This window comes from Oncorhynchus mykiss, chromosome 17, assembly GCF_057628025.1.
Source record: "Oncorhynchus mykiss isolate SJ-2025 chromosome 17, ASM5762802v1, whole genome shotgun sequence".
In the NCBI taxonomy this organism is placed as follows: Eukaryota; Metazoa; Chordata; class Actinopteri; order Salmoniformes; family Salmonidae; genus Oncorhynchus; species Oncorhynchus mykiss.
This window is the reverse complement of record NC_143038.1, coordinates 16,433,056-16,577,234: the sequence shown is the minus strand read 5'-3', so window position 1 is coordinate 16,577,234 and position 144,179 is coordinate 16,433,056. Positions and strand designations below refer to the sequence as shown.

Here is a 144,179-nt window from a genome sequence, read left to right as displayed (position 1 = left end):
AAGAACTGTGCAGATGCAAAGAAGGCAAGTGTCAAAAGTCCCTACAGACACAGTTGGGGGCAGAAGATTTTTTCACCCAAATAATAATACTAATAATTTATTCAACTTCTATAGCACTTTTCATTGCAAAGATTCTCAAAAGCGCTTGAAAAAGTGAAAAACAAACAAGAATCAAATAAAACTCCATGATAACAGTGACACTGAGACTCATATTTTTCTCTTTAAAATGTATACAAAAAAACACTGATTGCAAAGTTGAACAAACCATACATACTCTATGCACAATGACTACTTTTAACAATTTCCACTGAAAACTGAAAATATTTACTGAAAATATTGCAAGACATATTTACTTGAAGAACTGTGCAGGTGCAAAGTTTGGTAACAGAAAGACAGCACAAACCGTCATTATGTTACCAATCTTTGCATCGGCACTGTTCTTCAAGGAAATATGTTGTGCAATATTTTCAGTAGGAATTGTTAAAAGTAGTCCTTGTGCATAGAGTTATATGGATTGTTTAACTTTGCAGTTATTTGTTTTGTTTAACATATACACTACCGTTCAAAAGTTTGGGGTCACTTAGAAATGTCCTTGTTTTTGAAAGAAAAACACTTTTTTTCTCATCAAATTGATCAGAAATACAGTGTAGACATTGTTAATGTTGTAAATGACTTTTGTTGCTGGAAACGGCTGATTTTTTTATGTAATATCTACATAGGCGTACAGAGGCCCATTATCAGCAACCATCACTCCTGTGTTCCAATGGCACGTTGTGTTAGCTATTCCAAGTTTATCATTTAAAAAAGGCTAATTGATCATTAGAAAACCCTTTTGTAATTATGTTAGCACAGCTGAAAACTGGCCTTCTTTAGACTAGATGAGTATCTGGAGCATCAGCATTTGTGGGTTCAATTGCAGGCTCAAAATGGCCAGATACAAAGGACTGTCTTCCAAAACTCGTAGTCTATTCTTGTTCTGAGAAATGAAGGATATTCCATGCGAGAAATTGCAAAGAAACTGGAGATCTCGTACAACGCTGTGTACTACTCCCTTCACAGAACAGCACAAACGGTCTCTAACCAGAATAGAAAGAGGAGTGGGAGGCCTCGGTGCACAACTGAGCAAGAAGACAAGTACATTAGAGTGTCTAGTTTGAGAAACAGATGCCTCACAAGTCCTCAACTGGCAGCTTCATTAAATAGTACCCGCAAAACACCAGTCTCAACGTCAACAGTGAAGAGGAGACTCCGGGATGCTGGCCTTCTAGGCAGAGTTGCAAAGAAAACTCTATATCTCAGACTGGCCAATAAAAAGAAAATGGGCAAAAGAACAGAAATTGGACAGAGGAGTGGCCAACACGATCAGCAGATCTCAACCCTATTGAGCTGTTGTGCGAGCAGCTTGACCGTATGGTACGTAAGAAGTGCCCATCAAGCCAGTCCAACTTGTCGCAGGTGCTTCAGGAAGCATGGGGTGAAATCTCTTCAGATTACCTCAACAAATTGACAACTAGAATGCCAAAGGTCTGTTAGGCTCTTAATTGCTGCAAATGGAGGATTCTTTGACAAATGCAAAGTTTGAAGGACACAATTAATATTTCAATTTTTTTTTAAATCATTATTTATAACCTTGTCAATGTCTTGGCTATATTTCCTATTCATTTTGCAACTCATTTCATGTATGTTTTCATGGAAAACAAGGACATTTCTAAGTGACCCCAAACTTTTGAACGGTAGTGTATATTTAAGCAATAAGGCCCGAGGAGGTGTGGTATATGGCCAATATACCACAGGCTGTTCTTATGAACGACGTATCGCAGAGTGCCTGGACACAGCCCTTAGCCGTGGTATATTGGCCGTATGTCACGCCCTGACCATAGAGAGCTTTTATTCTCTATGTTGGTTAGGTCGGGGTGTGATTTAGGGTGAGTCATCTAGGCGTTTATATGTCGATGTTGGCCTGTTATGGTTCCCAATCAGAGGCAGCTGTTTATCGTTGTCTCTGATTGGGGATCATATTTAGGCAGCCATTTCCCCTTTGTGCTTTGTGGGATCTTGTGTTTGTGTAGCTGCCTGTGAGTAGTCCAGAATGTCACGTTTTGTTTGTGCTTGTTTAGTTTTGTTTGGTGAGTTTCTATTTATTAAAATATGTGGAACTCTACTCACACTGCGCCTTGGTCCATTCCTTATGACGAACGTGACACCGTATATCAAAACCCTCCGATGTGCCTCATTGCTATTATAAACTGGTTTCCTTCATAATTAGAGCAGTAAAAATAAACCTTTACAACATCAGTCGTAAAATGTCTATGCCCCAGTCAACTGTAAGTGCTGTTATTGTGAAGTGGAAATGACTAGGAGTAACAATTGCTGAGCCAAGTTCACAGAACGGGACTGCCAAGTGCTGAATCGCAACACTCACTACCGAGTTCCAAACTGCCTCTGGAAGCAACGTCAGCACAACAACTGTTCGTCGGGAGTTTCGTGAAATGGGTTTCCATGGCCGAGCAGCTGCACATGAGCCTAAGATCACCTTGTGCAATGCCAAGCGTCAGCTGGAGTGGTGTAAAGTCATTGGACTCTGGAGCAGTGGAAATGCGTTTTCTGGAGTGATGAATCACACTTCACCATCTGGCAGTCCGACGGACGAATCTGAGAACGCTACATGTCTCTATGCATAGTTACAACTGTACAGTTTGGCGGGAGGAGGAATAATGGTCTGGGGCTGTTTTTTATGGTTTGGGCTAGGCCCCTTAGTTTCAGTGAAGAGAAATCTTAAATATATATATATATATCGTACAATGACATTCTAGACGATTCTCCATTCAGAAATCGTTTGTTGAGATCGGTGTGGAAGAACTTGACTGGCCTGCACAGAGCTCTGACCTCAACCCCATCTAACACCTTTGGGAGGGATTGGAACGCCGACTGTGAGCCAGGCCTAATCGCCCAACATCAGTGCCCGACCACATTCCTTTTCTTGTGGAAGCAAGTCCCTGCAGCAATGTTCCAACATCTAGTGGAAAGCCTTCCCAGAAGAGTGGAGGCTGTTATAGCAGCAAAGGGGGACCAACTCCACATTAATGCCCATGATTTTGGAATGAGATGTTTGACGAGCAGGTGAGCACATACTTTTGGTCATGTAGTGTATTTTCCAACACATTTTGAAGTTCAATTTTTCTTTGCATTCATAAACATTAAAATGTTTTTTTACATAGTAAAATAGTAATTTCATTTTAATTATTAAAACATTTTTTGTTTCTGTGGGGTGTATTGGAACAAATACCACAACCGTCTGGCACCAAGTCAGTGATAGTAAAAAAGGTTGTTTATTTTAGACTGTCTTGCCTCAATTGTTTCTCCTAAATCAGAAGAGCCGAATCCCACCCTTGCGTGACAGGGCCGCTGGGGGCTCAAAAACATACACTCCCAAGAGAATACGCTCTTCCCCATGGCTGAGGTATCATGCTGTGACTCTCAGAGCCCCTGACCCTACGTCCATTGTGAGTGTGTGTGTGTGTGTGTGTGTGTGTGTGTGTGTGTGTGTGTGTGTGTGTGTGTGTGTGTGTGTGTGTGTGTGTGTGTGTGTGTGTGTGTGTGTGTGTGTGTGTGTGTGTGTTGTGTAACAATAATGGTGAGGTCACCGCTTCTGTGGAGAGACTGTCCATTACAGTAGAGAACTTCATGGCCATGCGAGAAAGCCCACATAAAAAAATACTAGTTTACTATAGAATACTATAGTACTTACTATAGAATTCTGTAGTAAACTGTAGAATCCTATACTCTACACTGTAGTATCCCTCGATCATGTAGTGCTAACTATAGACTTTTGTAGCAAACTATAGAATACAACACTACACACTGTACTATTCCTTGATCATGTGTAGTACTTACTTTATAATTTTATAGAATACTAAACACTGTAGTATCCCTCGATTGTGTAGTGCTTACTATAATAAGTTGTAGCATACTATAGAATACTATATACTACACACTAACATTCCTTGATCACATAGTGCTTACTTTAGAATTTTTTAATCGATTTACTACTGTCTTTGTTGATGCCGTTTTGATTTAAATGTGCTGACTTTGGGGAGCTCATGTTGGGGATTTCCTCTGAGGTTCCCCCTCGATCATGTAGTGTGTACTATAGAATTTTGTAGTATACTATACTTAACTTCACACTGTAGTATCCCTTGATTGATTGATTTCATTTGGCCATTTAAAAAATAATACATCCACATCTGGATAATACATTTGGAATATTTGTTGGGAATAACAATTTATTTACATTGTGGTCCTAGTTTAAAACATGTTACACATTTACAGCTAACCCACATGTAAAAATAAATACTATAGTATACTATGGTCCAAATACTGTAGTATTACTGCATGTTTTATTATAGTATTCACTGTAGTTTTTTTGCAGACTTCACTGTAGTATTCACTGTAGTGTTTTTATTATTGTAGTGTGTTGTACACCTACAGACTAGGGTTAGCTAAAACGACACAACTACCCGACTACGCCAGTTACTGTTAGATGAGTGGGAACACCTCAACTAGAACAGGTTGTGCCAGTGAATACTATAGTATAATACAGTAAATTCTGCAAAAAGCCTCCAGTGAATACCATAGTAAAATACAGTCATGTCTGCAGAAACACTGCAATGAACACTATAGTATATTACAGTGAATACTGCAGTAAAGTCTGTAAAAACACTACAGTAAATACTACCAAGGTTATCGTTTTGTAATTTTCTATTAGTTTTTATTTCTCTTCATTTTTAGATTTTTGTTTGAAAATCAGTTTAGTTTCAGTTCGATTTCTGGTCTGCTTATTGCCCCCGCACCGACCAGAAAAGAATAGCCAGTGAGATGTTTTGCACTGGGGCACCCCATCCTCGGGGCGGGGGCAATAAGCAAACCAGAGTGGGCCCGTTCAAAAAGATTTTTGCGGGTGTCTCGCTTTCTCTACTATCTCTGCCTCGGATTTCTTCCCTGTTGTTAGCTGATGATCGCAAAGATGATCTACTATATTGACGATCGAACAATGAAAACGCTGTACATGTCCTCAAGGCAGGCGGGAGGAGACATGATCAGGTGGGACCATTCTAGCCAATGAGAGGGCAGATGTGTGAACAATAGGCGCAATTAAGTTGTTTTTCTCAAAGTTGCAGAATGCCACGTGTGTCCACTTATTTACATTTTAGTCATTTAGCAGACGCTCTTCTCCAGAGCGACAGTTGAGGCATTCATCTTAAGATAGGTGAGACAACCACATATCAGTAAAATTAAGTACATTTTTTCCTCAATAAAGTAGCTATCAGAAAATTCAGAGCTAGTAAGGGGGGGGGGGGGGAGTGTGAGTGTTCGTTCATGAGACTTTAAAAAATATATATTATATTGAATTTTTTATTTAGGGCCAAGAGACCATAGGTGGCAGAACGGAGTGCTCGGGTTGGGGTCTCGGGTTTGAGCATAGCCTAACGGTAGGGAGGGGCAGTTCTTCTTGCTGCTCCGTTGTGGTGTCAAATCCGATCCAGAAGTTGAACGTGCACTAGATGGCGCGCGCCAGCAAGATGAAACATCATTGCGCGAGCAAACACTCAGTCGAGAGAGAAGAAAACAGTCGAGCGAGCAGAGGACTGGTCCCGCCTCAGTCAAGAGCGCAAATTACATTTGAGAGCTTGCAAGTGTGGCTTTGATTGAGCATAAGATCATTGTCACAGATCCAAAATAAAAAACTTAAACAGTACATATAGAACTGTAAGCAATATGATTCAAACTTGTCCAAAAAAAATTGGAACACATTACATTGTCCACCAGCTAATCAAATCAAATTTTATTTGTCACATACACATGGTTAGCAGATGTTAATGCGAGTGTAGCGAAATGCTTGTGCTTCTAGTTCCGACAATGCAGTAATAACCAACGAGTAATCTAACTAACAATTCCAAAACTACTACCTTATACACACAAGTGTAAAGGGATAAAGAATATGTACATAAAGATATATGAATGACTGTTAGTGGTGGCTGTTTAACAGTCTGATGGCCTTGAGATAGAAGCTGTTTTTCAGTCTCTCGGTCCCAGCTTTGATGCACCTGTACTGACCTCGCCTTCTGGATGATAGCGGGGTGAACAGGCAGTGGCTCGGGTGGTTGTTGTCCTTGATGATCTTTATGGCCTTCCTGTGACATTGGGTGGTGTAGGTGTCCTGGAGGGCAGGTAGTTTGCCCTCGGTGATGCATTGTGCAGACCTCACTACCCTCTGGAGAGCCTTACGGTTGTGGGCGGAGCAGTTGCCGTACCAGGCAGTTCGACAGGATGCTCTCGATTGTGCACCTGTAGAAGTTTGTGAGTGCTTTTGGTGACAAGCCGAATTTCTTCAGCCTCCTGAGGTTGAAGAGGCGCTGCTGCGCCTTCTTCACGATGCTGTCTGTGTGGGTGGACCAATTCAGTTTGTCTGTGATGTGTACGCTGAGGAACTTAAAACTTACTTGTCATTGTCAGGCTCTCAATTTCTCAAATTGCTCTCTCTCAAGTCTTAGAACCTGTGGGTTTGGATTTCAGGCAGATGGTGGGCATACAGGCGTTTGCGTGTCTAGAAACCTACGATTAGTCACTTTTACTGGAGTGATGGACGAACTAAAAAAATCCTGCCATTGGCCAGTCCAGTGTTGCGATTGGCTATTAATCATGAAGAGCCTTCTGTGTTTCATGTTTATCTAGCTAGCCGGGTTGAGCAGTAAGCGCCGAACGACTTGTGAAACCCAGCAGCTTGATACTATACCTTGTGTTGAGTGGAATGTACTTGCTAAACTTAGCTAGCTTATTACTTGTTAGCCAGCAAAACGAAAAGTAGACAGTCAGCTCTAGCAAACACCATAAAACGAGTCCACTAATTGCAGGCAGGAGCCAATATTTAGGGGATGAAACCCACACGCAGCAAACTGGAGATTTTGAATTATATGAAGACACAAAAGGGAGAATCAAATAAGCTAAATTATGCATATAAGAGAAGTACAAAGAGCAATGTGCAGTTTTGGGATGATAGTGCAGGGTGCATAGTCTGTTGAAAAATGCAGAGTGCAAATGTAACCGATTTGAAATGGCTAGCTAGTTAGCGGTGGTGCGCGCTAATAGCGTATCAATCGGTGACGTCACTCGCTTTGAGACGAAGAACTATTGGATATCAGAGTGACGTCAACTTACCAGCTCTACGATCAGGAATACGACTTTCCCGAAATGTATCTTTTGTTCGAACCAACCAAGGCATTCGAACTGATTCCAGAGGCTGACCCAAAACATTGTCGCCGCAGAAGAGGTAGACGGTGCAGCCTTCTGGTCAGACTTCGGAGGTGCTCACACCACCCACTGCTTCCGAGTATATTACCCGCTAATGTCCAGTCTCTAGATAACAAGATAGACGAAATTAGGGCAAGGGATGCTTTCCAGAAAGACATCCGGGATTGTAACATACTCGGTTTCACACAAACATGGCTCTCTGGAGATATGCTGTCCGGGAAGAAGAAGGGCGGGAGTGTATGTTTCATGATTAACGACTCATGGTGTAATTGTAACAACATACAGGAACTGAAGTCCTTCTGTTCACCTGACCGAAAATTCCTCACAATCAAATGCCCTGGACTCTATGCAAACTGGAAACCATATATCCTGGGGCTGCATTTATTGTTGCTGGGGATTTTAACAAAGCATATTTGAGAACAAGGCTACCTAACTTCTATAAGCATATTGATTGTAGTAGCCGTGCTGGCAAAACACTAGATCACTGCTACTCTTAACTTCCGCGATGCATACAAAGCCCTCCCCCGGCCTCCGTTCAGCAAATCTGACCACGACTCCATTTTTCTTCTCCCCTCCTATAGGCAGAAACTCAAACAGGATGTACCCGTGACAAGGACCATTCAACGCTGGTCTGACCAATCGGAATCCACACTTCAAGATTGTTTTGATCATGCAGACTGGGACATGTTCTGCGTAGCCTCAGAGAATAATATACATTTATACGCTGATCCGGTGATCCGGTGAGTGAGTTTATAAGGAAGTGCATAGGAGTTGTTGTACCCACTGTGACTATTAAAACCTACCCTAACCAGAAACTCTGGCTAGATGGCTGCATTCGCGCAAAACTTAAAGCTCGAACCACCTCATTTAACGATGGAAAGATGACAGGGAATATGGCCGAATACAAACAGTGTAGTTATTCCCTCAGCAAGGCAATCAAACAAGCAAAATGTCAGTATAGGGACACAGTGGAGTCACAATTCAACAGCTCAGACTCAAGACATATGTGACAGGGTATACAGACAATCACAGACTACAAAAAGAAAGTCAGTAACATCACGGACACCGACATCTTGCTTCCAGACAAACTAAACACCTTCTTTGCCTGCTTTGAGGATAACACAGTGCAAACGCGTGTCCGCTACCAAGGACTGTGGGCTCTCCTTCTCCGTGGCCGATGTGAGTAAGACATTTAAACGTGTTAACCCTCGCAAGGCTGCTGGCCCAGACTAGCTGGCTGGCGTGTTTATGGACATATTCAATCTCTCCCTATCCCAGTCTGCTGTCCCCACCCCAGTCTGCTGTCCTCACATGCTTCAAGATGACCACCATTGTTCCTGTACCCAAGAAGGTAAAGGTAACTGAATGACTATCGCCCCCGTAGCACTCACTTCTGTCATCATGAAGTGCTTTTAGAGACTAGTCAAGGATCATATCACCTCCACCTTACCTGTCACCCTAGACCCACTGCAATTTGCATACCGCCCCAATAGGTCCACAGACGATGCAATTGCCATCACAGTGCACACTGCCCTATCACATTTGGACAAGAGCAATACATATGTAAGAATGCTGTACATTGACTACAGCTCAGCATTCAGCACCATAGTACCCTCCAAGCTAATCATTAAGCTTGAGGTCCTGGGTCTCAACCCCGCCCTGTGCGATTGGGTCCTGGTCTTCCTGGCGGGCCTTTCCCAGGTGGTGAAGGTAGGAAACAAAATCTCCACTTCGCTGATCCTCAACACTGGGGCCCCACAAGGGTGTGTGCGCAGACCCCTCCTGTACTCCCTGTTCACCAATGACTGCGTGGCCATGCACACCTCCAACTCGATCATCAAGTTTGCAGACGAAAAAAACAGTAGTAAGCTTAATCACCAACAACGACGAGACAACCTTTTGGGAGGAGGTGAGGGCACTCGTAGTGTGGTCCACCGAAATGGTCCACTGACAAAGAAAGTGTGGTGAAGAAGGCACAACAGCGCCTCAGGAGGTTGAAGAAATTTTACTTGTCACATAAAACCCTCAAACTTTTAAAGATGCATAATTGAGAGCATCCTGTCGGGCTATATCACAGCCTGGTACAGCAACTGCACCGCCCACAACCGCAGGGTTCTCCAGAGGATAGTGCGGTCTGCACAACGCATCACCGGGGGCAAACTACCTGCCCTCCAGGACACCTACAGCAGTCACAGGAAGGCCAAAAAGATCATCAAGAACAACAACCAACCGAGCCACTGCCTGTTCATCCCGCTACCCTCCAGAAGGCGAGTTCAGTACAGGTGCATCAAAGCTGGGACCGAGAGACGGAAAAACAGCTTCTATCTCAAGGCCATCAGACTGTTAAACAGCCACCACTAAACACAGAGAGGATGCTGCCTACATACAGACTTGAAATCATTGGCCACTAAGAAATGGATCACTAGTCACTTTATTAATGCCACTTTAATAATGATGTTTACATATCTTGCATTACTCATCCCATATGTATATTTTGTATTTTATACCATCTATTGTATCTTGACTATGCCGCTCGGTCATTGCTCATCCATATATTTATATGTGCATATTCTTATTCCATCCCCTTTCTTCGATTTGTGTGTATTAGGTAGTTGTTGTGGAATTGTTAGATTACTTATTGATATTGCTGCACTGTCGGAACTAGAAGCACAAGCTACACTCTTAAAAACATCTGCTAACCATGTGTATGTAACCAATAAATTTGATATGAGCTCTGCACACTCTTGGCATTCTCTCAACCAGCTTCATGAGGTAGTCACCTGGAATGCATTTCAATTAACAGGTGTGCCTTGTTAAGTTAATTTGTGGAATTTCTTTCCTTCTTAATGTGTTTGAGCCAATCAATTGTGTTGTGACAAGGTAGGGGTGGTATACAGAAGATGGTCTTTTACCAAATAGGGCTAAGTCCATATTATGGCAAGAACAGCTCAAATAAGCAAATAGATTAATCAAATGGCCACCAGACTATTTACATTGTCCCCCCCCCCCCCCCCCCATTTGTTTTGTACACTGCTGCTACTCGCTGTTTATTATCTATGCATAGTCGCTTCACGCCTACCTACATGTACAAATTACCTCAACTAACCTGTATATAGCCTCGTTATTGTTATGTGTTAATTTGTATGACTTTTTACTTTAGTTTATTTGGTAAATATTTTCTTAAATCTTCTTGAACTACACTATTTGTTAAGGGCTTATACAGTGCCTTGCGAAAGTATTCGGCCCCCTTGAACTTTGCGACCTTTTGCCACATTTCAGGCTTCAAACATAAAGATATAAAACTGTATTTTTTTGTGAAGAATCAACAACAAGTGGGACACAATCATGAAGTGGAACGACATGTATTGGATATTCCAAACTTTTTTAACAAATCAAAAACTGAAAAATTGGGCGTGCAAAATTATTCAGCCCCTTTACTTTCAGTGCAGAAAACTCTCTCCAGAAGTTTAGTGAGGATCTCTGAATGATCCAATGTTGACCTAAATGACTAATGATGATAAATACAATCCACCTGTGTGTAATCAAGTCTCCGTATAAATGCACCTGCACTGTGATAGTCTCAGAGGTCCGTTAAAAGCGCAGAGAGCATCATGAAGAACAAGGAACACACCAGGCAGGTCCGAGATACTGTTGTGAAGAAGTTTAAAGCCGGATTTGGATACAAAAATATTTCCCAAGCTTTAAACATCCCAAGGAGCACTGTGCAAGCGATAATATTGAAATGGAAGGAGTATTAGACCACTGCAAATCTACCAAGACCTGGCCGTCCCTCTAAACTTTCAGCTCATACAAGGAGAAGACTGATCAGAGATGCAGCCAAGAGGCCCATGATCACTCTGGATGAACTGCAGAGATCTACAGCTGAGGTGGGAGACTCTGTCCAGAGGACAACAATCAGTTGTATATTGCACAAATCTGGCCTTTATGGAAGAGTGGCAAGAAGAAAGCCATTTCTTAAAGATATCCATAAAAAGTGTTGTTTAAAGTTTGCCACAAGCCACCTGGGAGACACACCAAACATGTGGAAGAAGGTGCTCTGGTCAGATGAAACCAAAATTGAACTTTTTGGCAACAATGCAAAACGTTATGTTTGGTGTAAAAGCAACACAGCTGAACACACCATCCCCACTGTCAAACATGGTGGTGGCAGCATCATGGTTTGGGCCTGCTTTTCTTCAGCAGGGACAGGGAAGATGGTTAAAATTGATGGGAAGATGGATGGATCCAAATACAGAACCATTCTGGAAGAAAACCTGATGTAGTCTGTAAAAGACCTGAGACTGGGACGGAGATTTGTCTTCCAACAAGACAATGATCCAAAACATAAAGCAAAATCTACAATGGAATGATTCAAAAATAAACATATCCAGGTGTTAGAATGGCCAAGTCAAAGTCCAGACCTGAATCCAATCGAGAATCTGTGGAAAGAACTGAAAACTGCTGTTCACAAATACTCTCCATCCAACCTCACTGAGCTCGAGCTGTTTTGCAAGGAGGAATGGGAAAAAATGTCAGTCTCTCGATGTGCAAAACTGATAGAGACATACCCCAAGCGACTTACAGCTGTAATCGCAGCAAAAGGTGGCGCTACAAAGTATTAACTTAAGGGGGCTGAATAATTTTGCACGCCCAATTTTTCAGTTTTTGATTTGTTAAAAAAGTTTGAAATATCCAATAAATGTTGTTCCACTTCATGATTGTGTCCCACTTGTTGTTGATTCTTCACAAAAAAATACAGTTTTATATCTTTATGTTTGAAGCCTGAAATGTGGCAAAAGGTCGCAAAGTTCAAGGGGGCCGAATACTTTCGCAAGGCACTGTAAGTAAGCATTTCATGGTAAGGTCTACACTTATTGTATTTGGCGCATGTGACAAAGTTTTATTTGATTTGAGAAACGACAGTCATCATAACTTTTAAACATGAAGGTCAGTCAATCTGGAACATTTCAAGGTAGGATGTATATGAAGGGTATGGGGCAACAGAAGACGAACAGCAGAGGGGCTAATGACTTTGTAGATGGGAAACGGGCCGATAAACTGTCCAGAGAGTTTGAGAGATTCCACCCGGAGGGGCAGATCCCGGGTGGACAGCCATACCTTCTGCCGTAGCCGATACAGGGGATCCAGGGTCTGGTGGCGATCTGCTTGTCATCGATAACTGCAGGTATTGTTGAGGAGGGCTGACCGGGCTCTCCTCCAAGTACGACGACAACGGCAGACAAACATCTGGGCAGAAAGTATGCCAACCTTTTCTTCCTACTCAGGGAAGCGCGGGGGCTTATATCCCAGGAAACACTCAAAAGGTGATAGGCCCGTGGCAGAGCAGGGAAGGGTGTTGCGGGCATATTCAACCCATACAAGCTGCTGGCTCCAGGTGGTGGGGTGGGCCGAGACCAGTCAGCACCGAGTAGTTTCTAGGTCCTGGTTGGCTCGCTTCAACTGGCCTTTGGACTCGCGGTGGAATCCGGAGGACAGGCTGGCCAACGAACCAATGAGGGTGCAGAACACCTTCCAGAATTGGGACCAGAACTGAGGACCCCGGACGGAGACCATATTTATTGGTATACCATGGATCCAGAAGCTGGGCTGTCTCTTTGGCAGAAGCTAGTTTGGGGAGAGGAATGAAGAGGGCAGCTTTGGAAAACCTATCCACCACGATCAGGATGGCGGTGTTGCCATCAGATGGGGAAAGACCATGACAAAGTCCAGGGAGATGTGAGACCAGAGACGTTGAGGGACAGGTCGAGGTTGGAGGAGACCAGCTGGAGCTTGCAGAGGAATCTTGTTCTGTGCACAAACCGTGCAAGCGGCGACGAATGGTAGGCCATGGTAGGCCACCAAAAGCGCTGCCGTACAAGAGCCAGGGTCCGACGGGAACCCAGGTGGCAGGCAAGCCTGGAGGAGTGAGCCCACTCCAGGACCGCGGAGCGGACGGCATCTGGAACGAACATCCGGTTATCAGGGCCCCCCCCTGGGGTTCGGCTGGAAATGCTCTGCCTCAGGGACCTGCTTCCCCATTCCCCAGCTGAGTGCCGTCGCCAGGTACGAAGTGGGAAGGATGGTCTCGGGATCCGGGGTAGTAGTCGTGGGGCTGTAGCAGCGTGACAGTGACATTCTTGGATCCTGGCCGGTACGACAGGGAGAACTTGAACCATGTGAACAACTGTGCTTGCCAGGAATTGAGGCAATTGGCAGAGCGGATACCCCAGGTTCTTGTGGTTGGTCCACACGATGAATGGATGTCCACCCCTCCTCCAGCCAGTGCCTCCATTCCTCCAACGCCATCTTCACCGCGAGAAGCTCACGATTCTCCACATCGTAGTTCTTCTCCGTGGAGTTGAGGTGATGGGAGAAGAAGGCACAGGGATGTAGCTTGAGGTCCAGGGCAGAATGCTGGGACAGGACAGCCCCCACTCCGACATCCGAAGCATCGGCCTCCACCACAAACTGATGGGATGGGTCAGGGTGAACCAAGATGGGAGCTGTCTGTGGTGATGCAATGTTTGAGTTCCAGGAACGCCCGGTCAGTAGCTGGAGACCACGTGAACGGAACCTTGGGCGAGGTGTGCTGACGGGGGAAGCCAGGGTGCTGTTACCCCGGATAAAGCGGCGATAGAAGTTAGCAAACCCCAGGAAATGTTGTCGCTGCACCCTGGAAGTAGGCTGGGACCAATCCACCAATCTCACCTTCCCGGGATCCATTTGTACACTCCCTGCAGCGATGATGTAACCCAGAAAAGGGATGGTGGAACGATGGAACTCGCACTTCTCTGCTTTTACAAACAGCTGGTTCTCCAGGAGGCATTGGAGAACCTGTCGGACGTGGAAAGCATTTACTTGGGTGGAGCAGGAGATGATGAGGATGTCATCCTGGTAGACAAAGACGAACCAGTTCAACATGTCGCGGAGAACATCATTAACCAGAGCCTGGAAAACAGCAGGGACGTTGGTAAGGCCAAATGGCATGACCAGATACTCGTAGTGACCGCTGGCCATGTTGAAGGCGGTCTTCCACTCTTCCCCCTCGCCATATCCGCACCAGGTGGTAAGCGTTCCATAGATCCAGCTTGGAAAACACGGTGGCCCCCTGGAGCGGCTCAAAGGCTGAGGAGATGAGGGGTAGAGCGTAGCGGTTTTTCACTGTTATGTCGTTGAGACCTCGGTAGTTGATGCACGGGTGCAGCTATGGACTCCCCAATGTAGGTCGCTATGGCCTTGGTCTCTGGTCCCGACAGAAAGTACAGTCGTCCCCAGGGCGGAGTAGTGCTAGGGAGAAGGTCAATCCCGCAGTCATATGGTCGGTGCGGCGGAAGTGAAGTGGCCCGGGCCTTGTTGAACACCTGGTACTCTGCGGAAATGGCGGCGAGGGCAACTTCTGAGCCCCCAGGAAGACGTCCTGGGGCAGGTTGTGCTGACTTCAGGCAATGGGCGTGGCAGAATGGGCTTCAGCCCATGATGGCACCAGTAGACCAGTTTAATGAGGGGATTTTGTCGCTGTAGCCAGGAGAATCCCAATACCATGGGAATCTGAGGAAACTTAATGAGCAGGTACTGGATAGCCTTGCTGTGGTTCCCTGACACCGGCCTATAGTGCCCGTCAAACACGCAAACATCCATGGGAATGGAGAGGGGCTGAGTGGGGATGGCCAGCTCGGAAGCCAGGGTAGAGTCCAAAAAGCTCTGATCTGCCCCAGAGTCGATGAGAACCCGGAGAGATTTCGACTGGTTTCCCCACAGCAGAATGGCATGAAACAGAGTGCAAGTAAGAGGTATGTAAGGGAATCAGAAAAGTTGTCCATATGGCGCACCAAAGTACTCGCTCCTACCGGTTAGCATGGACACAAAACTCTTAGTGTTGAGCCTGTATAGCCGTTCCGCTGGAGACAACCCTTCTCTGCCTAGTTGCACAGGCTCGGGAAACTGTGACTCAGCCATCTTCAGCGACTCTGTGAACCTCGGGTAGCCTCGGGTTCTCTCAGCAACGGGGCCGTTGGGGACATCTGGGATGCCTCGGAGGCTAGGTGGAATCCTTGGACAGGCGAGCAAAATCGAATTCCCTCTCCCTCTGTTGTTCCCGTAGGCACACATCGATCCTGATGGTCAAGGCGATGAGGGAATCGAAATCCATCGGTAATTCCTGGGCTGCAAGCTCGTCCTTGACCTCCTCCGAAACTCCATGTAGGAATATGTCAAACAGCACTTCCTGGTTCCAGGCACTCTCAGCTGCCAATGTGCGGAAATCCACTGCATATTCTGCCACACTGAGGGAGTCCTGCCGAAGCTGGAGTAGCTTCCAGGCAGCCTTTCTTCCGGAGAATGGTCAACTGATCAACTGGTCGATCTACAAGGCATTCCTAGTCGATCACCAAACATTTATGTAAAAAACAAACAACGATGAATAAAGCCTTGCTTTCCGATTTTTTAAATAGTGGTACGTGCACTTGATTCAGTAGCCCTAATGCCGGGAAGGCAAAGTGTTCCCATTTTGAACCATTTCATATGTCTGAAGGTAGAACTCCACCTACCCAGCAGGCACAGAGAGCAAATCAAGTGCACCTACAGGCCCTCCGCTGGCTAATCAGATAGCTCAGATCACAATGTATCCACAGCTTCCTAGAGCCGTAGACTCTAAATATAAGGCTTGAGCGCACAGCAAAGTCGATAGTGTGAGATTTCAAATTATTTAAAACCATGACTAGAGAGAGACTGAACGAATACAGCAAACACTGCTGTTTTTATGAGTAAGTTCATGTAAATTGTTTTTCAGCACTGTCAACACGTTGTTCAACACTTTTGTAAGCCATAAAATGCACTACAATCAGCACTGCAGCTGCAATGAATGAGTAGCCTATAGCAAAGTGTTTTGATATTGCGATGTTATTATTAGGTGCTTGTCTCTTTTATATTGAGTAATATTTCACTTTATCTGGACATCGGATTAACAACATGAAGTGTTGCATGAGGCAGAAATAATGCAGTGCGATGTGAATTTCGCCATCAGCTGGAAGACAGTGTCCCCTTTTTCTATGCGGATGGAGGTAGAGCGAAGAGACTGAGTCGGGTGCAGCCTCACCCCTGCTCTCTCCCTTCTCTCAAACTGGCCGTCAGATCAGTCCAGTAAAATAATACAAATAGCAAATGATTATGCTTATTCAGCTGTGCCTGAAAAGTAATACAACAAATTATCTATTACAAGTAAGATAATATAGGCTCCCTAAATTTTTTAAATATAATTTCAAAATGATCTGAGAAGAACAACACTGGCAGGGAAATTCAAGCATAGCAGATATGCAGTGATAATGTATTGGGCATATAGCCTACTACAAACTTTATTGCTACATAACTGTTTTTAATAGGTTAATGATGCATAGGCTAAAGTTTAAAAAAAATATCTAAGCAATAGATATTGGTTTGCATTTTGACTCAGAAAGTGATCTCGACTCAGAAAATGTTGGTGACCACTGTTGTAGAGCATGAACCTGCAGCATCAAGTCACTTCTTTGATGTTTGCAGAGAACGACAGGGTGTTGTCCAGGGTCACACCAAGTTTCTTTGCACTCGGAGGGGAACATAGTGGAGTTGTCAACTGTGATGGAGAGGTCTTGGTGTGGGCAGGCCTTCCCCGGGAGGAAGAGCAGCTCCGTCTTGTCAAGGTTGAGCTTGAGGTGGTGGGCCCACATCTAAGCTGAGATATCTGCCAGGCACGCAGAGAAGCGTGTCGCCACCTGGGTGTCAGAAGGGGGAAGGTGAAAAGTAGAGTGTCATCGCATAGCATTGATAGGAGAGACAATGTGAGGATATGACGGAGCCAAGTGACTTGATGTATAGAGAGAAGAGGAGAAGGCCTAGAATCTAGCCCTGGGGGACACCAGTAGTGAGAGTACCTGGTGCAGACACATATCCTCTTCATCACTTATATCAGTATGTTTGTAACATGCTAAACCTTACTCTATTTGATCAAATAAGCCTTACGTAATTTCACACTCGCATGGAACTCCATACAAAAAGGTCTGCTTATCTCAAGGGGAAAGATTTTGGGCACAGGTAATAATCTTGCTTCGCCTCTTCCTCTCTGGTGATAGCTAGTGATAGTGATGCGCAAACTAGGTCTATTTGCCATCAACTGGCAGCATTTACTCGCCAGAATCAGAAGTTCGAAAACCCGTTACAAAAAAGTTAGAAAACCACATTAGATTTAAAACTGAACATAATATTTATAAATGTATTATATTTTTTCTTTTTGTTAGATTTGCAGTCAAATATAATAGTTTTAGTATTGTTTTAGTTGTTCAAATGTTTTTTTAGGTTACTGTCATGTTCGTCTTAAGGATCGGACCAAGGCGCAGCGTGAGTAGAGTTCCACGTAATTTTAATAAATCGAAACTCACTGAACAAAACAACAACCAAACGAAACGTGAAGTTACTGATGTGCACTAAGGCAACTATACATAGACAAGATCCCACAACACAAATGAGAAAAATGGCTACCTAAATATGATCCCCAATCAGAGACAATGATAAACAGCTGTCTCTGATTGGGAACCATATCAGGCCAACAGACATACAAAACCCCCTAGACATACAAAAACCCCTAGACATACAAAAACCCCTAAACATACAAAAAAAATTAGTACCCGCCCTATTCACACCATGGCCTAACCAAAATATATATATATAACAGAGATATCTAAGGTCAGGGCGTGACAGTTACAAAATTGTTTTTCCAATTTTTGTTTTAATTTACTATAATAACCTTGTATACTAACTACAGTCATGTCCACAAAATCACTACAGTAAATATTACAGTAAAGTCCACAAAAACACTACAGTGAAAACTATAGTATACTACAGTCAGGGTTGGATAGGTTAGTTTCTAAATGTAATCCGTTACAGTTACTAGTTACCTGTCCAAAATTGTAATCAGTAACGGAACTTTTGGATTACCCAAAAACTCAGTAATGTAATCTGATTACATTCAGTTACTTTTAGATTACTTTCCCCTTAAAAGAGGCATTAGAAGAAGACAAAAATGTATGTTACGTCTATTGCAGGATAAGTCACTGTTAAAATGTACCTAGCTGGCCACACATGGATGTTAAATTTTACTTTATGAGTTGCTTATGTAGGCTTCTTCTAACCCATCGCTTTCTACTACCTATAATAATACGATTAAGTGATATCTTGACATTAAATATATACAATTTATAAGTCCAAAAATGGATGTAGCAACTACAGATTGCCCCTTTAAGTCTATCAAAAGTGTATGAGTTTGAGCATGTGTCCACTAGGCCTATGGATGTATTATTTTTTTTATCAGCATGAATTAGATTGAGTAATAAAAGCCCTACTTTTATTTCATTGGGATCTACACTATGCCGCTGATACAAGAGCACCTTTTTCACGGTCTGTCCCCTGGTTTCAAAAACAATAATTGATAGGCAGCTTAAACTTCTTGAATTCAACCATTATCAAATATACAATACTTTTCAAAAATTTGGGGTCACTTTTTTTGTCCATTTAAAATAACATCAAATTGATCAGAAATACAGTGTAGACATTGTTAATGTTGTAAATTACTTTTGTAGCTGGAAGCGGCAGATTTTTTATGAAATATCTACATAGGCGTACAGAGGCCCATTATCAGCAACCATCACTCCTGTGTTCCAATGGCACGTTTTGTTAGCTAATCCAAGTTTATCATTTTAAATGGCTAATTGATCATTAGAAAATTATTTTGCAATTATGTTAGCACAGCAGAAAACTGTAGTCCTGATTAAAGAAGCAATATAACTGGCCATCTTTAGACTAGTTGAGTATCTGGAGCATCAGCATTCGATTACAGGCTCAAAATGGCCAGAAACAAAGTACTTTCTTCTGAAACTCGTAGACTATTCTTGTTCTGAGAAATGAAGGATATTCCATGCGAGAAATTGCCAAGAAACTGAAGATCTCGTACAACGCTGTGTACTACTCCCTTCACAGAACAGTGTAAACTGTCTCTAACCAGAATAGAAAGAGGAGTGGGAGGCCCCGGTGCACAACTGAGCAAGAGGAGAAGTACATTAGAGTGTCTAGTTTGAAAAACAGACACCTCACAAGTCCTCAACTGACAGCTTCATTAAAAAGTACCCACAAAACACCAGTCTCAATGTCAACAGTAAAGAGACGACTGGGATGCTGGCTTTCTAGGCAGAGTTGCAAAGAAAAAAACATATCTCAAACTGGCCAATAAAAATAAAATATTAAGATGGGCAAAAGAACACAGACACTGAACAGAGGAAGATTGGAAAATAGTATTATGGACAGACAAAGTTTTAGGTGTTCGGATCACAAAGAAGAGCATTTGTGAGACGCAGAAAAAATGAAAAGATGCTGGAGGAGTGCTTGACGCCATTTGTCAAGCATGGTGCAATGTGATGGTCTGGGGGTGCTTGGTGGTGGTAAAGTGGGAGGTTTGTACAGGGTAAAAGGGATTATGAAAAAAGAAGGTTATCACTCTATTTTGCAATGCTATGCCATACCCTCTGGACTGCGTTTAATTGGAGCCAATTTCCTCCTACAACAGGACAATGACCCAAAGCACAGCTCCAAACTATGCAATAACTATTTAGGGAAGAAGCAGTCAACTGGTATTCTGTCTATAATGGAGTGGCCAGCACAGTCACCGGATCTCAACCCTATTGAGCTGTTGTGGAGCAGCTTAACCGTATGGTACGTAAGAAGTGCCCATCAAACCAATCCAACTTGTGGGAGGTGCTTCAGGAAGCGTGGGGTGAATCTCTTCAGATTACCTCAACAAATTGACAACTAGAATGCCAAAGGTCTGTAAGGATGTAATTGCTGAAAATGGAGGATTCTTTGACGAAAACAAAGTTTGAAGGACACAATTATTATTTAAATGAAAAATCATTATTTATAACCTTGTCAATATCTTGACTATATTTCCTATTCATTTGCAACTAATTTCATGAATGTTTTAATGGAAAACAAGGACATTTCTAAGTGACCCCAAACTTTTGAATGGTAGTGTACATTTAGGATTTGTGAACAGCCATCCACAACAACCACAATCTGTAAGGCGCAAATAGCTAAATGAGAGAGCAGCAGTGTCATTCATATCAATGTGCTATGTAGATATCAATAATAAGGGATATCCGTATCGCCGTAAACTACACAACTGCTGTCATCCTTACCTCCAAGCGTTTATTCAAATGGGATAATCTTTGGATGCAAACAGCAATCACACCATTGGAAGACATAGCTTGGACTGTAGCCTACAAAAGCCTATTCCTGCTCTTTACAGTATACTACAGTCATGTACGCTAAAACACTACAGTGAATACTATAGTATACTACAGTCATGGCTGCTAAAAAAGTAAACAATATATATTGTGTGTGTGTATATATATATATATATATATATATATATATCTCAAGTCAATTACTATCTGCTGCTTGTCTTTACACAGTGTCCAAAAGTGGCAGGAATTCTCTCTTTCAATAAGTTTTGATGGTGTGTTGCCTTCCATTAGCGTTGTAGCAATGCCAACGCTAACTTGTTATGTTCAATATTGGTGTAAAAAACACAGTAGTCCAATTGATGATTTAACCATTTGAAGTCTAATGTTTCAAAGAAAACCTGCAAGTCCGGTGGTAGTGACCCTAATTTACAGATTACAGAGAGGAATTTTTAACAAAACAGTTGTTAACCCTTGATGAAGCATCTTAATCAGACTAACTGGACAATGAGTCTCAGGGAGAGACGAGAGAAACAGAGTAGTTCGTCCCAAATTGCACTCTATTCCCTGGCCCTGGTGAAAAGTAGTACACTATCTAGGGAATAGGATTCTGTTTAGGTCATAGTCAGAAGAAGAAGCGTGCTACATGTGCCGCCTAATCTGGCCCAGACAAAGTAATTTCACTAATTACCAAAAGGGCACTAAGCAAACACAAGGAAATAAGAACGAATTGGCTGTCTCCCGCAGATTACCCCGCGAGGGGTCCTGTCTAATTTGGAGGAGACTAAGGTATTGTCGCTGGCCCGGGCTAACACGTACAGGGCAGAGCGACCCCAATAAACACACACACACGCAACCCTGCCTTCCAACCCACAATCCCCAACCAGCTTGGCGGCAGATGGTGGAGTGTGCGCAGCGTGTAACCCCCCCCCCCCCTTCTCTTTTGTGCTCCTCACCGTGCTCAGGGGTCCTCCAACAACAGCCAACACCCCCTTCCCTACCCTGCCTCTATCTCTATAGCCATTGTTGCGTGGGCTACTAAAAAGGGGTGCAGTCAGGTGTCCTAATGCGCCTGTCAAGGGGGGAATCGAGGAAGCCGTTTATGCGTTCCGGGCGGTGGTGTTGTGTTACGTCCACTAGCGGCCCCCTGTTCTGTTCTTCAACCTCTCTGTCCCTGTTTCACTTTAAAGCGATAGTTCACTGAATTTACAAAATGACTTATTTGTTTCCTCTCCCTGAAAGCAGTCTATATACAGACATGGACACAACGCAATCACCTAGAGTTTGTTTACCTAGAGACAGTCACCAACTGCTAACTTTAGCATTTTGTAACCAAAAACGATTGGAAGTCAATGTTCCCGATATTGGCATGTTTTACATTTCATGTCGAGGGTCATCCCAAAATCTCCAAAAGGGATTGTGTAGCTGGCACTTTTCAGTTGCTCTGTGGTGCGACAGAAGTAGTTGTTGGGTTTGGGGCTGGAAAGACCTATTTACCTGATGTGTGTCCCAAAATATTTTGCCAGTTTACCTGAAAATCCCCAACATAGCCAAAGCAATGATATACAGCTTGCTTTCCTAAAAGCTGCAAATCAAATGTTGGTGATTGTCCAAGAAAAACACTAGGCTATACCAACTGAGCACAAAAACACACAAAAATGCCAATCCAAAATACAAGACTACGGTTACCTTTCAAATGATATCGAGAGCAGTGACCATCATCTTATAGGATGTATGAGACGGACAAATGCAGTCATGTACCACCATGTCACATCTACAATATAGACCATGGACCTTTAAAAGGGGAACCATTATCATTGTGCTCTCACACTATTACTTTTCCTTCATCAAAATGGCATTAATGTTTGCAGTAACTCCAAATATTGTTAGTATCATGTCCTGAAATGACAACATTTCATCTGTACATCAGAGGCACTATTTCCAGATTCCTCCATACATCAAAATACGACTCAGAGCAAACATGGTGACCAAAATAAAATGGCGGAATGCAGCATTTGTTTTGCACTGTCACGACTGTTATGTAACAGCCAGGGGACTTGGAGGTCCCTGCGGTGATTTCCATATGACCCAGGGTGGGGTCCCTGGGGATCCCCGGCACACGTGCCCTCTCAGTGGACGACCCTTGGGTCCTGGGGGCAGGGCCAAGAGCGCTGGGGGTCACCGGACAACTGGGACCCTCAGCTGGGGGAGAGGGAGTTAGGATAGGATGAAGGGCCAAAATGTGAAGGGGTCAGTTCTCAAAGTGGATTACATTTACATCCTATTACCATGCAAGGGGACTGGTTATTTGAGGCTATTGCCAGATTTGCCCGACCACACAGTGTTGTGGTCAGTGATGTAGTGGTAAAAACAATTGGTTGTGCAAAATCAAAAAGGTGCATAAACAGAGTTCATATGCGTTTACCCTCCACTACACCACTGATGATGGTGCCAGATTTGACAACACATTTGATAAATCTGCCCACTGGGCACATCAGGTCATTTCAACGTGGATAATTGTGTAATTTTTGGTTGAGAAGTTGATCAATGATATTACAACCTATATTCACCCACTCAAAAAGATAGTTGCATTTCCAATGTGTTATCATAATGCTTTCAACCATCTAAAAGCCTAACCAAATTCCAAAAACAATTTCTGATTTTTGGTTTAGTTGTCACCCAAATGTCCGTCACTGCACTTCCAACCATTTAAAAGCACAGTGAAGTTAAAACGGGAATACAATGTCAGATATTTTAATTATTTATACAACATATTACTGTGTTATCATTGTGCTTCATCTAATAGTAGAACCAACCCACTGGGCACAGACGTCAGTTCAACGTCTAGCTTTCATTAACATTTGGTTGAGTTTTCAACTAACGTGAATTCAACATGAAATCAAAAAATAAAAAAATAAATCACCCTGTTATTGAATTTAGGTTAAAAGTTAGTTTAAAAAAATACAAAATCCCCTTACGTTGATGACTTTTAGCAAATCTAATCAGTTTTCCACGTTGGTTCAGCGTCATATCCACATTTGAAGGATATCTTTATTTTGCTTGGATAAGTTCTGTGCCACTGACTCAGTCTGACTTTAATTCCAGTTTGTTTACAAATGTATAATTCACGTTAAAGAAAGTTAAAGAACAGAACTAAATCAAATCAAACTTTAAATGCACTTTAAAAGGTCCAATGTAGCTGTTTTGATCTCAATACCAAATCATTTCAGGGGTAAAACTTAAGTACCTTACTGTGATTGTTTTCAATTCAAATGGTCGAAAAGAAACAAAAATATATTTTTAGCAAAGAGCAATTTCTCAAACAAAAATTTAGTTAGGACAGTCTGGGAGTAGTCTGATTGAGGAGGAGAAATGAAAACTAGCTAATAATGGCAAAGAGGTTTGGAACTTTCTTATTGGTCTATTAACTAATTTATCACCTGGTGATGTCACCAGGCAGTCCATCCCACCAAAACAGGCTGAGGTTACAGGCAGTCTTTTCAAACAGCTCTTACACGAAAAGGGCGTTATCATAATTTTCACAATTTCACAGTATTATTCCAAACTCATAGTGTGGAAATACACTGCTCAAAAAAATAAAGGGAACACTAAAATAATACTTCCTATATCTGAAAGAATGAAATATTCTTATTAAATATTTTTTTCTTTACATAGTTGAATGTGCTGACAACAAAAATCACGCAAAAATTATCAATGGAAATCAAATTTATCAACCCATGGAGGTCTGGATTTGTAGTCACACTCAAAATTTAAGTGGAAAACCACACTACAGGCTGATCCAACTTTGATGTAATGTCCTTAAAACAAGTCCAAATGAGGCTCAGTAGTGTGTGTGGCCTCCACGTGCCTGTATGACATCCCTACAACGCCTGGGCATGCTCCTGATGAGGTGGCGAATGGTCTCCTGAGGGATCTCCTCCCAGACCTGGACTAAAGCATCCGCCAACTCCTGGACAGTCTGTGGTGCAACGTGGCTTTGGTGGATGGAGCGAGACATGATGTCCCAGATGTGCTCAATAAGGATTCAGGTCTGGGGAACGGGCGGGCCAGTCCATAGCATCAATGCCTTCCTCTTGCAGGAACTGCTGACACACTCTAGCCACATGAGGTCTAGCATTGTCTTGAATTAAGAGGAACCCAGGGCCAACCGCACCAGCATATGGTCTCACAAGGGGTCTGAGGATCTCATCTCGGTACCTAATGGCAGGCAGGCTACCTCTGGCGAGCACATGGAGGGCTGTGCGGCCCCCAAAGAAATGCCACCCCCACACCATGACTGACCCACCGCCAAACCGGTCATGCTGGAGGATGTTGCAGGCAGCAGAACGTTCTCCACGGCGTCTCCAGACTCTGTCACGTCTGTCACATGTGCTCAGTGTGAACCTGCTTTCATCTGTGAAGAGCACAGGGGGAATTGGTGAATTTGCCAATCTTGGTGTTCTCTGGCAAATGCCAAACGTCCTGCACGGTGTTGGGCTGTAAGCACAACCCCCACCTGTGGACGTCGGGCCCTCATACCACCCTCATGGAGTCTATTTCTGACCGTTTGAGCAGACACATGCACATTTGTGGCCTGCTAGAGGTCATTTTTCAGGGCTCTGGCAGTGCTCCTCCTTGCACAAAGGCGGAGGTAGCAGTCCTGCTGCTGAGTTGTTGCCCTCCTCCGGCCTCCCCCACGTCTCCGGATGTACTGGCCTGTCTCCTGGTAGCGCCTCCATGCTCTGGACACTACGCTGACAGACACAGCAAACCTTCTTGCCACAGCTCGCATTGATGTGCCATCCTGGATGAGCTGCACTACCTGAGCCACTTGTGTGGGTTGTAGACTCCGTCTCATGCTACCACTAGAGTGAAAGCACCGCCAGCATTCAAAAGTGACCAAAACATCAGCCAGGAAGCATAGGAACTGAGAAGTGGTCTGTGGTCACCACCTGCAGAACCACTCCTTTATTGGGGGTGTCTTGCTAATTGCCTATAATTTCCGCCTGTTGTCTATTCAATTTGCACAACAGCATGTGAAATGTATTGTCAATCAGTGTTGCTTCCTAAGTGGGCAGTTTGATTTCACAGCAGTGTGATTGACTTGGAGTTACATTGTGTTGTTTAAGTGTTCCCTTTATTTTTTGGAGCAGTGTATATACAAAGCACAGAAAAATCACAGTTTCGACTTGCACTGGGCCTTTTAAATAAAGTTTGATGATTGATAAAGTGCGGTCAAATGTAATTCGCTCTGTTAATAAACCTACCCTTTGGAATGACTTCAATAGCAACAGTGAATCTATTCCGTTGTTTAAGTGGAGCTCTCTCGTCGAGCATTCTCACGATAGCACACCGGTAATAGTCAGTAAAAAAAATATCATAGATGAGCAGGGCTTGTTTAAAACCTTGGATGGGAGACCAAAGGGTAGCTGTAGATAGATCACTTCTCAAGTAGGAGCTGTTGCCCAGCCTTTAGTTTTTTTTTCTGCTAGTGTATATACAGATAAAATCTGATGTTTTTAAGGTCCAAATTCTACATAGGTTTGTTAATGTTGACATTTGGTTACCCATGATGATATAATCCTGTGGTTGAAAATGTCACCCTCAAAAACAACAGTTCACAACAATTACTTTTTCCAATTGAATGTATTTTCTACGTAGATTCCAAGTCACAATATTTTGACAAATGACATTGAAACAACGTTGATTCAACCAGTTTGTGCCCTGCAGGTGGGCCCTGTTTGAATACTTTAAAAGGGGGCTGAACTGACCGATTTTGCCTGGGCTTTTCTGCTACTCATTATGAAAAACAAGATATTGCTTCTTGGGGGTGCGGTTTGACGTGGGTGTGTTATGTCAGTTAGGATTTATTTCTGGGGACACGTCTACAACCATTCCTTGAGGAAATCACAGATTTTATACAATAATATTAGTGAAAGATTTTTTTAGGGAGACCATGTTTTTTTACCTATCGACTCATGTACAGGTCAGTTCTGCAACAACTCCAAATATTTGTTTGTCTTCTTTGGTTAAGTTCAATTACAGCATCTCTTTAGGTTAGGACTGTTGTGTACTCTGGTAGCTTTTATAATGATGCCAGTGGAGTTCTTAAGGTGCCCCGTGGTTACAGTACTCATCTTACAGTACTTTGAAGAAAAAGGAATGTTTTCTCTCTTGCGTCCCATCCATTCTGTAATTTTGTAATCATGTATTTTTTTTTTGTGTCCCTCTCACACTATGTACTCTTTAGAGAGAAGAGGAGAGATGAAAAGAAAGCGGGTGGAAATCAATACCCATCCTGCGGCATGTATCCAATAAAGCAGGAGAAAGATTAATGTAAGGATAGATCAGTTGGGCCTGGGTGCAAGGAGGGAGAGAGAAAGAGAGAAAATAGAGGGAGTGGAGACCTTGCATGAAGTGACATTTCAAATGATACAAATGATCTCTTCCTCTTTTCTAACTGGCATTCACAGTCACATGCACACATGTGTGTGCACACACACACACACACACACACCGAAATGCCTCCATACATACATAGTACTGTACTGACTAGATACACTATGTCCATTCAGAGGGTGGCCAAGGAACAGATATTAATGAGAGAGCGCCAATAATAGAGAAAGGGATAGGGCTGATATTAGCAGGCTTACTGCCCAGACAGTAGTCACTAGTCACTACCTCCCAGCCCTCCTGCCATTTCACCCTCTCAGGAGTTGGAGGGAGATGAGAGGAGGAGGCTGCTCTCAGTCGCTGCTGCACTATAACACACAGACAGGCAATGGGTTTCAGCCAATGGAGGAGATAGTAGGAGGAGGGGGGAGCTTACGGTACTGCCCACCACTCCCTCTCAGCCAAGCTGCCAGTAGAGAAGAAGCATCAAGGACCGCGGCTGGAAGACTTCTTGTTTTCTCCCTTCTTTTCTCTGTATATCTTGTCCTCTGTCATCCTCCCTTCCTCTCGCTCCCCCCCTCTCTCTATCCCTCCCTCTCTCAATCTCTCTCTCTCTCTCTCTTTCTCGTTTTCTGAATCAGTGTTGCCATGGAGTACTGGAGCAATACACCTGTCCGGGCTGTTGCCACACCACTCCACTGCAATGCATGCAAGAGGTACCCCCTTTCTTTCTCTATTTTTTTCCTCCTCCATCTCTCCCTCTTTCCATCTCTTCCATCTCTTCTCCCCACTTTCTTTCATCTCGTAAATGTATGCTAATTTAATGGAAACTTTTCAATGATATACTGTATGAATGGCTGGCATGTGGTATTGCTTACCTCATGCCAAAAGGTTAACTGAAGTAGTTGTGATTCTCTCTTTATTTGATAATCCCCCAACAATATAGTTCATTAGTGTGTCAATCTGATTTGTGTATTTTTTTTTTAGGTTTACATGGGTTCTTTTTCAAATCAATATGAACACTTCTAATTGCAGCCAGTTACAATTGTAAAATGACACATATTTGAATCTTCATAGTCTTAGTCATGCCTTGATATTACAATTATTTGACTTGTGAAGATAATTCCAGTTCTCTTTGGCTGTAATATATACTGTAATACTAGGTCAAATGAAAATGTACTGAATCTCGCTAATGTAATACTATACGTAAATCAAAGTAACGAACAACTTACAAAATATTAACCCGTTGATATAACATAAAGTGGTCAGTCGCAAATGTGACACTAAAATGTTTAGTTGACAGCAGACTTTGACTTACAATACGTTATTTACTGATAAATATGGTATCTACCTCATTCCTGCTAAATTGGCACAACAATTTACAACGTGGTCAAGATGTTCAGGCTACCCCCTGAATTCGCTACAGTACCTCATTTCACATAAATCAATGGGTTGGTTTAATATGCTTTGAAATTATTGGATGATTATATGCACAATGCATGAGAGAGGTGTTATGGATGTAGTCCTTCAAAAAGATGGAACAAGTCAATTATCTTTTCCAACCAGCATAAACATACATTTACCAAATTAGCATGGATGAAAAAAAAAGTATTAATTGTGTCAGTGGGGTAAACATTTTTGGGCTAAACTAGAGCTATCGTAAAAGCCAGGCGTTACACCCCATTTTTTTAAAGCTATAGTGTTCCTATTTCGGCCAAACAGAGTACAAAGGTTCAGATAGAATGGAATACTTGGAAATTCTTTTCACCAACCTACCATTCCAGTTTGAACGGAGGTAAGAGAAATGGATGCTGTTCCAGTTGTAGAGTGCTAACGGATGAAAATGCCTATTGTCTGCCATTCATCAAAGTATTATAACATATATGCAGATGCTTTTATCCAAAGCGACTTACAGTAGTGCGTGCATACGTTTAAGTATGGGAGGCCTTGGTGGGAATCAAACCAACAGTCCTGTTTTTGAAAGTGCCGTGCTCTACCAACTGAGCCACACAGGACCACATAGTAAATGCAGTATCTTGGGCACTGAGTGAAAGCACTGCCTGCTTGAGCAGAGCAGACAAGTTGACTATTGAGGGGATACAAGCTCATTGAGACTGAAGGGACCAGAGTAAAACTGAAAAATCAAAATGCCAACTGAAAAAAATGTAATTGATAGTTTCAATTGGAAGTGATAGTGAATCTGTTATGGTTAATGCCTGGTGCCTCAAATAGTGATATAGGCAGGCCTCTTTCTAATGACCATGACAGGCACCACAGAAGCCGTGTCGGAGGAAATACAGCAACAGAATGGACCAGCTTTTCAAGATCTGGCCCAGGGTTTGTAGTTCGGCTGTGTTGTTTAAGGGGCCATTTGCTCCACTAGGAGCTATGGCAGTTACAGGCTGATTTACAGTGAGTTACAGGCTGATTTACAGTGAGTTACAGGCTGATTTACAGTGAGTTACAGGCGGATTTACAGTGTGTTACAGGCTGATTTACAGTGAGTTACAGGCTGATTTACAGTGAGTTATAGTGCAGTGAAGCATGCAGAGGCACAAACAGCACCGGAGGATAGGATTGCAGTCAATCTCTTGGCACACAATGTTTTATTTTAACCTGACGGGAATGTGTTGATCAGTATGGCTTAAGCCTTTGTTTTGTGGGAAGAGACAGTGCCTGCAATGACCTAGAGTGGAAAGGAAGAACCCAGGCCCTACTCAGCAGGCTGAAGGTGATGGTCGAATTCAGAGCTTAAAGTGAAATGAAAAAAAGTGCTCATACTCATTTTAGGTTAATGTTTTAGAGCAATATTCTATAAGAGATCTTGACAGTCTCGATCTCACCATAAAAAAAACAACACGGCACACTTCTTCACCAACCAATTAAAGGGAGAGCAAACAGCTCAAACATCGTGCCCTAACACCTGGGTGTTGTCCGCCTATTTCCAGTTCCTTGTATTGACCAGTTAATAGCTGTGGAGTGTGTGTGTGTGTGTGTGTGTGTGTGTTTGGTCAACAGAAGGCCACTGATACCAGGCCTGTGGTCATCTTTCAATTCTACTGCCTTTCAAGCCAAAGGTCACCAGGGGTCACGGAGAGGCAGAGGCTAATTAGTTTAACCCCCAAGAGGGCAAGGTCACCCAAAAAAGGATTGGAGCGGGGGTCCCTCAATCAATCATTCTATCCAGCCCTCCATTTCTCCATCAATCCTTATCACACAACCCGCGTGTGCTGCTGCCACCGATTCCTAATTGGTGATGCAATTGTGTTTCTGTAGCGTTATGGTAACATTTCTTACTCAATGAAATTATATACTTTCATACTGAATGTTCGTGAAAGTGCGATGCGGTTCTTATTGTGGTTTCTGTCAAATGACCACTTTTGCCATAGGATGACCTCCTGTATCTTGTATCCTTAAAAGTGAAATCAGCCCCATCAATTGTTTTAACTTAAATGAATGATATGTACCCATTGATTCTTGAAGAATATAACATATAAATGCCTCATGAGCTAAGTTCAACTGTCGTAACCCATCAGGACCCAAAATATAAGCTTGTTTTATTCCAATGTTTGTCAACAAAGTAAATGTAAACAAACACTATATAGCTTCAAAACATGGTTAAAATATAATTTTGATATCATGGATGGTCATCCATAGCTCTGTCTATGAATTTGAGTGGTTATAATTCTCTAGCCCCATCCCTCAGCTTTTTACCAGGGCGGGGAGTCTGCTTTGTTAGTGTTTCTACTGCCGATTACCACTTTAATTTAAACGGTCCCGAGACTAAAAATGGAAGCTTTTAATACAAATATTGAACATTAACACAATCGTTTACCTCATAACCTCATAGGTTAAAAACGGTTAGTTTCTTTATTCTGAGCACCAATAATAGGCCATAGGGGTGTGGTGTTATTCAACATAATCATACAAATGGCGGCTTGTCTTCCTTCCTTACTGCAGTTTGCTGTGATGTGGCCTGTTTTTCATACTAGAAAGTAAACACGATCAGCAATATTCGGTGGCCTCGCAGATAACACTAGACACCTATAATAATGCACTCCTGATAGGTAGACTAGGTGGCACATCAGATGCTGTAAGTGCTTGCTTGTTCAGCACAGTTCACCAGTACCAATACAGAGAGTCGTTTTTACTTGTATCTGATACATGGATGTACCGGTTTAGTACATCCCTTCACATTAGTACCAAGCCATTGCATAAAGCAGGAGGGCCATGTGACAGCAATTTTCATTGGGAGATGGATATCTAAAGTTACTCGTTTTCAATGGAGGATTTCTTTTCACGTCATTGATTGACAATATTGCCCCAAAAATTGCCTATGTATCATATTTGCCAATATGCGTATGATAGATGGCGAATAGAAAGGGTAGAAAGGGTTGTAAGTTGTATCTCAGCAGAGTTGTGCTACGTAGGGCCTTGTGAATAATGTCAGGTGTTTGAGGAGGGGACAGAACTTGGGGACAGAACTCAGTATCTGATAGACATGAAACAAACCGTTTGAGTTGAAAAGCCGAGGTGTGGGAAGGTCGCCGGCTGTATGGCCATCGCTGATAAGGGTTTGTACTTAGAAAGCAAGACATTCTGTCGCCCTTTGATCAAACCAACGTTAATCAGTGACGAAGGAAATAAATGGTGTTTGACAAAAATCGTATCCATGTATGTTTTTATTTTTTTTCATTATAATAGGTGAGTGCTTACATTTGTCCTATTTCACACATGTACAACTGTGTATTATATGCATGTGAATTAGAAATGTTGTTTTTTTTGTTGCATATCCCACTCTCCCCGAGAGTGGTGTCACGGTCAGGGATAAGCCATTATTGACAGCGACCCTGGAGCAATTAGGATTAAGTGCCTTGCTCAAGGACACATCGACAGATTTTTCATCTGGTCGGCGATTCAAACCAGAGACCTTTCGGTTATTGGCCCAAAGCGCCTACCCTCTAGGCTACCTGCCTTACTCAGTTATTTTGCAGGCGTACATCTTATCTGGTATTTTTGGTATTTTATTAGGATCCCCATTAGCTGTTGCAAAAGCAGCAGCTACTCTTCCTGGGGTCCACACAAAACATGAAACACAATACATAATACAAAATGACATAATACAGAACATCAATAGACAAGAACAGCTCAAGGACAGAACTACATACATTAAAATGAGTTTACATGCCTTTATCTGCATAACAATTGAGATCGATAGATTTACATCTATAAATGAGCACTGGTCTACAGGAATAAGGCAAAAATGACATCACAGTCCACCATACATGGTCTATATGAAGCGGATGGCTAAGTATATTGCCCTGCCGTACTGAGACCTTGAGGTACTGTAGCCTTGGATCCAGAAATGCCTTTGCTTTATTTGAATCAGTGGTATTGATGGTGCTTCTTGAGTATGTTTTGTTACGATGCATAGGGCTGTGAGTTAGCAACCTGGATGGGGCGGTATTTCCACTCCGTCACATAGACAGAAGCAAATTAGTTATTTTGATTGACAACATATCCTTACAGTGATAATGTGATAGCAACAGTGATAATGCTGTGTGTGGACCAGCCTTTTGATACTATTTTTGAACGCTACTTTGATTGTTACAATGCAGCGCTGTAGTGCCATTCAGGCAGTTGTATGGGACAAACTATACATTTTATATATACTCTACATGGTCAAAAGTAGGTGGACACCCCTTCAAGTTAGGGGAATCGGCTATTTCAGCAACACCCGTTGCTGACAGAGGTATAAAATTGAGCACACAGCCATGCAATCGCCATAGACAAACATTGGCCCGTTCTGAAGAGCTCAGTGACTTTCAATGTGGCATCGTCATAGGATGCCAACTTCCAACAAGTCAGTTCGTCAAATTTCTTCCCTGCTAGAGCTGCCCGGTCAACTGTAAGACCTGTTATTGTGAAGTGGAAACATCTAGGAGCAACATCAGCTCAGCCGCGAAGTGATAAGCCACACAAGCTCACAGAACAGGGTCGCTGAGTGCTGAAGCGCTTAAAAATCTTCTGTCCTCGGTTACAACTCTCTCACTAAGTTCCACACTGCATCTGGAAGCAACGTCAGCACAAGAACTGTTCTTTAGGAGCTTCATTAAATGTTTTTTTTATGTCCGAGCAGCCGCACGCACACAAGCCTGTTCACTATGCGCAATGCCAAGCATTGGCTGGAGTGGTGTAAAGCTCGCCGCCATTAGACTCTGGAACAGTGGAAATGCGTTCTCTGGAGTGATGAATCACGCTTCACCATCTGGCAGTCTGACGGACTAATCTGGATTTGGCAAATGCCAGGAGAATGCTGCCTGCCGAAATGCGTAGTATCAACTGTAAAGTTTGGTGGATGAGGAATAATGGTTCAGGCTCCTTAGTTCCAATGAAGGGAAATCTTAATGCTACAGCATACAATGACATTCTAGATGATTCTGTGCTTCCAACTTTGTGGCACCAGTTCCGGGAAGGAATTTTCCTGTTCCAGCGTGACAATGCCCCTGTGCACAAAGCGAGGTCCATACATAAATGGTTTGTTGAGATCGGTGTGGAAGAACTTGACTGGCCTGCACAGAGCTCTGACCTCAACCCCATCAAACACCTTTGGAACGTCGACTGCAAGCCAGACCTAATCGCCCAACCTCACTAATGCTCATGTGGCTGAATGAAAGCATGTCTCCGCAGCAATGTTCCAACATCTAGTGGAAAGCCTTCCCAGATGAGTGGAGGATGTTATAACAGCAAAGGGGGGAGCAACTCCATATTAATGCCCATGATTTTGGAATGAGATGTTCGACGAGCAGGTGTCCACATACTTTTGGTCATGTAGTGTGTGTGTGTATATATATCTCAGAGGAGGAAGGAGAGGACCATACTGCTCAGTGAATTTCATAATAATAAAAATAGGTGAAACATTTAAAAAGTTTTTTTTTAGATAAAACTATACTAAATATATTTACGTCACAACACAATTGATTGAAACACATTGTTTTGCAATGAAGGTCTACAGTAGCCTCAGCAGCACTCTGTAGGGTAGCACCATGATGTAGCCGGAGGACAGCTAGCTTCCGTCCTTCTCTGGGTACATTAACTTCATGGTTTTCAGCCCGTTCCATAGACTTACAGAATAATTATGACAACTTCCGGAGGACATCCCTCAACCTATCAGAGCTCTTGCAGCATGAACTGACATGTTGTCCACCCAACAATCAAAGGATCAGAGAATGAATCTAGTACTGAAAGCATAAGCTGTAGCTAGCTAGCACTGCAGTGCATCAAATATGGTCAGTAATTGACTCAAAGAGAGAGAAAGACAATAGATGAACAGTTTTGAACAAATCTATTTCTTAAAAAATGGAGGCGCAAGAGAGCTAATTATATTTGGTCTTTTTAAATTTTTTATTTTACTTTCACTCACTTAGCTGGCAAATGCAGTTAGCTAGTTTAGCCTACTCAAACACCCGGCTAAAACATTGGGAGGCTGGTGAAACTGCTAAACTGCTTACTGACTGTACTGCATGATTGTAGCAGATTTATTAACGTGTTAGTTATATTAGCTATGTTGACTATGATGTTACTTTAGCTCATATGGTGATAACAATGTAGGCTGTGTGTAGCGGTTATGATATAAAGGTTCGGCTTGGAAAGGTTATTTCACCTGGTCACAGACAACTGATGTGTTGTGCATTGAATATAAAGCAGAGGGAAAAGGTGAGTGTAAGATGCGGGAAGGAATACAACAACTTGTTTGTATGTTGCTGTGAAAGTGAACTGTTTGCATGTGATCAGGGGTGCATTCATTCTGCCTATTCTGTTGAAAAACATTTCTTAAACAGAAGCAAATTGAGCGAAAGGGGGATAAACATACCTGAATTTGTCCAATAGAAGCTCTCGTTTGCAACTGTTGGACTAATGATTACACCCACGATCAGCTAGATTCAGGCAAGAGTGCGCAAGGTGGTATTGAATGAGTCACTGTCTGTCGCCTCAAATCTTTATCTTGACCTGTGTGCACCTACGTTGTAAACTTTCATTCATAGGCTGGGTTGTAGCAACCTCGTGATAGGTATAAAATTCAAGTATCATGTAGTAGTAGCCTAAACCTATCGATGTTACATTTAACTGGGTGAATGGAATATGAATGACAGTCATCCAATATGGTGTAATAGAAATAAGGCCATGCTTATAAAATTTTTAAAAATAATCGTCCTCCCTCATCTTAATTGTCACCAACCGCCTTCAGAAATTTCAGACCCGTTCACTTCTTCCACATTGTTACGTTACAGCCTCATTCTAAAAAAGGGATTAAATAAAAATAAATCCTCAGCAATCTACACACAATACCCCATAATGACAAAGCGAAAACAGATTTTTAGAATTTTTTGCAAATGTATTAAGAAATAAAAAACAGAAATACCTTATTTACATAAGTAGTCAAACCCTTTGGTATGAGACTCTAAATTGAGCTCAGGTGCATCCTGTTTCCGTTCATCATCCTTGAGATCATCGTTCTACAGCTTGGAGTCCACCTGTGGTAAATTCAATTGATTGGACATGATTTGGAAAGGCACACCTCTTTATATAAGATCCCACATTTGACAGTGCATGTCAGAGCAAAAACCAAGCCATGAGGTCGAGGCACAGATCTGGGGAAGGGTACAAAAAAATGTCTGCCGCATTGAAGGTCCCCAAGAACACAGTGGCCTCCATCTAATGGAAGAAGTTTAGCACCCCCAAGACTCTTCCTCCACCAATCAGGCCTTTATGGCAGAGTGGCCAGATGGAAGCCCTTCCTCAGTAAAAGGGCGACATGGCCAAAATATCATATCATGGTATTTTTCACAATTTTGACTTATTTTATGTTTTTGATTAATAAAAGTTCTACATTTGCTTTATTATGTAGTGCGTGACCCTAGGATGGCAACACATATATTCTAAATTATTTCAATGGGTCTATCTCCATTCGGATTGTTTTATACCAGTGGTCACCAACCAGTCGATCACGATCCAAAGCATTTCTAGTCGCCAAACATTTCTGTAAAAAACAACGATAAAGCTATTTGTTCCGATTTTTTTTATTCGTCTCGGGCTGTTGGTGGTAGGTGCAGCCAATTCAGCTGCCCTGCGCACCGGGTAGGCAAACTGTTGCCATTTCATGTGTCTTAAGGTACAAACTCTGCCTTCCCTGTGGGCCTGCAGAGGAAATCAAAGTGCACTATGCTTTCGCTGGCCAATCAGATTGCTCAGATGACCGAGTCTGCAGTAACGTAGCAGGCACAAAAGAAAGCTACGCAAAATTGATACAGTGAGATTTCAAAACGTTTAAAACCTTGACTTGAGAGAGACTGTCAACGATTACAGCAAAGAGCTGCCGTTTTTATGAGTTTATGTTTTCTTACTCAGCAATGTCAACACTTTGTATTCAATATTTTATAACCCATAAAATGTGCGTTTTTTTATTTCCACTGAGTGCTACAACAAGCAGTGCAGCAGTAATGAATGAGTAGGAAAGTGTATCTATAGGTTTGCGTTGTTGTTATTATTAGTGGCTTGGGTATTTTTTAATATCAAGGAATATTTCACTTTCTCTGTTCATAGCAGTAACAACATGAATTTGTGCAGGAGGCAGAAATAATGCGGTGCGACTCGAGTTTCGCCATCAGCTGGAAGACGGTGTCCCTTTTTGGTCAGTGTCAGTGGAGGAAAGGGAGAGCGGAGGGATGTTGAGAGACGGACCCTCAGTCTGCTGCTGTCACCCTCCGCTGAGACTGACAATCAGATGAAGTAAATCAGCCCAGTAAAATGATTTAAATGTATGCTCACTCAGCTGTGCCTCACAAGTAATACAACAAATGGATCGGTGTGATCATATAGCCTTCCTCAAATTTTGAAATATAATTTTAAAAACATTTCTGAACAACAATGCATTGGCAGGTAAATTCAAGTAAAGCCAGTATGCGGTGATAATGTATTGATGTATTAATGTATTTTTTAGGTCATGTTAATAAAAAATCAGAGAGGTAGATCTCTGCATGCATTTTGACTCAGAAAGTGATCTTGACTCAGAAAAGGTTGGAGACCACTGTTTTATATTGTTCAATTCAACTTCAACCTAAAATAATTTCCTGCATTTCCATCAATTTCTGCATTTCCTGCACTCATTTGAGATCCTTTCCCCTCTGCCACGATATGGGCAAAAATACTATTCTTTATTTTTAATCAAATGTTGCAATTGCGAATTAGATCAAAACACTTAGGTGAACTTTTGGAATAATGGAAATATCATGTTTATTATAATTCTATAGTTACAATATAAATAATGGTGTGCACTTTGAATACAGTGTTGTTTGACATGACAACAAATGAAAATGCCATGGACAAGATATTGTGACAGGGTAGGAACCAAAGTGATGTTCAGTGTTTCCTAGGGGACCCTATAATCTTTGGCTACATTAAATCTTTATTCGTATAGCCAACATATTCATGCTTAGCCTATTCCTCTTTGATTTAGAAGATACTGTGGCACAAACAACATGTATTAGCTAGCTACGTTTGCTCTGACTCAGTACTTTTATTAGCTAACTAGCAATTAGCATTAGTGGCTAACACAATTTAGCTTAACTTGCTAAGAAATTACAAACTTGCTGTTTGCAGATGTAAGAGACACAAACTATATTGCAATTATAGAACACCTGTGGATTTACAGTGAAGCATGATTTACGGTGAAGCATGGTGGTGGCAGCATCATGAAGTGGGGATGTTTTTCAGAGGCAGGGACTGGGAGACTAATCAGGATTGAGGGAAAGATGAACAGAGCAAAGTACAGAGAGATCCTTGATGAAAACCTGTCCCAGAGCACTCAGGACCTCAGACTGTGCCGAAGGTTCACCTTCCAATAGGACAACGACCCTAAGCACACAGCCAAGACGATGCAGGAGTGGTTTCGGGACAAGTATCTGAATGTCCTTGAGTGGCCCAGCCAGAGCCCGGCTGTGAACCCGATCGAACATCTCTGGAAAGACCTGAAAATAGCTGTGCAACGCTCCCCACCCATCCTGACAGAGCTTGAGAAGATCTGCAGAGAAGAATGGGAGAAACTCCCCAAATACAGGTGTACCAAGCTTGTAGCGTCATGCTAAAGAAGACTCAAGGCTGTAATCACTGCCAAAGGTGCTTCAACAAAGTACTGAGTAAAAGGAACATTTGTTGTTTTTTTGTCATTGTGTCTTTTAAAAAAAAAAAAACAATTTTAGTATAAGGCTGTAACGTAACGAAATGTGGAAAAAGTCAAGGGGTCTGAATACTTTCCCGAAAGCACTGTATTCAGTGTCTTCTCTAGACACAAACTGCATGTTTTCAGTAGCCAGCATGATCTAAATATCACATTTAGAGTTTTTTTTGGGGGGGGGAAATGTAATATATCGCAGCACTGTGCCATAGTAATGGGGCAATTCTGACTTGAATAGTGTTGAACAGAGATCACAGGTACAGAAGTTGCACTGATCATTCTGATCAAGCACAGATCACACATGGGCCCTATTACATACATGTTTGGTATGAGCTGTGTGCACCTGAACTGGCCATAGGCCTTTAGACTTTTCCCCCCTTAGTACAAAGACACAATATTCCTCCAAACCCACTCAAAAGGCAAAAAAGCAAACAGCTCTTACTATTCATCTTTCTCCTCTGTAGAGCAATGTGCGTATGCATATCAAAGTGTATGCACTACTGTACGTCACTTTGGACAAAATAGTCTGCTTAATGGCACATAAAGACGTATTATTACATTGGTACCAGACAAACAGTAAAGTTCCGTTTTTAAATAAGAGAAAATGGCTCAGATCAGGCACTGAGTGTGTGTGTTGGATCAATACAGCGGGGCCATTGGAAGAGGAGTGCTTGGCTTGACGGGAGGGTTCAGCCTTGGAGTGGATGGAACGGGGAGGGAACTCGTGGGCTCATGGTCTAGTAAGAACAGCGTGGGGTAAAAGCACTCCCAGACTGAGCATAGTAGGTGTGAGGGAAACAGCAAGCCCGCTCCTGTGAAGATATCGCAGACCTGTGTTTCGTAGTAAGGGTTAAGGTAAGAAAATTGTTTTTTCCCCAGCAAAGATTATGTTGAATTCTAATTTGAGGGCTATTCTGTATATTTGGTATGAATGAAGACTTGGTTGGATTTCATGATCATAGAGATTACACTAAAATTGTAATGGGAGCAATGTTAAATTGGGTGCATATCCGCAGTGTACTCTATCTACAGTATTAAGCATTATTCATATTTAACTATTTGATGCTTATACATACGTCTCTGTCTTGCTCAATATGGCATTTGGTGTTTGTTCTTGCGATCCAGTATTGAAAGAAATAATGAATTGGGACCTCAAGCTGATTTATCCTTTACCCTACTATTTTTACTATAGTCTTTCTAGTTTGTGTGTATAGTTGAAAAGGCTGAAAGAAATTACATATTTCTGTTGACATTCCATTTGGACAAGAGCCAATGAACACCCTGTAAAGGGCTTAACTTGAATTGATGACTTCCATTCGAATATTGGGAATAAACGTTTAAAACAATTGTGCAATAAGTATTTGAATGTATTTGACACGTATGTATTTGACCCACGTCCGATGATAACAGAAATCCCATCAAATATTAGGGTCTGTGCGGACAGAAAATGATCATGAATGCAAACTGAAGACACATTTTGTCTTGCATAGTAGCCTATTTGTAGCCTTAATAGTAGCCTGCTTTGTTTTGAAAGTCAATTGCAGTTTTTACGTGTAAGTACGCAAACTCACTGGGAAGACCATGTGTTCCTAAGAAATATGACTGGTCTTCAACAGTATGTGTTCCAAATGCTCCATGAGAAGTAATACAACGACAGAACAGTGCATACTGTTGAACACAATAGCTCTCAAAAGATTAGAGCACCGCCTTACTCTTGGGAGACCTCATTGTCACGTCTCAGGCCCTTTCGAGTGCACGGTACCAGAATCAAATCATATTGTCTTTATTTTCAGTTCTTGTGACAAGACAATGCAGAACCATAGGGGGGCCAAGTTCGGTATCCATTGCTAATCCAGCCGCTCCAATTTAGCTTTGTCTTCCCACCGTTTTCCCTTGTTAACGGCAAGAAAGGACTCAGAACCTCAGGCCTGGAACAAATCACGAATGTCATCTCTGCTCATGCAGATTGCAATTGTTTGTGGGCAACCCGCAGCCCCGAGGTCTTGGGACCTGAAGAGCGTAAGGAGGGCAAGGGGTGTGCTCCAGGGGTGTGTATTCGACCCCTTCCAACACCTCTCCGGTCCAGTTCAGTTCCTTACCCCACCGACGGCCCCAAACGAACGATACAATAGCCTCTCCAGGAGGCAAGTCCATCGCCGAATCTCCTCATAATTCACATGGAAGGGTCAATTGTACAGTAGCCCTTTGAGAATGACCACCAACCGACACAACTTATTCTTAGGGGGGAAAAAGTGGGGGTGACTGAAAACATTTATGGAAAAATACAGAGGCACAAAACAGTGCATGGGTAGACAATCGCCCCACTACCCCATTCAGTTATGGAAAGTGCCAGTAAGGTTGGCCTTCAAAGTCTTCATAATCCACTGAATGCAAATGTAATGGATTATTTGAGGTGTTTATTAATGATGACAATACATTGTATAAGGGTTTCTTGCTGCTGCATTATGCATTATGCAGATGTTTGTTTAAAGATACACTATGAAAGTCGATCTATTATGGAAGTCTAGTTAATTACGACAAGTTTTGGCTTGAATGTGGCTGTATTGGTTCATACACATGAAATATTTCTGACTGTCCATTTGGTGGACCCCTTTTGTTTGAAGAGAACGTGGTGGTCTCTTTTTTCGGCTGCCGTTAAGGCGGCACTAGTCTTAAACGCACGTTAGTTTGCAATTTCGTCATGTAAAAACTGTCGCACTGGCATTTTCTAGCCCTAAAACAAAACTGTTTTAAAACTGTAGCGAAAGGCTGGTTCAACAGCAATGCATGTCTTTTTTAATCCCGCCGATTCTATGATATCATTACATTTTACATTTATTTATTGTTGTTTATTGTTTCATTTCATTACAACCAAACTTATCAGAATGATTCAACCTCCTGGTTTTATGGTGACACATTCAATGCAACTCCTGGAGATGTGTGAATATGATCTGATCTGTAAGATGGTTCTGAATGTTCATCAAACTTATTTGGCAGCAGTATAACGGGGTGAGTGGACATTCTCCCTTTCTCTTTATATTGGATCCGGCTACTGTGAAAAGTTTGGTTGTGAGTAAAACCCTCCGTTCTCTCCGTTGTTTTAATAGTAGGCCCACGGGGAGAAATGATGGCCCCTGTAAGTGTGACATGGCCTATTTTAAAACAAGTTGTTGTTTTCGTTTTGTTCTGAATTTGATGAGAATTATTCGTTACGGTCACGGATTCCCCCAGTACTGCTGCTCATTCAATGCACCAGTTCCGGAGGTCTACTTTACCAGCCTTTAGGCATCGCTGAACTGTCTCATTACGCACACCTGATTCCAGTTCCCCTGATTAGTAATTGTATACAGTTGAAGTCGGAAGTTTACATACACTTAGGTTGGAGTCATTAAAACTTGCTTTTCAACCACTCCACAAATTTCTTGTTAACAAACTATACTTTTGGCAAGTCGGTTAGGACATTTTTCCAACAATTGTTTACAGACAGATTATTTCACTTATAATTCACTGTATCACAATTCCAGTGGGTCAGAAGTTTACATACACTAGGTTGACTGTGCCTTTAAACAGCTTGGAAAATTCCAGAAAATTATGTCATGGCTTTAGAAGCTTCTGATAGGCTAATTGACATCATTTGAGTGAATTGGAGGTGTACTTGTGGATGTATTTCAAGGCATACCTTCAAACTCAGTGCCTCTTTGCTTGACATCATGGGAAAATAAAAGAAATCAGCCAAGAGCTCAGAAAAAAAATTGTAGACCTTCACAAGTCTGATTCATCCTTGGGAGAAATTTCCAAACGGCTGAAGGTACCACGCTCATCTGTACAAACAATAGTACGCAAGTATAAACACCATGGGACCACGCAGCCATCATACCGCTCAGGAAGGAGACGCGTTCTGTCTCCTAGAGATGAATGCACTTTGGTGCAAAAAGAGCAAATCAATCCCAGAACAAACGCAAAGGACCTTGTGAAGATGCTGGAGGAAACAGGTACAAAAGTATCTATATCCACAGTAAAACGAGTCCTATATTGACATAACCTGAAAGGCCGCTCAGCAAGGAAGAAGCCACTGCTCCAAGACCGCCATTAAAAAAGCCAGACTACGGTTTGTAACTGCACATGGGGACAAAGATCATACTTTTTAGAGAATTGTCCTCTGGTCTGATGAAACAAAAATAAAACTGTTTGGCCATAATGACCATCGTTATGTTTGGAGGAAAAGGGGTGAGGCTTGCAAGCCGAAGAATGCCATCCCAACCATGAAACACGGGGGTGGCAGCATCATGTTTTGGGGGTGCTTTGCTGCAGGAGGGACTGGTGCACTTCACAAAATAGATGGCATCATGAGGTAGGAAAATTATGTGGGTATATTGAAGCAACATCTCAAGACATCAGTCAGGAAGTTAAAGCTTGTTCGCAAATGGGTCCTCCAAATGGACAATGACCCCAAGCATACCAGTTGTGGCAAAATGGCTTAAGGACAACAAAGTCAAGTTATTGGAGTAACCTTCACAAAGCCCTGACCTCAATCCCATAGAAAAAGTGTGGGCAGAACTGAAAAAGTGTGTATGAGCAAGGAGGACTACAAACCTGACTCAGTTACAGCAGCTCTGTCAGGAGGAATGGGCCAAAATTCAACCTACTTATTGTGGGAAGCTTGTGGAAGGCTACCCGAAACGTTTGACACAAGTTAACCAATTTAACAGCAATGCTACCAAATACTAATTGAGTGTATGTAAACTTCTGACGCACTGGGAATGTGATGAAATAAATAAAAGCTGAAATAAATCACTCTCTGATATTATTCTGACATTTCACATTCTTAAAATAAAGTGGTGATCTTAACTGACCTAAGACAGGGATTTTTTACTAGGATTAAATGTCAGGAATTGTGAAACTGAGTTTAAATGTATTTGGCTAAGGTGTATGTAAACTTCCGACTTCAACTGTGCCCTCTTTTCACCATTGTCTTGTTGGTTATTGTTCCCCTATCCGTTGGTCTTGTGAGTACCCGTGCTTTGTTTCGGCTTTTGTGCTGCGTGTATTGAGTCCTCGTTGTTACGGGTCTTGTCCTATATATTGTGCTGCACTTGTTATTACAGGTCTCGTCCCGTGTATTGTTATAGCGGGTCTCGTATGTTATAGCGGGTCTCGTCCCGTGTATCGTTATTACGGGTCCTGGGTCTTGTCATTACGGGTCTCGTCCCGTGTATTGTTATAGCGGGTCTCGTCCCGTGTATTGTTATTACGGGTCTCGTCCCGTGTATCGTTATTACGGGTCCTGGGTCTTGTTATTACAGGTCTCGTCCCGTGTATCGTTATTACGGGTCTCGTCCCGTGTATCATTATTACGGGTCCTGGGTCTTGTTATTACGGGTCTCGTCCCGTGTATTGTTATTACGGGTCTCGTCCCGTGTATTGTTATTACGGGTCTCGTCCCGTGTGTTGTTATTACGGGTCTCGTCCCGTGTATCATTATTACGGGTCCTGGGTCTTGTTATTACGGGTCTCGTCCCGTGTATTGTTATTACGGGTCTCGTCCCGTGTATTGTTATTACGGGTCTCGTCCTGGGTATTGTTATTACGGGTCTCGTCCTGGGTATTGTTATTACGGGTCTCGTCCCGTGTATTGTTATTACGGGTCCTTGGTCTTGTTATTACGGGTCTCCTCCTGTGTATTGTTATTACGGGTCCTGGGTCTTGTTATTACGGGTCTCATCCCGTGTATTGTTATTACGGGTCTCGTCCTGGGTATTGTTATTACGGGTCTCGTCCCGTGTATTGTTATTACGGGTCTCGTCCTGGGTATTGTTATTACGGGTCTCGTCCCGTGTATTGTTATTACGGGTCCTTGGTCTTGTTATTACGGGTCTCCTCCTGTGTATTGTTATTACGGGTCCTGGGTCTTGTTATTACGGGTCTCCTCCTGTGTATTTATTAGAGGTTTAACCTCGCTCTTTTGTTTGGGTTACATCCCTGTATATTTGTATATGTCTTTGTTTTAGGCTTCGTCCCCGTGCCTTTCATGGCATGTTGTGTCTTTGGGTGGAGTATTAAAACCCCCTATTATGTATCGCTGCGCCTGTCTCCAGTCAGTTATACAACGTGACAAACGGTAACAGTACCCACTACTGTATACTGTGATAACTACCACATCTGGGAAACTTCCCTTTGATAAACAAAATGTTCCTCAAACAGTAGCTCAACGTTTGCATGTACATCGGCCTCATACCCTGCACACACCGAAATACGTGCCCTTCTAGTAAGGCATCTATCTCGCTTGAAAGCTTATTTTCCTCTTTTTTTGCAAAATGTAATATGTATGCATATCCATTCATTACATTTACATCTTGTCTCCAATGACCAAAAAACATAGGGATGAAAACAGTTGCCATCGATTTTGAAGCCTGTCATAGTCAATGTTTTGAAAAGTCAATCCTGGTCAACCGAGGCCATTAAACAATGCATATGCTTTTTGTTGTAATGTTTACTGTTTGAACTAAAGCGTGTGCGGTGGGGTGGGGGGTGGGGGGTGGGGGGGGGGGTACTGTTATGGCAAACTCTACTGTTCTGACAGATGGTGGCGAGCGTGTGAGTCCTACTGTGCTCTGCGGGGCTTGAAGCTTACGAGGGTAGGACTGTCAAAAAGACTCAGCCGATTGAGCGAATAACAATGCTTTTATTACTTGAGAAGACCCAATTCTCTGTCATCACTCCCAAAATGAATAGCCTTGTATTGTGTGTAAGTTATATTTTAAAGAATAGATCATGTTTGATTACACTTTATACAGTATGCAGATAGCATGTTGTGAATAGACAGTAATCATTCGATAAACTTTGTAGACAATTTGGCCTGATTCTTATTTTTAGTCATGTCTGCATATACAGATATTGTACTCATTAAAGCGTGTGTGCCTATAGAAAGTACAACAAGTATCCCTTCCCCTTAACTTCCTGGAATTATGTACTTATACTGTATCTTTTTAGTTGTATCTGACATCCACAAACTTAGTGGACAAAGTGTTGAATTAACAATGAACCAGAAAGGAGACAAGTTTATTACTATTGAATTGACGTTAAACTGGAATCATTTTAGTTAATTTCAGTAGAGGGACATTTTAGGTGTTGGAAATCAATAAATTCAACAGTTAAAACCAAACTGAAATATCTTTCAGTATCTCCAAACAAATGTACTGCTCTAGGTTGACATTTTGTTCTAAATCACCAAACATCTGATCCAGGACAAATAGTCTGATCTGGTTTAGGAACACTGCCATGTGCTACTGTTGAATGTATTCTCTGAAAGTGTGTCTCTCTCTCTTCCCAACTCCTCTATTCCCCCTCTTTCCTTTGCCCTATCCCTCTCAATTTGTTGCAGTGGTCCGGAGGTGTCAAAAGGCCAGGGACCGTGACTTTTAAGGTGACCCGGAGCTCTCTGACAATGAGGGACCTCCATTTGCTATGGTAACGAGTGGTGGTGGATGAACCTTCTGGATGGATTGAGGTGAGGGCTGTTTTTTGGGGGGGAGGGGGGTTAGTGGTCTCCTGGAGGGGTCTTTTCTAAGTACAGGGGGCACGCGCCAGCTGGCACCGGTGGGGAGACGCCTTTTTGCACACCAGCTGGAAGCAGGATTTAACGCTCCCCCCCCCCCCCCCCCCCCCCCCCAATCCGACCCCTCCTTCATGGTTTGAGGGGTGTGCGGATTAGGTTCACTGCTGTTTGTTTACGGCACACTTCTATTGTTATGGCCGTTTACACATGTATATGTTTGGGGCCCGCCCAAGGGACAGACCTACCCATAGTAGTCCTCCTCCAACTCAGCTGCCAGCCCGTCATTGGCTTTTAAGTCCTGCTTGGCTTCAAAAGAGAGAGTATCACCGCTGCCAATAGAATCTCCATGCTCGGTGTTACAGTGTATTGTGGTTTGGGCAACCCTTTAATAAGATTCTGGGTTGTGTTCATTGGGGCACACTGCTTTAAAACGTTTCACAACAGTAAATTCAAATTAGTGTTTTTATTGGACATGTTCAGATAATACCTTCACGTTTCACTACGTTTTGGAGTGTGTTCCTACTGAACACGACCCAGGTATTTTTAAATGCGTCATGTGATCCGATCAGTGGCCACATCTGGTGAGATGAGGTCACAATGGCCAGGTTCGTGTTCATTAGGCACCAAGCGGAAATAACTAAAACAGGGAGGGAGGGACTAACTGGACTAAATACATTTAGTTTCAAAATGTTTCAAATGTTTTCTATTGTGTGTTCTAATGAACATGACCCATGTGTGGGCACTTTTGGGACAGATTGGGATTCATTGGATCGAAGGGAGCGATCTCCTGAGAAAGACAAGGGCATTGTAGCTGAGTGTGTGGAGAACATGGGGCTCCATGGATAGACTGGGTAATCTCTGCAGGCAACTGTGATGTCTTATGGTTTCTCACATTGACCTGGAGAGGTTCTGCAGTTTGTCTGCTCATACATCCTCTCGTTCGGAGTGAAAAACACAAAATAATGTTGATCATTCTATAACATGGATCCCAATGCATCCATCTATGTCTTATCATAACTAAGAGTTATGTACACTATACCTCTGCAATAGTTTTTTTGTGAAAAATAGACATGTCAATCATTGGGTGGATGAAGACCACTTACACATCATGTGTACCTCACGCAAATTTCATTGTGACTCGAGCCGGGGCAGAAATGGCTGGTAAGTGCAACTGCTGTTTCTGTCTCAGGAGCCCCTTTTGGAGACTATGGAAGATTCTCTTTTGGTTTGCTCAACTCCTCCATCGTCTCCTCGCCTCCTTTTAAAAAAAGTAAAAGGTAACCGAGGAGAGGAGGGGAGGAGAGGAAATGTGGAAACAAATGCACTTGTATGAAATGAGACCATCCTTCTTCATTCACACGTCATCATGCAAATTATGTTCACAGGGGTGGAATCCCAAATGAAATGTGTAAAGTGGTAAAAAAATACATGTAACTAGTTGTCCTAGACATTTTATAGATAAAGGGATAAGTTGCATGTCATTTTTAAATATGTGCCTCCTTTTCTCCTCCCAAGTAAACAGGGGGTGTGGCAGATCTCTTTCGCGAAGGACTCCGGTAGGATACTCTTGTGCTTATTCGGCAGGAGGAGGCTATCGAGGAGGTGAGGACACTCTGTTTGTCTACTTACTAACTGATACTCTCCTCAACCACTTATCGGTTTCCGGGTCAGAGGAGAGAGGACGGAGGAGTCCAGGAGAGGACGGTCTTTTGCCCCAAATGAGAATCTCCCTTTGAGTATAAACAGTCAACTGCCTCTTACACCTCCACGTAATGGATCAAATTCCAACTTGATTAGACGTCCGATGAGTTGCTGTGATTTGGCCTAATCTCAGCTGGCAACTGTGAGCAGTTCAGTGTTTCCTCTCACAGTGGCTACTGGGGTTCTGCTAAACGCAGATGTTTGCCTCTCGTGCACCACAATACAGTCCAGTACAGTAGGTCCCTGGCTGGAACAAGCTTTTGGAGAAGCGCCCAGTCTCCAAGGCGTCAATAGAAATGACCTGCCGCCGCAGTGTCCTTCCTTCAAAATCGTTACTGGTGTTAGCACTTAACATGGGATAGTCCCCTACTGATGTTTTACGGATGTTGAAAAAACTATCAACAAATGGTTTAACTAACTAACCATATCTTATAAGTCAAATGTTTTGTTTATTTTTTATTGCAGAGTTCAAATTTGCATTTGCAGCATTGACAAAAAAAATTTTTTAACAAAGAACAGCTCAATCCCTCGCCTCCACCTACCCCAGTCCGAACCTCCCTTTCCATCCCAGATTAATATATATATATATATATGGCCTCATAACTCCAATTCTATACCTAACCATAACACAAAATCTAACCCTAACACTGGCAGGTCATGGCATATCAACAAAGCTGCAGCTAGTTAGTTTGAGCCTCTATAGAGCTACTGTGGGGGCTATCCAATAAAGTGGGGGTGTCTCTTTTAACTCGTCCATTTGCTCTCCTAATCTTGTTTTAACCATTTACTAACTCCCTCATTTGCCCACTTACAGTTGGTTCTTTTTGAGCCCGAATGGATCCCCGGTTTCCATGACTGAATGCAGAGCTTTCTGATGTTGATGATACTGCATCAGGAACTGATTGGATGATGTCGATGGGCCATCAGTTCTTGATGCATTGCCTTCAGCATTGAAAGAAACACCACACAGTGTGTTGCTCTTTAAAAATATGATATTCTAGTTTTTTCCATGTATGTTGTCCTGTAATTCATGTAAAAAATAACAATAATTCAAAATACTGTAATTGAGCATCATGAGTTTTAAGGTTTCGTATACTTTAATGAATAAGCCTTTTTAAATGTTTAGTCACGTTTATAAATGTTTACAAATGAATGTGGAATTGTTTATGAGTAGTTTAATGCTTATTCATGATAATTATTATAAAGCGTTACCAATGTTTTGTTAAGGCAAAGATTAGGACACCAGGTACTTTGAGATAATTAAGGAATAGAAGCTGTCATTGTACCTTTTGGTTAGAATTTGTGTTAAAGAGAATGCTTGTTATGAATGGTTTGACATATACAAAAAAAAATGCAATCACATATGTCCCATCATTGATTTGGGGTAAATGTGTGGTGTGCAATGCAGAATGATGACGCTATTAAAGGATGTTGTATAAGTTTAGTATGCTGTAGTGTACCTCAAGTCAATTTTATCATGGCTATTCAGACCACAGGAGGCTGCCGAGGGGAGGACAGCTCATAATAATGGCCGGAACAGAGCAAATAGAATGGCATTGAACACATGGAAATCATGTGTTTAATGTATTTGATACCATTCCACTAATTCTTCTCCAGCCATTACCACAAGCCTGTCCTCCCCAATTAAGGTGCCACCAACCTCCTGTGATTCAAATGCTTTAGTTCAGATGAAAATTGCTGCAAACATGACAATCGACTTCAAGGCAGAATTAAGAACTGTAATACCATAACCAATGACAAGGGCGCCACCTGCCAGTCACAATATGAAAGTATCTATATTTTCATATTGTGCTTTTTTTTTAAGCAAAGACAGGAAGGGAAAGGGGGATACCTAGTCAGTTGTCCAACTGAAATGTGTCTTCTGCATTTAACCCAACCCTTCTGAATCAGGACACACTCAATCAATACCATCTATGGAGTAAGTGGCTTACATTTTCACATGCAAATACTGTCTGATTTCTGTATATCAAACATTCCATAAGAGCAACTACTTTTTAAAACATGATGTGAAGCTCTCCATAAATTCTTTACAATAATAGGTCCTTCATTTTGGATTATGGAGTGTGTGGGTGGCATGTGCACACATGTAGCCTAACTAAGGTAAAACAGTTGATCTCCTATTGTCACAAGGCCTCTAAGTAAGCTCACAATGAATTGATACCAGATACTAGCTTTATCACTGAATAGGTGTTACTATCCTCACAAACGATGCTGAATCAAACCATAACCCAGGACATAGGGGCTGAGTGAATGTGGTCTGGAATTTGTGGAGGACGGTCATTGTGTCAGAGATGTTGTAGAAGGACCGAGTTCCGGCACTGTGGTTCAGGTACACTCCTACTCTAGAGGAGCAAGGAACATTGATATGAGTCCATTCTCCATTATTGTGGAAGAAACAAGTGTAGGGCGGAGGGGAGCAGTATATCCTCCAGGATTGATCATTGATCCCAAAACAATTCTGATAACCTACTTTCCTGATCTCTTCATTTGACACTGCTATATCAGGGGATTGCCCACTCCACTCTACCTCTCAGTAGACGCAGGCTCCAGACAGACTCTCTCTACACAACACCTGAGGGTGGTTGATAAATCTGACTCGATGGTACGAATAGGAAAATTCGTGGTCACTTTTCTATACCCCGCAGACACAAATGAATTTACTGTATTGGGATCCAATGTCAGCTGGCGAGAGTCTAGACTTCAGACTTCAGTCACTATGGAGACAGACCGACTCAACTTACATGGTTGAAGAATTGACTCATATTAAATCAAGCGGCCAGAATATGATTGTGTGGATGGTCATTTTTTGGGCACTTTGCACAATTATTTTGTCCTATGAAAATGTTGCCCTAAGTATCCTAGAAAGCCTGTAAGAAGTTCTGTGAGAGGGTTTTGTACATGCAGGAACATTCATCTACGCTTTTAACATAATACTGCAGGAAGGATAAACCGATATACCTTGCTAATCGGTTTCATATACAGTGCATTCTGAAAGTATTCATTCCCCTTCACTTTTTCCACATTTTGTTACGCTACAGCCTTATTGTAAAATGTATTAAATAAAAATAAATCCTCATCAATCTACACACAAAACCCCATAAATGACAAAACAAAAACAGTGTTTTTAGAAATGTTTGCAAATGTATAATTAAATGTCAAACAGAAATACCTAATTTACATAAGTATTCAGACCCTTTACTATGAGACTCGAAATTGAGCTCAAGTGCATCCTGTTTCCAGTGATCATCCTTGAGATGTTTCTACAACTTGGAGACCCCCTGTCATAAATTAAATTGATTGGACATGATTTGGAAAGGCACACCTGTTTATGTAAGGTCCCACAGTTGATAGTGCATGAGGTCGAAGGAATCGTCCGTAGAGCTCCGAGACAGGATTGTGTAGAGGATTGTGTCAAGGCACAGATCTGGGGAAGGGTATCAAAAATTGTCCCCAAGAACACAGTGGCCTCCACTGTGGGTAGTGCGTACAGCCCAGTACATCACCGGGGCCAAGCTTCCTGCCATCCAGGACCTCTACACCAGGTGGTGTCAGAGGAAGGCCCTAAAAATCGTCAAAGACTCCAGCCACCCTAGTCACAGACTGTTCTCTCTGCTTCCGCACGGCAAGCAGTACTGAAGCACCAAGTCTAGGTCCAAGAGGCTCCCCCCCCCCCCCCCCCCCGCTGCTACTACTACTACTCTCTGTTATTATACCCTACCTGCATGGACATAATTATCTCAATCACCTCAGCACCGGTGCCCCCGCACATTGACAAGTTACTCTGTACCGGTACCCCCTGTATATAGCCCTGCTATTGTTATTCACTGCTGCTCTTTAATTATTTGTTTTTCTTATCTTACTTTTTTCATTCATTTTTATTGATTGGTATTTTATTAAAACTGCATCGTTGGTTAAGGGCTTGTAAGTAAGCATTTCACTGTAAGGTGTTGTATACAGGCGAATGTGACAAATACAATTTGATTTGATTTGATTCTTAAATGGAAGAGGTTTGGAACCACCAAGACTCTTCCTAGAGCTGGCTGCCTGGTCAAACTGAGCAATCGGGGGAGAAGGGCCTTGGTCAGGGAGGTGACCAAGAACCTGATGGTCACTCTGACAGAGTTCCAAAGTTCCTCTGTGGAGATGGGAGAACCTTCCAAAAGCACAACCATGTCTGCAGCACTCCAACAATCAGGCCTTCATGATAGAGTGGTCAGACGGAAGCCGCTCCTCGGTAAAAGGTACATGACAGCCCACTTGGAGTTTGCGAAAAGGCACCTAAAGACTCTCAGACCATGAGAAACAAGATTCTCTGGTCTGATGAAACCAAGATTGAACTATTTGGCCTGAATGCCAAGCGTCAAGTCTGGAGGAAACCTGGCACCATCCCTGCGGTGAAGCATGGTGGTGGCAGCATCATGCTGTGGGGATGTTTTTCAGCTGCTGGGACTGGGAGACTAGTCAGGATCGAGGGAAAGATGAACGGAGCAAAGTACAGAGAGATCCTTGACGAAAACCTGCCCCAGAGCGCTCAAGACCTCAAACTGGGGCAAAAAGTTCACCTTCCAGCAGGACAACAACCCTAAGCACACAGCCAGGACAGCGCAGTAGTGGCTTCAGACAAGTCTCTGAATGTCCTTGAGTGGCCCAGCAAGAGCCCGGACTTGAACCAGATCGAACATCTTTGGAGAGACCTGAAAATTACTGTGCAACGACGCTCCCCATTCAACCTGACAGAGCTTAAGAGGATCTGCAGAGAGGAATGGGAGAAATTAGCCAAAAACAGGTGTGCCAAGCTTGTAGTGTCATTGTCACGTAGAGTAGGCCAGAAGGCTATACTGGAAAACCTAACCTCTATCAAAATAAAAAAGATGGCGGAGCCGCAAATGTTCTTCTATGCAAGGGTGTTTATTTACAAAGTGATTTCAAAACAAAAACAACAGTACTGCCATCAAACATATACCTTATGGAACAGCTTTATAAAAAATAAAAAATAATAAATAATAAAAAAAATAAAAAAAATAAAAATAATAATAATAATAATAATAATAATAAAAATAAAAAAAATGCTGCCCCAGTCACAGCTCAATCCAAAATTGCCTCCCCGTGAACTGAAAGAAAGGCTCCTTTTGTAGGGCTAGCCCCTCCCCTCAGAACAATTAACCCTAATTAATTAAGCAATTAACTGTCAGACCTACATTTTCCATTAACTAAACATACTAAAGTATATACATTGCAACATGTTTATGAAACAATATCACAACATAACAGTTACAAAATTACATCACTACTGACAGTGTCTTTCAATATGCACATTTACATTAATGAGCCATTTGGGACAGGCACTACAAAGTCAGCCCAATTCCCTTTACTCGGGTCCTTATCCAGCATACCCGGAAGCTACAGAGATGGAGAGAGGAAGAGAACAAACAAACAACGCGGTCATCCATAACATCGATAAGTAAAATACATATTGCCTATATTAAATATGAACATTGACAAGTGTGAAATGTATGTACTAAGACAGAAAAGTTAACTTGTGTGTCGACCCACATTGTTACCTTATCTGATAATGGAGCAGGGAGGAGTGATGAATGTGTGTGTGCGTTAAAGAACCAAATGCTGCCCGCGGCCAGTGACGGACTTCTACGTCACAGTCACAACCAAGAAGACTCGAGGCTGTAGTTGCCAAAGATTCTTTAACAAAGTACTGAGTAAATGGTCTGAATAGTTATGTGAATGTAATATCTCTTCTTTTTTTTGTATACATTTACAATATTTCTAAAAACCTGTTTTTGCTTTGCCATTATGGGGTGTTGTGTTTAGATTGATGAGGGACAAAACAATGAATAGATTTTAGAATAAGGAAAAAGTCAAGGGGTCTGTTTGAATGCTAAATGACGAGACAGAGGCATTGATGCGAGTAACCAGTCTTGTTCAGTACATCACCACACATCCGGGTATCTCAAGCACCCCGGTAAAACACAAGAGTTGCAGTAATGAACATTTACCAACAGATGGCATCACTGTGCCATCTTACACCCATAACATCTTCCCTTTAATAAAATAGGACAGGAGGTGTCAATTCACTAACAAAACAAACCTAGTAACAATTTCCAACATGAACAGTTTAGTATTTTTTTTTTTTTTTTTTTTTTTTCCAGAACAACAACACATTTTGATATTCTCTTCACTTTTATCTCTGTCAACAATCCCTGATGGGAAACCTACAGATTAAGTCTTTTTGGTGGCTGGGACAGACGCCCGCATCGTGAAAAGACAGGGGGCTTGTCTGCGAGGACTGCGGGTTCCCGCACAGGCGTGTCACCTGAATGTCTAAGGGGAGAATTGATGGGTGAGGGAGCGGCCGACCTGTGATCCCCTGGCTCTTCGCCCAGTGCCTCAGGCCCCATGTGACTTGCTGGGGTTCTGTCTTTTGTCATGCGACCCCTTTGACCATCAGGGTTCTGAGTAGGTGCTGGCTCAGCAATCCGAAGGTCAACCCTGTTACGACGGTACAGTGATCCATTCACTTCGACCAAGTAGGAGCGTGGTGCCACTTTCTGTACACAGGATCCGAGTCTCCAGAGGCCTGTCCGGTCCCCTGGTAGTGGCTTCATTCGCACCGTTTCACCCACCCTGAGCTCAGGTAAGTCTTTTGCTGATTTGTCGTAGATGAACTTGGAGACCTGTCTTCTGTGACGTAGCTTCACCAGCACGTCTGTCACCACACATGGCTCCAGGAGAGTGCTGGCTACTGGCAGAGCTGCTTTTAAGCGCCGTGCCATGAGGCGCTGTGCCGGGCTGCTGTCCATGCCTTCTGTCGGGGTATTGCGCCACTGCAGGATTGCTTTCCACGCATCTTTGCCCTCTCGCAGAGCCTTTTTGCAGAGGTTCTTTGCGATTTTTACTGCGGACTCTGCCTTCCCATTAGCTTTTGGGTGTCGTGGTGATGAAGTGACGTGCTCGAATTCCCATCCTGCAGCAAATTTTCGGAACTCAACTCCGGAGAATTGGGGTCCATTGTCTGAAATTACCCTATCTGGCTGGCCATAGCGGGCAAACTGAGCCTTGCAGCGTTTGATCGTTGTCTCTGCTGAGAGGTCGGGGAGGAGGTCAATCTCCCAAAAGTCTGAGTAATGATCGACTACCAGCAGAAAGTCTTTGCCACTGTGCTGGAAGAGATCTAGACTTACTATCTGCCAGGGGCGCATCGGTAGCTCGTGGGACATCATCGTCTCTCTCTGTTGCTCAATGGCATATTCATTGCAGATTGTGCATTTACTGACATAGTCTTTAATTTCACTCAGCATTCCTGGCCAATACAGTGTGTCACGTGCTTGTCTGTAACAGGCCTCACCTCCTATGTGACTTGAGTGCACGCGTGCCAACATCTCAGGGCGCAGAGACCGGGGAATAACGACTCTCTGACTCTTGAATATCACTCCGTTTTGAACACTGAGCTCCTCTTTGATTGGCCAATATTCTCTGACGGCTAAAGCAGTTTCTTCCCTGCAGTCGGGCCAGCCCATCAGAATCACAGACCTCAATGCCTGGAGTTGCCCGTCCCTGTCTGTGTGCTGTCTGATTTGTATAAAGCGCTGGTCCGTAACATTAAGGTAGTCAGCCTGGTTGATGTGTTCAACATCCACTTGCTCTGTTTGCAAGCTGCACACTGCGTGTTGTTCATGCATGGAGCGTGTGTGAGTGCCTGATGCAGTAGCCCTGCTGAGCGTGTCACTCACATACATCTCTGGCCCTGGCTTATACACCACCTTGAGGTTGTAGTTTTGTAGGGCCAGTAGCATGCTCTGCAGTCGTTTTGGGGCATTCAGGAGAGGCTTGCTGAATATAGCAATAAGGGGCTTGTGATCGGTCTCTGCGGTAATATTGTCGCGCCCGTACAGGTAGTGGTGGAAGCGTTGGCATGCAAACACAATGCTGAGGCACTCCTTCTCTATCTGGGCATAGTTCTGCTCTGTTGGGGTGAGTGCCCTAGAGGCGAATGCCACAGGCTGGCCCTCCTGCATGAGGCAACAGCCAAGTCCATACTGGCTTGAGTCACTCTGAATCGTGACAGGTTTTGACACATTGTAGTATCGCAGTACAGGTGTCTGGGTGACCAGTTGTTTTATTTGCCTCACCGCTGCGTCATGTTTTGGGAGCCAATGCCAGATGGTGTCCTTGTCCATGAGCCTCCTCAGTGGCTCACACACTTCAGAGAGCCGCGGTAGGAATTTGGCCAGGTAGGTGACGAATCCGACGAAGCGCTGCACTCCCTTCACGTCAGATGGGTGGGGCATTTCCAAGACAGCCTTCACTTTTTCAGGATCCGCCTTCAATCCGGTGGAGGACAAGATGTGCCCATGAAAGCGGACCTCTGGCACTTTAAACTGAAGCTTTTTTATGCTTAGCCTTAGCTTGACCTGTCTGCATCTGACCATCAGGGCCAGCAGCTTGGCGTCATGGTCACATTCTGCCTCCTCATCACTGTCCCCACAGCCCACTACGAGAATGTCATCTGCTATGGGTTCCACGCCACTAAGTCCCATCAACAGCTCATGCTGTTTCCGCTGATACACCTCTGGAGCCACGGAGACACCAAACGGAAGCTTCAACCACCTCTTCCTGCCCCAGGGTGTCCAAAAGGTGGTCATGTAGCTGCTGGGCTCGTCGAGCTTGCACTGCAGAAAGGCATCTCTGGCATCCACGAGCGTGAAGACTCTGGCCTTTGGGAGCTTGTAAAGAACATCCTCCAACATGGGCATAATGTAATGTGAACGTCGCAGAGCCCGGTTGAGGTGTTTAGGATCAATGCATATCCGTAGCTTGTCTGGTTTCTTGACGATAACCATATTACTTATCCAGTCCGTAGGCTCGGTGACGGATATGATGTGGCCATCTGCTTCGTATTTGTCAAGCTGAGCCTTCGTAGCTGCTTTCATGGCCACTGGTACATTGCGGGGTGCACACTGGACAGGCTGGATTTCTGCGTCCAACTCAAAGTGGACTTCCCCAGGAACTGACTCGACCGGTGCGTTGAAGACATCATGGTACTTGCTTAGGAGTGTCTCCTTGCTCAGGGGCCCAGCCTGGACTTTGTCTATAATGTTAAGATCAGCTGGGATGGTGAAGTTAATAAGTCCAAGGCGCTCGCATGTAGAACCTGACAGTAATGGCTGTTGACTAGCCTCAACTATTTCAAACTCAAGGGTGTATTTCTGGCCACGTAAAACACACTCTGTCACAAACAGGCCTAAAGAGGTCATGAACTGGCCTGAATACAGTTTCAGCTTGGTGCTACTCTGTGTGAGTTTGTCTCTGGGCGCGAGCCTCCTTTTGTCTTTAAGGCTCATAACGTTGCATGTGGCCCCTGAATCTAGCTGGCATTGCTGTGGTTTATTATTAAGTAGCAGAGTGACAAACCACTTTTGTCCTTTTGCCCTCACTGCCCCTATGCACTCGCTAGCATGTACATCCTCTGTGCTGTCGTTCCATTCATCTGTGTTTGTTTCCATGGAGTGCACTTTACCCTCCTTTCTCTTGCTTTTCATGCAGACCCTTGCGAAGTGATTAGCTGTACCACAGGATTTGCATATTTTTCCATAGGCTGGGCAGTGTTCTTTTCCTCGTCCATGAGAAATGCCACAATATCGGCATGTATTGAGGTTGTCTACTGCAGAGTTGGCTGTAGTATTAGCATTAGCTGTGGCAAAGGGGAATTTCTTTACTGGCTGCCTGAATGTAGCATTTACATTGTCCGTATGTTGCCTTTCTAGCTCCATGGACCTCATCCGTATATCAGTAAGCTCTGCTGCACGGCATGTCTCCACTGCCAAGGCCAGCGTCAGGTCACGTTCTCTCAGCAAACGTCTGCGGGTGCCCTCATCCGTTATGCCAAGCACAATCGTATCTCTGATCAGTTCATCTCTTAAAGCACCATAGTCACATGTAGCTGCCTTTTCCCTTAACCTAGTGACAAAGCTGTCAATGGACTCCCCGTCCTCCTGTTTGCAACGACCGAAAACATAACGCTCGTAGATGACGTTCTTTGCTGGCGTAAAGTAATGTTCAAGAGCATCAAGAATAGCTATAGCGTTACCTTGCTGTGCTGCTGTTAGGTTCAGGTTGTGTTTGTATACGTGTCGGCATTCAGTTCCCATTATAGTCCTCAAAGTGGCAGCCACTACCTCATCTTCCTTTTCCAGAAGTCCCGTTGCTAGCGCGTAGTCCTCCCATTCACCTCTAAACGTATCCCAGTTCGTGCTCCAATCCCCGCTGAGCTTCATAACGGCGGGAGGGGGAATGTTCGCTGCCATGTCTAACCGGTGCTAACAACACTGAAGCTAACTAGCAAACTCACTCTAGCTTAAGGCCAATTCCGGGCGAAATTTTACACAAATAAGCATTTGTTTGTAAACCAGAGCAGGTGACTCTAATTTGCGGAAAGCATGGTTAGTTATCCGACTCTGACACCATGTTTGAATGCTAAATGACGAGACAGAGGCATTGATGCGAGTAACCAGTCTTGTTCAGTACATCACCACACATCCGGGTATCTCAAGCACCCCGGTAAAACACAAGAGTTGCAGTAATGAACATTTACCAACAGATGGCATCACTGTGCCATCTTACACCCATAACAGGGTCTGAGTACTTTCCGAATGCACTGTAGATATACCTTGATTATCATATAATTTTGAAGAATTATCAATAGCGGTGCCCACCACAAGAAATGTCCAAATACTCAATTTTGTACAGATAAAATTAACGATATCTATACTTTCTTATACCATTGAATTGTTGAATACTTGTTTCTGATTGGCTTGAAGGGCATTCTAGAGTGTGCATTATCTAAGCAATAAGGCACGAAGGAGTGTGGTGTAATGGCCAATATGCCGCGGCTAAGTGCTGTTCTTTTGCACAACGCAATGCGGAGTGCCTGTATTACAACCCTTAGCTGTGGTATATTGGACATATACCACAGACCTGCCAAGGCGCTATATTGCTATTATAAACTGGTTACCAACGTAATTAGAGCAGTAACAAGAAATGTTTTGTCATACCCGTGGTATACAGTCTGATATACCACTGTATATCAGCATTCAGTGCTTGAACCATCCAGTTTATACTGGGTGGCTCAAGCCCTGAATGCTGACTGGCTGAAAGCCGTGGTATATTAGACCATATAAACTGGGTGGTTTGAGCCCTGTATTCTGATTGTCTGAAAGTCATGGTGTATTAGACATTATAAACTGGGTACCACGGGAATACCACAGGTATGACAAAACATGTATTTTTAAGCGCTTTGCGTCATGCCTAAGAACAGCCCTTAGTTGTGGTATATTGGCCATATACCACACCCCCTTGTGCATTATTGCTTATGTAACAGTACAGACTTTACGCCAGTCCCCTCGCCCCGACCAGGGCGTGAACCAGGGACGCTCTGCAGGGACGCGCTTAAATATCACACTGTATATTTGCACAGTAGAAATCAATGGCTATAGTTCTTACATATTCTATGTTTGTGCTGCTTTTGAAAGCAAAAGTCTAATTTAAAACATTATTTTCATTGTTGAATTCGATTTTCATAATAGCAAGCCAGGACTGATGGTTTGGTTAGCTAAACTAGCAAGTCTCTTTGTTTGGTTACCAAGGAAACTACTGTAGCGACCTAGTAAACTTGCTAGCTACTTCAGTGAATTGAACACATTTCTACCGGCAAATGAACACATTTCTAGCGGTAAATGTTTTAAATTATAGCCTGGTATAAAACGGATAATCAACTCAGGGCTCTATGCGTTCTCTGGAAAATAATGCTGCTCCGTAGAAGGTTAGTTCCACTCCACTAACAGCAGCGTGTCATGGAACACACCTTCCACGGCGTTCATTATTTTCCAGAGAACGTATTGCCCCTCGTTGATCACTCCTTACATATTGTCCTAGCACTAGTCTCTCTATTTAACATGAGTAGCTGGCTGCTGGCCAGTAAGCATATGAGGTTTGATTATAGGTGTTGAGATTACCAAAGTGTAACAGTATAACTTTCGACCGTCCCCTCGCTCATACCCGGGCGCGAACCAGGGACCCTCTGCACACATCAACAACAGTCACCCTCGAAGCATCGTTACCCATCGCTCCACAAAAAATGTTGAATGTTGAATTATGCAGCAGAACATGACAATAGCAGTAATTAATGGGGCAGTCTAGACAGCACAGGTGAGTAGGCCTGGACAGAGCAAGTTTTTGGTGGTTGCAGCCAAGTTCAACCCCTTTATGCTAATGTATTCATATATGCAAATACTCCCAGTGTATTTATGCAAAGCGGCACATATACTTGCTTTTATTTTAACACAAAATATTAAAAAAGGTACCTGATACCATTAGAAAATGTATATATGATTGCATTCTCAGAAAACATTAGTAAAATTTTACAATAAATTACCTGAATTCTCACCAACATCCCTGACATTTGTTCGTGCAAGAAAACATTGTCTTTATCTGATGGATTTTAAAAATGCTAAAAGTTTTGATTATTTTCATCCATTGTCCAACTGTTGCATTTATTAGAATTATTTTGAAAACCATTTAACAATTTTGATGACCGTTGCTACTGGGATAGATATTAGTTTTTTCATTGGGACAATTACACACATTTCTTATGCAAAAGACACACCAGAAGGGCTTTCTGAGTGGTCCAGTATCAGTCCTGACTTAAATTTGGGTTTGAATATTGCTGCTCTGGCATCTCAGGACAGAAGGGCGACTCTGGCATCTCATGGAAAGACGGGCGACTCTGGCAGCTCAGGACAGACGGGCGACTCTGGCAGCTCAGGACAGACGGGCGACTCTGGCAGCTCAGGACAGACGGGCGACTCTGGCAGCGCTGGGCAGGAGGAAGACTCTGACAGCGCTGAGCAGGCGGGAGCACCTGTAGGAAGGAGACAGAGAGACAGCCTGGTGCGGGGGGCTGCCACCGGAGGGCTGGTGCGTGGAGGTGGCACCGGATAGACCGGACAGTGAAGGCGCACTGGAGCTCTCGAGCACCGAGCCTGCCCAACCTTACCTGGTTGAATGCTCCCCGTAGCCAAGCCAGTGCGGCGAGGTGGAATAGCCCGCACTGGGCTGTGCTGGCGAACCGGGGGGACCATGCGCAAGGCTGGTGCCATGTACCCCGGCCCGAGGAGACGCACTGGAGACCAGAAGCGCTGAGCCGGCTTCATGGCACCTGGCTCGATGCCCACTCTAGCCCGGCCGATACGAAGCGCTGCTATGTATCGCACCGGGCTATGCCTGCGCACCGGGGACACCGTGCGCCTCACGGCATAACATGGTGCCTGCCCAGTCCCTCTCTCTCCACGGTAAGCACGGGAGTTGGCGCAGGTCTCCTACCTGCCTTCGCCACATTCCCCGTGTGGTCCCCCCCAATACATTTTTGGGGCTGCCTCTCAGGCTTCCAGCCACGCTGCCTCCTCATACCGCCGCCTCTCAGCTTTCGCTGCCTCCAGCTCTGCCTTGGGGCGGTGATATTCCCCAGCCTGTGCCCAGGGTCCTTTGCCATCCAGGATCTCCTCCCATGACCAGGAGTCCTGAGATCGCTGCTGCTGCTGTCCGTTACCACGCTGCTTGGTCCTTTGGTGGTGGGTGATTCTGTAACGTTCATCGTCTTCCTCTGATGAGGAGTAAGAGAGATCGGACCAATTTGCAGCGTGGTAAGTGTCTATTTTAATAAGATAAACTGAACACTACAACATACAAAATAACAAAGTGAAACAAACGAAACGGTCCAGTGTGGTAACAAACACTAACACGGAAAATAATCACCCACAACTCAAAAGTGAAACCAGGCTACCTAAATATGGTTCTCAATCAGGGACAACGATAAACAGCTGCCTCTGATTGAAAACCATACCAGGCCAAACACAGAAATCCCAAAACATAGAAAAAGGAACATAGACAACCCACCCAACTCACGCCCTGACCATACTAAAACAAAGACATAATAAAAGAACTAAGGTCAGAACGTGACAGTCACCCAGTAAAATACTACTTGAGTAAAAGTCTGAAAAAAGTATTTGGTTTTAAATATACTTAAGTGTCAAAAGTAAATATAATTGATAAAATATAATTAAATATCAGAAGTAAAAGTATACATTTAAAAGTCAGGGAAAATGTATGGAGTATAAAGTACATCATTTTCTTTAGGGATGTAGTGAAGTAAAAGTAAAATATCTCTAAAATATAAATGGTAAAGTGAAGTGCAGATACCCCAAAAAATTACTTAAGTAGTACTTTCAAGTATTTTTACTTATGTACTTTACACCACCTATGATTCCCAACCAAATTTATTGTGTACGCGCTTGTGCGTCTGCGTGCGCCATCGTGCACATGTTGATTTTGTCCCCCCACACCAGGTTGAAATATCAAAACAAACTATGAAACAATTATATTAATTTGGGGACAGGTCAAAAAGCATTAAACATTTCTGGCAATTTAGCTAGCTAGCTTTCTGTTGCTAGCTAATTTGTCCTGGGATATAAACATTGTGTGGTTATTTTATCTGAAATGCACAAGGTCCTCTACTCCGACAATTAATCCACAGCTAAAACAGTCAACCGAGTTTGTTTCTTGTAATCTCTCCTCCTTCAGGCTTCTTCTTCTTTGGACTTCATATGGCGGTTGGCAATCAACTTTAAGGTGCATTATCACAACTGACTGGACTGGAGTGTAAACCTCAGTTCATCTTTCAATCATCCACGTGGGTGGGTATATGCTCCTAAAAACCAATGTGGAGATGGCACGTGGGTATATGCTCCTAAAACTCAATGAGATGGGAGAGGCAGGACTTGCAGCGCATCGAGCGTCACAAATAGAACCAAGTTGTATTTTAGCGCCTGGCTACGCAGACGCTCATTGACGTGGACGAGCAATGTGGGTGCAATGATTGAGTAACATGTATGTGTACATTTATTTAGCAACACGCGACGCGAGCGGTGTGTTCAGCATGTAAGAGTTGTGCAAAGTTGATAGAATCATATTCAAAAAGATTCACAGCTGTAATGGCTGCCAAAGGTGCTTCTGCCAAGTACGAACTCTGGGGTGTGAAGGCATACACAATCTATTTATCTATCTATTTATTTTATTGTTTTTTTTTTTAAATGTGACATTTTCTTTCACTTTGAAAATGTGGAGTAGGTTTTTTAGATCTGTGTGGGGAAACCCAGTTGAATCCCTTTTAAATTAAATGTTAATTTCAACCAACCCATTCACTCAGCTCTTACCTGGATCCCAGACAGAATGTAAATGTAAACATGTAAATAATTTATATAGATGACCCTAACACTTATCTTCAGAGAGGCCACAGCCTGTCTCACGTCTTGCATCTCCTTCTGTATCTCCTGGATTGTCTGCGGGATTTCGGATGTTTCTCCCCCAACTGTTTGCCTATAAATAAATCCTATGAATGTGAAATGCCTTTAGCCATTTATATTTGGAAACTATTCATATTCTGGTGTTTGTCATGTTTGAAATATGTTATGCCCTATATGAACTCAATGTGAGGATTGGCAACAACAACTCTTCCACGCTAACTCTTAACTCAGCCCCAGGGGTATGTCCTCAGTCCACTGCTGTACTTTCTGTTCACCCACGACTGTGTGGTAGTGTCATGACAACAACCTCTCCCTCAGCGTCAGCAAAACAAAGGAGTTGATTGTTGACTTCAGGAAAAAGAGGAGGGAACATGGCCCGGCCCACATCAATGGAACTGCAGTAGAAAGAGTCACAAGTTCCTTGACGTCCACATCACCAAGGACTTGTCATGGACCAACAACACCACTCTTGTCAAGAGAGCGCAACAGTGTCTCTACCTTCTTAGGCTACTGAAGAAATTTGGCGTGCCGCCCCGGGTTCTCTCCAAATACTACAGCTGCACCATTGAGAGCGTCCTGACAGGTTGTATCACGGCCTGGTACGGGAATTGATCCTTCCACGACTGCAATGCCCCCCAGCCACGAGGTGTTCTCTCCTTTACTGTTGGGCAGACGGTATCAGAGCATGAGGTCTGATACCAACAGGCTCAGAGACCGTTTCTATCTACAAGCCAGTTTCTCACTACAAGATGCTGAACACTTGAACTGGACTGACTACCTGCTTTTGATTCTCCGCACCTTAGCACACATGCACTCACTCATACACACACATACATTCATGATACACACACATCACAACTGCTGCTACCAAGCTCTTATTATATACTGCCCCCACCCCCCCTTCCCCAATACACTTGTAAATATTGGACTATAAATTGTGTCTTCCTGTATGATACTTATAAGTTATAAAGGTTCATTGTATTCTACTGAGCCATTTACTTTATGTTTGTATTCTTATATTTTATTATATATTGTTGTGGTATTGTCGAGAAGGAACCTGCAAGTAAGCACTTCATTGGACGATGTATACCATATGTATCCCGTACATACGACTAATAATACAACTTGAAACAATGAGATTAAATGTATTCCTAAAAGACAACTGAAGTTTATCCTGACAACAGTTAATGATTGATATTTTATATATTGTACCTTGATATTTTCTGGTCGTTGGCTGTTGTTTTTTGCTCGTCCACTTACAGTATATCACCTCAGCAAAAACACTTCCATTTAATTATGAATATACTGCATGCTTGCAAAAGTATTCATCCCCCTTGGTGTTTTTCTGATTTTGCCATAGCATGGTATTCTTTCACTCTAATAGCTACTGTAAATGGAACAGTGCAGTTAGATGAACAAGAATTTAAGCTTTCTGCCAATATCAGATATGTCTATGTCCTGGGAAGTGTTTGTGTCACTTACAACCTCATGCTAATCGCATTAGCCTACGTTAGCTCAACCATCCCATGGGAGGGACACCGATCCCAAAGAGGTATTTTTACTTAAGTACTTTACACCACTGGTTTTTGAGACAGGGTGTCACCCAAAGCTGTAATCATTAGGTATTTTGTAGCAAAAAATAAATATATATATTTATGTATGTGTGTATATATATATTTATGAAAATACACAAGGACCAGAGGACTCAGCTGCTTTCACTGTAGATTGCTGTAATTCATATCACACATCATATATATCTAGTTTTTATACATTATAATCAATTTGCATGAAAATTAATTATGAAAAAATCCATAATTGTCACATCCTGTTACAGTATCTCTAACCCTGGGGTTATGTTAAGCCCCCCAACATTCTGTATTGTTCAGTTGAAGTTATAATTAAAAGAGTACACTTAGCTATGACACCTGTGGTCATGTCAATCATTCAAACCTAACACCTATAAATCAAGGGGTAGTTCATTAATTTAAATCAATGTAAATCTTACAGAGGCTGTCAGAGGAAGTGTGATATTGGGAGAATCTCACTTGTCCCCTCTAACCTTCTTCTCCAATGGGTTTTGAGAAGGAAGTGAGAAGAGTGGACATGAGGAGTATGCAATTGGGGTTTTCCTTATGTTGTCAATGTACGGATGACAATTGGATGTTCATCATTGACAATTGTGTAAATCACTTAAGTAAAAATACTTTGAAGTACTACTTAAGTCATTTTGGGGGTTTCTGTACTTTACTATTTATATTTTTGACAACTTTTACTTCACTACATTCCTTAAAGAAACAAATGTACTTTTTACTCCTTACATTTTCCATGACACCCAAAAGTACTCGTTACATTTTGAATGCTTAGCAGAACAGAAAATGTTCCAATTATCAACAGAACCTCCCTGGTCATTCCTACTGCCTCTGATCTGGCAGACTCACTAAACACAAATGCATCGTTTGGAACATATGTTGGAGTGTGCCCCTGGCTATCTGTAAATAAAACATGTAATTGTGCCATCTGGTTTGCTTAAAAGGAATTTGAAATTATTCTTACTTTTACTCTTGATACTTAAGTATATTTAAAACCAAATAATGTTTTACTTTTACTCAAGTAGTAATTTACTAGGTGACTTTCACTTTTACTTGTGTCATTTTCTATTATTTTACTCAAGTATGACAATTGGGTACTTTTCCCACCACTGATCATTGACCTGTGTCAATAAAATCCTGTCTGTCACCTGAACTAATTGAGATGGTGGTTGCATGTCAAGAATAAAGTTACGATTTATAGAGCTCCTGTATGCTGCCTCTGGTCTTAGACTTCATATAGTTGACGCTACATTCTCTGAACCCTCCAAACTGCGTTTACATTAACAATGACATTGTAACAAAAACATTCTGGCACTCACTTATTTTCACATCTCCGGTAGAGGGGGCGCAATGCTTTTTATTAGATACAGTAGAAATGACATGCAATGTTAAAGAGACAAACATTTGACGCGGATGTAGAGAGTGTGTAACCTGTAAAGATAGCACCACCTCCCGATCATTTTGTTAGGCTGTGATACCCTGGTAATTTGTACATACATTTACCGATTTCGGGGAGAAGTTACTTCTTCAGATTCACCATCACTTCTGACGGGACCCTCCGGAGGATAATAATCAATTGAGTATTGATACACACCCAACTAAAAAGTAATTTTACAGGTAAATTGCAACCCTATCGAATGGAAATTAAACCGTACCTTGCATAGCCTAACATTACATTTTGCACAACTCCAAAATAGGTTGCATGCTTTTAGAATACTAACATACACTTGATCTGTTGACTTGAAAGCGCATTGTTCAAGAGACGTTAAATAGTTTATTATAAATCCAACAGATTATTATTATTATTTATTTTGCATCATAGTCATAATCGGGCATTGGTTTGGTTTATAATCGCTGCATCAGACATTCGCACAATGTCGGTATTGACAGGTTTCTATTCATGGCCAATTTATTTATTTATTTGACAGGGACAATGTACATTAATTAACAGTTCCCTAAATGTGACAGATTTAGCCAGTTTGGTAGTTTTCATCTGTAGTCCCTAGGCTAGATACTAGATAGCAACTGTGGTTTATCTTGTAACTCAAACTTTACTACGTGGGGCGATTAGTATTAAAATATGTTATGTTGATAACGCTAAATATGACACCAATAAGATATGATTTATAAGACTTTAAAGTAATTACATTATGAACAAGAGCTAAACGCGGAATGGGGATGCACTTTCAGAGAAAACACATGAAACTGATAGGGTGATTCAGAAGATAGCTGGAGGGGGATTTGAACCTTTGCCAATAAAAAAGTGAATGCTGCAACCTGGTCTCAGAGCATTTCGTATCAATCTGTACGTACATTTGAAATACTCTTACATTTCGTATGGTATGTATTAATTTGTGGATGTCCAAGGTTAGGGGAAGGATTAGCTAACATGCTGAGTAGTTGCCAGTTAGTTTAAAAAGTAGTAAGTCATTAACAAAAATGCAAAAGTTGTCTATGATGAGATTCGAATATACAACGTTTTGGTTTGCTAGATGTTCGCATTGTTATACACCCAACCAACCACCCTCCCTCCTTCCGATTTTCCCTTAAGTAACCTTCTGTCTTATGTAACCATACCAAACAGAACATAGTAGGTAGCCTAGTGGTTAGAGCGTTAGGCCAGTAACCGAAACGTTGCTGGATTGAATCACGAACTGACAAGGCAAAAGTATATAGTTCTACCGCTGAGCAAGGCAGTTAACCCACTGATGCCGAAGACGTGGATGTTGATTTTGGCAGCCCCCTGCACAGCTCTGATTCAGAGGAGTTGGATTAAATGCAGAAGACATTCATTCAGTTGTACAACTGACTAGGTATCCCCCTTTCCCATATCACACCAAATTGAGTGTCCCGGATTTACTTTTACTATGTTACGTCAAGTCTCTGAGACAAGGCTCTGCACCCAAAGGAGATGTTTGTACTTGCCTAACAATTCCTCTCCTGATGGAATTATTTTTCTTAACGACATACACCAACTGATGGTGCAATAAAGACACTTTACAATTGGTTTTCACTCTACACGCATGCAAACACACACACACACACACACACACACACACACACACACACTGGTAGGCAATTATTCTGTAGTCAAGTTCACTGTTGTAATTATGGAGGAGAATGGCAGAGTCGTAGTTGTATGATTTACTAGTGTCTGCATCCCAGCTGACTCACTATTTGGGACAACCTTAATAGATATCTACTTTTTCAGACACTGGATACACAATATCCATATGCCAGCATCAGCTCCTTGAGCTTTAGGTATTGTGGTATTACTGTAAGTTTGCCCCAGGTCATGCCCAGGAATTTGAACATGATTTTCCAAACACTTCCTGTTTGCAATGAAGGAACATTGTGCAGAGGGGATGTTGCTCTAGTCAGCTTAAGAAAAGAGTTGAGAGGAAAGATAATAAAGGAAATAATAGAATGTGCTGAATTCTTCATTAAGTACGTGTTTTGCTATACAGGTCATAATGCCAATTTTCAAATAGTAATGCCAATTATAATGTATGCAGCATATAATGTTATAATTATAATAATAATAATTTATAAAATGGACAGAGCTATGAATTTGGTTTGTGTGCCTTCCTCAGCATGTGTTAGAAAACTGGAGTGAGTACTTGCCATGGGAATCTCACAGGAAGGTTGTGTACTACCATTTGGGAAACATAAAGATAACTGAACCAAATTAGATGTATTCTGCAACCATTTTGCCAATGTATGCAAACATTTTTGGAACATTTTGAGACTCAACGTGTTCACAAGGACACTTACTCAAAAAAACACATTTTCTCACTCAATCTTTCTCTCAATGTCGCAGGGACGTTAAAATGCTACGGATTTACTTGTGCTTGAGTGTTGTTGTCAACGTGGCCGTCTCGCAGGAAGCTGAGGAACCCATCTCATACACGGCAAGTACCCCTCTCACAACCTCCACATGCAAACACTGCAGTGCCTGCTGCCAAAAAAATAGAGTGGGTTTCCCGGAGCCTAGTTCCAGTGCCAGACTAAAATGCACATTCAATGGCGATTCTCCATTGGAGACTATAGGCTTAATCTGGGAAACTGGCACTAAAAGACGCAGCCCCTTACCGGAAAAAAATAGCTTCTGTCAAACGGTTGTGGCAACTCTTTGGTAAGTTTTCTGCAAATATGCGCTAAACTCATATTTTCACATTCAAATTACTTTTGTGGCAAACTGGCAACGCAACAATTTTACTGAGTTACATTTTAAAGAAATTAATTAGGCCCTAAACTATGGATTTCACATGACTGGGACTACAGATATGATTATGTTTGGTCACAGACACCTTACAAAAAAGGTAGGGGCGTGGATCAGAAAATCAGTCAGTATTTGGTGTGACCACCATTTGCCTCAGGCAGCGCGACACATCTCCTTCGCATAGAGTTGATCAGGTTGATTGTGGCCTGTAGAATGTTGTCCCACTCCTCTTCAATGGCTGTGCGAAGTTGCTGGATATTGGCAGGAACTGGAACACATGGTCATAAACATCGATCCAGAGCCACTCCGACATTGATCGTCCTAATATTTACATATTTCTTAATTCCATTCTTTTACTTTTAGATCTGTGTATTTGTTGTGAATTATTAGATACTACTGAACTGTTGGAGCTAGGAACACAAGCATTTCACTACACCCACAATAACATCTGCTAAATATGTGTATGTGACCAATACATTTGATTTGATTTGATTTGAGAGTGAGTGTGGTGAGTGTGCAGGCCATGGAAGAACTGGGACATTTTCAACTTCCAAGAATTGTGTACAGATCCTTGCGACATGGAGCCATGCAATATCATGCTGAAAAATGAGGTGATGGCAGCGGATAAATGACATGACAACGGGCCTCAGGATCTCGTCACAGTATCTCTGTGCATTCAAATTACCATCAATAAAATGCAACTGTGTTTGTTGTCCGTAGCTTATTCCTGCCCATACGATAACCCCAATGCCACCTTGGGGCATTCTGTTCAGCAAACCGCTTGCCCTTATGACGCCATGTACGCTGTCTGCCTTCTGCCTGGTACAGTTGAAACCGGGATTCTTCTGTGAAGAGCACACTTCTCCAGCATACCAGTGTCCATCGAGTGGTGAGCATTTGCCCACTGAAGTTGGTTACAATGCCGAACTGCAGTCAGGTCCAGACCCTGCAGAAATTCTTTGGTTGTGCAAACCGACACTTTCATCAGCTGTCTGGGTAGCTGGTCTTAGACGATCCCGCAGGTGAAGAAGCCAGATGTGGAAGTCCTGGGCTAGCGTGGTCACACGTGGTCTGCGATTGTGAGGCCGATTGGATGTACTGACAAATTCTCTAAAACAGCTTATGGTAGAGAAATTAACAGCTCTGGTGGACATTCCTGCAGTCAGCATGCCAATTGCACACTCCCTCAAAACTTGAGACATCTGTGGCATTGTGCTGTATGGCAAAACTGCACATTTTAGTGGCCTTTTTTTTGTCCCCAGCACAAGGTGCACCTGTGTAATGATCATGCTTAATCAGCTTCTTGATATGCCACACCTGTCAGGTGGATGAATTATCTTGCGAAGGAGAAATGCTCACAATTTGAGAGAGATACGTTTTTCTGTGCATGGAACATTTCTGGGATCTTTTATTTCAGCTCATGAAACATGGGACCAACACTTTACATGTTGTGTTTATATTTTTGTTCAGTATAGTTCAACTAGTAATTTAACTACATTTCCAGTAGCTTGGTGGTAGTTGAGCTAAATTCAAATCTAGGTAGTGCTCTAAGTAGGTTAGGCATGTTTTGTAATACAGTGCCTTGCGAAAGTATTCGGCCCCCTTGAACTTTGCGACCTTTTGCCACATTTCAGACTTCAAACATAAAGATATAAAACTGTATTTTTTTGTGAAGAATCAACAACAAGTGGGACACAATCATGAAGTAGAACGACATTTATTTGATATTTCAAACTTTTTTAACAAATCAAAAACTGAAAAATTGGGCGTGCAAAATTATTCAGCCCCCTTAAGTTAATACTTTGTAGCGCCACCTTTTGCTGCGATTACAGCTGTAAGTCGCTTGGGGTATGTCTCTATCAGTTTTGCACATCGAGAGACTGACATTTTTTCCCATTCCTCCTTGCAAAACAGCTCGAGCTCAGTGAGGTTGGATGGAGAGCATTTGTGAACAGCAGTTTTCAGTTCTTTCCACAGATTCTCGATTGGATTCAGGTCTGGACTTTGACTTGGCCATTCTAACACCTGGATATGTTTATTTTTGAACCATTCCATTGTAGATTTTGCTTTATGTTTTGGATCATTGTCTTGTTGGAAGACAAATCTCCGTCCCAGTCAGTCTCAGGTCTTTTGCAGACTCCATCAGGTTTTCTTCCAGAATGGTCCTGTATTTGGCTCCATCCATCTTCCCATCAATTTTAACCATCTTCCCTGTCCCTGCTGAAGAAAAGCAGGCCCAAACCATGATGCTGCCACCACCATGTTTGACAGTGGGAATGGTGTGTTCAGCTGTGTTGCTTTTACGCCAAACATAACGTTTTGCATTGTTGCCAAAAAGTTCAATTTTGGTTTCATCTGACCAGAGCACCTTCTTCCACATGTTTGGTGTGTCTCCCAGGTGGCTTGTGGCAAACTTTAAACAACACTTTTTATGGATATCTTTAAGAAATGGCTTTCTTCTTGCCACTCTTCCATAAAGGCCAGATTTGTGCAATATACGACTGATTGTTGTCCTATGGACAGAGTCTCCCACCTCAGCTGTAGATCTCTGCAGTTCATCCAGAGTGATCATGGGCCTCTTGGCTGCATCTCTGATCAGTCTTCTCCTTGTATGAGCTGAAAGTTTAGAGGGACGGCCAGGTCTTGGTAGATTTGCAGTGGTCTGATACTCCTTCCATTTCAATATTATCGCTTGCACAGTGCTCCTTGGGATGTTTAAAGCTTGGGAAATCTTTTTGTATCCAAATCCGGCTTTAAACTTCTTCACAACAGTATCTCGGACCTGCATGGTGTGTTCCTTGTTCTTCATGATGCTCTCTGCGCTTTTGACGGACCTCTGAGACTATCACAGTGCAGGTGCATTTATACGGAGACTTGATTACACACAGGTGGATTGTATTTATCATCATTAGTCATTTAGGTCAACATTGGATCATTCAGAGATCCTCACTGAACTTCTGGAGAGAGTTTGCTGCACTGAAAGTAAAGGGGCTGAATAATTTTGCACGCCCAATTTTTGAGTTTTTGATTTGTTAAAAAAGTTTGAAATATTCAATAAATGTCGTTCCACTTCATGATTGAGTCCCACTTGTTGTTGATTCTTCACAAAAAAATACAGTTTTATATCTTTGTTTGAAGCCTGAAATGTGGCAAAAGGTCGCAAAGTTCAAGGGGGCCGAATACTTTCGCAAGGCACTGTATTTCTAAACATTTATTTGAAAATCCAAAGTTCATCATCAATATAAATGACAACACTAACCGGTGTGAATTTAGAAAACATGAACACTAAATGGGAACAAAGTTTGCGTGTGTGTGATGCTTACTTATGCTGTCTTACAAACAACAAGCCTGTGACTCTGCTCTTTGCAGACGGGTGTGTTGCACTGAGAACAACAGCAGCTGACTTTTCTATCCTTTGCGCTTGGGCAGAGCTGGCACCTCTTCCTCTTCTGGCCCTGGCTGCTCTGAGTGGTGGTGGCATGGCTCTCTTTCATCACCCCACAGCTTTCTATTGCCTCAGTTCTTCTGTGGAGATGGGAGAACCTTCCAGAAGGACAAGCATCTCTGCAGCACACCAACAATCAAGCCTTTATGGTAGAGTGGCCAGACGGAAGCCACTCCTCAGTAAAAGGCACATGGCAGCCACCTAAAGGACTCTCAGACCATGAGAAACAAGAGTCTCTGGTCTGATGAAACCAAGATTGAACTCTTTAGATAGAAGGCCAAGTGTCACGTCTGGAGGAAAGCTGCTCATCCACTGTGACGCAGTGTTCACTCCAGTAAGACCCCTTTTTACTCAGTCTATTTGACTGGTTTTCACTCTCCTCAGAGGGGGAGTACTCACCATCTATAGAATCATCTAGGACAGCTGGACTACCAGGTGCATTCACAACTCCAACTTTAGCCACAGGCACATAGTCTGTGCCATCAGAATTGGATACCTCAGATTCTGAGTCAGAGGCAGCAATGGCTTCCTCATCCAGCATGTGTAAAACCATTTTGGTAGTATATCTGGCAGCATTCTTATGAGCCTCCTTATGATACTCCTTTTACTCAACGAATTAAAAAGGATAAATGAAAACGGTGATTAATGAACATTATAAACAAGATATATGATAAATATTTGATTAACTACTTTGATTTTATTGTTGTAGCAAAAAGAATGTGCAATGCAGTGGATTCCATAAGAAATACATACGGGTCATATTTGATCCACATTTGAAAACTTGGGGTAAGGAATTCCTGGAATGTTAGATAATAAAAAATAAAAAAATGTTTTTTTTGGGGGGGGGGGGGGGGGGTCAATACAGCAACAACAAAAAACATTAGGCCGGGTCATTTTGATCCGGCATATGCATCCTAGGGTTAATAGTCTAAATTAAAAATTCTGTTAAGATATGACCCCCAACGTAATCTGTTCTTGAAATTTGTAGTCTATGACATTTCAGATTTACAAACAGGTAGTTTGAATGTAGTGAACTACTTTTTAAAAAGTAACTTTAGGTAGCCTTTTACACTCGCACCTGTACACGGGTTGAAATTGGCATATTTGGACACTGATAAGAGTGTACATTTCAACACAGTGGCTGTACAGGAACATGCTATACCTGACGTCAGATCTCAAGGGTCTCCGCTTCACAGATCTGTATAGGTTTTGACTGACAGCCGTTCTGAAATTGAAAGCCACGCGCTACTGATGCTTGGGCTGACTCATAACCTGCAGACCCCACAGTTAAATTGCAGGGCAGGCAGGTTTAGGGTCATGAAATATTGTGTGGATGAAGGGCGGGTGGGTGGCGGGTTGAATAAAGAGAAAACAATAGCCTACTGTAGCCTACTGTTCAGATGGATTAAATGGAAACTGAAATCTGACTGTAGGTCTATAACCTTAAAATGAATTCCTGCAGAATTAAGCATTTCTTCCATTAAAATTATACACCAAATGTAGGCAAAATTAAGACTCAGGAACAGGAGTGGAGAAATATTATTTCTTTCTTTCAGCATCTTGAGAGAATGTGAATGCGCAGTTAGATACCTTCTGTAGAGGTGCTATCTTAATCAGCATCATAAAAGCTGATTGTAATTTCAACCACATAAAATATACATCCAAGCCGAACTGAAATCTTATCAGAAACAAGTTGGGTCGTTTTCACAGCTTTCTGTTTCCTTTCCTTACATTTTAGTAGCATTTTCCCACCGGTCCCTTAAATGTCTTTGCTCCATGAAAGAAGCGGAGATGACAGAAAACTTTACCAATGTCAACTAGATTGAAGCATTCATTCTATCGGTTTATGACATTCATCTGGCGAGCAAGGGTTTATTTAGTCACATATAATGACAGAAGAGAAGCTGCATGGATCTATAGCCAAATAGCCTACGAAAATGTCAGAAATTATAAGTAGAAACATATCTAAATCAGGAAAAAAAGCATGGACCCCTGTCAAAAATCTTTCTGCCGTCTGACTGTAGCCTACAGCAAATGTGTTTCTATATTATGGGCTTATAGTCAGGCGGGTGAGGATGGGTTATTAGCAATTGCGAGCGTGTGCACCCCCATCCATGCGCGACAAGAAGTTGCCCCCATCCCTCCGCTTATTGGGCAGTTTTAGCTACATTTTGGTTGTCTAAGTCAGGGAAATGCTGTAAATTAAGAGGACTATGTATTTTGAAAGTTGAGACCATTGAGATTATAATACATCAACCGGGTAACCCGTGATACAAGTATTCGAAGTCCTTCACATGGATGGCTGACTCAACCAGGTGACCTGGTTGAGGATGTTGGGATATGACATGGAAACCAGCCACTAGGGGCAACAGTGAGCACTGTTACCTTCAAGAAGGTTTCGGTTTTGCTAGAGCGGGGTTTCCCAAACTTGGTCCTCGGGACTCCAAGGGATGCATGTTTATGGTTTTTGTCCTATCATTACACAAATAATGAACTAATGATCAAGCTTTGATCATTTTAATCAGCTATGTAGTGTTAGGGCAAAAAACTAAACGTGCACCCTTTGGGTTCCCGGGGACCGAGTTTGATCGTGCCAGGGTGTTGTGGACAGAGATGGCAAATGGGCGTACGCATCTGCCTCTGATTCCAAAGGTTGCAAGTTCAAATCCAACGATAGAAAGTTTTTATTTATTTTTGTTTTAAGCCTATCCCAAAACTTAACTCTTTCCTTGGGGTGGCAGGTAGCCTAGTGGTTAGAGCGTTGGACTAGTAACTGAAAGGTTTCAAAATCTAATCCCCGAGCTGACAAGTTACAAATCAGTCGTTCTGTCCCTGAACAAGGTAGTTAACCCACTGTTCCTAAACTGTCATTGAAAATAAGAATTTGTTCTTAACTGACTTGCCTAGTTAAATAAAGATAAAATACATTTAAAAAAACATTGAGTTAATGCCTAAACTTAACCTTAACCCTAAAAATTCAGAGTTAATGCCTAAACTTAACCTTAACCCTAAAAATTCAGAGTTAATGCCTAAACTTAACCTTAACCCTAAAAATTCAGAGTTAATGCCTAAACTTAAGATTTCAGAGTTAATGCCTATCCTTAAGATTTCGGAGTTAATGCCTAAACTTAACCCTAACCCTAAAAATTCAGAGTTAATGCCTAAACTTAACCTTAAACAATTTGACGTTTGCAACAACTTTGAAATTTGACATTTGAGAATCATGGATGAACGTCTAATTCTGAGATATAGTTAAGTAAACAATATGTTTCTTATGGGTAGTTTAACTTATTCCAGTGTGAAGTAATTGGTAGCTTGGTAAACTATATTTTCAGAGTAGCTTCCTCAACACGAATTAAATGTCTTATCTGCATAAACCAAATCACATATAACTTTAAATGAACTTGCTTCTCACAGAGAAGCTAAACTAAACATGCTTAATGTACTAAATATACTAAACTACATGTATTAAATGTCTTAATAACAGATAAAAAATAAATCCTGAAAAATCCTTATCTTGAAATGATTATCAGCATGCTAATGAAAAAGAGCAATAACTGAATATTCCCCAAATAAATAGTTTATTTAATATTTTTATGTAGCTACAATATTTACATGAGAGAAATGTGAACACTATGGGTTATGGGGATTTTAACCTTAGGATGTTTAACTTCCAAATGTTCATGAACTAAGTGATTACTGATGAGAAATTAGCTTTCAACCAATTGAAGTGAAAAAATTATAATATACACACAAAAAAAACTATTGCCTTTTTGAGTGAACTTTGGAGATGGCGGCCTTGTGGAAGTCCTTCGTCCAAAGCTTAATAACTGAATGCACTGAAACAATCAGAAAACACAAAACCAAAACAACATTAAGATACTGAAAACAATTACTGAAAACTTGTTCTATTTTGGCATCTTAGATTCAGTGGCTAATGGGAGGGTTTGGCTTTGAAATCTAAAACGTTGTAACAGCTGGGGTCAGCTTTGCTTCTTTCTGAAACTTCCATTCTATATTCTATATTTTCAACAATAAATCAATTATTCTGCCTTGTGTAAATGCTATACTAATTTTAAAAAATGTAGCTAGCATAACCTGGGACTCAGGCCTATTAAATCTACATTTAAATATGTGGCCAACTGTTCCTAGAGAGCCACAGTATATGAGATATTTCTGCAGCAAAGCGGCAACACATTTGATTCAAACTAATCAATCTGTGTTTTTGCTTGGTAACTGTTTGCTTCTAGACAGAAAGAGAGAAGGAACAACACACGATCAACAAGAGCTAGAAGTTTAAAGAGCAATTAAATATCTATTTTTTTGCAAAGAATAAATGTATAGCAGGCTACATTTATGAGAATAATACATGTATGCATTTGCTTACCTTATCAAGCTTGAAGAAGATTACATTACACTCATTTATCGCAAAAGAAAATGAATGCACCACAAACATCTTTCCAGGGTGTTGATGCATCCTCTTCCCAATGCAGCCTCTTTCAACACGACGGGTAGGGGAAGGGTATCCATCTGCAAAAGTTTTGCTCTGATGTCAAGTCAGCTCATATTTCTTGTTGCTACTTTAACTTAGCTGTTAAGCTAGCTAACATGGTACTGAACAGTGACGCTAGCATATTGACATTTGTTATTACAAGACAGCAAGTCTTTACCTAAACATATAACGTTAAGTGTTTAGGTAAATCATTAGTTAGCTAGCTAGCTATCACATTAATTGTGCAAAAATATGATAGCACTGAGCCAGCCAGTGGCGCTGACAGGTTGCAACAAGATGTGTTTCACTCTATCCCATAAAACATGACACTGCTAAACAGGCATCAATTACATAACACGATTTTTAATAAGTTAGACACTCACTGTACAACTTGGAAGGTAGATCACTTCAATGGATTTTTCTTCTCACACTGACTGGTCATCAATGCTTACTGGTCTTGGAACTACTTCTGGCAAGCTGTTTGCCACTAGTGGCATTACATACTAATGTTGCCTAAGGTTTGCTGCAGATTCACCACTGGTGGCAAACATTTGCAAACTTCTGGCGACATTTATTTGCAGCAAATTTGCCACAAACTTATTTTTGTAAAGGGCAGCACAAGCAAAAGTCAATATTGAAGGACAATATAAGCTTTTTAAAGCGGGATTTAATTAAAGTCAAGGATGGGGTCAACTAAATGTTTTAAATCAGGAAGTGAATTGAAATTTAATTCAAAAATGGAAAAATCGTCATTGTAAAACATTTGGACAATTTGTATTTCATGAAGTAAAATGTTCATTTTGAGTTGACCCCAACCCTGATTCATGTACCAAGTGAACGTTCATGAAAATTAACAGAGGGTTTGGAATAGACATTGATGGGATGGGATAGCATTGGCATGTCTCCAGTGGAGGATGTCTCCTTCTCGACAAATGACTGTAGTCGAAGTTGTTGTTGTTGGAGCTGTTGAATTATGGAGGTAATAACATGAGTCTGGACTCATGGAGACTGGAGACAACACGTGCCTGTGCACACACAGTGGCAAGTCCCATGACTCAGACGAGAGCGAGCGAGGCGAGCAGACATTCCTCCCTGGATGGCAACAGACTAAGCACATTGTTTTGGGTGAATTAAGGTGTTCTCCATGCTGACTCCTTAATTGCTGTCTGTCTGATTTCCTAATATACAGGCTCAAAGTGGCATAACAAAGGAGGGTAAGACTACATCTTTAATGAGATGTAGACTGTAAAGCTTCAGAGATATGTGATACGTATTTTGTAGATCAATTAATCAATCAATCAACAAACCAATCAATTGAGTACCAGATACTTATCCTCTCTTATTTATGTTCACAGTGTACAGATGGCTATACATTTGACATGGAACGACAAGAATGCAAAGGTAAGAGGTGCTTATCCACACTTTGTCAAATGTCCTTGTACGTTTCTGACTTAATGAATAGATTGATTAGTAGAGGAATTGAATAGCACTGTGGAAAATATACGATCAGTTCTAGCAGACACTGATGCAGTATGTGTATACCAAGAATACCCGGCAGTCTCTATGGGGGTGCCACAGGGTTCAATTCTTGGACCGACACTCTTCTCTATATACATCAATGATGTCAATTCTAGCTGCTGGTGAGTCTCTGATCCACCTCTACGCAGATGACACCATTCTGTATTCTTCTGGCCCTTCTTTGGACACTGTGCTAACAACCCTCCAGACGAGCTTCAATGCCATACAACTCTCCTTCCGTGGCCTCCAATTGCTCTTAAATACAAGTCAAACTAAATGCATGCTCTTCAACCGATCGCTGCCTGCATCTGCCCGCCCGTCCAACATCACTACTCTGGACGGTTCTGACGAAGAATATGTGGACTACAAATACCTAGGTGTCTGGTTAGACTGTAAACTCTCCTTCCAGACTCACATCAAACATCTCCAATCCAAAGTTAAATCTAGAATTGGCTTCCTATTTCGCAACAAAGCATCCTTCACTCATGCTGCCAAACATACCCTTGTAAAACTGACCATCCTACCGATCCTCGACTTCGGCGATGTCATTTACAAAATTGCCTCCAATACCCTACTCAATAAATAGGATGCAGTCTATCACAGTGTCATCCGTTTTGTCACCAAAGCCCCAGTATATTACTCACCACTGCGACCTGTACGCTCTCGTTGGCTGGCCCTCGCTTCATACTCGTCGCCAAACCCACTGGCTCCAGGTCATCTACAAGACCCTGCTAGGTAAAGTCCCCCCTTATCTCAGCTCGCTGGTCACCATAGCAGCACCCACCCGTAGCACACGCTCCAGCAGGTATTTCTCTCTGGTCACCCACAAAACCAATTCTTCCTTTGGCCGCCTCTCCTTCCAGTTCTCTGCTGCCAATGACTGGAAAGAACTACAAAAATCTCTGAAACTGGAAACAATTATCTCCCTCACTAGCTTTAAGCACCAGCTGTCAGAGCAGCTCACAGGTTACTGCACCTGTACATAGCCCATCTATAATTTAGCCCAAAGAACTACCTCTCCCCCTACTGTATTTATTTATTTTGCTCCTTTGCACCCCATTATTTATATCTCTACTTTGCACATTCTTCCACTGCAAATCTACCATTCCAGTTTTTTACTTGCTATATTGTATTTACTTTGCCACCATGGCATTTTTTTGCCTTTACCTCCCTTATCTCACCTCATTTGCTCACATTGCATATAGACTTATCTTTCTACTGTATTATTGACTGTATGTTTGTTTTACTCCATGTGTAACTCTGTGTTGTTGTATGTGTCGAACTGCTTTGCTTTATCTTGGCCAGGTCGCAATTGTAAATGAGAACTTGTTCTCAACTGCCAACCTGGTTAAATGAAGGTGAAATAAATACAAATATTGATGGTGGAGGTGGTGGTTTTCCTGGTATACCCATGCTGACTTGGTGGTGTTACACTGACCAGACCTGTGTTGAAATACATTTTTTCTTTCAACCTGGAGTGACATGTGGATGGTATTTGCACTTTTGGGGCTATTCCACTGGCAAACTCAATCAAGCACAGCTTAAGTAGTTGAAAGAAAACATACCGTGGCTTACTATATGAACCCAGGTCTGTCTCTGACGGCGGTCCTCCCTTTTTCAGACATCAACGAGTGTACCACGGTCACCGACGCCTGCAAGGGCGGCATGAGGTGCATCAATCATTTCGGAGGCTACTTCTGCCTGCCCCAGAATGCCCAGATCATCGTTAGTAATGGTGACGACGAGCCCACCGTGGCCCCTCTGGTGGAGGAACAGCCTCCTCTGGCACCCGCCCCTGCTTTGCCTGTCCAACGGGTCATCCAGAGCTCTTTCCAAAGCCAGGGCACCATGCAGTGTGCTGCAGGGTTCGTGGTGGACGACCTCAACTACTGCCGTGGTAAGAGTAAGCCCATGCAACTTAACTGGGGTGTGTTTATTAGGACTAGGGCACACTATAGTAAAAATGTTGAAAATGAGTGTTTCTATTTGGACAAGTACCCTGATTCATTATGGAAGTGTCCAGCATCATTTTAATCCTGCATACAAATGTCCCATCAGTCCCTGACTGATGTAATTTGAAGTATATAGGAATGGATCTGCCAAACAGTTATAAGCGGACTGTAGTGCAGTGCAGTTATACAAACTCAGTAGTAAGGCTACAGTACAAACTCAGCATTGCAGGGGCCCTAGTTTAAATTAGCAATACCAGCAGGCAGATTTCCTTCTGGAATACTACCGATGCTAGTTTATGAACAGATATTGAGGCAAAAGATAGTCATCTCAGATTGTCATTCAGTCACATTCAAGATTCATTCCAATTGGAATTCATTCAAAATGATTGCAGTCCCTTTTCAAGTTTAGAGCACTTTGTATGAAAACAGTTCTAGTGAAAATGCAATTGATTGAACCGTTTATGCGCTATCTGCAGGTTATGAAGATGCATTGTATTTGATCTGTAAAGTGGGGAACCACTTAACTTCCATTTACCCCTTTGCTCTTTTTCTTTGGATGATGGATTTGCAGCCGTCATTAAAGAATGTCATAATTTGTGTGTGTGTGTGTGTGTGTGCGTGCGTGTGTGTGTGCGTGCGTGTGCGTGTGCGTGTGTGCATCCTCCAATCTCCTGTTGGCAAACTGCGCAAGATTTTAGTCAAGTTGCAACATGCCAAATCCTGGCGGTAGAGGGAAACAATTGCTGTTACATAAACCATTCAATCAGTATGGGGCTACAGCCAAGCTGAGCTCAGGGAAGGAAGGAGCTGATCGCCAACAACACATTCCTGAAACATATTTTTTTCTCATTTAATCACAATGTTTCTTTCATCAGAGGGACTGTCTTTAAGTTGGAGTGATTCACAAACTAAAGGCAGACAGATTAGTGGTATTATGATATGTACTGTACAGTATTATACAGTGTCAGATACAAGATAAATCCCCTAAAAGAATGGCATTAGTAATTTGCATTGATACTTTTCCAGTTTGTCATCACAATCAAAACGTACACTGTAACCGAGGAAGATTATTGCAGTGTCTTGTTCTTACAACTGGTAAACATTTGCCACATGCTACATGCGATTCTGGTAACTAATGCTAATAAGACCGTGGCACTTGACCATGAAAACAAGTTCACAGGGCTGGATTCAACTCCAGCCTTAATTCTTCAATGTTTACAGATCTGGAAAGGCTTAAGCAGTGTAGTGGTATAGCTTCATCAAATTGCTTGCACCTTCCAGATCAGCGAACATTGAAGGGCTAGGGCCAAGAGGAAGGGATAGGGAGGGAATTGGATTAGTGATTTGTCATTTCTCCCCGAGGAAGGAAGGACATATTTCTAAAGTGTTGGAACAGAGCCTGATTATTCTATTGTTCAATACATTGACTGTAAGGTTCAATAGCAACTGGTTATTGAAGCACTACAAAGAGGAGACAACCAGCAGACACTGACTACAGCCAGAGAGGACTTTGGTGGTGGTGCATCCTTTCATCGCACATCTCATCCACCTCAGACATGGACAGATAGATGGGTCTACCAAAACAGTAGTCACGACATCACTGCATGTGCGTACTTATGGGCTTTAGTCTTTAGCATTTGATTTGGTCTGCGGCATATTCTTTCAGAAGCTTAGTTCCCGTGTTTACTCTCGTTCATAATTTCATCCCTCTTTTATCCCTATCAGAGGCCATTGAACACAAAGGAAGAGCTGGTGCCCTTCTCAAAACAGTAGTTTCTCATCCTGGATGTTGACATATTTGAAGGGGGGGGGGGGGGGGGGGGAGGGGGGCTTCCCTCAGTAGTCCCCTTGCGTTGAAACATTTTGAACCTGACACCTTGATGGAAACCGAATATATATGGGTGCCTGGCACAGCATTCTTGCAAAGACACGGGGATCTTTGTAAACCAAGCTTTTTGTTTGAAAAGTGCTCGTTTTGGAGGCTGGGGGTGGGTGGGGGAATATATGTGCATAGACTGTAGTGCGGTAGTATTTCAACATTGTAGTTTTGGCAAATTCTGGCAAGAAGTACTGTATTTGAAGGTGTCATGTTCTTTGCACTGTTATTTCTGGCACAGTGTGTTAATTATGCTATTATGCTACATAAAACTCAAGTTTGATTTTAGGATTGGTTCACCTCTGTCAGCATGTCAACTTTTCACTGGTCTTAATTCATTTCTGTGAAACAAAGGTTGTAGGGCGACAGTATTGTCACTTCTTCACCCCATACTGTACATGCTGAGTGGAGGCCAGCTTTGATCATTAGGGCTATTCACCTCCCAATCTGGGCCAAAAGCAGGGTCAGCCGGGCTTCGTTAAGTGTGTGTGTGTGTGTGTGTGTGTGTGTGTGTAGTTGAAAGGGGAACTTGTTTACACAGACTTACAGCCTCCAGGATGACAATTCTCACATTGTGTCCATCACTGTCGTCAACAAATTAGTTACATCAGCAGGGTAAGAGTAGCCTGGTCTCAGATCTGTTTGTGCTGTCAATGACCTTAGGATTTGGCAATAAATACAGCACAAACATATCTGGGAGCAGGCTAGGGTATGAGGGGATCGGTGCGTTTAGCCTTTGAGCTTTCTGTACAGACTTGGTGTTCTCTCCCACACATCTAACACCTCCAACTCCCTGTATATGAATTCCCTATTTTTAGTTCTTTGTATATAGAGACCACCCCGGAGTGGGATTGGAAGGGAACACTGTCTGTGTTGCATTCAGAAAAATGCTTTTGTTGAGCCAGGAAACGGAATATCAGGGGTCCGGACTGCAGAGTGTGTTTTGGAGCAATTTGTCCCATGTTATTTTTTTAGATAACAAAAATAAATGGTAAAACATGTAGGGGGGGGGTGATTGGGAAATCATTTTGACATGCAACCAATGTGCATTTTACATTGAATTCAAGGAGTGAAATAATGTTGTACAAATCCCAGAGATACTCCCCACCCTTTCCACCCCTGGGTGTGCCCCCTGAATCATAATGAATAATAGTACCAAGCAAACAGAAGATGTAATCAAATCAGGTGAATTCAGCTGAAGTCTGTTTTTGTTACATGAAGGTTCCTGGTGGAGAGCCAGACACGATTACCAGGATGGAACACGGGAGCCTCACTGTGGTGGCAATCCGCCTGGATCCTTCTGACGGTCTACGGCATGCTGGAGTCTCAACCACTTGTCCACCGCAGGTGCTTCGGTCTGGCTCGGTTCCACTACGGCTCTCCAGGGCTGGCTGATATCCCAGGACACACTGGAAGGGGGTCAGCCCGGTGGAGGAGTGACGCAGTGAATTCTGGGCGTACTCCGCCCAGGGAAGGAACCGGCCCGTGAATTGGGGACCACGGTCGGAGACGATGTCCTCTGGAAGGCCATACTGCCGGAAGACCTGCTGGAACAGTGCCTCAGCGACCTGGAGAGCCATAGGGAGACCAGAGAGAGGGATAAAACGGCAGGATTTAGAGAATCTGTCCACAACAACCGTAATAGTAGTGAAACCATCAGAAGAGGGGAGATCAGTGATGAAATCTGCAGGACTCCACACCAACTTACGGGGGTCACCCTTGAGGGGAGAGAAGAGGCGATGGTGCTGATGTTCTTAATGAAGCGACTGTAGAAGTTGGGAAACCCTAAAAACCATTGTAGTCCCTTTATGGTGGTTGGGACTGGCCATGACTTGACTGCCTCAACCTCCATTTCATCCATAACTACTCCATGTGGGCTGATCGGGTATCCGAAGAAGGAGACAGCGGCTTGATGGAACTGGTACTTCTCCGCTTTGACGTACAGGTGGTTCTCCAGGAGGCGTCCCAGGACTACCCGGACTTGGGCGATGTGATCCTCCAAGGTGGCTGAGTAGATCAGGATGTTGTCGATATACACGACCACCTGACGCCCAAACATGTCCTGGAACACCTCGTTCACAAATGCCTGGAACACCAACTGAGCGTTTAGTAATCCAGTACTCATAGTGCCCAGAAATCATGCTGAAGGTCCAGTTTAGTATAAAACCGGGCCTCACAGAGCTGTTCGATGGCAGCCAGCACCAACAGGAGAGAGTAGCGGTACTTGGTGGTGATTGAATTGAGACCTCTGTAGTCGATGCACGGACATAGACCTCCCTCCTTCTTGGCCACGAAGAAGAAGCCTGACACGCAGGGGAAGTGGATGGGCGGATGAAAGTCTGTTGGAGAGCCTCCTGGATGTACTCCTTCATAGCCTTGGTTTCAGCCACCGACATGGGGTAGACGAGGCTGCGTCGAGGCGCAGAGTCTGCCAGCAGGTCGGTGGTACAGTCCCAGGGGCGATGAGCAGGGAGACAGGTGGCACAGGTCTTGGAGCAAACCTCCCGGAGATTCTGGTAAACCTCTGGGATGTTGGCATGGAGGGCAACCACAGGACTATCGACTGACATGGAACCACAGAGTAAGGAAAAGCAGGTCTTTCGATATCTTTGTGCCCAGGCAGTGATCTCCATCCTCGACCAGGAGATGGTGGAGACGTGACTTTGGAGCCACGGGAGGACGAGGATGACTTTGTGTAGGGGTGCCTCGATGATGAGGAAGGGAAGGCTTTCTTGGTGCAGGGGTCCTACGGTGATAGTGAGTGTTGCTGTGATGTGTTGGATTGTGCCAGATCCCAGGGGTTGACTATCCAGTGCTTGAACCGGAAAAGGAGAGGAGTTCAAGTAACAGACGCATCTCAACATCAACTGTTCAGAGGAGACTGTGTGAATCAGGCCTTCATGGTTGAATTGCTGCAAAGAAACCACTACTAAAGGACACTAATAAGAAGAAGAGACTTGCTTGGGCCAAGAAACACGAGTAATGGACATTAGACTGGTGGTAGGTGAGACGCTGAGTAGGTGAACGGTTGATCTCCTCATGTGTGGTTCCCACTGTGAAGCATGAAGGAGGGGGTGTGATGGTGTGGGGGTGCTTTGCTGGTGACCCTGTCAGGGATTTAGTTAAAATTCAAGGCACACTTAACCAACATAGCTACCACAGCATTCTGCAGGGATACGCCATCCCATCTGGTTTGCGCTTAGTGGGACTATAATTTGTTTTTCAAGAGGACAATGACCCAACACACCTCCAGGCTGTGTAAGGGCTATTTGACCAAGAAGGAGAGTGATGGAGTGCTGCATCAGATGGCCTGGCCTCCACAATCACCCGACCTCAACCCAATTGAGATGGTTTGGGATTGGACTGCAGAGTGAAGGAAAAGCAGCCAAGAAGTGCTCAGCATATGTGGGAACTCCTTCAAGAATGTTGGAAAAGCATTCCAGGTGAAGCTGTTTGAGAGAATGCCAAGAGTGTGCAAAGTTGTCATCAAGGCAAAGAGTGGCTACTTTGAAGAATCTCAAATCTAAAATATATTTTGATTTGTTTAACACTTTTTTGGTTACTACATGATTCCATATGTGTTATTTCATAGTTTTGATGTCTCCACTATTATTCTACAATGTAGAAAATTGTAAGAATAAAGAAAAACCCTTGAATGAGTAGGTGTGTCAACTTTTGACTGGTACTGTAAATGCCAAGTTGTTCTCACAGAATATCATAATGGATGACCTTCTGCAATTTCTCTTTAATTTATTAGTCCCTCCTTGTCTTGCAGATGTGAACGAGTGTGAGGGGAGCAATCCCTGTCAACACCAGTGCTACAACATCATGGGCTCCTACATCTGCCAGTGTGAGCAGGGTTATGAGCTAGCCTCCAACCAAGCCTCCTGCCAAGGTACTGCAACTCAATATTAGGAAAGTGTTCCTAATGTTTGGTATACTCAATGTATAACTATCAGTACCTTCATTTATCAGTACCTTATTGATAATGTATACTGATACAATTTTACAATCCCCCCCGCTCACACCTAATATTTTCTTTCCTGAGAAGTTTCTGTCAGACTCCCTTTAAGGGTTGACTACGCAATATTTATTTATTCGTAGATATTGATGAATGCGCCTTCTCGAGTTACATGTGCCAGTGGCAGTGTGTGAATCAGCCCGGAGGGTATGTCTGTACCTGTCCCGAAGGATACCAGCTCCAAGGCAACCGAATGTGCCAAGGTAATGTGCCTGTTTCAACTAGTAAAATATCTAGCCCTCTCTTACAACAGCAGGAAGTCGTACATCATAATAATTAATCTTAATACCTTTAACCTGAATCCCCAATGATAACTCATTGGCTTTCGGCCTAGATTTTTACTTGTATCTTGGTATAAAGTCAGTATTGACACTTGATTGATTAACTAACAGTCCATGAGATAGACATGATAGTTTGAAATGTAGTTTTAAGCTACGCATTGCTTGTTTACAAAGACAACAAGACCGTTGTACTAAGCTCATAAGCTATTTTAAGTTATTTTCTTATTGAAATTACCATTGACTACATTTTATCTCAGTAACAACATTTTCTTTCCATTAACAGACATAGATGAGTGTGAAACAGGAAACAACTGCCGCGAGGACGAGATGTGTTGGAACTACTTTGGCGGTTTCCGCTGCTACCCCAGGAACCCTTGCCACGAGCCCTATGTGAAGACAGGAGAGGGGTGAGTAATGGTCCGGTGAAATGCATGATGATGATCACATGATGAGTGAACTGGACTGGGACCTGAAGTCTTAGTGGGCTAACACAGTCTTGTGGGGTGCAGGAGACCCAGGTTCAAATCAATGTCAGCAAGACAAAAGAGCTGATCGTGGACTACTGGAAACAAGAGTCTGGAACCAACAGGACCCTGAACAGCTTCTACCCCAAGCCATACGACTGCTAAGTAGTTAGTTAAATAGTTAACCAAATAGCTACCCGGACTATCTGCATTGACCCTTTTTTTTGACTCATCACATACAGCACCTTCAGAAAGTATTCACACCCCTTGACTTTTTCCACATTTTGTTAGGTTAGAACCTGAATTTAAAATGGATTAAATTGAGATGTTTGGGTCAATGGCTTACACACAATACCCCATAATGTCAAAGTGGAATTATGTTTTTCGACATTTCTGCAAATGAATTACAAATAAAAAGCCTTGAGTCAATAAGTATTCAATGCCTTTGTTATGGCAAGCCTAAATACTGCATGTTCAGTAGTAAAAATGTGCAAGTCACATAATACATTGCATGGACTCATTCTGTATGCAATAATAGTGTTTAACATGATTTTTGAATGACTACCTCATCTCTGTGTTCCACACATACAATTATCTGTAATGTCCCTCAGTCGAGCAGTGCATTTCAAACACAGATTCAACCACAAAGACCAGGGAGGTTTTCCTATTGGTAGATGGGTAAACAAAAAAGAAATGTGACATTGAATATCCCTTTGAGCATGGTGAAGTTATTAATTATACTTTGGATGGTGTATCAATACACCCAGTCACTACAAAGATACAGGCGTCCTTCCTAACTCAGTTGCCGTAGAGGAAGGAAACCGCTTAGGGATTTTACCATGAGGCCAATGGTGACTTTAAAACAGCTGCAGAGTTTAATTGCTGTGATAGGAGAAAACTGAGGATGGATCAACAACAGTGTAGTTACTCCATAATAATAACCTAGTTCACAGAGTGAAAAGAAGGATACCTGTACAGAATAAAAAATATGACAAAACATGCATACAAAGTGTTATTTGGGGCAAATCCAATACACAATACAACACATTACTGAGTACCGCTCTCCATATTTTCAAGCATAGGGGTGTCTGCATCATGTTATGGGTATGTTTGTAATCGTTAAGGACTGGGGAGTTTCAGGATTTAAAAAAATGGATTGGCACTAAGCACAGACAAAATCTTAGAGGTAAACCTTTTCCAGTCTGCTTTCCACCAGACACTGGGAGATGAATTCACCTTCCAGCAAAACAATAACTGAAACACAAGGCCAAATCTATACTAAAGTTGCTTACCAAGAAGACAGTGAATGTTCCTGAGTGGCCGACTTACAGTGTTGACTTCAAAAGTTTCTACTTTAAAATCTATGGCAAGACCTGAAAATGCTTGTCTAGGAAACGATCAACAAACAGAGCTTCAAAAATATTTTTGAAAAGAATAATGGGCAAATGGTGCAGAATCCAAGTGTGGAAAGCTCTTGGAGACTTACCCAGCAAGACTCACAGCTGTAATTGATGCCAAATGGGCTTTTACAAAGGATTGACTCAGGGGTGTAAATACTTGTGTAAATGAGATATTTCTATGTTTCATTTTCAATAAATTTGCAAACATTTCTAAAAACATGTTTTCACTTTGTCATTATGGGGTGTTGGGTGTAGGTGGGTGAGAGGGAAAAAATCAATTGAATCCATTTTGAATTCAGGCTGTAAAACAACACATTTTTAATAAGTCAATGGGTAAGAATACTTTCTGAAGGCACTGCACTCTGCTGCTAATGTTTACTATTTATCCTGTTGCCTTGTCACATTATTCCTAGTTATATGTACATGTCCACCGCAGTTACCTCGTACCCCTGCACATCCACTCGGCACTGGTACCCCGTGTATATAGCCAAGATATCCTTAGTCATTGTGTGTTTATTATTACTTTTATTACGTGTTATTACTTTTCTATTATTTCTATATTTTCCTTCTCTCTGCATTGTTGGGGATTAATTATTTCACTGTTAGTCTACGAAGCATGTTTTATTTTATTTTTTTTATTTTTTTATTTTACCTTTATTTAACCAGGCAAGTCAGTTAAGAACAAATTCTTATTTTCAATGACGGCCTAGGAACAGTGGGTGTTCAGGGGCAGAACGACAGATTTGTACCTAGTCCAACGCTCTAACAACTAGGCTACCCTGCCGCCCCATGTGACGAATAACATTTGATTTGATTTTGAGGATACCTTTGCCCGTGCACTAAACAACCTTACGCATGTGTTACTTTACGCAACAACAAAAACATTTACACAGCTGCTGCTCCCCCGCTGTTCCCTCACTCAATCTTCCCGACATGATCGGCATGATGTATAAACTCATTTGTCTGTTGTAACTGTAAGGTTAAGATTACATCATTTGAAATATAAGCAGGAGGCAGCCGGGCAGTGTAAGTAGTGTTATTTGTCCCGCTTTTCAGTCAGTATGTAGGCTCCAACATAAGTTACACACATTGGTGGGGAGTTACAGACAGCATGGACCACATGGGGAAAAGTGTCAGCTAAAATGACCTCATAGCTAAAACTACATGTATTAAAGTGCTAAAAAAAAGACCATTTACACAAAACCACATGGACCACATCAATAAAAGTGCTAGCTAAAAAAAACACATACTGAAGTCAAAACCACAAGGACCAGATTGATAAAGTGTCTGCGAAAATGACCACATAGCTTAAAACCACATATATGCCACATGTATAAAAGTATCTGCTAACGTGACCATACCCAATGGTTCTCTCTGTCTCTGCATGTCTGTAGGCGTTGCAGCTGCCAGTCGCTCACAATTTGCCGAGGCCTGCCGCCGTCCATCGTCTACAAGTACATGAGCATCTCGTCGGAGCGCTCCGTCCCAGCCGACATCTTCCAGATCCAGGCCACGAGCGTCTACCCTAACATGCACAACACCTTCAGGGTCAAGTCTGGCAACGAGGGAGGAGAGTTCATCCTCAGGGTGAGCCCAGAGATGTTTCAGTCACTCAACAGGCATTAGCGTTACCATCATGTCAGATGGTGTCAGCATTTGTCACTTGCTTTTCTACCTAAGTGGTAGCGTAATTGAATGATCTCTCGTCTACTGTGTCATTGAAACACTTATTTAAGGTAGGTGTTGGTTTCAGATGTTTTGGCTGCCCTTTGCTATTTAGGGAATATCTTGTGAGATTGCATTTTGAGTGGACAGTCCCTTTAATGAAATAATCGTTTGACTTCCCCTGATTGCTATCCCTTACCCTTAAATGGATAGCTCACACACATTTCCCACTTACATCATTATTATTGGATACCTAAAAAGTAGTTTATAGGTAGGTTTGAAGTTAATATTCTAATATTCGCACCCAAAATTATGCTAATTCTACTGGGATTGGTGTGTTTCCATCAAACTGACTTCTTGCAACTTAAAAGCTGTGCATAATGACGTAGTGCACATAAAAAGGTACTTTGTCCTGTACCTTTTAATTTACAGAATAAATTAAACAGTTCTATGTGTTTCCATCCCACTTTGAACTTGGTCGATAGAGTTGGCACAAAAAGTCTGCGATTAACAGCCAGCTCGTAGACACTGCACATAGTGCAAAGGAAACATGATGAGATTATGGATAAGTGCGATATCATTTTTATTTGTCAATTGGCAGCCATGCACCGATCATCATGTCACCAGCATACAAATGAAGACCCTCAATATTTATTGGAAAGGAGCATCAAGGAAAACAGAAAGGAAAACGCTGCACACTGCTGCTCATGCTCCCGGGTGATATTTATTTACAACAACGTTTCCACCCTTAGGTCTTCATCAGGCATACATATCCCAAGTGGGGGTGGAAGGTCCTATATATATAGGGGCAGTACTCAGTGACATCACTTCCTGAAACAGGAGGTAAAAAAAATGTAGTTTCACAATATTAACATCCAATGTATCAAAATATATGATCATGCACAGGGAATGTGATCAATATTTACAGAAATATGCTTATACCTAAAATATTAAATTAGGATAAAAAAAAAACACAATTTAGACATATGGAAACTATAAAAGTCAAATTCCTCTCAATGTCCCCTCCCCTGTGTGACATATTGACCATTTCTATTCCAATGTATCTCAGAGAACTAAATAGGATGTCCAGCTTGTTCAAAATGAGCAGCAACCAGATTTTTTTGTCTCACCTGTCCGTATATTTCTGTGGTGCTCACTGTCTCGAGGCTTCTAAAAGTTTTCCCTATATAAAACAGACCACAAGGGGACATTTCAACATGTAAATAACATTGATGCGGCTTGACGTACAAATGCAACTCATTTACCCTCCTCCGCACAGGACAAAGATTTAAGATCAAGGGCCTGATTACCTGCATGTCCACCAATGCTATTTACATGTTGAAATGTCCTTGTGGTCTGTCTTACACGGGGGAAACCCTGTAGCCTAATAAATCGTGGCGTTTTCCTTTCTCTTTTCCTTGAGTTGGCCTACAACTCCAGCACCTGTGGAAAGTACATGGGTGTGCGTATGCTCTTCAGCTTTCGCAAAGGAGCATCAAGCTCATCACTCTGAACTTTCACCAGTCTGTAAAATGTATCAATACTTATTCATCTGTAGCCTAATAAACTGTGCATTGTTTTTCCAAGTTGTAGTAGAAGGACATTACAACATAGCGTCTTGTGACGGCAAATTTACTGCGACAAATGCGCCAAAAAAAAGGGGGTTTTCACTGCCATTTGTTGCATTATCTATTTCACCGATTCGCCCCGGTCTAGCGTATTTTGTTCTATCAACATTTTAAGAATGTTTATCGACAATTGCTGTTCCCATCAGACGTGTTGAACATTGTTTTATCCAACAGGTACTTTACTCGCATTAAAATGGTTGGATGGAAACATGGTTTGTGGACCTGGAGGGTCAGCGACCCCAGATTTGTACATTAGCGTTAACATCAATGAGTGTAAAATAATGGTAGTGGTAGGACCCTTGTTAGCATCCTCAGAACATGCTAACTAAATAATCCCTTTAACCTACCAGCGCTCCAGCAACGTCAGTGCCATGCTGGTGATGACCAAGCCGCTAACCGGACCGCGGGAGCATGTGGTTGACCTGGAGATGGTCACACACAACAATGTCCTCAACTACCGCTCCAGCTCTCTGCTCCGGCTCACCATCATCGTGGGACCCTATGCCTTCTAAGTTCCAGTTACAAATTGCTCTTAGGCACAGATCTTAAATCAGTTTACCCGTCCCCATATCTCATATTATCCATTAGAGGATAAAAGGCAAAACTGGCCTTAGATCAGTGCCTAGGGGCACTTTCATCCTACTCAGCCCTCTTACTCCCTCCTAGACCATCACAAGGCCTAACACTCTCTGTACTGCTTGGATCTAATAGAGATATCCACATACTCTCTGCAAGGGTTTCCCATTCATGGTCCTTGTCCTGTGTTGGCTAGTTTTCATTCAAATGGATGGCTGTATAAATTGGGATTGAATGTATATTGTCTGATCTGCTGGTTGAGCACTGGACTGGGTGAAATTGTTTTGTTTTAGCTCAAAGCGTGTAGTCCTTTCTTGGAGATGGAACCATTGGTTAATTGCAGTGAAAACCAACACCCACACATAGCACATACTGGAGGAGCAGGAGGGTGAAATAGCCAGGCCACGATATAGTCACTTTATGCATCACTGGCTAATGATAACATTGTAAGAGCATAACATGACTTAAACTGAACACAACTCTTTCTTACTCATCCTTTGCTAAACGTACGAATTGCACTGTAGCAGGAGAATGAGTTCTCGTCACATTTGAAATCGTTGTGAAATCTCTCATTAGTCTAGTCAAGATGTGTTTTCCTGCAGAGAAATTACCCCGTGTTTGAAATCACACTTGCCCTTTTTATCTTTTACCATAGTTGCCAAGTGAGGTTCACAATCACATCATATCCCCTTTAAGATCACTGATTTTGTTTGTTTGGAGAGCTTTTCATTGATGTAGTTGAAAAGAAACGTACAGTAATGCAATGTGATGTCAACATAAATACCAATTGTCGTTGAAAAGAGACATATCTGTTTCAGTTATCTTGAAGAGAGATAATCTCTATTGGACGGACTATGAGCTTCTGACCAAACTACGTGAGATTTTAGTTCTGGGTTAACCGAGATTAGAAGAGAGACAAAGGCACCTAAAACAGTCAAGCTTATTGGTGAAGTGTGATTTAATGGGTTACAAGTGTAGTGATTTGGTGAGGACTGTGATGGAACCGTTTGCAGTGTGTAGTAATCCAATGGCATCCTTAACGAATGGAAATGTATGATCACGTCAACCCTCATCGGAGAGTTGCTCGGCAACCTCTGTCCAATGGGAATAAAGCAATAATGCTTTTGGACGCAAAAGTGATATTTTCAGGAAATCATTGGCAGTGTTGTTTGGTCATATAGGCAGGGGAATTGTTGCTTAACATGTCTGTATGTGTGCCAGAGTGCCTCTTGATCCTGCACAGAACTTCCAGTCAGCGATCTGCCACAAACAGTTAGTCAGGTCATTTCGACACAGAGTTCCTTTCATAAGGAGTCATTGAATCACAATTTGAGATTAACTCTTGTTTTTTTAGTAGAGGATTTGACACCATGAGACTTTTTAAAATAAATATAATGTTTGACAATCAACAAGGAAGCTCAATTGAATCAAAAGGTTCCCACTCCGAATTACATGCAATTTCAACTGTGTATGTACTATATATAGGTAGGTACAGTGTAAGTACAGTATTCCATATCTCTGTGGTTGGAACAGTCAATTTGAACAAATGTCTGTTTATAAAAACTGTTAAAAAGGTAACAGTTGAAGACCTACCATAAATAACAATGTGTACCTACACTGTGGTTGCAATGTCTATATAATATACCTATATAATTACCATGTAGATACATAGTTCTGGCAACAATATTATGTGGAAACAAATGTGGTTACATTCCAATATGAAAATTATTTATTGGGGTGATAATAAAATGTAATTGAAGACTGAAAATTGCCAATATAAATGTATGTCTTATTTTATACGAAGGAAGTCCATGTGTAGCTCTAATATATAAAACATTCATGCGACTTAACATTGTTATATATATTTACACCAAGCACAAGTTTTTCACAGATTTTGAGAATATTCACTTCTTTTTTTTCTTTTTTAAAATAAAAGATACATTTTACTTTGTCTTAGTCATGTACTGTTATTTATTCAAAATAAAGATCTAGTAAGCATACTTGAAGGAATAGATAGTAATAATAATAACAATAGATAGTTTTACTCTTGTCATATTACAAATGGACAACAACTATAGTCCATATCTGTGCATCATACAAAATGCCTTCATTTTCCATTACGTTTCTATCTGCACTGTCCACAGTTTGTCCACTGAGCTGCCCTCCTGCTTTCTCTTGGGCTAGAGTATAGTTAACACATCATTTCATTATTTTAGTCCCCATGCCACATTTTAGATATGACATACTAACTAGACACTTTATGTAACAGTATAACTTTAGACCGTCCCCTCGCCCATACCCGGGCGCGAACCAGGGACCCTCTGCACACACCATCAACAGTCACCCACGAAGCATCGTTACCCATCGCTCCACAAAAGCCGCGGCCCTTGCAGAGCAAGGGGAACTACTACTTCAAGGTCTCAGAGCAAGTGACGTCACCGATTGAAACGCTATTTAGCGCGCACTATTCCACCGCTAACTAAGCTAGCTGTTTCACATCCGTTACACTCATCCCCCTTTTGACCTCCTCCTTTTTGCCCTTTTGCAATTATGTTAGCACAGCTGAAAACTTGTCCTGATTAAAGAAGAAATAAAACTGTCCGTCTTTAGACTAGTAGAGTATCTGGAGCATCAGCATTTGTGGCTCAAAATGGCCAGAAACAGACGCCTCACAAGACCTCAACTGGCAGCTTCATTAAATAGTACCCGCAAAACACCAGTCTCAATGTCAACAGTGAAGAGGCGACTCCGGGATGCTGGCCTTCTAGGCAGAGTTGCAAAGAAAAGTAATATTTCAGTCAGACTGGCCAATAAAAATAAAAGATTAAGATGGGCAAAAGAACACAGACACTGGACAGAGGAACTCTGCCTAGAAGGCCAGCATCCCGGAGTCGCCTCTTTGCTGTTGACATTGAGATAGGTGTTTTGCGGGTACTATTTAATGAAGCTGTCAATTGAGGACTTGTGAGGCATCTGTTTCTCAAACTAGACACTCTAATGTACTTGTCCTCTTGTTCTGTTGTGCACCGGGGCCTCCCACTCCTCTTTATATTCTGGTTAGGGCCAGTTTGCACTGTTCTGTGACGGGAGTAGTACACAGCATTGTACCAGATTGTAACGGGTGTCATCGTCGGATGAGGAGGAATCGGACCAAAACGCAGCGTGGTAAGTGTTCATGACTTTTATTGAACTGAGCACTCAAACAAAAATAACAAAGTGAATAAACGAAACCGAAACAGTCCTGTCAGGTGAAGAACACTAAACAGAAAACAACTACCCACAAAACATAGGTGGGAAAAAGCTACCTAAGTATGGTTCCCAATCAGAGACAACGATAGTCAGCTGTCCCTGATTGAGAACCATACCCAGCCAAAACAAAGAAATACAAAACATAGAAAAGGGAACATAGAATGCCCACCCAAATCACACCCTGACCAAACCAAAATAGAGACATGAAAAGCTCTCTAAGGTCAGGGCGTGACACAGATCTTCAAATATATGGACCACCCAAAACACAGGGTGCCAGGTCCAGAACACACCTAAATAATTTTGTGTTACGTGTGTGCGTTAGCTAGGTGTGTTCGTGTTCTGAACCTGGCACCCTGTGTTTTGGGTGGTTCATATATTTCCGCGCCCTGTGTTGTGGGCTTGTTTGTTTGTGCCAGATTAAAGTGCACTTTTTCCCTGTGGAACTCTCTGCACCTGATTCCTTCCTCACACACCTAGTCCCGGGTGACAGAATCCCACACCTGGCCAAACACATAGAAATAGAAAAACATAGAACATAGACTGCCCACCCAAATCACACCCTGACCAAACCAAAATAGAGAAATATAACGCTCTCTACGGTCATGGCGTGACACACACAGTATGTGTGAATTCTATCTTTTTATAGTTTTGTAGTAAATCAAGGGTCATTTTCAACCAACGTAGTTATATACGTAGTTCAAAGAAACCCCAATGCTTTAAAAAAAAAATCTAAAATGTAGTACTGCACTTTAGTGTGTGTGGTTAGATAGTTACAATACCTATGGAAAGAATACACCCACTTGACATGTTTTATCATTTTTTTTAGTTACAAAGTTGGATTGAAATAGATTAAATTGTATTTTTTTGTCATTGATCTACCCAAAATACTCAAAGTCAAAGTGAAAATGTATTAAAAAAATATATAACTAAAATCTAGTTGTTGCATAAGTATTCACAGCCTTGTTTAGGCGAGCCTAAATTACTTCAGAAGTAAAGTTTGGCTTAACAAATCACATAAGTTATATGGACTCACTCTGTGTGAAATAATAGGGATTGACATTATTTTTGAATGACTCCCCCTTCCTTAGTCCCGCATACATACAACATCTGTACGTTCCCTCAGTCAAGTATTGAATTTAAAGCACAGATTGAACTACAAAGACTATGGACTTTTCAAAAGCCTCATAAAGAAGGGCAGTGATCGGTAGATGGGTAACAATAACAAATCAGACATTGAATATATCTTTAAAGCATGGTCAAGTGAATAATTATTCTGTTAATAATTATTCCGATGCAGTTGTCCTTCTGAACTATGCTGCAGGACAGGAAGGAAACTGCTTAATTAAGGATGTCACCATGATGCCATTGATGATTTTAAAACAGCTACAGAGTTCAATGCCTGTGATGAGAGAAAACTGAGGATGGTTCATCAACATTGTAGTGACTTTAAAATAATGACCTAAATGATAGAGTCAAAAGAAGAATAAATATATTCCAAAACATGCATATTGTATGCAACAAGGCTCTCAAGTAATACTGCAACAACAAAAAAACACTTCAAAGTAATACACTTTTTGGCCTAAATGCAAAGCCTTATGTTTGGGGAAAGTACAACATGTCACTGAGTAACTGTCTCCTCATTTTCAGGCATGGTGGTGGTGTCACGACTTCCCCCGAAGTCGGCCCTTCTCCTTGTTCGGGTGGTGTTCGGCGGTCAACGTCACCGGCTTTCTAGTCACCATCGATCCATGTTTCAGTTTCGTTTTGTCTGTATTACACACACACCTGTTTTCTATTACATATCACGTTCCTTATTTAACCCTCTGGCATACATTCCTGTTCTGTCCGTGATTGTTTATGTCGTTAGTGGTTGTGTTTTGTTCTAGTGTTTTTTGTATGTTCCTATTTAGAATTTTGCTTGATATTTTGAGTAAACTCAGTTATGTTACTCAATACCTGTGTCCTGCGCCTGACTCCGCTATAACTCTCCACCCAATCGCTTACAGGTGGCTGCATAATGGTATGGGTATGCTTGACATCGGCAAAGACTGGGGAGTTTTTCAGGATGAAAAGAAACGGGATGGAGCTAAGAGCAGTGTTGTGAAATCTGTGAATTTATTGTAATGTTTTTAAAATGGTATAACTGCCTTAATTTAGCTAGACCTCAGGAAGAGTAGCTGCTGCCTTGGTTGGGAGAGGAATTCACCTTTCAGCAGGACAATAACCTACAACACATAGCCAGATCTACACTGGAGTTGCTTAACAAGAGGACAGTGAATGTTCCCGAGTGGCCAAGTTACAGTTTGGACTTAAATCTGCTTGTAAATCTATGGCAAGACTTGACAATTGCTGTATAGTCATGATCCCCAACACCTTGACAGAGTGTGAAGAATTTTGAAAAGAAGAATGGGCAAATATTGCCAAAGGTGTTTCTAACATGTATTGACTGAAGGGGGTGAATACTTATCTAATCAAGGTATATTAGTGTTTTATGTTTCATTCATCTTTAAAAATATATATATATAATTGTTCTTCCACTTTGACATTACAGAGTATTTTGTGTAGATTGTTGACAAAAAAATGACAATTGAATCAGTTTTAATCCCACTTTGTAACGCAACAACATTTTAAAAGAAGTTCAAGATGGTGCAGACTTTCTGTAGGCACTGTCCGTCCAATGATGTGTATCAACCCTTGATTTTTCCCATGCTATGTAATGACCAATAAGAGGCTTTGAAACCACCGGCCGCCATATTGGCACTCCCCAGAATGTGCAGTCCTCCATAGGAATGAATGGAATTCTACAGTATTTCAATGAAATGTGTCAAGGACAAAATGACATGTATTTATTTGTTGTAGTGGGGACAGTAATATTAGTACTCTCCTAAAAATATATTTTAAGGAATATGTTTGTTGAGTGAATGTTTATAAAAAATGTTCAGTTCAATATCATTTTAAAAGTATGCGTCAAGGAATCTGTAATAGAATATACTTTTTATACAATTAATGCATGTCTCGTCATGTGTGAGAAGTTTATCACTTGAAAGGAGGCCTAAACTTCCTTATGCACATTGCAATAACACAAATCCAATTGCTATAACACAACTAACAGGTTTTTCTATTTAACCAAATCATAATTTAGGCATTGTCAGCAACCTGTGAGAGGCAGGCTATAGCTCTGAGGTAGATGCGGACGTCTTACTCGTTCGACATCCAGGTGACCTATACCGTCTGTCTTGGAACCCTGGGACATAACTGTCTCGTTCAACTTCCGCGTCCAGTTCAACATACACTCGAGGGCTCTCCCTGGTGGGGCCGTCCTGGTGAGCTATACGGTCCATCTTGCAGGGTCATGGCTAGAAGGGATGTGGAAGTGTAATCAGATCTGAACAGATTGGGCATTGACAAAATCCCAAAGTATCCCTTTAAATTGAACAAGCCGCAGTATGGCTGTGATGGTGACCCCTGACGAGCATCGACCCCTGACGAGCTGGCTGCCCTGCTGATGGAGAGGGGCGCCAAACTGGAGCAGGTCAACGATGAGGGATACATTCCACTCATAGAGGCTGCACGAGGAGATGGTGGCGCTGCTTTTGGCACAAGGTATGGCCTTCTCTCTCTCCCTCCCTCTCTTTCTCTCTGGGAATTAAGCCAGTACTTCTGTTTTTGAGATTTGACCTTCCATGTCCAAGCTCAGTGTCGAGGCAAAATACAAAACCCCTCATTCGGAAAACAACATTGATTATATTCAGATACAGTTTTAAGCTCCTGATCTTACTGAGTTGACAAGCTGGCTTTTCCAAATCAATTTGAAATAATTTTTCTGGGGTCAATAGCCAACAGAGGGAATAGATTAGTGCTCCTTTAAAAGTGTGTTCCCTGCAAAACGATCTTGAATCCTCCCTCTATTGTCTCTGTTTTCTGCAACTGCCAACTGCTGGGGCCGACATCGAGCTAGGCTGCTCAACGTCTTGAGCTGAATACCTGCTGGATGTAGGTGAGCAGAACCTCTCCTAACTGGACTGCCTCTCTGTTCGGCTCTCTCAAACCAAACTACTAATCTCTATTTGAGATTTGCTCATCCTCATCAAAATCCATCCATTATCAAAATTCATCCATTATCATCCATTATCAAAATTCACTTGGCTATCACCGAAACCTCCAAATTCACTTGGCTATCACCGAAACCTCCAAAGTTTTGCTTTGTTAACCTGATCACACACACAACCCTCTGTGTGTAATTTGTCCTCAGGAGCCAATGTCCATGCCACAACGGCCGACAGGATATACGGCGCTGACGTACGCCTGTGAGAACGGATGTGGCTGGGGTGCTGCTGCAGATGGGGGCTGACCTGGTGAGACCTCACCCTCTGGCCTCATCTCTATGAAGCACAGTTCATGTCAATACACATCCTTTTTGCATGAGTTGTTCACACGTTTGCATAAGTGTGGGTGTGCCTCCCAAATCTCACCATATTCCCTTCACAGTGCACTACTTTTGACCAGGGCACTCAGGGCTCTGGTCAAAAGTAGTGCACTTTATAGGGCATGTGTCAAACACAAGGCCTGCGGGCTGAAACTGCCTGTGAAACAATTCTATCCTGCCCGCGGAATGATTAGGGTTGTCAATTCATTTTGGCCTGCTTCCATACTGCCCCGCGATGCGCTGCACTACAAGCCACAGCAAGCACTGCCAACGTGATGCACGCCAAACAGTAGTGCATTGCCACACACCTCCCAGACACACACACACACACACTAGAGCCAGCCAGTGCGATATATCTTATCATTACTAATGGCACTGACCAAATCTCCTACCGGGCCAAAAGTTTAAAGGGTTATAGGCTTAACGTCCATGCCAAGTTAAGCTTCTGAAGATTCATTGCTGTAGCCTACAGAAAATGTAATATTGCTTGTCAACAAATTGTAAAATAAAGGATTCACACATGGGTATAAATTACTACTTAATGACAATAGGACACACAAGCGAGTATAAATGAGTCAACAGTTGAGCCATCTACTTTATAAAATTACAGCCTGATGCGCTTGCATCTTTGAATTCAACGTCAATTACGCCGCTTTTGTAGGTCCTGTTAACAGCACGCAGCGGAGGGAAAGTGTACATAGATACATGCCACAGTCCTAGCTAGGCTACTAAAATGTTGCAGTCTGGCTTCGGTTTTTAAACTTGACAATGAATCAAAACAGAAAAAACGGTATGTATTCATTTGTGAATATTCGTCTCCCATTTCGTATGATATGTTACAAATTCAACATTTGGATTATATGTTACAAATTTGAAAAACATACAATATATTACGAATTTACAAAACGTATGATATGTTACGAATTCTAGCTAAGTGGTTTACGTTTGCTAGCTCATTAGGGAAAGGGTTAGCTAAATGGATTAAGGTTAGGGTTAGGTGAGGGGTTAGCTAAAATGGTTAAGGTTAGGGGAAGTGTTAGCTAACATGCTAAGTAGTTGCGAAGTAGCTAAAAAGTAGTAAGTAGTTGAAAAGTTGCTAATTAGCTAAATCACTATAGATGTCCATGATGAGATTTGAACTCGCAACCATTGGGTTGCTAGACGTTAGCATTGTACTCCCACACATCCACCCCAACCAACCACCCTACTTTGTTTTTGCCTTAAGTGAATCAAATCAAATGTATTTATATAGCCCTTCTTTACATAGGCTGATATATTGAAGTGCTGTACAGAAATCCATCCTAAAACCACAAACAGCAAGCAATGCAGGTGTAGAAGCATGGTAACCATCTGTCTTATGTAACCATACAGTACCAAACTGTAATAAAATATCATACTAAATTAAGTATTCCGGATTTACATACAGAATAATACGAAATGCTCTGAGACCAGGTTGGTGATCCATCCATGCAATCCATAAAAACAATAAACATGTTTTATGTTTAAATGTTTCAACAACCTAGCTACATTTAGGTTATTTTGAGTTTTGATTAGAGTCACAGCATATTATGCACATCTAGCAGCAAAGGCTGGACACGTTATTTGTCTCTTCTTTTGTTTTAATATGCTAAATTGCTATATACAGTATCCTACAGTATGTACAGTGCCTTGCGAAAGTATTCGGCCCCCTTGAACTTTGCGACCTTTTGCCACATTTCAGGCTTCAAACATAAAGATATAAAACTGTATTTTTTTGTGAAGAATCAACAACAAGTGGGACACAATCATGAAGTGGAACGACATTTATTGGATATTTCAAACTTTTTTAACAAATTCAAAACTGAAAAATTGGGCGTGCAAAATTATTCAGCCCCCTTAAGTTAATACTTTGTAGCGCCACCTTTTGCTGCGATTACAGCTGTAAGTCGCTTGGGGTATGCCTCTATCAATTTTGCACATCGAGAGACTGACATTTTTTCCCATGAACCATTCCATTGTAGATTTTGCTTTATGTTTTGGATCATTGTCTTGTTGGAAGACAAATCTCCGTCCCAGTCTCAGGTCTTTTGCAGACTCCATCAGGTTTTCTTCCAGAATGGTCCTGTATTTGGCTCCATCCATCTTCCCATCAATTTTAACCATCTTCCCTGTCCCTGCTGAAGAAAAGCAGGCCCAAACCATGATGCTACCACCACCATGTTTGACAGTGGGGATGGTGTGTTCAGGGTGATGAGCTGTGTTGCTTTTACGCCAAACATAACGTTTTGCATTGTTGCCAAAAAGTTCAATTTTGGTTTCATCTGACCAGAGCACCTTCTTCCACATGTTTGGTGTGTCTCCCAGGTGGCTTGTGGCAAACTTTAAACAACACTTTTTATGGATATCTTTAAGAAATGGCTTTCTTCTTGCCACTCTTCCATAAAGGCCAGATTTGTGCAATATACGACTGATTGTTGTCCTATGGACAGAGTCTCCCACCTCAGCTGTAGATCTCTGCAGTTCATCCAGAGTGATCATGGGCCTCTTGGCTGCATCTCTGATCAGTCTTCTCCTTGCATGAGCTGAAAGTTTAGAGGGACGGCCAGGTCTTGGTAGATTTGCAGTGGTCTGATACTCCTTCCATTTCAATATTATCGCTTGCACAGTGCTCCTTGGGATGTTTAAAGCTTGGGAAATCTTTTTGTATCCAAATCCGTCTTTAAACTTCTTCACAACAGTATCTCAGACCTGCCTGGTGTGTTCCTTGTTCTTCATGATGCTCTTTGCGCTTTTAACGGACCTCTGAGACTATCACAGTGCAGGTGCATTTATACGGAGACTTGATTACACACAGGTGCATTGTATTTATCATCATTAGTCATTTAGGTCAACATTGGATCATTCAGAGATCCTCACAGAACTTCTGGAGAGAGTTTGCTGCACTGAAAGTAAAGGGGCTGAATAATTTTGCACGCCCAATTTTTCAGTTTTTGATTTGTTAAAAAAGTTTGAAATATCCAATAAATGTCGTTCCACTTCATGATTGTGTCCCACTTGTTGTTGATTCTTCACAAAAAAATACAGTTTTATATCTTTATGTTTGAAGCCTGAAATGTGGCAAAAGGTCGCAAAGTTCAAGGGGGCCGAATACGTTCGCAAGGCACTGTACATAAGTAGACATAAAGGTCTATCTTTTTTCTACCTAAACAATGGCCAATTTGGGTGGCAGTTGTATGCATGTTGTTTTGTAAAAACAGACCTAATAGGCTATGTCTGGCCTGCAAATTTGTTGTGTTTTTTCAATATGGCCTGTGTGCTGATTCAGTTTGACACCCTTGTTATAGGGAATAGGGTGCCATTTAGGGCATAGGCTGGGTGTTGTTTAGATGCATGACTGCTTGAATACGCTCATATGTTTCCATGTGTCCGTTTTACTCGCTCCTGTTTGTCTTGCAGAGACATGAATGGGAGGGGGACAGAACCCCTCTAATGAAAGTCAAGAAGGACCAATGTTTGGCAGGGTCCTTTGCAGAATCCAAATTGTCAGCATTGTGTATCCTACTTTTGTGTCAAATAGTTATGAAGAAATTGTGGTCAGTTAACAAATACTATGTCTTGTTTGATTTTTTTGGCCCGGCGCTAGCCAAGGCCAATGTAAATATGCATTTTTGCTAATAAAGTTTTACAATTGGTAACATTTTTAGCTGAATGCGCATGCATTTAGATGTTATTGCGTGTTGTATATTTTCAGTCACACTGTTGCATGAAAGGAGATCCATGAAGTTAACATCGACAGCATCTCTAAGCCTGAGTTCCTGTGGAGTAAACCTAAGGAGGGCTCACCTAGGGAACTCTGCACTCACAATTCCATTTAGTTCAGGAACTGAATGGCCATTCTTATGGGGAAATCAAATGTCTCATTCAACTGAATTGAGATTAAATTGATCTGTAACTCTTGACTTGCTCTGGCTACTCCCAGTATTAAATGGGGCAGTGCATTTCCTCAAAATCAAGGTGGTCCCTGACAGTTGGAAGACGGACATGAACGAGATATTAGAATCGTCCAGCAGCGACGAGGAGGACACGGAAGGAAAGGAGAGTGAAGAGGAGAAGGAGGTGCTAAAGGTGGTCACACCATTGTGGTGTCCTACCTCCTCAACTACCCCAACAACATCCTGTCGGTCCCCGCGCAAGACCTATCCCCTCCCATGACACCTCTCAGGTAGGGACCGCTAGTTACTAACAGACAAATAACTACTGTACTTCTACAAACATGTTTGTTTATTTGTCTGGATGGAGTTGTATTGACACCAAGTTGATACCAAATATTGATACCAACTATACTTTTGTAATATCTCCTTACATCTTATGAGTTCCAAGCTCTGGCCATTGTGGAGCCAGACAGAGTATCTTCTAACATTACAACACCTGCACCCGTCATCACAAAAGGTCAGCCCAACAGTAAATATAGGTCTAACTTTGTTAATTCCCTGACCAAGAAGACAACCTAACACCAGTTGACTACACAAGGCATCAAAGTGTTATAATGATTACTGTAATATTAGATGGTACAACCTTGTAACTAACTAGTTGTGTTGTCCTGTGTGGCTGTCTCAGGTGGCTCCAAGCAGAGACAATGCCCCCTACAGGATAACCCTGTCATTGCAGACAGTCCAGACAGACATGCTGCCCCCCTTCCACCCGTACCAGCCCTTGGAGTCCATTGTGAAAGAGACAGAGTGCAAGCTGATCTCCAGCCATAGAGAAGACCCAGCTGCAGAATAAGATGATCCTCAAGGAGCAGTAAACTAAAGAGTAAATGAAGGCCGAAGGCCTGAACGATGACCCGGGCAGCCCCTTCGCACATTGGCCTCCCAGCAGTCCAGACTTTAGTACAGCAGACTACCCCGACAGCTCCAGCCCTGACCTGCTGATGATGTTGGGGCAGCAGTTGACAGGCCTGGGACCGGCCTTCTCACCCAGGCCCCCGACGGACTACTAGTGGCCTTCCCCCTACAGATCGTCACAGACACGCCGGTTGACATGATGGCAGATACAGTGCCTTCCAAAAGTATTCACACCCTTTTCAGCACATTTTGTTGTGTTACAAAGTGGGATACACATTGTTTTAATTGTAATTTTTTGTCACTGACTCTAACACTTGTAGAATTCTAACACTTGTAAAAAAATATACATTTTGAAAAGGAAAATAAAACACTTGATTAGATAAGTATTCAACCCCCTGAGTTAATACACCTTTTGCAGCGTTTACAGCAGTGAGTCTTTCTGGGTAAGTCTCTAAGAGCATTCCGTACCTGAATTGTACAATATTTGCCCATTGTTCTTTTTTAAATTCTTCAAGCTTTTTAAATTCTTCAAGTTGGTTGTTGATCATTGCTAGATAGCCATTTTCAAGTCTTGCCATAGATTTTCAAGACGATTTCTAGTCAAAACCACTCAGGAACATTCAATGTCGGCTTGGTAAGCAACTCCAGTGTATATTTGGCCTTGTTTTTTAGGATTTTGTCCTGCTGAAACGTGTCTGTTGGAAAGCAAACTGAACCAAGTTTTCCACAAAGATTTTGCCTATGCTTAGCTCTATTCTGTTTATTCTTATCCGATGACAATACCCAAAAAATGATACAGCCACCACCATGCTTGAAAATATGAAGAATGGTACTTAGTGATGTGTTGTGTTGGATTTTCCTCAATCATAACGCTTTCTATTCAGGACAAAAAGTTCATTTCTTTGCCACATTTTTTGCAGTATTACTTTAGTGCCTTGTTGCAAACAGGATGTATGTTTGGGAATATTTGTATCATGTACAGGCTTCCTTCTTTTCACTCTGTCATTTAAGTTAGTATTGTGGAGTAACTACAATGTTGTTGATCCATCCTCAGTTTTCTCCTATCACACAGCCATTAAACTTTGCAACTGTTTTATAATCACCATTGGCCTCATGGTTAAATCCCTGAGCGGTGTCCTTCCTCTCTGTCAACAGAGTTACTGAAGGGCGCCTGTATCTTTGTAGTGACTCTGTGTATTGACAAACCATCCAAAGTGTAATTAATAACTGCACCATGCTCAAAGGGATATTCAATGTCTGATTCTTTTTTTTTTACACATCTACAAATAGGTGCCCTTCTTTGCAAACCATTGGAAAACTTCCATGGTCTTTCTGGTTGAATCTGTGCTCAAAATTCACTGCTCGACTGAGGGACTTTACAGATACAGTGGATTCGGAAAGTATTCAGACCCCTTGACTTTTTCCACATTTTGTTACCTTACGGCTTTATTCTAAAAAGGATTAAATAGTTTTCCCCCTTATCAATCTACACACAATATCCCATAATGACAAAGCAAAAACAGGTTTTTAGAAATGTTTGCAAATGTATTAAAAATAAAAAACGGAAATATCACATTACACAAGTATTCAGACCCTTTACTCAGTACTTTGTTGAAGCACCTTTGGCAGCGATTACAGCCTTGAGTCTACTTGTTATGACGATACAAGCTTGGCACACCTGTATTTGTGGAGTTTCTCCCATTCTTCTCTGCAGATCCTCTCAAACTCTGTCAGGTTGGATGGGGAGCGTTTCTGCACAGCTATTTTCAGGTCTCCCTAAAGATGTTCGATCGGGTTCAAGTCCGGGTTCTGGCTGGGCCACTCAAGGACATTCAGAGACTTGTCCCGAAACCACACCTGCGTTGTCTTGGTAGTGTGCTTAGGGTCTTTGTCCTGTTGGAAGGTGAACCTTTGCTCCAGTCAGAGGTCCTGAGCACTCTGGAGTAGGTTTTCATCAAGAGTGTGCAAAGCTGTCATCAAGGCAAAGGGTGGCTACTTTGAAGAATCTCAAATCTCAAATATATTTATATTTGTTTAACATCCTTTTTTGGTTACTACATGATTCCATATGTGTTATTTCATAGTTTTGATTATTCTACAATGTAGAAAATAGTAAAAACAAAGAAAAACCCTGGAATGAGTAGGTATGTCCAAACTTTTGACTGGTACTGTGTGTTTGTACAATTTCAAGAAAGGTGTTGGATGCAACTCTGAGCCGGATGCTGGATGTAACTCTCAGCTGGATGCTGGATATAACTCTTTGCTGGATGCAAAATTCAGCATCCAGTATCCAGCTCAGTGTTACAGACCCTAATGCAACCTGTCAAACATGGGATCTGTTCAGTAGGGTGCATTGTTACAGAACGTCAGCAGTTGAGATAGAAACATATTGCGTGAACAGGTACGTTATATATTCAAAAGTATGTGGACACCCCTTCAAATTAGTGGATTCAGCAATTTCAGCCACACCCGTTGCTGACAGGTGTAAAAAAAATAGAGCACACAGCCATTCAATCTCCATAGACAAACACTGGCAGTAGAATGGCCCATACTGAAGAGCTCAGTGACTTTCAACATGGCCCCATCATAGGATGCCACCTTTCAAACAAGTAAGTTCATAAAATTTCTTCCCCACTAGAGCTGATCCGGTCAGCTGTAAGTGCTGTTATTGTGAAGTGGAAACGTCTAGGAGCAACAACGGCTCAGTCCCGAAGTGGTTCCAAACTGCCTCTGGAAGCAACGTCAGCACAAGAACTTTGTCAGGAATTTCATGAAATGGGTTTTCATGGCCGAGCAACCGCACACAAGCTTCATCATGCACAATGCCAAGCGTTGTCTGGAGTGGACTCTGGAGCAGTGGAAACACTTACTCTGGAGTGATGAATCACACTTCACCATCTGGTAGTCCGACGGATAAATCTGGGTTTGGCGAATTCCAGGAGAACGCTACCTACCCCATTGCATAGTGCCAACAGTAAAATTTGGTGGAGGAGGAACAGTGGTCTGGGGATGTGTTTCATGGTTCGGGCTAGACCCCTTAGTTCCAGTGAAGGGAAATCTTAACACAACAGCATACAATGACATTCTAGACGATTCTGTGCTTCCAACTTTGTGGCAACAGTTTGGGGGAAGGCCCTTTCCTGTTTCAGCATGACAATTCCCCCGTTCACAAAGGGTGGTACTTTGTCGAGATTGGTGTTGGAAGAACTTGACTGGCCTGCACAGAGCCCTGACATCAACCCCATCAAACACCTTTTGGTATGAATTGAAACACCAACTGCGAGCCAGGCCTAATCGCCTAACATCAGTTTCCGACCTCACTAATACTCTTGTGGCTAAATGCAAGCAAGTCCCCGCAGCAATGTTCCAACATCTAGTGGAAAGCCATCCCAGAAGAGTAGGGGCTAATATAGCAGCAAAGGGGGGACCAACTCCATATTAATGGGCATGATTTTGGAATAAGATGTTCGACAAGCAGGTGTCCACATACCTTTGGTCATGTGCTGAATGATTGTCTGTCAGGTAGAGTAGGTTAGAATTGAATACGAGACAACGTGTTTTTATGAACTTGGTGCATGAGGTTGTAGGTCACACCATGTTCTTAAGGCATTAAGGCAGCATGTCTTGTGGTAGAATGACAATGCACAAATGCACAATTTGATGTATTTAATACCATTCCACTCATTCCGGTTCATCCACTACCATGAGCCTGTCCTCCCAATTAAGGTGCAACCAACCCCCTTGGAATGCACATCTCGTTTGGAACCAGTGCTGGAGAAAGTGTTTGCATGTTGCATCAAAATGCAGCATGAGTGCTATAACAGTTGTTTTGTTGTATGTATGGTTACATGCAAAGTTTGCCTTGCATGAGCCTGAACAAAAAATAAACGTGGCTTGCTTTACAACCTCCCTGACTGTGGAAATCATACTTATACCGCCACCTTGTGGCTACAGCAAAGTCTACAGTCTTTAGTGAAACTGAATTTGTTTGATGAATCTCTTCAAGACAACTCGTAAAAAGATACATTTGGAATACTTCATGTTGCATGGTTGTTTTCCTTTGAATTCACATGGTGTCCCAAATATGGAATAAGAATCGATATGGGTCCAACACTGTTGACAAATGCTGCATGTCGTTTTATTGACTGTTCCAATATGAGTAAATAAAAAAGTATTGCTGTGATTAAAAATGCTAGAGAATTTATCATCACATTTACACTGGGGTGTATTTGACTTGACATCCTATTTTCAGAACACAGGAAAAGTTGGTAGTTTACGGGCAAGATTATTCAAATGTCACTGGGGGAAAAATTTAAAATAACTTTTATCCAATTAAAACACTCATTTTGTCTCTTTTCAATGACGAAACTATGTGGATGCATTTTCGTCCAATCACAACCAAGTTAAGCAAAGATTATCTATTATATTTCCAAGATAACCGAGTGTCCTCTCTTAACAATGGAAATTGCATGTCCTCAATGATTGAAGGCAGGCGAGATCAGGTGGGACCATTCTAGCAAATGAGAGGGCATATACGCGTGATAATAACATGTACAACCACGTAGTTTTTCTCAAAGTTGCCGGAATGCCATGTGCATCCACTTATATTGGTACATTTGTAACGGCCTAACCATGACGATACTTCTATTCGCTCAAATAAGCCTCACGCAATTCGACACTGTCATGGACCTTTTTACAAAAAGGGCTGATCTCACGCAGACAGATTTTGAGCGGAGTAAATGCTCTCGCTTCTTCTCTTCCTCTCTGTTCGGAGCTATGACTCACCAAATAAGGAGCGACAACACCATAAAAGGAAATGTATGGCTGTATATGGCGGAAAGTAGATCTCGAAAGAACGTTTCCCAAGATATAATTAATGCGCGCTAAATGTGTTGCTCTTGCACATCTAAAATGTATTTTCAAAGGGAGACTATTTGCAGATGTTAATAGCATAAATTATCTATTTTGGAAGAGAGACTGGGAATGGTCAAGCGTTTTCGTTGTGAACTATATGGGATCGCGGAGTAATACCAATGGGTGTAAATCGAAATGTCCTTATGTGGAGAAGAGTAGGGGGTTGGGTTTGATTGATTAGTTGTAGGCGGAAACAACTTCTAACTACAACTTTGCACAGTTATGGTAAATTATATGCCATGGACAATTTCTTTCGTTTACACTAATCTGTGCTAATTCATTTGACCGTGTTTCCTAAAGCTCACAGAGGACACGCAACAGCACTATATAGCTAGCTAGCTAGGCTTTACTTGTTGATAAAGTGGCTAGCTAAATGCCATTTAACTAGCTAGCTATCTCTCGGTTAGTTGGATTTCACGGCAATTTGCACCAACAAATTGAGGAATGGACAGTTTTTGAATAATTTCTGTTCGATCACAACATCGCTCATTTACGCATAAACCCAGTGGGTCCATCGACCGCGGCGGCGCGAGAGGTTTGGAGGCCTGGGGGACAGGTTCGGAATGTTGGGGGGAAACGGGGCAGGATTAGGTACAAGAGCAGGGGGCGCACGACCTGGAAATGGGACTGGGTTGACCGCTCTGCAAGTTAATAACCCAGGAACGAACATGAGTGGTGTGGAAGGTTTGACGACCGAATCAGAGAATACTCAGCCGAGGTGGTGTACAGCGGCTCTGAACCAGAGTCCGACTCCGGGGATGATGATGATACCATGGGTTCAGCCGGGGACCGAAGAGGGGTGAAACGAGAGAGAGCTGAGATGGAAGTCGCTGCATCGACGACGTCTATGGGGCAACCCCCGGGAGGTTATGGTGGTGTCACCGGAGGTGCAACAGGGGCAAAACCAGGCAAGAAAACCCGCGGACGAGTCAAGATCAAAATGGAATTTATAGACAACAAACTTCGGCGGTACACAACTTTTAGCAAGAGGAAGACTGGCATTATGAAGAAGGTTAGTTGTCAGTCATCTATCTCTGTTTTCATTGCAGACATGCTGCCAACCTGTGCTCATGCTCCCACACCTGCGCAGACGTTCCATTTCACAGCCACAAGTGTTGACGCTACGGTAAACATTCATAAAAGCAAAAATGTGCTTATTGGTCTTAATTTAAGGTTAGGCATAAGGTTAGCAGTGTGCTTAGGTTTAAAATCAATTTTAAGAGAAATTGTAAAAATAGACGGGGGCTATGGTAACTAGTGATGACCTGACAGCTAACTAATTGATTTAACCTGTGTTTTTTTATTTTTATCACTGAGTCATACTGAGACGAAGGTCTCTGAATTGCATAAATTACAGGAAAATGCACATAAAAATGCAAACATAAAGAAAAACACGGTCATAAAAAAGAAACGCATTCATCAGTAATAAGATCCTCAATCAGCTTTCTGGATTGCGCTAGAAGCACCAGAACATCACATTCATCAGTAATAAGATCCTCAATCAGCTTTCTGAATTGCGCTAGAAGCACCAGAACATCACATTTTGAAGATTGTTCAACAAATATGGTACAAGAAAGGAAAATCAGCTTTTAGTTAACTCAGTAGAGACGGCCATCCCCGAGACTGTTTCTGGTAGAGAATGCAGTGATGAGTACTAAAATTGTCGCCCGTAATAAAGCACTATGATAAACTGCATCTAACTGCTTTAATGAAGTGGTAGCTGCATTCATATAGGTGATGTCGCCATAGTCTGTTCAGTCTACGTCGTCGGTCCTAATCTGCCTTCTACTATTTAGCGAGAGGCAGGACCTATTTCTATAGAAACTAAATTCTCAGCTTCTTAACTAACTCATCAATATGCTTTTTAAAAGACAGCTTTTCATCTATCCAGATGCTCAGTTATTTTTAAGCACGGACATGATCTATATGGACACCATCCAAAGTACATATGCTTAAATCAGACATTTTTATGTGCTCTAGAAAACCACATATACTTATAGATGCATTCACTACTAATTTGACAAAGTTTTTCTGTAATACAATAAAGGCAGACTGTGGTTCAGATAGAGCCTGGTCAACCGAGGGGCCAATAGTATAAGCAACAGTATCATCGGCATACGGGGCGGCAGGGTAGCCTAGTGGTTAGAGCGTTGAACTAGTAACCGGAAGGTTGTGAGTTCAAACCCCCGAGCTGACAAGGTACAAATCTGTCGTTCTGCCCCTGAACAGGCAGTTAACAGGCAGTTCCCAGGCCGTCATTGAAAATAAGAATTTGTTCTTAACTGACTTGCCTGGTTAAATAAAGGTAAAATAAAAAAATAAAATACAAGTACAGGTAATTATTTTTACAGACAAGTCTATTGTTAATGTAAACATTAAAGTACAGGGTCCTGAATCGACCCCCTGCGGGACACCTTTTCTCATTTCCAGGAAACCTGATTTAACACCATCAATAGAGATTGAGTTCTATCTGCCAAGTATAATTATTTTATGTGGTAACTTACAGCGAACTCATTTGAGTTCAATGGCCCTATTATAGATGTTATTGATAAAACAATGTTTTCATGAAGGGTTCTTGATTAGGCTATCCAGAGTAGCTACTTTTCATGAGCTGCTATATAGTTCCAGGACTTGATTAGCTTTGTAGAACAATTCAGCTTCTACAGAGGATCAATAGAGACTGGTGAGAAGAACATTTTAATGCATTCCAGCAATCACCTCCCCAAGTTATAGCCCAGTAAAACCCTGAGCATGCAAATACTTGCTGCCAAAGCCACTTTCTTTTCAAGGCAGCTCAATATTGTTTGATCTGGCCTGTTTGGTTAGGTATGACACTATTTGCGTTTAGGTTGGGTCATCATGTGTAGGCCGATAACCTCATCCTAGATAAGTCTGTCAAATGGGACTACAGCAGCAGCATGCATGTGTTCCTCAGGCCTGTGGTCAAGTTTTAATGTCACAAGTACACTGAAATGCCTTTCTTGCAAGCTCTACAAAATAACAAGGTAGAACAAAAACATGCAAAAGTAAGAAGCTGTATACAGGGTCAGTTCCAATAACATATTTACAATATGCAGGGATACTGGAGTGACAGAGGTAGGTATGTATAAGGGTAAGGTGACTAGGCATCAGGATATATGATAACCAGAGTAGCAGCAGTGTAAATTATTGTGTGTGTAGTGTAAGGTCGATCAATTAATCGGCAGGGCCGGTTTCAAGTTTTCATAACAATCGGTAATCTGCATTTTTGGACGGCGATTACATTGCACTCCACGAGGAGACTGCGTGGCAGGCTGACCACCTGTTACGTGAGTGCAGCAAGGAGGCAAGGTAAGTTGCTAGCTAGCATTAAACTTATCTTATAAAAAAACAATCAATCTTAACATAATCACTAGTTAACTACACGTGGTTGATATTACTAGTTTATCTAGCTTATCCTGCGTTGCATATAATCGATATGGTGCCTGTTAATTTATCATCGAATCACAGTCTACTTTGCCAAACGGGTGATGATTTAACAAGCGCATTCGTGAAAAAAGCACTGTCGTTGCACCAATGTGTACCTAAACATCAATGCCTTTCTTAAAATCAATACACAAGTATATATTTTTAAACCTGCATATTTAGTTAATATTGCCTGCTAACATGAATTTCTTTTAACTAGGGAAATTGTGTCACTTCTCTTGCGTTCAGTGCAAGCAGAGTCAGGGTATATGCAGCAGTTTGGGCCACCTGGCTCATTGCGAACTGTGTGAAGACCCTTACTTTCTAAGAAAGACCGTAATTAATTTGCCAGAATTGTACATAATTATGACATTACATTGAAGGTTGTGCAATGTAACAGCAATATTTAGACTTAGGGATGCCACCCGTTAGATAAAATACAGAACGGTTCTGTATTTTACTGAAAGAAAAAACGTTTTGTTTTCGAAATTATAGTTTCTGGATTTAACCATATTAATGACCTAAGGCTCATATTTCTGTGTGTTTATTATAATTAAGTCTATGATTTTATATTTGATAGAGCAGTCTGACTGAGCAGTGGTAGGCAGCAGCAGGCTCGTACGCATTCATTCAAACAGCACTTTCCTGCATTTGCCAGCAGCTCTTTGCTGTGCTTCAAGCATTGCGCTGTTTTTGACTTCAAGCCTATTAACTCCAGAGATTAGGCTGGCAATACTATAGTGACTATAAGAACATCCAATATTCAAAGGTATATGAAATACAAATGGTATAGAGATAAATATTCCTATAATAACTACAACCTAAAACTTCTTACCTGGGAATATTGAAGACTCATGTTAAAAGGAACCACCAGCTTTCATATGTTCTCATGTTCTGAGCAAGGAACTTAAACGTTAGCTTTCTTACATGCCACATATTGCACTTTTACTTTCTTCTCCAACACTTTGTTTTTGCATTATTTAAACCAAATTGAACACGTTTCATTATTTATTTGAGGCTAAATTGATTTTATTGATGTATTATATTAAGTTAAAATAAGTGTTCATTCAGTATTGTTGTAATTGTCATTATTACAAATGTGTATATATAAATATCGGCCGATTAATCGGTATGGGCTTTTTTTTTGGTCCTCCAATAATCGGTATCGGTGTTGAAAAATCAGTCGGTCGACCTCTAGTGTAGAGTCAGTATAAATGTGTGTGCTGGAGTGTCAGTGCTATTTAGCAGTCTTATGCCATGGGGATAGAAGCTGTTCAGGAGTCTGTTGGTGTCAGACTTGATGCGGAGACAAGTCTTTGGCTTTGGTGGCTGGAGTCTTTAATGATTTCCCTGGGTCTTCCTTTCAAACCACCTGATAAGAGGTCCTGGATGGCAGGGTGCTCTGTCCCAGTGATGTGCTGGGCTGTCTGCACTACCCTTTGTAGTGCCATGCGATTGAGGGCGGTGCTGTTGCCATACAAAGCAATGATTATTTTTAAAATCTTTATTTAACTAGGCAAGTCAATTAAGAACATATTCTTATTTACAATGACGGCCTACCAGGGAACAGTGGGTTAACTGTCTTGTTCACGGGCAGAACGACAGATTTTTACCTTGTCATCTCGGGGCTTCGATCCAGAAACCTTATGCAGCTAGTCAAGATGCTCTCAATGTGTAACTTTTTGAGAATTTGAGGGCCCATGCCAAACCTTTTCAACTTCCTGAGGGGGAAGAGGCGCTGTCGCCATTTGGACACTTTTAAGTCCTTTAGTGATTTGCACACAAGGAACTTGAAGTTCTCAACCCTTGTTCACGGGCTAGTAAGTGTGTGGTGAAGGAGATCATTTGGTTTGAGAAGCAGGGAGGTATTTAGGTTGGGAATTAATGTTTCCTTCTCAAAGGGGCTTTAAGCTCAGGGAACTTGGCCAGTTATCTGTTAGGCTACCTAAACTGTACTATGAGTAGATTACATTAAGGCCTTTGCAGAGACAAAATGTCCATGTCGTGGGCATGTTCTTAGGTCGTAAACGATTGTCGGACGTCTTGGCTCGTTCAGTGTGTCCAAGTCTAGGTCTGCTCCGACAAAGTTCTAGCAGTGTCATATTTGTTTTGCATTTTTATCGTGAAGTGTGGCTGGTGTTGCGAGCTGATCTCGGTAACTGACCCAATAGGAACACAGAACCAGCACTGAGTATGCACACAATAATACGATTATTGTGAATATTCAGATTTAATATAAAAGTTTGATTTAAACGTTTAGCCTACATGCTGTGCAAAAATACACATTGCCCTAATCTTGTTTGCATGACACATCTGCATGAAATCAGGCCACCTGATGGGATTTTGATACAGTGGGGCAAAAAAGTATTTAGTCAGTCACCAATTGTGCAAGTTCTCCCACTTAAAAAGATTAGAGAGGCCTGTAATTTTCATCATAGGTACACTTCAACTATGACAGACAAAATGAGAGAAAAAAAATCCAGAAAATCACATTGTAGGATTTTTAATGAATTTATTTGCAAATTATGGTGGAAAATAAGTATTTGGTCACCTACAAACAAGCAAGATTTCTGGCTCTCACAGACCTGTAACTTCTTCTTTAAGAGGCTCCTCTGTCCTCCACTCGTTACCTGTATTAATGGCACCTTTTTGAACTTGTTATCAGTATAAAAGACACCTCTCCACATCCTCAAACAGTCACACTCCAAACTCCACTATGGCCAAGACCAAAGAGCTGTCAAAGGACACCAGAAACAAAATTGTAGACCTGCACCAGGCTGGGAAGACTGAATCTGCAATAGGTAAGCAGCTTGGTTTGAAGAAATCAACTGTAGGAGCAATTATTAGGAAATGGAAGACATACAAGACCACTGATAATCTCCCTCGATCTGGGGCTCAACGCAAGATCTCACCCAGTGGGGTCAAAATGATCACGAGAACGGTGAGCAAAAATCCCAGAACCACACGGGGGGACCTAGTGAATGACCTGCAGAGAGCTGGGACCAAAGTAACAAAGCCTACCATCAGTAACACACTACGCCGCCAGGGACTCAAATCCTGCAGTGCCAGACGTGTCCAGGCCCGTCTAAAGTTGGCTAGAGAGCATTTGGATGATCCAGGAGAAGATTGGGAGAATGTCAGATGAAACCAAAATTGAACTTTTTGGTAAAAACTCAACTCGTCCTGTTTGGAGGACAAAGAATGCTGAGTTGCATCCAAAGAACACCATACCTACTGTGAAGCATGGGGGTGGAAATGTCATGCTTTGGGGCTGTTTTTCTGCAAAGGGACCAGGACGACTGATCCGTGTAAAGGAAAGAATGAATGGGGCCATGTATCGTGAGATTTTGAGTGAAAACCTCCTATCAGCAAGGGCATTGAAGATGAAAGCGTGGCGGGGTCTTTCAGCATGACTGATCCCAAACACACCGCCCGGGCAACGAAGGAGTGGCTTCGTAAGAAGCATTTCAAGGTCCTGGAGTGGCCTAGCCAGTCTCCAGATCTCAACCCCATAGAAAATCTTTGGAGGGAGTCGAAAGTCTGTGTTGCCCAGCAACAGCCCCAAAACATCACTGCTCTAGAGGAGATCTGCATGGAGGAATGGGCCAAAATACCAGCAACAGTGTGTGAACCTTGTGAAGACTTACAGAAAACGTTTGACCTCTGTCATTGCCAACAAAGGGTATATAAAAAAAGTATTGAGAAACTTTTGTTATTGACCAAATACTTATTTTCCACCATAATTTGCAAATAAATCCATTAAAAATCCTACAATGTGATTTTCTGGATTTTTTTTCCCCTCATTTTGTCTGTCATAGTTGAAGTGTACCTATGATGAAAATTACAGGCCTCCCTCATCTTTTTAAGTGGGATAACTTGCACAATTGGTGGCTGACTAAATACTTTTTTGCCCCACTGTAAATGCACAACATTCTACCAAAGCAACCATGTTATTTTGAGGAAGCCTATTTTTGATTCTGAGTTCTGACATATAAAGTTTGAACTATTTGTAAGATGCATACTTTCAGTTATTTTCTGAACTCCATTCACTCGTGCCTGAGCATTGAGTGAGACTGGTGCTGCCGGCACATGTGCAGATCAAATACACCGCTGCAGTTGACGTAGCCTCGCAAGCTAACCGCCGAATGTGACGACAGAACCGAAGCAAATCATACAATCTGGCCAGGTTGATATCAATATTTTAATTTGCTAATATTGCACAGTGTAACGCGATACTCTTAAGACCGATTCTGACGTACAGTCTGCAAAGGCCTTCAGGAGTTAAACAATCCCGCTCAGGGCAGGGGTACTTCACAGATTTTTGTACCCAGGTATGCTGTATGCAGCAGGGAGGGGCAAAAAAAGTTTGATAACCTCTGTTACAAAACAGGCAATGAAAGGGGCTACCTAAGTCAGTCAGTTGCACAACTGAATGCTTTCAACTGAAATGTGTCTTCCACTTTTAACCCATCTCCTCTGATTCAGAGAGTTGTAGGAGTCTGCCTAAATCTACATCCACGGTGCCCGGGGAGCAGTTGTCTTTGGGGTGTGCCTGTGTACGCAACAGGCTACCTGCTACCCCAGGAGGCTTTGGATCGCTTGGAAAATCAGACGGCAATGTGGAAGATGGAGTAAGGCGCTACTCTGATGTGCCACATCTTTGAGCCATCACTGCTCCTCCATGGTGCACTGCCAACACCCCCCCCCCCCCCCCCCTTATAGAGCGATACTGTGTAGGCGCCTAGGCAACCACAAGGTTCCTTCCCCTCTGCAATGATGCAATGCCACTTGTGCATATACTGTGTGGGAAAGGGGATACCTAGTCAGTTGGACAACTGAATGCATTCAACCAAAATGTGTCTTCCACATTTATCCCAACCCCTCTGAATCAGAGAGGTGCAGGCAGCTGCCGTAATTCACATCATCAGGGCCCAGAGAGAAGTTGTGTTGCTCAAGGGTGAACGGCAGATCTTTCCACCAAGCTGGTTTGGGGATTCGAACCAGCGATCTTTGTTACTGGCCCAACGCTCTTAACCACTAGGTTAAGAGCGTTACCTGCCAGCCCAGGGTTGGTGTGTGGGTGGGTGTCCGCACAAATGACAACCTACAGAAAGTGTTGCTGCAAAGTGGAGGATACAGGAGAGCTAGGCCTAACTCGCTCAATCTCTTCAACTCTATATTCTCCTTCCTATCGTTTGCCACTTCCTGTCTTTGTAGCCTTGTTTTCTAACTAACACTGGTTGCTTTCTGATGTCGTTCCAGTTTTATGAGCACCATAAAGTGCTTGAATTCATTGAATAGCATACACAGCCAACTGGCCAATGGCTGCTGCCAAAAAAGATCCCCTCCCCTCCTACTACAATAGTGCCTGGGAGCTCTGAGCTTGTTCGAGCCATGCTTCCTGCTGCGTACACAGGCACAATGTTATGCATGGCTGTGGGGTTCCCCTTAGAAACAACAGCTTGTGCTCAACGAGATCCTGTTAAAAGCTTTTAAGAAATGGCTATGCATGTTGGAAGGAAGCTTGGTCTAGGCTGCATTAAGTAGGGCACTGGGTTGTGGTACTAATAGCCTGTGTGGAACAAACATGACCTTCTGACATTCTAAGTAAGGAATCCCGTTAGTTCTATTCATGACATTTCTATTTGCAATTATCCACAACGTTTGTCATCTGAACGTGGCCTTGCACTGCTCTAAGCAACTAATGCTTGTTCAGAAACATTTACCTCTTACTCTCCCAATAATCTCTAGCCTGACTCTGTCCACTCGTGGCCTTTGTAGGACCACAGCCCTGAGACCACGTTCATTGTTCTCTCCAATATCAATAAATACTTGTTAGTTAGATGTGATTGCTGCCTCACCACATTGCATCAGTGCTAAGGAATTCTGTGTGTTTGCGCCAAAAGTGTTGTCAGAGCACATTTGTAGAATGTTTGCATTGAATATCAATGTACTGTCATTTTGATTTAGGGATTAAGCTGGTTAGAAAAAGGAATAACTCGTCATAAATTAGGGAAATGATTTGGGCTGTGTAGAGCTCAATGAAGCCAGTTATGAGTGATTGTCTACAGGTAAAGGGAACAGTTAGTGTTGCTCAGGAGTTTGTATGAATGGTTTTGCATTTATATCAAATCAAACTTTTTTTGTCACATGGCCGAATACAACAAGTGTAGACTTCACTGTGAAATGCTTACTTATAAGCCCTTAACCAACAGTGCAGTTCAAGAAGAGCTAGACATTTTTTACCACGTGGACTAAAATAAAAAAGTAGCACAATAACGAGGCCATATACAGGGTCCACCGGTACCGAGTCAGTGTGGGGATACAGGTTAGTTGAGGTAATTTGTACATGTAGGTGGGGGTGAAGTGTACAAAAGGGAAGGGGGGTGTCAATGTAAATTGTCCGGTGGCGATTTTATTAATTGTTCAGCAGTCTTATGGCTTGGGGGTAGAAGCTGTTAAGGAGCCTTTTGGCCCTAGACCTGGCACTCTGCTACCGCTTGCCGTGCGGTAGCAGGGAAAACGGTCTATAACTTGGGTGACTGGAGTCTCTGACAATTTTATGGGCTTTCAAATGACACCGCCTACTTAGGGCCGATTTCAAGTTTTCATAACAATCGGAAATCGGTATTTTTGGGCGCCGATATCCTATTATTATTTATTTTTTTTTATACCTTTTTATGTAACTAGGCAAGTCAGTTAAGAACACATTCTTATTTTCAATGACTGCCTAGGAACTGTGTGTTAACTGCCTTGTTCAGGGGCAGAACGACAGATTATTACCTTGTCAGCTCAGGAGTTCCAATCTTGCAACCGCACAGTTAACTAGTCCAACGCTCTAACCATTGCACTCCGCGAGTAGCCTGCCTGTTACGCGAATGCAGTAGAAGCCAAGGTAAATTGCTAGCTAGAATTAAACTTATCGTATAATAAACAATCAATCATAATCACTAGTTGTGATTACAGCCCCGTCGTTGTTAACGGGGGCCTGTTCGGCCTTCCTTTTCCTGTAGTCCACGATCAGCTCCTTTGTGTTGCTCACATTGAGGGACAGGTTGTTGTCCTGCCAGTTCTGACTTCCATCTTATAGGCGGTTTCATCGTTGTCGGTGATCAGGCCTGCCTACCACTTTTGTGTTGTCAGCAAACTTGATGGTGTTGGAGTCGTGTTTGGCCATGCAGTTGTGGGTGAACAGGGAGTACAGGAGGGGACTAAGTACACACCCCTGAGGGGCCCCAGTGTTAAGAATTAGCGTGGCAGACGTGTTGTTGCCTACTCTTACCACCTGCGGGCCGCCCGCCAGGAAGTCCAGGATCCAGTTGCAGAGGGAGGTGTTTAGTCCCATGGTCCTTAGCTTAGTGATGAGCTTTGTGGGCACTATGGTGTTGAACACTGAGCTGTAGTCAATGAACAGCATTCTCACATAGGTGTTCCTTTTGTCCAGGTGGGAAAGGGCAGTGTGGAGTGTGATTTAAGATTGTGTCATCTGTGGATCTGTTTGGGCGGTATGGGAGTTGGAGTGGGTCTAGGGTATCCTGGGGGATACTGTTGATGTGAGCCATGACCAGCCTTTCAAAGCACTTCATGGCTACTGAAGTGAGTGCCACTGGGTGGTAATCATTTAGGCAGTCTACCTTCTATTCCTAGGGCACAGGGACTATGGTGGTCTGCTTGAAACATATAGGTATTACAGATTCGGTCAGGGAGAGGTTGAAAATTTCAATGAAGACACTTGCCAGTTGGTCCGTGCATGCTTTGAGTACATGTCCTGGTAATCTGACTGGCCCAGCGGCTTTTAATGTTGACCTGTTTTTAAAGGTTTTGTTCACATCGGCTACCGTGCACATTATCACACAGTCATCCAGAACAGCTGGTGCTCTCGTGCATGCTTCAGTGTTGCTTGCCTCGAAGTGAGCATAAAAGGCATTTAGCTTGTCTGGTAGGCTCACATCACTGAGCAGCTCGCGTCTGGGTTTCCCTTTGTAGTCCGTAATTGTTTTCAAGCCCTGCCACATCCGATGAGCGTCAGAGCCTGAGTAGGATTCAATCTTAATCCTGTATTGACTTTTTGCTTGTTTGATGGTTCGTCTGAGGGCATAGCGGGATTTATAAGATTCCGAATTGGTTTCCGGCTCCTTGAAAGCGGCAGCTCTATCCTTTAGCTCAATGTTAATGTTGCCTGTAATCCATGGCTTCTGGATGGGATGTGTACGTACGGTTACTGTGGGGACGACGTCGTCGATGCACTCCTTGATGAAGCCGATGACTGAGGTTGTATACTCCTCAATGCTATTGGATGAATCCCGGAACATATTCCAGTCTGTGCTTGCAAAACAGTCCTGTAGCATCGGCATCATCTGACCACTTCCATATTGAGCGAGTCACTGGCACTTCCTGCTTTAGTTTTTGCTTGTAAGCAGGAATCAGGAGGATAGAATTATGGTCAGATTTGCCGAATGGAGGGCGGGGAGAGCTTTGTATGCATCTCTGTGTGTGGAGTAAAGGTGGTCTAGGATTTTTTTGTTTTGTTCTTTCTCTGATTGCACATCAGTTAAAACTGATTTAAGTTTGCCTGCATTAAAGTCCCCGGCCACTAGGAGCGCCGCTTCTGGGTGAGCATTTTCCTCTTTGCTTATAGCCTTATAGAGTTGGTTGAGAGCGGTCTTATTGCCAGCTTCGTTCTGTGGTGGTAAATAGACAGCTACGAGTAGTATAGATGAGCACTCTCTGTATACAGCTTTTCATGAGGTCTCAAATGACTTTGCATTGAGACCCAGTGAACAAAAACTCTAGGCCTATATCCTAAATGCAAATCAATTTAGTAAATCATCCATTTTGCAACTGTAGGGTAAAGCAATAGGTGCAGTATAGCCTATCACAAATGTTACAATATATTGATAAATATGCATGCAAGGGCCTGTTAATATCTATTGACGCCCAACTGATGACCTCTGTATATCCATAGAAACATCAGTTTCCAAGTGCTGTTCGCCGTTAAGTGTCTGTCCGATGGGATTTTTTCTTGATGAAGCAGTTCATTTATTTATTTATTAGAATTAGACTATTTTTAACATGTGTTTTGCAATTAAAATTGATAAATGGATGATTAATTTGTGCACTGACAATCACATTCTCTCTTTTATTGTGTTACTGTAAAGTGTATTGCGCTTTCAAAGGCATTTTAGCCCCTTACACTCCCCGGAAATTGGCCTATGTGGATAGGGCCCAATTGAAATGTTTCTAACAGAAGAACTATAAAAAGCAAATGCATAACCAGAACATGAGATTATGGGGAAATTATTACATTTTGCTTATTTCAGATCAAAGGTGAGGACACTACACTGAATCCAAACCTTACACTCTTGATTTTGTGAATTTTTTATTTATTGTACTTTTCACAGCATTTGTCAATGACATATAAAAACTACTTGGATACTGCACATTCAGTAACATAATAAGAATATTAATTTATATTTTGGAGTAGGTGCAAGATAAGAAAACGATTACAATCGTTTTGAGTGAGAGGTCGAACTGGTGTCTCCAAGAGGTCACACACCTCTCCAAACTGTGTACAGTTCCTAAGTCATTTCAATGCACGTTTGACTCAAGGAAAGAACTTTCAACTATAAGGTGCTTTTTTTGAGCTCTCCTAACTTTGCCATTTGAGGAACTGAGGCAAGCACACTTGTAGTTTTTTAAATTTTTTAACACAGCTCTGTGTCCCCACCGTCATACCATTGCTGTTTACATTTATATATCGCAATCTGGGTCAGGTGGGCATAATTTGAAAGCTTATTCTATTGCCAACATGGCTAGCCACGTTATAAAATACGATCTCACAGTCTTAGGCTTTCAAAAGGCACTTCAGAGAAACAGATTGTAATTTTGGTGCATATAGAATTAGTGCATTTAAGTACGTGTTCACGTCTAATTTTCTTCACAATACGACAAACATAAGCTCATTGTGTTCAGGACAACCCAGGGTATAACGCATATCGTCCTTGTAACTGTGGATCAAACAGCGCTCGTAAAGCTTGGTACTGTAAATGTATGTCTTCAAATATGGACATGTGAAGCACACATCAAAGCGATTATTTATTATAACCCTCAATGTCTCATCTTTCAGAACACATCGACTCGATTTACAGCATTTCCCTCACTCAGACAACAAATGTGCAAAAGTAGCCCAGTTTGGTCGGAAGGATGGGGGGCATCTTGTTGTTGCACACATGGTCAAGTTTAGAACAGCTGTCAGTCAACCCATACAGCGCTGTGAAGTGGTGAACCTGAGCTCTGTACCATGTATAGCATGTTACTCTACAGGCACTGCGTTCCAATGTAGGCACTTATCAATGACAAACATTTTTCAACCCGTATATGGGATGACAGGGACAGTGGGTGGAAAGGGCTACATTAAGTTTGATTTAATGCCTGGCGCTCTCTCATCCCTTTTCCCACTCCCCCAGGCCTACGAGCTCTCCACTCTAACGGGCACCCAGGTCCTCCTCCTGGTTGCCAGCGAGACGGGCCACGTCTACACGTTTGCCACACGCAAGCTCCAGCCCATGATTACCAGTGAGACGGGCAAGGCGCTCATCCAGACGTGCCTCAACTCGCCCGATTCACCGCCCCGCAACGACCCGTCCACCGACCAGCGCATGAGCGCCACAGGCTTCGAGGAGACGGACCTCACCTACCAGGTGTCGGAGGGTGACGGCTGCGCGGAGCCCACCAAGGTGAGGTGGTTAGACAGTCTCCTGGGATTAACGCAACGGATAGCTGCTTCAGAGCACCTGGGTTACCACGCATCGAGTTGCCGAATGCTGTCTTTTATATGGTGATTTTTTAGCATAGCAGTTGCATGGAGGTGATTTTCAAAGTAATAGATTAACAAACATGTCACTCTTTGGCCTACTGTGCATAATAATAATAATGTGGAAGAGGTGTATTGTTGCTCTGTTCATTCTTTCTCCTGTTGGGAAATGCTTCAGAACCGAAGAGGTTTGCTAGGTTACTATGCAGTGCCAGAAAGAAAACCAGTGTAGAATGTCTTAACTTGTAGTAGCATTCAGCATCCCTTGAAAAGGGTGTTGGCTGTCTTAATCTCAGACTGTGTTAGAATTAAAGGCACTCGCCAGTGGTAGCTTCACCGTCTTATTCTGGTTAAATGTGTGGGAGAACAAACTTTAAGCCAGATAACTTTTTTTTATTTACGCAATAACAACACATCGTTGGATCAAAGTCATAGTTCAACCTCACAGGATATAATATTGCTTAAACGGTTGACATCACTAGAGGGTCCTTTAACCAAAGCTGACCGATGGGTTAACTGTTAAGTCTCCTTAGACTTCACTGTTATTCATGAGCATATGAAAAATAAACACATCTGAAATGCTTCACAGCAGATTGATAAAAATAAGATTTGGCCTCTTTGTCCATATATGGGATGGTTTCCTCTAGTTCCTCTCTTGGCAGATGGCTGCTTGCATTCCATATAAGCTGCAGCTGTTTTCAGCGTTGGTTGGAGACCGTGATTTTCAAGGAAACATGGTGAGCTCTATGTGAGGCGGTTCAGCGACGTACACCTACACGAAGCGAAATCTTTTGCTTGAGTAAATAAAAAGGGCCTTCGTCGGGCTAGTCTTGAGCCTTATTGTCCACTTGAGGTCAAAGTTTCATCTCTCACCTGGTTTAATGCAGAGGGGAAGAAATGGTAGCTTCCTCGGATGGTCATGTAGTTGGCTTCATTTACCAGGCACAGGCCTACACTTTCACTTTGGAATTATAGCGTGAGCTACACAAGTTCACATCAATATTTTTGTATTAATGACTGGCCCATTGACCCCCATTTTAGAGCAGTGAAGCTTATGACCAGTGACAACAAATCATGTCATCATGATGCGCAGTTTGATTAAATGGAAACTAATTCTGTGTTAGATTATCAGTGTTTGTGGCTAGGATTCGGGGGATTCTTCAGCTCATTAAGCTTCTTTACTCAACCAAGAGCCAGACTTGCTTTGAAATATAATTGGTTGTTGATGAACCACGGTACTACTTCGGCTCACAGCTGATGTGGTGGGAAGAATCCTCACTGTTCACTCTGGAGAGGAAATTGCTTTTTAAATGAGGTTAAAGGGTTGTCTGACTAGTCACCTCTGTCGTGGTGTTGTGCAAAGCACTGATAGAAAGACAGTACAGACGACGAGGTAGAGCCGCACGCTGGTGCAAGGAAGCTGTTGTCACAGGAACACTGAAATACAGATGGACAGGGACGCTATTCAGGAGCAAAAGTGGGCTTGGCTGGGGTTCTGGACTCAATCAATCAGACCACAGCCAGACAGACGCCCACAGTCGGTGTCATAACAAGAAACAGGCCATCCAACGCAAACTTAGTAGGGCATAACACTCGTAACCTAGGTTTTCATTGTTTGCTTTACTCTCGGTAAAGAGACCGGCTATGAGCTCGTGAGGTGGTGGTATTCCCTGACAGGAGGTGAGCCACGAGACCCCGGGTTGTTTGTTTACTAGTTTTGTCCCCTCTCTTTTGGAAGAGACTCAGCAACTGTTTTTGGAGGAGGAAATGGACTTATGCTCAGAGGGATAACTTGTTCAAATAGGCTTTAAAAAAAGAAAAAACTTTATTTAACTAGGCAAGTCAGTTAAGAACACATTCTTATTTACAATGACAGCCTACCAAAAGGCCTTCTGAGGGGACGGGGGCCTGGGATTAAAAATTAAAAATAAATACAGGCTGTAGATGTCCTCTAGAAAGAAAAGGAAACCAAGTGCCCTAGACTAGAATGCACGATAATGAATGCAAGACAATTAATGCGGTCAGTTGAGTCTGTTCAATATGTTAGTACGTACTAACTCAAACACTCCATTCCCCAACAGGATTGTGTTCAGTAGGGCACACCGTAGCAAAACGTTTTGCAAACCAGGAAGCAACAATTTTTGTTCTAATTGGACACATTCAGGTAGTACATGTGTCAAACTCATTCCACGGAGGCCCGAGTCTCTGTGGGTTTTTGCTCCTACCTTGTAATTAGTAAGGAACTCCCCTCACCTGGTTGTCTAGGTTTTAATTGAAAGGGGGAAAACAAAAAAACTTAAGACACTCGGCCCTCCACGGAATGAGTTTGTCCCCCTGAAGTAGTACCTCCCTGTGGGCCCCCAAAAACGGCCATGGTTAAAATGTCCCATCGTTGAGAGTTTGATACAGGTTCATTTTACATGCTGTACCTTCAATTCGATACTGTTTTCTTAAAAAAAAAAAAAAATCCTTTTGTATGTTTTTTTGTTGTTGTGTGTATGTGAATCATTGATCATTTAATTAGGTTTCTGACTGTATATTCAATAGAAATAAGTTTCACCACTAACAAATGTTATTTTGACATTACCATAAGCGCTTCAACGCTGAATGCAGCATTGCTGTCGGCACACTTGACATGTCCTGCAGTTGACTAGAAGCCAGCCAGCCTACTGCCCAAGTATTGCTGTACAAGTTTCAACCTTTGCATGATCTTTTGTTGAGGTTTTTGTTTATTACTAAGCCCAACAGTCACATCTGAGTAGGACTGCGGCACACATCTGCATTTTTCTCTCCGATGCGCTACAAACTGGACACACGTTAACAGTGCAGTTGACCGTGAATACACCCAATGCAAGCTCAGAAAGTACATGGCAATTATTAAAGTGGCACTCCAGTCTCCTTTTCGTCTCATTTAACACCTGATTCACTTAAAGCTGCAATATGTCATGTTTGGGTGACCTGGCCAAATTCACATATAAATGTGTGTTATAAATCTGTCATTCTCATTGAAAGCAAGTCTATGAAGCAGTATATCTGTTTTTATATGCGCTATTTCTATGCTTGCTGTACTTAAGTTTGTTTTTTTTGCGTCTTTTTTACTTAAGTTAAAAACCTGCATAAGGATTGTACCCTTTTATTTTTTACAATTTTCGCCTAAAATGACACCCAAATCGAAGTGCCTGTAGCTCAAGACCTGAAGCAAGGATATGCATATTCCTGATACCATTTGAAAGAAAACACTTTGAAGTGTGTGGAAATGTGAAATGAATGTAGGAGAATTTAACACCTTAGCTCTTGTAGAAGATAATACAAACAAAAAAACATGAATCTCTCTCCCCCCCCTCCCCTCCATCATCTTTGAGATGCAAGAGGAAGGCCATACTTTAAGGTGGGAGTCTAGCTGTAATTTAGATGTGTGCAAAGTTTCAGACTGAAGAATTACATTACTGTGCACTATTATGTATCAAGTCTTCCAGGAGTTTGCCCAAATGTGTCGAATTGATAAATGTATAAATTTAAGTACATGACTATAGAGAACATACAAAAATGCAATGGTCATAAAAACTTTAAGTTGACTCACTCCCAGGAATGTCATACATAATGGATAATTAGCTTATACACTTTCACACATCTAGATGTCTGAGCAGGGTTGGTGTGGAGCCAGAGACAGCTGTGGGGTCAAACTGTAGATACCAGGTCCTACATTTGAACATAAAAAATTATTTTATCAAACAAAACTATGCTACAGTTTATGTCTGGGATCCTCAGGATGACAAATCAGAGCAAGATTACTGAATGGAAGTACATGATTTACCTTCAGAGGGGAATGTATCAAACCTGTTGCCGTGATAAATGTTTTGTTGTTGTGCACTCCTCAAACAATAGCATGGTCTTTTTTTCACTGTAATAGCTACTGTTAATTGGACACTGCATTTAGATTAACAGTAATTTAAGCTTTCTGTCCATATGTCTATGTCGTGGAAAGTTGGTTGTTGTATACAACGTCATTCTAGTCACATTAGCGCATGTTAGCAACAACCGTCCCGGTTTAGAGATGCCCATCCCGTAGAGGTTAAAAGTGTTGTACAGCAGCTTAAAATACAATATTTTTGGTTATGGAAAATATAATTTGCATCGGTTTAGATGGTACAATGATTCTCTACACCACAGACACCACAGCCGTGTGTCTTTGGGTTTTTTCTCCTCCCTTGAACTTGATCGAAGAATTAAGGTCACTAATTAGTAAGGAACTCCCCACCTGGTTGTCTAGGGCTTCATTGAAATTCAAAAAGAGAAAAAAAACCTGCAGACACTTGGGTCTCCATGGAATGAGTTTGACACCCCTGATCTACACTATACTGAACCAAAACATAATGTAACATGCAACAGTTTCAAAGATTTTACTGAGTTACTGTTCATAAGAAGTCAGGAAATTTAAATAAATTCATTAAGCGCGAATCTATAGATTTTATATGACTACAGTGGCACCGCCATGGGAGCCAATCAAAGTTTTCCCCCATAAAATAGTTTTATTACTCAGAAATACGTATAGAAATGCTCACCAACATGTACGAAAACAAACTTGTGCCCAACATTTGAGAGAAGCTTTTTGTGCGTTTGGAAAAAATGTATCTTGTATTTCAGCTCATGAAACATGGGACCAACACTCCATGTTGCATTTTATATATATATTTTTTAGGGGTAAATCAGCTTTAATATTGCAGATAGATTGATAGAAGCCACAATGTAATTGTCTGCATCATTTCCAATCCCCCATATATTTAAAAATGTGTGTGCGTACCAGTCAAAAGTTTGGACACACCTACTCATTCCAGGGTTCTTCTTTATTTTTATATTTTCTACACTGTAGAATAATAGTGAAGACATCAACACTATGAAATAACACACATGGAATCATATGTAACCAAAAATAAAATGTTAAACAAATCAAAATATATTTGAGATTCTTCAAAGTAGCCACCCTTTGCCTTGACAGCTTTGCACACTCTTGGCATTCTCTAAACCAGCTTCACGAGATAGTCACCTGGAATGGATTTCAATTAACAGGTGTGCCTTGTTAAAAGTTAAGAAGAAAATAAATTCCACAAATGAATGCATCAGCTGTGTTGTGACAAGATGGAGGTTGTATACAGAATATAGCTTTATTTGGTAAAATACCAAGACCATATTATGGCAACAACGGCTCAAATAAACAAAGAGAAACGACAGTCCATCATGACTGACCATCTTAAAGTAAATCTTGACAGTCCAGAACTTCGAATGTTTCTTCAAGTGCTGATTTGTCGTTATGGTGTATTGTGTGTAGATTGATGTGGGAAACTTTTAATTTAATCCATGTTAAAATAAGGCTGTAACGAAACAATGTGGAAAAAGGAAGGGGTCTGAATACCTTTCGAATGCACGGTATATTATCTTAAATATATTTTCATTTGATTATTTACTAACTCTACCCTCCCTCCCCTAATTGGAGTAAACTAATGGACAACACTATTTAGGCTTCTAATTTCAGTTTATACATACTATATACATTTTATGGACAGTATATATTTTTTACTTGACAATTGCTACCAAAGCAAGCGAGCTAATTGACTTTGATCTTGGTGAGCTACATGAGCATATTTAACTATTTATTTGATAGTTTGCCAATTCAAGCGAGGTGTCTTACGCCTCAATAATTATTTCCCAGCATTGTTTGTTCGAAATTGAATCTCATCTCATCATCCCTGTCTCTCCCCTCCCATCCCCAGACTCAAATTTGCTTTGCTTGATTTTCATAAAGATAGTTAGCATGCCAGCTTGCTCACAAACTACTTGTGTCCAGGAGTTGAAGCTTAGCCCTTCAATGGAATCCTTGACGTGTATCAGCAACTTGTCAAATCTAAAAACACTCCAACTGTGCTGACTGAGATAGACAGAGCACATCATTTATCTGCATTGTTTTTTGGCATGAGAAAAGGCAAATACATTTGGTTGGTACATCCCCTTATCTGTATAAATTTGGCTAGCAAATGATCTACATATCATAGGCTATGTAAGTAGACTCTCTTGAAATGCACTGTTAACAGATCAATATCGTAAATATCTCTCTCCTGCTTTCTCCATTTCTCAGGACATGATGAAGCCGACGTTCACCATGGCCAATCTGCCTGCCGGTGTCAACACCCAACCCACGTCGACCTCCTCATCCTCCACTTCCTCCTCCTCTGTGGCCATGCACTTGCAGAACAGCATCCCTGACACCTGCTGGCAGGTCTCGGCGGGCATCAATACTCACAGTGCCACCAGCAGTGCCAACGGCACGGTGCTGAAGACCTCGGCCACGTCAACGAGCGTCATGCTACCCGGAGGGTTCACCCTCATGTCCGGTGAGTGAAGGGAGGTATCCTGTTTTGGTTTTTTTAATCCCACTTTCTTTGCCTTATCATTTACCCCCTCCATGTTGCACCCAACTTTGTTTACTTCTGTTCACCCCCCTGAATTGTTCCCTTGCTTCAGAATTGTATTTTTTTTTTAAATGTATCGTTTTTGAGAATATTGCACTCCAATAAAAAATGTTTTCCTCTGGGGCTTTTTGGCTGTGTGTTTGTGCATGTGGTTTGTCTGTTTTGTGTGCATGGCTGTGTTTTGACAGTGTTTTTGTTGTCTGTGACTTTGTCTGGCTGTGTTTTCTTTTCTGTAACACTGTTTTTTTTCTGTGAAGCTGTCTGTATTTTGTCTGAGGCTTTGTTCTGTCTGTGAGGCTGTGTTATGTCTGACTGTGTTTGAGTATGTTTTGTCAGTCATGCTGTGTTATGTGGCTATTTTTGTTTGTGTGGCTGTGTCCGTTTTCCCTCTATCTTGGTCTTTCTCACTGTGTTATGTGTTTTGAGTTTTCTTGGTCTATGTGCCGGTTCCACTGCGAGAGACCTGTGCACTGCTAATTTTCTCTGCGCGTCCTCTAGGCGCAACGCTTCCCCCTGGCACGCACACCATTCCTCTCAGTCACCTGCAGGCCCTCCAGGGCCCCTTGGCCCAGACCAGCATCACCACCGCTACCGCAGGGCACACACAGCAGGGCCAGCAGACCACCCTGCTCCGCCTACCTGCAACTGTCTCGCTCACAGGTCAGGGGCTTCTTCACCCCGCCGCGTTTTGTTTCCATGCCACGACACTTCCAAGCATCAACTCTCCTTGAATTGCAAATCAACCCCTATCTCCTACACTTTTGGCAAGCAATATGGCAACAAATCTGCCTTTTAATGAAATGGTCTGCACAACATAAATAATCTTCAATGATTCATTTATTCTCTGTGCGACCGCAGCCACCTTAAGTGTACAGCTTAAACAATTGTGTTATTCTGCCTTACCTATCAGAGGGCATGATGGAGCTACCACTATTGCTACACACATCCGATCTTCTCTGATCTACACCAAGGGGTTGACTTGGGATTTAGGGTTTATCGCTCTCTGTCGGCATGCATCTCTCACTCCAAGATTGTGTCGAGTGTCTTCAAATTGAGCCCGGTTTGTTTGCATCTAGGATCCCAGTCATTTCTCTGTAGCTATCTCTTGTCGCTGTTCAGAACTGTATCTCCATGCCTGTCTGTTAGCGTCCTTTTCTAGGTTTGCCTTTGCCTCACTGTCCCTCTATGCATCTCTGTCTCTCTGTATGTTTGTTTGAGCTTGCATCAGTGTCTCTTCCTGGGCTTTAGTCTATCTCTTTACATATCGATAAAGGCAAAAAAAACTAACATTTACAATGCTGTGAGATAGCAGGTTTGAATGAACTCCTATGAGGTTTAAATATGGTGCTCTGCTTGCAAACAGTCACAGGAGAGGCCTCATTTGTTGACGGGACAAAGGGAGGCAATAAGGATGGATAATGAAGACTCATGGAAGGGTAAACAGGAGCTATATTTTAGGGACGAGGAGAGCAGTCAGTGTGTAGATGGGGACAGGAATATAGGAGAGAGGGTATTTTAGTCTGTTCACTGGTCAGTGTTTGTTACTGAATGAGGGTGTGTGTGTGTGGGGAGGTGCGCATTAAGGCTGTTACTGATTGTGTGTAGTAGCACCACTGTTATGCAAGCCGACGCCCCATCTTTTCTATTTCTTGTGATATGTGGACAAAGCCACGTAATTTTTTTGAGCAGGGTTAAAAATAACCCCCTCCAGGGTTTTATCAGTTGTCTTAGCGAATGGGGGAGAAGCGGGAGTTGAAAAAGTTCCACACTTGTGTCCAATGTTTTGTTTTTTTTCTGCACTTGAACGTTGTGAAAACATCCAGCGTGCGGTTACTGTGAACACTGAGGCTATAGCTACTTTAAGTTAGTTTTAAGTGGCCAAGTAGGCTACTGTGGCTATTTGAGCATAAAGTAGGCCTACCAGAGTGGCCTACCATCAAAAACAATGGAGAAAATGCATCCCATAAACTTCTAGCACAGTGATAGAACAGCTATCATTCAGCCTTCAGTAGCAGCCAATGGGTGGTGTTCAATGTAGGTCTACATTCCATGAGACGCTGCAGGGCTTGACATGAACCTGTTTATCCACTTGTCCTTCAGACGAGGAGGTGACTGCAAATGTTGTTGTGCTGTTTGATGCAAGAATCCACTTTACAAAATAAAATGCATTATTATTCCCATTCCATTATTACAGAGAATTAGACAAATTATGCTCCCCTCTGCCTATCGGCTACTAAACTTATTCAAGCCTGTCTCACAATATAACTCTACACCTTTTAAGAATATGTTTAGAAAGGTACACTTTTTTTGTACTCTTGTAGGAAGCAATCACTACCCTATTGCTGACTATAAATGATCTATAACTGGGCTAATAACTCACTAACTAGCAAAGGATATGAACAAAATGTGCACACCTGGCTACATGCAGCTCTTGCTTTGATCTCAAAACAAGCACATCTACTCACAATCGCTCATGCTTTTAACACAGTCCAGTTCAAAGTAAATTTCCCAGATCCATCTACTGTATGGCAATGGTATATTTGCATTCAGGCCTACTGCAACTCTGATTGGATATCTGCACCGGTCTGTGTAGAGTATGGGCTCAGTCGTGTGTCAATGCGATAGATTCCTACTCTGATGCGTTCTGCCTACAACAGAATCTCTTACGTAGTTTTGCATTCAAAGTCATGCATAGTTTTTGTTTCGGTATGTTGCATTAAAAGTGAGTAATATTGCGTTGATTCGATCACAATTGCCACAGTAAAGGGAAACATTGATAGTGTTAACGAACAGGGAAAACTCTAGAAAGTTGAGTCTCGTGCTTCTGTCAGCGGACGCGTGCAGCTTAGATGGAACATTGCTTGTGTCAGTTTTATATCTCACTTGGTGTTCATCTTCATGAACTGTAGTGAAAGTAGGCTAACAGCTGTGCACATTCTTTAAAATTGTCAGTAGGAATATCCCAAGTACTTAATTTGTAAAATCACAACGGCTGAAAATGGAACACATTTTTTGTGTTAAATAGCAAATATGACAGCTGTATAGACGGGGATTCTGTGTTACTTTTCGGTAGGTCAGTTAACCCTTGCTCAGCCACTTAAGTGGTCCACTTCACTGGTACACACTCATAACTAACCCGTTCATATTTACCACCCAACTGTAGTGATGTACCTAGTAGAGGTAACATGCAAACTTGACCTCTAATGAGTGTGCAAAAATAGAATGGTTGAATGGAAAATTAATATTCTCACTCTAGGTATGTGTGCATCTTTCTCAGGTGGAGGGATGGGCCAGCAGCTGCAGGCCATTCAGGTTCACCCCAGCAGTCAGCAGAGCTCTGTGAGCCACAGTGAACTCTCCCACATCACAAGCAGCTCCACAGGTAAACAACAACAACTATACACTATCACAGCAGCCTGTATGTGCTTATGAGCCATTTTACTGTTATGCCAATGTGATTTGGGGGGGGGGGGCACTGCGATAATATTATTAGTATTATGAGGAGAGGGGGGAAAAGTTTCATGTTAAATTGCTATATGATGACTAGTAGGCTATTTACCCCACTTTCAAATGTGACAAGCAGCGGTCTGTTTACAAGTAGATGTAATAATGAAATGGGCTCCTTGATGGACCCAGTCCCAAGGAGGAGGGTCTGGAATGACGGGTGCATTAGAGCAGTAGCCCAATCTAGAGGGGACAATAGAGAGACTGACATGAGTGCTACTTCTCAGTGGCAATTTAATCTGAAATCGACCTCTAGGCTCTAGCTCTTCCTCACTAGGCATTCCTGTAGTTTTAAAAGGACTGGACAGGTATGAACATAGGCAGAAATACTGTATATAATGATGAGATGGTCTTGTCTCCGCCCTAACAATGGGAGTCGTCCCAATGGCGGGAAGGCAGGTGGTCTGCTTATCGTTGACAGATTTTGATGGAGTAAACCCTCTTGCTATTGGGCCCAATTTTTCTAAACTTTTCTGATTTTGGCAATCGGATTGGATTAAATGTTTGATTTTGGTATTTCAAAACAGAAAAACTAAAATGATTCTGATCATTGGGATTTGGTAATCCAATCTGACCTTTTTTAATCAAGATTAACCAATGATGTGTGTGTATATATAAACACTGGATTGCTGATGCTATGTATTGACCAACGGAAGGTTTTAAAATGTTCAGTTCACATAATATAATTTTCAAAGTATGCATTAAGGTGTCTGTAATAGAATATACTTGTCAAATGAATGTCGACATTTAATTAATACATTTCTAAAGCAACCAAAATGGCTGCGTTGTGGCTTCAATACAGCTCTCCCTGTCAATCATCCAGGGTTCATACACATCGTTAAAATTATTTAAAGGAGAAGTTTCCTCTTTTTTTTTTACAACCAAATCCCTATTTTGATGTCAATGGCATGTTATAGAAGGGTCCAGACACCTTGTTGGGATTTCACATGTTTTTGAGAAAGATTAGGGAGGTGAGGCAATAAATAGGCCGTAGTGGCGAAATAATAATAATAATAATAATAATAATAATAATAATAATAATAATAATAATAATAATAATAATAATTTCGCAAATTAACACTGGAGTGATAGATGTGCAGAAGATGAATGTGCAAGTAGAGATTTGTTTTATTTAAATAAAATAAGTAACAATATGGGGATGAGGTAGTTGGATGGGCTATTTACAGATGGGCTATGTACAGGTGCATTGATCTGTAAGCTGCTCTGATAGCTGATGCTTAAAGTTAGTGAGGGAGATATGTCTCCAGCTTCAGTGATTTTCTTTTGCAATTTGTTCCAGTCATTGGCAGCAGAGAACAGAAAGGAAAGGCGGCCAAAGGAGGAATAGGCTTTGGGGGTGACCAGCGAAATATACCTGCTGGAGCGTGTGCTATGGGTGGGTGCTGCTATGGTGACTAGTGAGCTGAGATAATGCAGGGCTTTACCCAATAAGGACTTATAGATGACCTGGAGCCAGTGGGTTTGGCAACGAATATAAAGCGAGGGCCAGCTAACGAGAGCATACAGGTCGCAGTGGTGGGTAATATATGGGGCTTTGGTGACGAAACAGATGGCACTGTGATAGACTGCATCCAATTTACTGAGTAGAGTGTTGGAGGCTATTTTGTAAATGACATCGCCAAAGTCAAGGATCGGTAGGATAGTCAGTTTTACGAGAGTGTGTTTGGCAACATGAGTGAAGGATGCTTTGTTGCGAAATAGGAAGATTATTTTATTTTGGATTGGAGATGCTTAATATGAGTCTGGAAGGAGAGTTTATAGTCTAACCAGACACCTAGTATTTGTAGTTGTCCACATATATTCTATGTCAGAAGCGTCCAGAGTAGTGATGCTAGTCGGGCAGGTGGGTGCGGGCAAACAATTTCTGAAGAGCATCCACTTAGTTTTACTTGCATTTAAGATCAGTTGGAGGCAACGGAAGGAGTGTTGTAATGGCATTGAAGCTCGTCTGGAGGCTAGTTAACAGTGTCCAAAAATGGGCCAGAAGTATACAGAATGGTGTCGTCTGTGTAGAGGTGGATCAGAGAATCACCAGCCGCAAGAGCGACATCATTGATGTATACAGAGAAAAGAGTCAGCCAGAGAATTGAACCCTGTGGCACCACCATAGAGACTGCCTGAGGTCTGGACAACAGGCCCTCCGATTTGAGAAGTAGTTGGTGAACCAGGCAAGGCAGTCATTTGAGAAACCAAGGCTGTTGAGTCTGCCTATAAGAATGTGGTGATTGACAGAGTTGAAAGCCATAGACAGGTTGATGAATACGACTGCACGGTATTGTCTTTTGTCGATGGAGATTATGATATCGTTTAGGACCTTGAGCGTGGCTGAGGTGCACCCATGACCAGCTCTGAAACCAGATTGCATAGCGGAGAAGGTACAGTGGGATTTGAAATGGTCGGTGATCTGTTTAACTTGCCTTTCGACGACCTTAGAAAGGCAGGGTAGGATGGATATAGGACTGTAACAGTTTTTGTCTAGAGTGTCTCCCCCTTTTGAAGAGGGAGATGACCTTGGCAGTTTTAGAGGTTGTACAAATAATTCTCATTCCTAACTTTATCCGCAATGTTATATTTCCTTTTTGTGTTTCTCAAAAACGTGAAATCACAAAGGTGTCTGGACCACCTTCTATACTAGAGATTTGGTTGTGAAACAGTTTTTCCAAACTCAAAGGTACTGATTAGGATAGTTTTGATACCATAAATGTGGATAATGTTGATCCCACTGGAAGGGTGGATATAGAAATGTGAAAGGCACGAAGGTGGGGAGATCAAACAGCAGTATTCCATCTGAAAACCAAAGGTAACTAATTGTATTAAATGCTTGATTGTGGTATGTATGTGGTCATTTGTTACATTGAGAAGTGTCAAAGAAATGTCATGTACTTGAAGTACAAGTGATATGCAGGCTCTATTTTTGGCCTTGGTTGCCTTTTTATTAACAGTTTTCGTTTTCACTATGACCTGTTCTACAAGTCACCATTCATAATTGTATAAATGAACCTTACAGAATATTGATATCCACACCTCATTGCCCGTGTTGTCCTGTCTCCCTGCTCCAGTGAGCCTCCCCACCACCATCGTCACGTCCTCGGTGCCCTCATCGATGGGTGGTCACATGATGTACCCCGGTGCCCACACTGTCATGTACGCCACACCTACGACCTCGTTGGGCGACGGCAGTCTGACCGTGCTCAACACCTTCCCACAGACAGCCCATACGCAGTCCCATGACCCCGGTGAGCAATCAGAGTCCAGACACCACAGCTGGCCTAACAGGGCACTGATATACAGTGAGCTCCAAAAGTATTGGTTCACAACCTTTAACAACTTTTTTTGTTGTTTTGGCTCTGTACTCCAGAATTTGGATTTGAAATGACACAATGACTGAGGTTTAAAATGCAGATTGTCAATAATAATTTGCAGGTATTTTCATCCATGCTGGTTTAGAAATTACTGCACTTTTTGTATGTAGACCCCCTCCATTTTGGGGCACCAAAAGTATTGGGACAATTTCCCTTATGTGTATTAAAGTGGTAAAAATGTAAGTAGGAAGGTGTTCCTAATGTTTGGTATAGTCTATCTATGTCAGCTGTAGAGAGACTTGAGCACATGAGAAAACAAGTTTTGATCAGTCAGCTATAGGATAATAAATACCAGAGTTTAGGTGCAGGTAGAGCCGGTTAGCGCTAGCTAGTTGGAGTCAAATATCTATACTGTCGTCCAAAAAATATTGCAATATGTAACCATTTTTTTTCTCCCCATTAGTTTTTAGCGTGTCCGATCCTATAGAAATAGACTTCGGATTTTAGTCCAGATCATCTGACATTTGAGAGAAGACATTCTGACCGGACATTTTGTGCTGCTTCGGTGAAACTCTTAGCTCTGTCTACATTGTGCTCTTGCATTCTGTAAATATCACATTTATTGAAATGGGCTATAACAAATAGGAATATAGGCAATTTTCTCAGAATGTCACCCTTGCACTACCCCTGCTGTGTGCTGCCTGACTCTGCTCTTTACTGCATGGTGGCATGCAGTCAAGTTGAAATAGCTTAGTCTCGTCTGTCATGATGTTGTCACTGTCAACGATGGCTGTCAATCATCCTCAATAGATGATACTATCGTAATCTCGGCCAACCCTACTGGATCGTATATGCGCGATTCATTTATTGGACTCTTTCCCCCCCCCCCCCAGGTGCTGTATCGCAGGTGTTCCTCACAGGACATCCTGGGACAGTTCAGATCCCTGTGTCGGCAGTGCAGCTCCACCCGGTAATGACACCCATGTCCCTCTGTCACCACAACGCTACTGTCATTACTGTCACTTCAACATTAATGTCACTTAATCCCTCTCCTTTTGACCTGTAGATGGTGATTGGTCAGCAGTCAAGCAGCAGCAACCTCACAGAGCTTCAAGTGGTCAACCTGGACGCCCATCACTCAAAGGACGATTGACCCGCCCACATATAGACTGCTTTACCAAGACACACATTTGAATGCACACACGCCAGGGGATCACTGACGCCTTGCCAACAGACTGCCACCCCCTATTTATTACTGCCTTTTCACCGCAATCATTTTGTTTTTTAAAAATAAACCTTGTAAGAATATGCACACACTTACACTGGTTTTACAGAGAATTGAGGTGTGGCGCTGCCATTTTACTTTGTATATTTGTCTTTTATTTTCTTTCTCTGCAAGAGTTTCTTGGCTTGACATATCCACATATTGCTGAGGCTACAGCTTCACATTTCAATCGGAGACGTGTAGGGTGTGCACGTACCGGTTGTATGTATTTGAACTGAAGACGTTTTGATATTGTTTTTCTTACGAGTGTATTCTCTTTTAAGCCCCCTGTGCATCCTAATGTTGATTACTTATATTTTTCTTATGTTGGCATTTGAATGATAACTTTACAATACCAGTTGCTGTCATTAGGGTAATCATATAATTTTTATTTCATTTCTGGGGGGGAAATGTGCAATTGATGCCAGTATCAACTCGCTGATAATACAGTTAAATAAATATATATAGTTGAAGTCGGAAGTTTACGTACACCGTAGCCAAATACATTGTAAACTCAGTTTTTCACAATCCCTGACATTTAATCCTAGTAAAAATGCCCTGTTTTAGGTCGGTTGGGATCACCACTTTATTTCACCACTCTTTTATTTATTTCATCACATTCCCAGTGGGTCAGAAGTTTACATACACTAAATTAGTATTTGGTAGCATTGCCTTTTAAATTGTTCTACTTGGGTCAAATGTTTTAAGTAGCCTTCCACAAGCTTCCCACAATAAGTTGGGTGAATGTTGGACCATTCCTCCTGACAGAGCTGGTGTAACTGAGTCAGGTTTGTAAGCCTCCTTGCTCGCACAAGGTTTTTCAGTTCTGCCCACAATTTCTATAGGATTGAGGTCAGGGCTTTGTTATGGTCACTCCAATACCTTGACATTGTTGTCCTTGAGCCGTTTTGCCACTATGCTTGGGGTCATTGTCCATTTGGAAGACCCATTTGCGACCAAGCTTTAACTTCCTGACTGATTTCTTGAGATGTAGCTTCAATATATCCACATAATTTTCTCTCCTCATGATGCCATCTATTTTGTGAAGTGGACCAGTCCCTCCTGCAGCAATGTTGCCACCCCCGTGGTTGGGATGGTGTTCTTCGGGCTTGCAAGTCTCCCCCTTTTTCCTCCAAACATAACAATGGTCATTATGGCCCAACAGTTCTATTTTTGTTTCATCAGACCAGAGGACATTTCTCCTAAAATTACTATCTTTGTCCCCATGTGCAGTTGAAAACCGTAGTCTGGCTTTTTTTTATGGCGGTTTTGGAGCAGTGGCTTCTTCCTTGCTGAGCTGCCTTTCGAGTTATGTTGATATAGGACTCGTTTTACTGTGGATATAGATACTTTTGTACCTGTTTCCTCCAGCATCTTCACAATTTCCTTTGCTGCTGTTCTGGGATTGATTGGCACTTTTCGCACCACCGTGCGTTGTGCTCGGTCTCCTAGAGATTGTCTCCTTCCTGAGCGGTATGACGGCCGCGTGGTCCCATGGTGTTTATACTTGCGTACTATTGTTTGTACAGATGAACGTGCTACCTTCAGGCGTTTGGAAATTGCTCCCAAGGACGAACCAGACTTGTGGAGGTCTACAATTGTTTTCTGAGGTCTTGGCTGATTTCTTTGCTTTTTCCCATGATGTCAAGCGAAGAGGCTCTGAGTTTGAAGGTAGGCCTTGAAATACATCCACAGGTACACCTCCAATTGACTTAGGCTAATTGACATCATTTATCAGAAGCTTCTAATTGCCATGACATCCTTTTCTGGAATTTTCCAAGCTGTTTAAATGCACAGTCAACTTATTGTATGTAAACTTCTGACCCACTGGAGTTGTGATACAGTGAATTGTAAGTGAAATAATCTGTCTGTAAGCAATTGTTGGAAAAATTACTTGTCAGGACATTACTTTGTGCATAACTGACTTGCCAAAACTATAGTTTGTAAACAAGAAATGTATGGAGTGGTTGAAAAACACTTAGATTGGAGTCATTAAAACGTGTATGTAAACTTCTGACTTCAACTGTGTGTATATATACACACAGAAACAAAGCATTACCTTTCAAAATCAAGCTTATGTCAGATTCACATATTTGTACATCTACGACTCTGCACTGACTGCCATGTAGCTTGACTGTGCTACACTGCTATGCTGTGCTAGAGTGGGCCGATACACTGACTTGCCCTTGTACACTGGCAGGGTACCACCACTGGTTTAGGTAATGCCCTATCATGCTGTAGGTTAAGGAATTACTTTAGAACATCACAAAGTTAATCTGGAAGACTGACGCAGGCACTTTTTCTCTTCTCTGTGTAAATCTACAGCACTTGCTGTGTTGCTGCATAGATAGTACTGTATTTCCCATCAACTACTGAACTATTTCAGGATGCTGGTTACAATTTCAATATTGAAGGACATTGTCTTAGTACCTTACAGTATCATACCCTATGCCAGTCTAGATTGTCATAGACATATTCCAGGATTTTGAAGATTTAACTATCTGTGTTTTTCCGTAGGCACGAAATGGGAGAAAAACTATCATATCAAAACCTGTTTAGCCCATATTTTAGAAATCTGCTCTGCATGTTGGGTGTTAGTAGAACTGCACAAGTGTGGTTTTTAAAGAGGAAATCATCAAGTCAGTATTTATCAGTGTGGTTCTTTTGGGCTCAACCATTGCCTTCATGAGGGAAAGCAACAACATCAAACTGTTTAATAGGTAATAATGTTAATTTTACTTTTGTGCGAATCCTTGAAGGGCAAGCACCACTGTCTATCACTTGGCTTGCCTGAACAAAGACACACAGCTTTATGCCCACATTCTCTACCACTTGAACATCTTCTGAGATGATTTTTGACTGTTAACCATTGTCACCTATGTCAAATATATATTCTTCAATTTAAATGTATGAATAAAAATGTTTGTAGTTGGACACCAATATTTCCCCGCTTCCTGTATGAAACTAACTGAAAAACACACCATAATATGGGCTCCCAAGTGGCGCAGCGGTCTAGGGCACTGTATCTAGAGGTGACACTACAGACCCCGGTTCGATTCCATGCTGTATCACAACCGGCCGTGATCTGGAGTCCCATAGGGCAGCGCACAATTGGCCCAGCGTCGTCCTGGTTAGGCTTTGGCCCAGCGTCCTGGTTATGCTTTGGCCGGTGTAGGCCAATAATTAAGAATTTGTTCTTAGCGTACTTGCCTAGTTAAATAATTTGTACACTTTAAGTACATTCAATACCAATGCAACACTGAATTTGCCTTGCAGCATTGCCTTGCAGAGGCAGTTTCAGTGCTTTCTGTGTGGTGCATAGGTTGGATTTATTCAGCTTGACAGAAATGGTAGCAGAAGGTGAATGTTGAACTTTTGTTGCACACACATCCAGATGATGCTGCTTATCATTTTGCTCAATAATGCTGTTGGTGGGATCAAAGCGTTATGGTACTTCTGGTGTACCAAAATGCAAAAATACTGTAGGTGTGATCAAGGCATAAACCAGAAACAATAAGAATGTGGCAAAATAAATTGAACGCCTTAGTTTCATCATAAAACCAGAGAGAAATATCTATTTGGAGGAGTCCACAAAGCATATTGCATGTAACACAGGAATATGACCGACAGCATGGTCAATCAAGTTAATGTTTCCCACATGTTCGGACTACTAAACAACTATTGATTTAGATCACTAGTTTCAAAGAAAACAGGAGCTGCCTCCACTAATCCAGTACCATTTCAACATTATCAAATTGCTTATGCTTAGTCTAATACAGTGACAACTAAAATATACCAAAAACAATTTAGTCCAATCATCGTAAGCTAAATATCATGTGGCTGTCCATGTTCTGTGTGTGTGTGTGTGTGTGTGTGTGCCTAAGTAGAAAAACATGTTGACTCACCCTACTTATAGAGAAACGCCAATACCATCCTCCTTGTCCTAAGCTACCTGGCTAAAATGCTTGCTCGCTCGTCAAATTTTATTTAATGTACAATAAAGAGCAAGCTAGTTAACATCTAGCTACAGTACCAGTCAAAAGTTTGGACACACCTACTCAAGTGTTTTATTTTTTATTTTTTACTAATTACTACATTGTAGACTAATAGTGAAGAAAAAAACTATGAAATAACACACATGGAATCATGTAGTCACCAAGAAAAGTGTTAAACAAATCCAAATATGTTATATTCTTCAAAGTAGACACACTTTGCCTTGATGACAGCTTTGCACACTCTTGGCATTCTCTCAACCAGCTTCATGAGGAATGCTTTTCCAACAGTCTTGAAGGAGTTACCACATATGCTGAGCACTTGTTGGCTGCTTTTCCTTCACTCTGCGGTCCAACTCATCCCAAACCATCTCAATTGGGTTGAGGTTGGGTGATTGTTGAGGCCAGGTCATCTGATGCAGCATTCTATCACTCATTGGTCAAATAGCCCTTACACAGCCTGTAGGTGTGTTTTGGGTACTTGTCCTGTTGAAAAATAATTGATTGTCCCAATAAGCTCAAACCAGATGGGATGGCGTATTGCTGCAGAATGCTGTGGTAGCCATGCTGGTTAAGTGTGCCTTGAATTCTAGATAAATCACAGTGTCACCAGGAAAGCACACCCACACCTCTTCCATGCTTCACGGTGGGAACCACACATGCGGAGATCATCCGTTCACCTACTCTGCGCATCAGAAAGACATGGCGGTTGGAACCAAAAATATTGACTCATCAGACCAAAGCACAGATTTCCACTGGTCTAATGTTCATTGCTTGTGTTTTTTGGCCCAAGCAAGTCTCTTATTATTTGTGTCCTTTAGGGGAAAGAGGGATACCTAGTCAACTGAATGCATTCAACTGAAATGTGTCTTATGCATTTAACGCAACCCCTCTGAATCAGAGAGGTGCGAGGACTGCCTTAATCGACATCCACGTCATCGGCGCCTGGGGAACAGTGGGTAACTGCCTTGCTCAGGGGCAGAACGACAGATTTTTACCTTGTCAGCTTGAGGATTCGATCCAGCAACCTTTCAGTTACTGGCTCAACACTCCTACCCACCAGGCTACCTAGTAGTGGTTACTTTGCAGCAGTTCGACCATGAAGGTCTGATTCACACAGTCTCCTCTGAACAGTTGATGTTGAGATGTGTCTGTTACTTAAACTCTGTGAAGCATTTATTTGGGCTGCAATCTGAGGTGCAGTTAACTCTAGTGAACTTATCCTCTGCAGCAGAGGTAACTCTGGGTCTTCCTTTCCTGTGGCGGTCCTCATGAGAGCTAGTTTCATCATAGCGCTTGATGGTTTTTGCGACTCCACTTCCAAAGTAATTGACATTTTCTGTATTGTCTAAAATGGACTGTCGTTTCTCTTTGCTTATTTGAGCTGTTCTTGCCATAATATGGACTTGGTATTTTACCATATATCTTCTGTATACCACCCCTACCTTTTCACAACACAACTGATTGGCTTAAACGCATTAAGAAGGAAAGAAATTCCACAAATTAACTAAATAAAGCATACCTGTTAATTGAAATGTATTCCAAGTGACAACCTTATGAAGCTGGTTGAGAGAATGCCAAGCGTGTGCAACGCTGTCATCAAGGCAAAGGGTGGCTACTTTGAAGAATCTCAAATATGAAATATATTTTGATTTGTTTAACACTTTTTTTTTTGGTTACTACATGATTCCATGTGTGTTATTTCATAGTTTTGATATCTTCACTGTACAATAATAATGTAGAAAATAGTAAAAATAAAAAAATTGAATTAGTAGGTGTGTCAACTTTTTTGACTGGTACTGTACAAATTGAATTTCCATCCTCTCAGGCCAGTGGAACAATGTATGAATATATGGTTGTATCAGAATCACAATTATAATCATTGGCCAGTATAGAGAATCGCATCAAATCAAATGTTATTGATCGCATACACATGTTTAGCGGATGTTATTGCAGGTGTAACGAAATGCTTGTGTTCCTAGCTCGAACA

General features: G+C 42.1%; 2 protein-coding genes and 2 long non-coding RNA genes across 5 annotated transcripts; all 4 read left to right on the top strand.

Moving 5' to 3' along the window:
- Nucleotides 1-65,751: 65,751 nt before the first annotated feature.
- On the top strand, nucleotides 65,752-93,916 carry LOC110493800 (EGF-containing fibulin-like extracellular matrix protein 1). Its single transcript, XM_021568292.3, has 9 exons — nucleotides 65,752-66,047; nucleotides 68,251-68,341; nucleotides 77,945-77,990; nucleotides 79,729-80,004; nucleotides 85,711-85,830; nucleotides 86,040-86,159; nucleotides 86,521-86,644; nucleotides 89,496-89,688; nucleotides 91,745-93,916. The coding sequence occupies exons 2-9, from the start codon at nucleotides 68,261-68,263 to the stop codon at nucleotides 91,904-91,906; spliced, it is 1,122 nt and encodes a 373-aa protein (XP_021423967.2). The 5' UTR covers nucleotides 65,752-66,047; nucleotides 68,251-68,260; the 3' UTR covers nucleotides 91,907-93,916.
- A 1,115-nt stretch (nucleotides 93,917-95,031) lies between these two features.
- Nucleotides 95,032-97,172, top strand: LOC149975751 (uncharacterized). Its single transcript, XR_016487785.1, has 2 exons — nucleotides 95,032-95,135; nucleotides 96,867-97,172. It is a non-coding gene; the product is annotated as an uncharacterized LOC149975751 (long non-coding RNA).
- A 5,908-nt stretch (nucleotides 97,173-103,080) lies between these two features.
- Nucleotides 103,081-106,046, top strand: LOC149975750 (uncharacterized). 2 transcript variants are annotated; one of them, XR_016487784.1, is made up of 2 exons: nucleotides 103,081-104,073; nucleotides 104,242-106,046. It is a non-coding gene; the product is annotated as an uncharacterized LOC149975750 (long non-coding RNA). The 2 variants fall into 2 exon arrangements; XR_016487783.1 differs by having other exon boundaries at nucleotides 103,639-103,846.
- Nucleotides 106,047-109,811: 3,765 nt separating this feature from the next.
- LOC110493799 (serum response factor) lies at nucleotides 109,812-141,137 on the top strand. Its single transcript, XM_021568289.3, is given in 9 exon segments — nucleotides 109,812-110,060; nucleotides 110,063-110,397; nucleotides 123,296-123,565; nucleotides 129,773-130,028; nucleotides 130,605-130,766; nucleotides 133,384-133,488; nucleotides 136,691-136,867; nucleotides 137,827-137,903; nucleotides 138,000-141,137. Coding segments are annotated over 9 exon segments (1,581 nt in total). The 5' UTR covers nucleotides 109,812-109,948; the 3' UTR covers nucleotides 138,087-141,137.
- Nucleotides 141,138-144,179: the final 3,042 nt, after the last annotated feature.

Coding starts and splice junctions, on each gene's coding strand:
- LOC110493800 (XM_021568292.3), top strand. CDS start 68,261: ATGCTACGGATTTACTTGTGCTTGAGTGTTGTTGTCAACGTGGCCGTC. Junction 85,831..86,039: donor CAACCAAGCCTCCTGCCAAG/GTACTGCAACTC, acceptor ATTTATTCGTAG/ATATTGATGAATGCGCCTTC. Junction 89,689..91,744: donor GAGGAGAGTTCATCCTCAGG/GTGAGCCCAGAG, acceptor TTAACCTACCAG/CGCTCCAGCAACGTCAGTGC.